Source organism: Zea mays, chromosome 3 (genome assembly GCF_902167145.1).
Source record: "Zea mays cultivar B73 chromosome 3, Zm-B73-REFERENCE-NAM-5.0, whole genome shotgun sequence".
Lineage (NCBI taxonomy): Eukaryota > Viridiplantae > Streptophyta > Magnoliopsida > Poales > Poaceae > Zea > Zea mays.
In genome coordinates, this window is record NC_050098.1 from 228,014,056 (window position 1) to 228,147,590 (window position 133,535).

Consider the following 133,535-nt stretch of genomic DNA (forward strand, 5'->3'; position numbering starts at 1 on the left):
GACTCGGGCAGGCTTCGTTGTGAAGCAACCTTGGCCAGACCGCCTCACCAATCGACCGCTTCGCAGGCGCATTCAATGCAGGGGACGCCTGACGCCGCATCCTGACACACGCGCCTCAGTCGGCCAGGCCGAAGTGACCGCAGTCACTTCGCCCCTCTTCTTTACTGTCCGATGTGACGGGAAAACAGCGCCGCTCGCCCCGCTCCGACTGCCGTGCCAACCACCCAGGCGAAGACTGACAACAAGTCACGATCAACCACCGAGTTCGGCCTCGGGCGCAATAGGAAGCTCCGCCTCGCCCGACCTCAGGCTCCGGCCTCGGGAGGAGGTCTCCGCCTCGCCCGACCCCCGAACTCGGCCTCGACCTCGGTCTCGGGAGGAATCGCGTCCTCGCCCGACCCGGCCTCGGCCTCAAGAGAAGTCTCCGTCTCGCCCGACCTTGGGCTCGGACCGACCGCGCCAACAGGAGATACATCATTACCCTATCCCTAGCCAGCTCAGGCTACAAAGAACAAGATCGACGTCCCATCTGGCTTACCCCGACGACGGGTAATGATGGTGCCCCGCGTGCACCATGACGCCGGTGACTCTCAGCCCCTTACGGCAGCAAGGAGACGTCAGCAGGATCCTTGCCGCACTGCCAGCTGTGCTCCTACAGGACTCAAGCACTCCTCCGACGGCCACGCTATCACGTGTACAGGGCTCAAGCTCTCCCCCGACGGCCACGTTGGCATGTACACAAGGTTTAGGCACTTCTCTGCCGGACACGTTAGCACATAGCTACACCCCATTGTACGTTTGGACCCTCTCCTTGCGTCTATAAAAGGGAGGTCCAGGGCCATCCTGAAGGAGGGTTCGCGCGGGGGAAAGGAGCGAACGAATGGGCTCCCTCTCTCCCTCTCTCCCTCTCGCGACGTGCTTGTAACCCCTACTACGAGCGGCACCCCTGGTGCAGGATAATACAATGCTTGCCCCGCATCTTGTGTTCCATCCCGCGCCAACCCATCTGGGCAGGGACACGCAGCGACAATCTCACTCGTCGGTCCAGGGATCCCCGGGTCCAAAACACCGACACTTAGTTTTGGCTTTATTTTATTATGTCATCTCGTATCTATGACTAATTTGATCATATGTGTCTATAATTTATGAGTCCAATATTATATCGGTGAAGTCTTCGTAATGCCAAAATTGTCAATGGCTCGCACCCAAGCAGCAAGGCCTGGAAGCCAAAGGCTGCAATCGAACACTCCGGTACTTCGCCACACCGCGAAAGCACGGCGGCTCCTATCCCGCGCGGGCATCGCCATGCCCGCTATCCCCCTCGTGATCCCCAACGCACTAGCTGGCTAGGCGCTCACCGACGTTCCTCTCCATGGCGGCGTCGGAGCGGGAGGCCGCGCTCCTCACACGCGTGGCAGCGAACCACCTCTTTCTCGCGCAGTTCGAGCCCCTGCGTGCGGTGCTCCTCAGCCTCCGCCGCCGTGACCCGGTGCTATGTGCGGACTTCCTCCGCGCGGTCGCCGCTGCGGGCGGCCGCGTCCCGGGCGTGCTCTGGTCCGCTCCCCCTGCCTGCCCGTCCCCATCCCACCTCGCCTGGCTTGCCGTGCTCGAACTCGCCGCCCTCCCCTCCACTCCCAATCCCGAGGCGCTGCGCCTGAAGGCAGAGTTCCTGGTCCTCCTCCAGCCCATCGCTGACGACCCCGCCATTGGCGCCGAGGCCAGAGAAATCCTCACGAAACTGCTGGATTTGGGGGTGACGAGGTTGAAGCTCGAGGTCGAAGGCGGAGGGGACGCAGGTGCTAGTGCCGAGGAAGCCTCCGTGAAGGATCTGAGAGGGCTATGGGAAGTGTTCCTCGACAACGCCTTTGTGTTTGATGCGTTGTGCATAGGCGTCTCGAGGCAGATCGCCTTGGACAGGGGTTTCGGTGTGGATGTGCTCCTATGGCTGCGGCGGAACGTGCAACTTGCCCATTTGGATGCCGTGAAGACTCTTGTCACGGAAGGTGATCTGGATGCTGCTCCTGGCCATCTTCGGTTTCTTTGCCTTGACCATGGACTGGAGAAGGATGAGTACAAGTAAGGGTTTAGTGGATTGCACATCTTTGTTTGATACTATTTCAACATCTGACCTGGGACATTAACTAGCGTTGCAACCTGAGCCATTTAATAAACAAGTCGATCGTTTGTGGAATAGTAAGGGCAGGATTTAATGTTGTTTTACGGTCAATAGTAGCAACATACATAAACTGGTAACATCTAGCGCTTTGTGAAGCAGGATTATGTGATCAATTGTATGTTTGGAGATAGCACCATCATATTCAAGTTCCTGTTTTCAGATCAAACATTTTCAATTGATTTCAGATTAACGCTAACGCATGCAAACGGTCAACTAATTCTTATGTTATGCATATTGATCTCAGTTCAGCTCTGGACTTGGAATCTGAGTACACGCAATACATTACTGAAATTGATTCCTTACAGGGTTGTCATAGCAGAGCTTCTCAGAAAGGGATGGGCAAAAACATCCAATTATGGTGGAACATGGTCTGAGTTGCAGAATAGGATAACTAAATTATATGGAGCAGCTCTTCAATCTACTAGTCCCGAGCTCGTGCAACTTGTTCAGGTAATTACAAAATTCTCTGTTTCTTGCTGGCATTCTTCTCTCATTGAAGTGCTTAGCTATGAACTTCTTGGCCTGTTCAATTTGTTTCCAGTTTTTCCTTTACTGGTTTAGAAACTGCACCTCATGTCAGAAAACCATGCTGTTCTCCCTTTTTCAATGGAAATTTGATTCAACATTTTCATACGATATACACAAAAACTTTAGTCCTTGAATGTCACATATCCTGTATTTATTTGCAATTTAGGTCAAAGATTTAGATGTAGACGGCCACAGTTTGAATTTATTCTTGAACATCACAGCACCTGACACATTTACACTGTTTACCTTCTGCATTAAACAGCCCAACACCTCCTTTGCACTTGCAGCTTTGCCAGACAATTTTGGCATGATATCTTATGGCTCATTAGGCTGGGTGTCCTCACTCCTGCTATTGATGAGATTTCTTTTGCTGAGTGGTGGGGAAAGGTTTTTAAAAAAGTGAACAAGAACATGAGAAAAGGTTTCAATAGCATCATAATTTTTGGGGCTTGGTGCTTATGGCTTGTTCGTAACAAGGCTGTTTTTGAGAAAGTGAATCCTTCCATTGGCATTGTCAAAAGACTGTTTTTAGATGAGTTGATCTGTTGGGAGAAGGCTGGTGCCAAACACCTTGAAAATCTTGGGCTTGCAGCTGCTTTAAATAGGGCCTTGGCTAGTATTAGTGCTGCAGTCTAGTCTAGTGGGGCCTGCCTGCACCCTTGCTTCCGTCTCTTCTCTTGTGTTGCTGTAGAGGAGGCAGGGGTGCTAGGATAGTTTTGCTTTGGTCCAGTTGTTTTCCACCCTATGGGTTTTGTACTCTGGTCCATTTTGGACCTTTTTTTCCTATCTTAATATAATGATGCGTAGCTCTCCCACGCGTTCAAGAAAAAAACCTTCTATATTAGATTTTTTGCATGTTTAATCTTCGATAGCGCTAATTCTTTGTATATTTTCTAGCTCATTCTGGATAACATTCTTTCTGAAGAAATTGAAGATCATGATGTCTCTGATGCTAATGGGATGCCTCTTCCTTTCGAAAAATTTCTCGAAACATTGTTGTTGGAGAGGGATACTGACTCAGATGACAAGGTCTTGTTGGATGCGGCTATAACGTCCTGCAAAAAAGATCTGTACCATTATTGCCGATTGTCTGGAAAGCACATGCTTGAAGTAGTCTTGGAAACTGCTCTATCATCAATTAAGAGGGAGCAGCTTCTTGAGGCTGTTGATGTATGTCAATTTTCAAGGATGATACTGTGTTTTTTCCCTGGTGGTAGGAGCATTCCATAACAAATTCCACTAGTCTGTTGACTCATTGATTTATCTTCTGGAAAGTGGTTTTCTGCAGGTTGTTTCGTTGTTCCCCCTTCTCCACCCACTGGTTGCTGTCTTGGGATGGGATATTTTGAAGGGTAAAACAGGTCTGCGGAGAAAGCTAATGCAGCTGTTCTGGACAAGCAAATCCCAAGGTCTACGACTACAGGAATATTCACATTACCGTAGCCCGACAGATGAGGTACCCCTTTTGTTGCTGAATTTTCGTCTTCTGTGGTTGTGTGCATAAAAAATATATGTGGATTGTGACAGTTTCTTTTGGCAGACATCCTGTGAAGAGTACTTGTGTGATCTTCTATGCTTCCATCTGGACCTTGCACGTTTTGTTTCAAGTGTTAATTCTGGCTGTTTGTGGAATTTGAGGAATTCATTGTTGTTTACCCAACAAGAGCAAGGTTCAGATGTTAACAATGCAGAAATATTAGACCCTTTTGTCGAGAACTTGATACTTGAGCGGTTAGCTGTTCAGAGTCCCATGAGAGTGAGTCCTACTCTCTCTCTCTCATCTAGCACAGTAGCAATAGTGGGCAGAAATGTGCACTGCAGGTCATGCATGTGTCCTCGTCTTAGGGGAACAAGTGGATCTCATACTTAAGCTCCACATGTTTCACACATATTTGCATATATGACAATCACTGCCATTGTGCTCAAAAGGAACCTTTCACTTTCTAGTTGATGTCTTGATGTTCTTTTGAAATCACTTTCAACTTTCAAACAGGTGCTATTTGACGTAGTCCCAGGAATAAAATTTCAAGATGCGATCGAGCTTGTTGGTATGCAGCCACTTCCTTCAACAACTGCCGCTTGGAAGAGGTTCATAACCATCTCTGCTGTGACATTCTATTTGCTACTAATGTTATATTTTTTCTTTTTTGGTTTATTCTTTGATCCTACAATATCAATTAGTATGTGTAATGCCCCTGTTGCATATATATCTTCCATATTGTCTCTGTGCTGAATAGTCAAGCTACCATTTGTCTTGCTAATGTTTTGACGCATGTTAGAAGATTTCATAATAGCTAATGTATAAAGTCAAGGGTATTAGTGCAATCTCCTAGACTAGGGTTTCCCTCTTTGTGTTACTCATGCACAATCATTCAATTCAGTCCCTAATATTTGTGACACGTAATATATTGCTATACAGGACAAAAGAAAAGGATCCTTTATATATTGTAACTTATGCTGGACATCATATTCTAATGATTAGTTTGTTTCATGTGACAGGATGCATGATATTGAACTGATGCACATGCGATATTCTCTTCAGTCAGTTGCGCTTGCTCTAGGAGAGATGGAAAAGTGTACAGGTGATGAGAATGAGTGTTATTATCATAAAGCATTGTCATATCTCAGGGAGATGCAAAATTTTATGGAGGCTATCAAAAGTTCTCCAAGAAAGGTTGGCTCTTCTGTGATATGTTCTTATTCAGGTGCACTTTTTGTTGGCGAAGACATTTTATTGTTCCTCGAAGTAGCAAAGTTGTGGAGCTATCAGTTCAATGAACTATTAGGAGCAACCTAATACTTGCTATGTTTCTTTTACAATGAGTGTATGCTTGTCAAGATTCAGATTTTATCATTTTTATTAATAACTAATTGAATAATATGCCGGCCTTGTGATACAAAGCTTTTTATCATAGGATTCGTATATGAAACAACTTCATGTATATATGAACAATATACCATATGAGGACTTGATAGTAAAATTTTAGTTTCGAAATCTTTTTTTTTTCTCGAACGCGCATGAGAACTGCGCATCATTATATTAAGAAGAAGAGAAACGAAGTACAACTACAGAAAACATCAGCCTCCTCACGGTGGCCAAAAGCAAAAATACGTGAAAGGCTCCCAAGAAAACTGCAGCTAGATTAGGAGTGATATTGAAAACACACACTGGTTTCTATGATTTCAAATGACCCACGCTCCCAAGATAACCAAGGAGTTAACCCCCTGTCTGATCACTCCTAGCAAACCGTTGATTCTTCTCCACCAATCCATGAAGCTTCTCTCCGCCACCTAGGGGACGAAATCCTGCAGTCCCTCTTGTCTGAACCAAGGAAACCAAAATTGCCTTGAAAACACACAACCAACTAGCAAATGGTCAATGATTTCCACCTCTTGATCACATAACAGACAACGCTCTGGGTGATTGAGGCCTTTCTTGGCCAACATATCCAATGTCCAACATTTGTTATGGGAAGCGGCACTTTTTTTTGGGGGGGGGGGGGGGGGCAGGACTTGCAAATTTGTAGCACCGAATCTCTCTGTATGAAGACGATGCTGTATTGTTTTTTAGGCCGGTAGCTTCGGACATCAACATGGCTCTGGCCGTTCTTCGGTTGTTTGGTGCGGCTTCAGGGTTACAGGTCAATATCCAAAAGAGTAGTGTATTCCCAATTCGTTGTGGTGAAGAGGAGCTTAATTGTCTTCAAGAGCTTCTTCCCTGTCCCATTTCAGTTTTTCCGTATAAGTATCTCGGATTGCCTCTTTCACTCTGGAAGCTTCCAAGGTATCAGTTTCAGGCCATTGTTGATCGGGTAGCCATTCTGTTGCCGGGATGGAAAGCGGATCTTATGTCTTGGGCTGATAGAGCCATTCATGTTCAGTTTGTTTTAACAGCTAAGATGATTTATGCTAATATAATATGGATTTGGATCTTCCGACTTGGGTCATCAAAGCAATTGATAAATTTCGATGGATTTTTTTGTGGTGAGGCAGAAAAGAAGGGAAGGGTGGTCACTGTCTCTTGGCATGGTCCAAAGTTACCCGGCCAAGGAGATGGGTGGTCTAGGGATCAGTGATCTCTGGAACCTTGGTTGGGTCTTGCGGGTTTGATGGCCGTGGCTGCAAAAAACTGACCATTCAAAGCCTTGGTCCGAATTCTCAATTAAAGTGTGTGCTGTAGTGCAGAATTCGCTTGCTGCATCTGTTGTTACTAAGATTGGGGATGGTGCTAATACCCTTTTTTGGAAGGACAGGTCGCTGGATGGTAGATGTTTTAAAGACATAACTCCATCAGTGGCTGATTTGGTGCCCATTCAGCTTGCTAACAGGAGGCTGGTCAAGGATCTCTTGCCCAATTTCCACTGGATGGCTGATCTGCATGGATATCTCACTGTTAGAGTAATTGGTGAGCTTATGGATCTGTGTGAGGTTTTGGAAGATATGGAGATTCAGCCCGGTATTTCAGACCGACATATTTGAAAATTTTGTGCTTCTGGAGATTACTCAGCTAGCTCCGTGTACAGGGCTCTTTTTCATGGGTCAATTGGGTTTGAGCCAGCAGAGAGGGTGTGGAAATCTTGGGCTCCTCGGAAATGTAAATTCTTTGTTTGGCTTGTGGAGCATAATAGATGTTGGACTGCTGATAGGTTTGAGAAACGCGGATTGGATCACCCAGATCACTGTCCGCTTTGTGATCAAGATGATGAGTCCATTAATCATTTGTTAGTCTCCTGTGTGTTCTCTAGACAGTTCTGGTTTCAACTTCTAAAGAATGGAGGACTGCAGATGTTGTGCCCAACGGTTGATGATAATTGTTTTGAGGATTGGTGGTGGATCTGCTCTACCAAGGTGGCTAATCATCTGAAAAAGGGCTTCAATTCGCTGGTGATCATGGGTGCTTGGTCTATTTGGAAACACAGGAACAAGTGTGTATTTGATGGCTGTAATCTTAATTTAGCTGCTGCTTTTCGGGCAGCTAGGGAGGAGGCTATGTGGTAAAGCTCTGTCTGGTTTAAAGACATAACTCCATCAGTGGCCTAGTGTTAGGTGGTGTGGTCGGGGTCTGCTCTCCCTTGTTACCGGTGTTCTTTCGGTAACTGTTTGTGTACTGGGGATCTTTCCCCTATTCTTTCTTAATACAAAAATGCGCAGTTCTACGTATTCAAGAAAAAAATATCTGGAACTCCCCCTTCAAAAAAAAAACCTGGAATGCGCAGAACTGCGCATCATTGCATTAAGACAGGAGAAAAAAAGGCTTATATAGCCTTACAGCACTAAAAACACCAACACTACTCACCCTACACAGATCATAAATATAAAACTATTAAATGGATTTTATTAATGCAAGATTAAACTTTTTGAAGCTTTTTTTGGTAGTGTTACAATTGATTTTAAATTGTTAATGCAAGTTATTCCTGTATGATATCACGTTCACTGTTCAAAAGTATTGTACAGATAAGAATTCAACGGGGTTCCTTACGTATGCTATTAAGCTTCATTTTTCTATGTTACTTTGCAGATTTTCATGGTTAGCATTATTTTATCCTTGTTACACATGGATGATTGTGCCAAATTGTCTCAATCTGTCCCTTCTGAGTGCTATGTTAGTCATGAATGCCATGATATAAATATCGAATCTGAGGGAAAGAACGTGGTGGTATATTTTGTTGGGCTTTTACTTGATATACTTCGTCATAATCTCGAATCAAAAGGCTCTGATACGGATCACCTTTCAAGTACTGGTCTGTCGCCTGCTGGTAGACAAGCGTTAGAATGGAGGCTCAAACATGCCAAACATTCTATTGAAGACCTGGATTGGCGTCTATCTGTTCTAAAACGTCTTCCACCTCTGTCTGAGCGGCAATGGAGTTGGAAGGAGGCATTAGTTCTTCTACGTGCTGCTCCTTCGAAATTACTGAATCTGTGAGTTTTTCTATGATGTAATTTGTCCTCCTGCTATATTCTGTTGTATTTACATTTTGTGCTTTACCAAAGTTTCTAGTATTCCCATCGGAAGGGGGCTCTTCTCCCTTCTTTGTACTGTTCCTCTTTTCTCTATTGAAATGGTGCACAACTCTCTTGTGTGTTCAAGAAAAAATGCTTTACCAAAGAATTATTGGTTGAAATTCTTTTGGGCTAGAAATATTTACATGTTTAGCTTAAAAATTGTAAGGTCAGTGGGTCCCACGGAGCTCAACGTCCCTGACTGTTCTGTGGCCCTGCCTTGTTGTTTTTACCATTCCAAAGTAGTTTCCCATACACATCAGTTGAAGTTCGTGTAATATTTAGGCTTGTGGACATGTCACTTCTCATTGCACAGTTGACTGGCACTTGTTTCCTCAGACATGTATAATCTCAGCTGAAACACAAGAACTGTTATGTCCTCGTCTCCAATTTGTCATGGGCAGTCCTGCTCAATTTTGTGAGTAGCTTACTTTCCATTGGTCAATGCTACTGAGACCGTCTCAATTCATCAAGAACAGTTCATATACTGATATGATTGAAGCATTATCCCATTGAAAAACATACTGGATGAATATTATATATTGAAAAACATACTGGATGGATATTATATCGATCTCCAGGATTTGAGTTTTCGTCTCGTTTTTTTTGACATCAGTAAATGCTTAATACTTTCATATTTTTGACCTATCATGTAACTTACTCTTGTACAATTGTAATTTTGTAAAATTTTATTAGTATTTTATGAATTTGTGTGCGCGTGTGTGCGCCACACACATATCATGTGAGCATGCATGCTTCAATATGTTATGATATATACTTACTGCTCACCATTCAAATTCTTGACAGATGCATGCAAAGGGAAAACTATGATATAGGAGAAGAAGCTGTGCAACGATTTTCTTTACCTGCTGAGGATAAAGCTTCCCTTGAACTAGCTGAATGGGTAGCTGGTGCATATAAAAGAGCACTGGTATGCTTACTCATGTAGTCATGCCAAGTGCTTGATTTTTGTTTTCGTTGATGTACATCACACAGAATTCTGCTGTTTCATATCAGCCTTGTTCGCTGGAAGTTTCTCTTTCAAACAGTCGGAGGTTAAGTATGGGGAAGATGACATATGCTACCTTGGTTCCAATCTCAAAAAGTGACATTTTGGACATCTACATTTTTTTCTCGAAAGCGCAGTAGAACTGCGCATCATTATATTAAGTAGAAGGAAAGGAGGGTCCAAAATAGACCCCAGTACATGGTTTCCAGAATGCTCACTGACCACTAATCGCTATCATAGTATGCTTAAAATCTATTAAGGGCCTTGGATACCATGTATTTTTGGAGTCCCTCCCTCGAACACATAGTAGGGCTGCTGAGCTGCATATCTGTATATTAAAGAGAGAGAAAAAGGAAGACCCCATACATTCTATTACTAATCCTAGGGAACTGAGAAGATGATCACTCCACAAGTGGAGATGACTATATAAGTATATATAGAGAGCCTCATGGCGCATATGGGCCTATAGTATATGGACCTTTATGCACTTAACATCCCCTTCAAACTCAAGGTAGAAGCAAATGATTTGAAGCATTGAGTTTGATCAAGTGAAGCCGATGTTGCCCTCAAGTTTGTGCTTTAGTAAAAAAGTCAGCCAATTGCAACTCTGAAACATACTGAAGAGAAATAGTTTTCTGATGACAATGAGACCGTGTAAAGAAGGCACCCACACCAATATACTTTTTAAGTTCATGCTTCGCAAGATCATTGGCAATTTCTATGTCTCTTGTATCTTCACAAAGAAGAGGTGTGCAACATCACATGAAATGCCAAAATCAGCTAACAACCATCGAAGCTATACAATTACAATCTTTGCAGTAGCAGTAAGCCAGTAACAAGGGCTCGAAGTTCGTCCCCTGTACTAGAATGAGATACAACTGCTTGCTTCTTGGACTTTCATGTAATAGTGTTAGACTGTGTGTGTGAGTGTATGTGTGGGCCGACACCACTGTTGGGCTGCCGGCCCATAGGGTTAGGGTTGAGTCTATATATTGTAACCCATTCTCTATGCAATACATCCATTACACTATTCTACATGGTATCAGAGGGTTAGTTTTAGGGTTTTTCCTCTCCTCCCACTGTAGCCGCCGACGGCTCTCTCCCACCTAGCCGCCGCCTGCCATCGCTGCCCCCGGGAGGCCCAACCTTCCCTCCCGGGGGCGGCCTCCTTCCTCCCAGCTGTCGCTGCTGTCTCCCTGGGCAGGCAGCCGCACCCCCACCCTTTCCCCAGCCGGCCGCCAGCCTCTGGCCACCGCCACCCCCAGTCGGTGAGCTCGGGCTCCCTCCGGCTGCCTCTATCCCCTTCTCCGGCCGGCCAGCTTCCACTCTAATCACCCCCCTCTCTTCCGGCATCCCGTCCCAGCCTTCGCCGCAGCTCGCGGGTAGGCAGGCAGCCAGCCATGAGGCAGTGGAAGTCCCTGGTCCCGGCGCTGCACCTGCACGGCCCCGTCGCGTCCTGCTTCCCGCACCCGCCGCCGCCGTCGCCGCCCAGGGGGGACGACGAGGAGACGGACCTGCTGCCGGCGCCACCGTCGCAGGCCGGTGCGGCTCTGGCAGTGCGGCTGGTGGGGTGCGACGGGCGCGTGCCCGCGTACGCCCCGCCCGTGACGACGCGGGAGCTGATGCAGGAGCACCTGCGGCACCTGGTGTGCCGCGCCGACGCGCTGCTCATCGGGGAGAGGATCCCGGCCGTGGCGGCGGCCGAGGAGCTGCAGCCCGGGGAGGCCTACTTCCTGCTGCCCGCGCACCTGTTCTGCTCCGTCCTCTCCTTCGTCTCCCTCACGTCCTCGCTGCTGCTGCTGCTCTCCACCACCGCTTCCTCCGCGTCTGGCAAGAAGCCCGCCGCCGGCCGCCCGTTCGAGCTCCACCGCATGGCGTCGGGCACGCTGCAGATCAAGTTCTCCTCGGCGCTAGTGCGCTTCCCCGGCCACGGCGCGACAGCCCCTCGCCACAGGCCACCTCGCTTCCTCGCCTTCCTCGCAGCCCCGGACCGACCCTGCCAGGTCCAGTCCCCGCCGTCGGCTCTGCTGCCCCGCTGGCCACCTGATCTGCCACCGCAGCAGGCGCCCCTGGCAGCGGCTCGCTCTCCTTATACGCTGTCGACTCCCCGTCCATGTCCGAGCAGGCGCCTGCGCTGCTCACCCCTCCCTCCTGAGGCTCTACAGCGTCGCCCGGATCCGCGCCGCCACTGCGTCCTCTGACTGCGCCGTCACCGAGCAGTGCCTCCTCACGCTTCTCTTGTCACCGGCGTCACCCATCCCCTGCCAGGTCCGACGCAGGCCCCTGCCCGGCTGGACCCACCCCGTCGCCCACCCCCTTCATCGCCTTCGCTGGATCCGTCGCTGCCGCGGCCTTCCCGACCGGATCCCCGTTGCTACGACCTTCCCGGCTTGATCTGCCATCCCTTTGGCCGGATCGCGTTTTCCCGGCTGGATCCGTCGCTGCCGTGGCCTTCTCGGCCAGATCTTCCGTTCCCCTTCTATTCTGCCGCGGGCGCGGACACCATGACCAGCGCAGACGCGTGCGCTGCTGTCGGCCTCCCTGGCGGGGCTCCTTGACGCCCGGACGATCGAAGAAGCAGGAAGGTCAGCCTGCCGGTGCCCTTTTGCTGTGTCGCCCTGCCGATCGTTGACGCTCGAACGTCGACCCCTCCCGAAGATCAGGCTTCTGCTGTGTCTCCCGACCGCAACCACCTCGACTTCGGCTACCTCGGCATCTAGGGGCTATCGTCTTCTTGGAGCACACACCGGTCTCTACTTCAGTCGCATCATTCGCACCATCATGACGCTGCGACTGCGGGGGGATTTCAACCCGTCGGCTCCTACCTTCGGCCTCTACTCCAGTATCATCGTGTGTGGTGCCCCCGTTGCGACTGTGGGGGGATGTTAGACTGTGTGTGTGAGTGTGTGTGTGGGCCGGCACCACTGTTGGGCTGCCGGCCCATTAGGGTTAGGGTTGAGTCTATATATTGTAACCCATTCTCTATTCAATACATCCATTACACTATTCTACAAATAGAAGAAAAGTCCTTGAGATCCAAATTAGACATAACCAAGGCTTTCGATTCGGTTTCCTGGCCCTTCCTATTAGAAGTCATGGAGCAGATGGGTTTTGGACAGATTTGGAGAGATATAATTAGTGGTTTGTTGGCTTCTTCTTCAATTCAAGTCCTACTCAATGGGTTCCCAGGTGAGTACATCAGTTATAGGAGAGGACTCCGGCAGGGAGACCTGCTCTCCCCGATGTTATTCATTCTTGTAATGCATATTCTAGGGATTATGTTCAACAAGGCAGAGGATGCAGGTCTGCTCCAGCAGCTATCAAGAAGAAAAATGCTACATCGGATCTCTATGTACGCAGATGATGTGGTCTTATTTTTGCATCCAACAACGTCGGATATCTCTGTGACCCTGGACATCCTCCAGCTCTTTGGTGATGCTTCTGGCCTTTATAATAATGCATAGAAATCCAACATCTTTCCAATCAAGCGCCACGAGGAGACATTACTGGAGGTGCAGATCTTGCTGCCGTGTGGGATTGCAGCATTCCCTTGCCATTATTTAGGGCTCCCATTATCATTACGTAAGTTGAGCATGCAACATTTTCAGCCTTTTGTGGAAAAGATTGCTGACCAGCTTCCAAACTGGAAGGCTGATTTAATGACCATGGCAGGAAGAAGGATTCATGTGCAGCATATCCTCACAGGCATGACCATCTATGTAGCGATGGCTGTTGACATCCCCCAATGGGTCTTTGGATGCTATTGATAAGATTAGGAGAGGTTTCCTCTGGAGAGGTCGAAAGGAAGCAAGAAGAGGTCACTGTTTGGTGTCATGGGGAAAGGTGTGCCGACCTTTACAGCTGGGTGGATTGGGTATTTCTAATCTCCAGGAGCTCTGCTGGGCTCTCAAGATGAGATGGCTTTGGTTGCAAAAAACTGACCCTGATCGCTCTTGGTCTGGCTTACCTATCCATGTTCCTAGTAAGGCTCGAGTCTTCTTTTCCAGGGCTTTGATTTCTGAGGTTGGGGATGGAGCAAACACCATGTTCTGGAGAGATAAGTGGCTTCATGGGAGAAGAATTTCTGATTTGGCACCTCGATTGTATGACCTAATACCAAAGAGAGTCCTCAACAAGAGAACTGTCCAAGACGCCTTATCAAATAGGAGATGGATTTCAGATATTAAAGGGGCCCTCACAGTTGGAGCTCTAATTGACTATCTTCATCTTTGGGAAGCTTTCAGATATTGACCCGCAACCCAATATAGAGGATAAGCATATTTTCAGCTTTGCTTCAGATGGAAGATACTCTGCAAAGGTTGCTTATAAGTCTTTTCCTGGGATCAAGCTCCTTTGGACATTACAGAAGGGTGTGGAGATTTTGGGCCCCATCAAAATGTCAATTCTTCATTTGGCTGGTTGCCCAAAACAGGTGATGGAGGATGGACAGACTGGCTAACGGAGGTCTGAATCATCCAAGCAAATGCACTTTATGTGACCAGGAAGCTGAAACTATAAACCATTTGCTTGTGTCATGCACATTTGCAAGATCATTTTGGTACATGATATTGAGGAAGCTTGGCATGCATTCTTTAGCCCCACAACCAGGTGCCACATCCTTTCTTGAGTGGTGGGAAAAAGTATCAGAGGCGATGAATGAGCCTGTCAGGAAGGGTCTTCACTCCCTCATCATTTTAGGGTCCTGGATGATTTAGAAACACCGTAATAGATGTGTTTTTGATAACTGGATGCCCAGCTTGCCTCTAATCCTTAGGCTTGCGGATGAACAGAGGAGAATGAGGGAACTTGCAGGGGCCAAGGGGCTAGCCTATCTGGCAACTTCCTTGCCTGATACCTAAGGGATGCTATCTTTGGAGTAGCAGTGGCGGTTCAGGACTCTATGGACTCCTTTTTGTATGCATGTTTTTGGCCTCCGTAATGAGTGCCTTGTATTTGTTTCGGTCTTCTTTAAGACCTTGTTACCTTTCTTCTCAATATATAAAAAGGCGCAATTCTCCTGTGTTTTTCGAGAAAAAAAAGTAATAGCTAGGGGCTGCGGCAATAGGCCAGGCGCCTAGATTAGTTAGCAAGAGCTTATTTCCTGAGTTTATTACCTTATCTCCTAAAAGTTGCCTAGAGGGGGAGGGTGAATATGCAAGCGGAATTTTTTTTCAACAAAAACTAGAAACGAACTGGGTAAAACCGGCTCAACTGGTGTCATAACCGGTTCAACAGGTGTGCATGAGCTCAACTAAAGAATGAGATATAAAACTGAATTGATCTCGAAATTCACCCAGTTAACTTTGCAAATGGGATGTTCTAGATGATCACATGGTTCAACGTAGTAGATCTGAGAAGAGCACTTCTCAAAATCTACACACCAAAAAGATATGGACAATTCTTCCACGGAATGGTGAGAGAACGAAGAACACGAACAAACACAATGTGCAAGAACACAAGAGACAAGATTTATCCCGAGGTTCGATTACACCACAAAGCTACCCTACTTTCTCGTTGAGGCACCCATGAAGAGCCGGGTCTCTTTCAACCTTAATCCTCCACCGACCACAAAGGTCAAGCCCACACACTAACCTTTGCTCACACGAGCGGGTAATACAAACTTTCTTGTGGTCTTCCATAAAATTTAGAGACTCACAAGGGACACCTAGTCGTCTAGGAGCTAGAAGCTCCAAGAGTAATGAATCCACAAAGAATTCGATGTAGTACCAGAGCTCGAATCAAGAAGAGCAAGAAGGGTTTGGAGATGAAGCACAAAAACCTGTAACTCTTCAATCTCACTCAAAGATTTCTCTCCAAAGATTTGAAATGGGAGAGGCAAGAGGTGAGAGAGAGAGAGTGGGGAGTGTTTCTCAGGTTAGAAATGGAGTTCAAGGCGTGCTCTTGTGTGGAGGAGAGAGGTAGAAGTTAGTATCTATAGGCGAGGCTCCAAAACTAGCCGGTTCGGACTTTCTGCATGGTGGCCGGTTGAATTGGTCTCAGACCCCGGTTGAACCTGCCCCAAGACCAGTTGAACTAGTTTTGACCACAACCAAACCAAGTTCAAAAAATCTAGTTCGACTAGAGTCAAAAGTCCAAACCGGTTGAACCGCCCCTAGGGCCGGTTCAACTGCCTGGCCTGTCAGCCTTACAGACAGTCTGCTAGTCAGATTGGCAGACAGATGTCAGAACGGTCTTCTGACCCTGACTCTGGTTGAACCGCCCCTAGGGCCGGTTCAATCGGTTTTAACCAGAGAGGTTCAGAGAGAAAACCCAAGTTCATCATACTGAATTTTCTGTTCAACACTTAGCAAACTTGTTAGACCTTTAAACGTGTTGTTATCCAAATCACCAAAACCCACAAAAAGGATGAATGCACTTTCATCTACTGAGTTTGTTACAATTTAGATTAGGCTTACCCCTTAAGTTTAGTAGATGGAAGTTAGGCCACCTGCACTATAAAAGGAGACCTTAGTTTGTACTAGGGAGATTATCCAAGAACTTGTACTGGTGTGGTGCAACTCCTAGGTCACCGTGACAGACCCTCTGTGCAGTCCCGGTGATCAAGGTCGCTGTGCTCCTCGCCGGAGTCCATGTGCCTTGCGTTCTTCTTCTCAATCCAACCTGCTATTCTACTCCTCTTGCTGCACCCCTCCAAAGCCCAGCCAAATCCACATAAGCCCCATCAATTTGGTATCGGAGATGTTAGAGTGGACACACTAACTAGTTCAAACCAAATGCTTAAGCTTATGAGAGAAGGTAGCCAATCCATTTATACACTTCAACACCCCCACTCACGTGCAGCTAGAGAGAAAGGCACAAACGTGGAAATAAATGGATGGAGGCATAAATAAAACCGTAGCAAGGATTCGAACTCGAGACCTCTAGCTCTGATACCATGTTAGAGTGGACACACTAACCAGTTCAACCCAAAAGCTTAAGCTTATGAGAGAAGGTAGCCAATCCACTTATACACTTCAACAGGAGACACACGACACATCAACCACCATGTCCGGCGTCAATGCACCCATTAGATGATCAAAAGCCGAGTAATACTCATCAATAGACATATCTTGTTGCTCAATGACATGATCATCGTTGCCTTGAACAAAATTCCTTCAAATGAGACTAGATAGCCTTAACATTTGTGAATTGTAACAAACTCATTACATGGATGGTTTGGTGCTAATGGCCATTGCATCCATAACCTTGCCTTCATAAATTTGCCATGTTTTAATTGCAACAACATTGCTCCGATCATCAGCAAGAGTTGGTGGCAATGATCTCAAGTCGCTTGATCGCCTGGTCGAACCTTGGGACCGACCAGGCGACTAGTCGCGATTAGGCGACAACCAGGGCGATTAGTCGACCCCTACTCGGTCCTAGTCGGTCCCTGGTCATCCTAGTCCTTTTAGACTAGTAGTTATACTTATATAGGTATATATATATATATATAAATACCTGTATACATTATATAAATTAGAACAAACAACTAGGATAAACAAAATAACAGAGATTAGGCGACTAGCACTTGTTGTCGAGCAGGCAGAGGCGTCAGTGGTGCAGGACAGGAGCTGAGCAGGCAGAGGTGCCGGTGGAGCAGGCCAGCAGGGGGCGCAGGTGAGGAGACTAAAGGATGCTGTAGATGGTTTTGGCGGTTGGTTTTGGCAGTTGACCCGCTGAGTATTGGCAGAGGAGAGGATAGGCCAGACTAAAGGATGTTGTAGATGGGCTGAAAATGGCCCAATACCAAAACCCTAGCCAGGCGACCAGGAAACAATAAGTGGACGATTAGTCGCCCTAATCGGCGATTAGTCGGACGACTAGGATGACCAGCCTGTCTAGTCAAGTCGTCTATCTAATCGAACACAAACAGGCGACCAACCCGACTAATCGTGATTAGTCGGACGACTTGAAATCATTGGTTGGTGGAGCTTCAGTTAGATGAAAGAGTAAACCATGACCTCTCAATGCAGCTTGAACACAAAACCCCCAATTGGGGTAGTTCTCACAATCAAGCACAATATTAACAACAATAGCATTGACTGACATAGTGAATGGATATGAAGAGCAATGAACATGATGGAACCGGGGTTCAGGAACCAGATGTACCGTCCCAAGTAGCAGCAGAGGAGTTGCCGCAGGGAAGTGGTCTAGACCAGAGGGACTAGATGCGCTGTCCCCGATGCGTCGTCTAGTCGAGGCACGATGAGCAACGGGGAAGAAGACAATGTTGTTAGGCCCACGAGGCCACTACATGCTGGATGAAGATGACGCACGCAGAGACGGAGGAGACACACTGGGTGCGGAGTCCAGCGAGGAGCGGAGGCAGAAGAGGTACGTGCGCACGCACAACGAGTGGAGGTGTGCTCGCGGATGAACACACGTGGTTGAGTGGGAGCAGAGGAGGTGACGTGGGTAGCTGATGGAGCGCACAGCTGGACGTGCGTGGACCACGACCGAGGACGCGCGCGGACGGACAGACGCGGATTGCGACCTCGATGGGCGACGCGACGTCAACCTTGGCCACTACGGAAGTGAAGAATGGACTTCAATGGCGGCCAAGAAACAAGATGGGATTAGGTGACGTGATTAGAGCTAACCCTAACCCTAACATCCTCTGTTACCATGTTACTAACATTGACATTGACGAAAGAGTCCATAGGGGACTATAGAATATATATAGCCAGTAGGTCATAGGGGTAGCATGGGCCTTAACTATAGGCAGCAACAAGCTTGTGCGGTTGACAAGTGGACGAGCACACATGCGCTGGCCGTGAAAAGGTGCACATGGAGAAGGTTGCACATGCCGCACGAGGATAAGATCGCGTATTTGATGTGGGAAGAAGACCATGTGAGGAATCTTGCGTGTGGAGAGGATCCATACAGTTCCACCACGTCCGTGCATGACGACTGCACATGGAATCCAACACGAAGACTGTGCAAGAACGAAGCGGATGGCCACACATGAACCGACGTGAAGACAAAGACCTGCGCACAATGATGGGTCACGCACGCGGGACAGAAGATCGGAGCGGCAACGTGCCACGAGTAGAAGGATCCACACGCGCGGCGGACCACACGAAGAGGAAGAATGTCTGGCGCGATGATAGGCCGCACATATTAGAGGCAAGCTGCAGCGACGGACCACACGAAGTAGAAGAATGAAGAAGGATCCCAACTCCCAAGGGCAAAATGGATCATGGGTGGAATAATTATTCTAATCCTAACCCTAATTCTTTGATTGGGTTAAGCCCGCATTATAGAGGTTAATCCCTCTATAAATATGGACAATAGTAGTAACCTGCCTAAGCGCCCTCCCGAGATCGGACTCGAGGGAGGGTAAGACCGGAACGAGGTCAAGCCCGAGTGGAGGCCATTCCGATAGGGAGGGGACACTCTAACCTATGGAGTTGGTATAACCTCCCCCCGAACAGAGCTATAGTTGCCATGCCTTTCGTCATCATATCGTTAGGGCGAGGGCTTCCCTTCCGCTGCTTATGGCTTTGGTACCATGCTACTAACTTTGGGGATCTCAGAAGATGACCACTCCACAAGTGGAGATGACTATATGTAGAGAGCCTCATGGGCCATATGGGTCTTTATACACTTAACACATTCATCCATTTTACCTCATCCAGGAGGTAAGAAGAGGTTGTAAGATTAAAATATAAGTTGACCACCTGCTTACAAGGCAACCTGTTTCTTCTTAAAAATGACAAAACTAACCACTACCTTGAATGCTTGATATTCATCTGTTCGATGCATGTCATGTTCAGTGCTTCATCCATCATGGGATGCAGATATTTCTTGTGGTATTCATGCCATCATGGCATGCAATGCAAATATTTCTTGTGTATTCATGCATACATCATGCTATACACACTGTGCTGTAGATAATGCCTTAGTTCTTTTTTTTAATGAGCTATACTATGGATATGTGGTGCCGTGCTTTGGAGACTTGACTGCGGTAGTTAATATTAGAATAAAATTTATGAATTTTAATTTCCAGGTGTTTAGTTGACATTTCAAAAATAACTGCAGGACAGTTGAACATGATAAATTTATAGCAAACATATGTGAATTTGGTCGCGTTTGAGAAAAAAGTGAATTTGGTATCCAGGCTAATGCTTCTTAGTTTCTTAATTTTGTTATCTATTTTTTTCAGGTTGAGGATGCTGTTAATCGTGTCACAGATAATACAAATGCAGCACATGAATTGGATATTTTGTCATTACGCACGCAGCTTGGTTCTTTAACTACAGTTAGGAGCTTACGCTTTTGTCTCCATTGAGTATTATTAATGATACCCATTCGTGATATTTGATCTGAAGAGTTCATTTGATCTTTCAGATTCTGCTTTGTGTTGATGTTGCTGCAACATCTGCTAAGTCAGTTCATATGTGCCGATTTCTTCTCGATGAGGTAAGCATTATCAGTTGTGCATTCTGCATCTCCACACTCTTGCAGATATTGTTGGAAACAATCGCTGCTATATCATATTTTTGTGTGTATGGTTTCTACTCTGTACCGATACAGGCATTATCTAGTGCACAAATAGATTGGGTTGCTGCTAATTTTACTCTTGCTTTGGTGCTTCCTTAGTGCACTATACTGCCTTGTCTCCTTTTCTTTTTGTCAAACAAGGTATTTGTAGTCTGTGGTACATGGCCAAAAGGCCACTGATGCATGGTGCCTTAAGTTTATAAAAAATAGGAAAGCTATAAATTAGAGGTATATCCATATATGCTTGTTCAGTCATATACCCATATCTAAGTTTTGTTTTATTGGAAGATTGAGCATATAGATGACTGAATGCACCACTAAACAGGGATAATCGCTCCCCTATCAGTTGTGGATTTGATTATTTCATGATACTTACCATCTACAGGATTATATTTAACACCTACCCCATTGATACATGGTTTTGCAAGTCATAGGCCCTGTTTGACATTTTGCTTCTCAGCCAGATTTTGCTTAAAAATAAGTCAACCATGTACCAAACGAGTGGAGCCTAACCTGGCAGTGCTCCTCCAAAATTTACTGGAGGTAATCTTTTTCTGGAAGGGAAATACCAGCTTCTCGCAGCTTTTCGTTTCTCTCTACCACTATGCAGGGCCCCTCAGCCTACCACACCGTCCTCCGCTGCATGAGCTGCCTGCCGCACCCGAGGTGGCACCACTGATTGAGATTCCTCCACATGCCATGCCACCCTTAGCCCCCACCTGTTTCGCCATTCTCTGCTGGCTGAGATCTCCTCCACATGCTGACCTCCATAGCAGTGGTGAAAGGAGCCAAGCAGCTGCGATAGCGAAAGGGAGGCATGGCACTGGGGCGGTGATGGCTAAGGGGGGTGTGGTGCTGTGGAGAAGATGACAGCGTGGCACGGCAGGCAGAGGCAGCTCAGATTACAGTCGCTGACATGTGGGTCCCACATGTCAGCGTGAACAAGCAGTAGAGAACATCTGGCTTTTTTCAGAATCAGCTTCTCCAACAAGCTATTTCTGTGGGCAGCTAGCAAAAAGCTGGCTTGAAAATAATGTAAACTCCTACAGAATGAAGTTGCCTGATTGTGAATGATTTCTTTTTTTTTCGAAAAACGCAGGAGAACTGTGCCTCATTATATTAAGAAGAAAAAAACAAGGTTTAAGCAGACCAGATACAAAACGACCGACTTCCTTACGGAGGTCGAAAAACTAAAAAACCAAAATAGTCCATCTGGGACAGAAATAAACTACTGAAGAAAAAACGTCCAACGAGGCTAAACCTCAAGAACGGGGGCAGACAGATAGGAAAGCCCTTTAGCTCCAGCCATTTCCCACATCCATCTTTCCTCCATAGCCATCCTAATGGCTAAAGTCACATTAGGAATCCAGTTATCAAAGACACATCTGTTGCGGTGGTTCCAAATAATGTAAGCTCCCAACGCAATCGGAGAATTCAACCCCTTTCTAACCAGACCACTGACCGAAGAAGAGGCTTTCTCCCACCAGCTCACGAAGGAGGTCAAACCAAACTGAGGGGCGAGCCTATGAAGGTCGAAAGTCCTCAGAAGCTGAAACTAGAAAATCCTTGAGAAAACACAGGAAACCAGGAGATGGTCTAAGGTTTACTCCTCTTGATCACACGGAGGGCATAACGGAGGGTGATCCAGCCCTCTTCTAGCTAATCTGTCAGCGGTCCAACACCTGTTGTGCGCAACAAGCCAAAGAAAAAATCTGCATTTAGGCGGGGCCCAAGTTCTCCACACCCTGGAATAGTGGCTGAAAAAGGTAGATCCCATGAAGAATCCTTCGTAAGCCACTTTTGCTGAATAGATACCGTCTGGGGCAATACTGAAAATATGTTTGTCTTCAATAGTAGGCTGCAGCACTATCACAGACATAAGGTTCCAAATCTGAAGGTATTCCACCAAAACTCCCACCGAGAGGGCGCCCTTAATATCTAAGATCCATCTTCTATTTAGGAGAGCCTCTTGCACAGTTCTTCTTTTTGTGACCCTCTTGGGAATACACTGAAAAATCCTTGGAGCAATATCACAAATTCTCTGCCCTGAGATCCATTTATCAGTCTAGAAAAGGGTGTTGGCACCATTGCCAACTTCTGAAACTAGAACAGTGGAGAAGAAAGCCCGAACCTTATTCGGCACATGAAAAGGGAGCTGCGCCCAGGGACGAGATGGATTAGTTTTGTGCAACCACAGCCATCTCATACGAAGAGCCCAACACATCTCGGGCAGACTGGAGATGCCCAGGCCACCAAGCCTGAGAGGGCGACAAACTCTCCCCCAGGACACAAGACAATGACCACCCTTGGCCTCTTTGCGACCTCTCCAAAGAAAGCCTTTTCTGATTTTGTCAATGGCTTCCCAGGCCCAAGAAGGGAAATCGATAGCCATTGCTAAATAAACCATCATTCCAGTCAAAACATGCTGAACCTGCACTAGCATGAAATTGTCGTGAATTGACCTTCCTCTAATAAAAGCACTCTGGTTAGCTGCCACTAGGTCTTGAAGGTATGGTCCCAAACGATTAGCGAGGATCTTAGTGACCAGCTTAGCAAAACTATGAATCAAGCTAATTGGTCGAAAATCACCAGCTGAGGAAGCATCTTCCCTCTTTGGAAGAAGAATGAGATACGCTGAGTTCAGCAAATCAAGTTTATAGGCATTTCCATGGTAAAGGGAATTAAGAGCAGCCATTATGTCGACCTTAATGATGTCCCAGCATGTCTTCCTTCATAAGAGGAAGATCTCTAGTTTGCTGCTGAAACTGGATATTTCCAAGGCTTTCGACTCAGTCTCGTGGGCGTTTTTGTTGGAGATTTTGACACATTTGGGGTTTGGTCCTGTTTGGCGTAATCTGATCTCCAACTTGTTATTCACTTCTTCTACTCAGGTGCTTTTGAATGGCTCGCCTGGTAACCCTATTTTTCATCGGAGAGGTCTTCGCCAGGGAGATCCTCTTTCTCCCATGTTATTTGTGATGGTTATGGATGTGCTTAGCAGCTTGTTCCGGGTTGCTGAAAATAGAGGCTTGTTGCAGGGCCTTGGGGGAGCTGATGTTCGCAGTCGTGTCTCCATCTATGCGGATGATGTGGTCCTTTTCATAAAGCCAATTGAAGCAGATCTGAATTGTGCTAAGATAATGCTAAACTGTTTTGGTTCGGCTTCTGGTCTGGTAACCAATATGCTCAAGAGCAGTGCTATTCCAATTAGATGTGATGATCAGCAGGTGCTTGCTGGTTGCAGTGTGCTGCATTGCAGTCCCGCTGCGTTTCCTTGCAGGTATCTGGGGCTGTCCATTTCTGATAAAAAATTGAGGAAATGTGACCTTAAGTTATGGATTGAGAAGATCGCAGATCGACTGCCTAACTGGAAGGCTCGGTTGCTCAACCTGGCTGGGCGGACTGCGTTGGTGAAGTTTGTTCTATCGGCCATTCCGACTTATCTTCTTATTGCAATCAATGTCCCTCAGTGGGTTATTAAATCAATTGATAAAATTCGGCGAGGATTTCTTTGGAGAGGAAGAAAGGAGGTTAATGGTGGTAGTTGTCTTGTTCCATGGGAAGTTGTCACGAGGCCTCTGAGGCTTGGTGGGCTTGGGATCCCTAACCTTAAGCTCAAAAGCTGGGCATTGCAGGCAAAATGGTTATGGTTGGAAAAGACGGATCAGAGCAGACCTTGGCGTGGGTTGTCCCTCCCAGTGCAACGTCAGGTTAGACAGTTCTTTGATTTGTCGGTTTTTACCATTTTAGGGAATGGGGCTACTACTCTCTTCTGGTCGGATAGATGGATTCATGGAAATACTATCCAGGACATTGCCCTGAGGTGGTGGGTATGGTTGGCCGCAAGGCGTATTCTTCCAGAACGGTGGCACAGGCTCTGGATAATTGGCATTGGGTCAGTGATATTCGTGGTGCTCTTTCCTTGAGTGGGTTGCAGCAATATCTGTTGTTATGGGATACTTTGGGGGACGTTAGGCTCTCTCATGATGCTGACAGACATGTTTGGATGCACTCTTCTTCTGGGATGTTCTCCTCAAAGTCCTGCTATAAGGCTTTTTTCATGGGTTCAATTTCGTTTGAGCCATGGAAACGTTTGTGGAAATCCTGGGCTCCCCCAAAATGCAAGTTCTTCCTCTGGCTGGCGATAAGGAATAAGTGTTGGACTGCTGATAGACTAAGGAGGAGAGGGCTGCAACATCCGGCTGTTTGTGTTCTTTGTGACCAAGAGCAGGAAACAGTGCAACATCTTTTGTGTACTTGCAGTTTTGCCAGGCAATTTTGGCATGCTATTCTTGTTCCCTTGTGTCTTGGGGATCTCATTCCTGCTGTTGATGAAATCTCATTTGCTGATTGGTAGAGGAAGGCGCTTAAGAAGGTGCCCAAATTCAGAAAGAAAGGCTTCAACAGTCTCATTATTTTGGGGTCTTGGTGCATATGGCTGACTAGAAACAAAGCTGTTTTTGATGGTGTAAACCCTTCCATGTGTTTTGTTAAAAGCTTATTTCTGAATGAGTTAAGTTGTTGGGAGAGGGCTGGGGCTAAGCAGCTAGCAAGTTTTGGTCTTCCTGCTATTATGAGTAGGGTCTAGAGTGTGGTCAAGTGTTCTGTTTGCCCTACGGGCATTGTACTTTGGTCCTCTTGGACCTTTTCCTTTCTTAATATAATGACGTGCAGTCCTCCTGCGCGTTCGAGAAAAAAAACATGCTGAACCTGAATCCTTCTAACCGCTCTTGTCAATAGATCAGCCTTCCAGTTAGGGAGCTGCCTTGCAATTTTATCCACAAAAGGTTGTACTTGGTCTTTAGTAAGCTTGACTAGAGAGAGAGGAAGACCAAGATACTGACAGGGAAACACTGACAGCGCACAAAGCAACAGATTTTGAGTAACCGTAATATCCTCCACAGAGCATTGGATAGGATAGACATTAGACTTGCTTTCATCATTCTGAAGGCCCGAGGAGGCACCAAACAAATGCAAAATCTCCAAAGCTGCTAGGATATCATCCGCCACCGGGTGCAGGAATAATGCCACATCGTCAGCATACATAGAGACCCGATGCAGTCTTTGTGATGGTGACAAAGGTTGTAAAAGTCCTGCATCTTCTGCTCTAGCAAATAACAAACCCAGAATGTCCATGGAAAGAATAACAAGCAGTCAAGCATGGGAGAAAGTGGATCTCCTTGCCTAAAACCCCTTCGATGGATAATGCACTTTCTGGGAAAACCGTTAAGAAGTACTCGAGTGGAAGAAGAGGAGAGCAGCCCACAGATAATATCCCTCCAAATTTGACCAAAACCGAGGTGTTTCATTGAAAAAGGCCAAGAGACCGAATCGAAAGCCTTAGTGATATCCAACTTAAGGAGAAGACTGACCTTTTTCTGATGATGAAGTAGCCGCGAGGTCTGCTGTACCAACATGAAGTTATCCTGAATAAATTGCCCCTTTATGAAAGCACTTTGATTGGGAGAGACCATCTCATGAAGCCTTGTAGCCAATCGATTGGCGAGGATTTTAGTGATGAGCTTAGCAACACTACGAACCAAACTTATAGGCCTAAAATCTGTAACCTGGGCAACACCCTCCTTTTTAAGGATCAAAGTGATGTATGTTGAATTGAGTTTGCCAAAGTTGTTGAATTTTCTGCCCCAAACTGCTGACACCACTTTCATGAAATCATGTTTGATTATGTGCCAACAGACTCTGTAGAATCGTCCAGTAAAACCATCAGGTCCAGGTGCCTTATCAGGGGGCAGACTTACAATAGTGTCCCATACCTCTTTTTCAGAAAAAGGTGCATCCAACTCAGAGAGTTCATGACTGGGAATATCAAGAGCATCTAAATCAATGATTCTATCTCTGCCCACATTTGTACCAATCAGGTTGAAGAAGAAATGATCCACTGCTACAACCTTCTCATCATGCCCAGTTAAGGTGACATCCCCTTCCCTTAGAGAGGTTACAATGTTCTTCCTTTTACGGTGTCTGGCATGCAAATGGAATATCTTAGAGTTTGCATATCCATCCTTGAGCCACGAAATTCTTGATCGCAGTCTGGCCATGATCCTTCTCAAGGAAGAAAGCAGCAGGGTATGCTTCTTTAACTTATTCTTTAGCCATAGTTCATTCATGGAAAGGATCCTGTCATCCTGAGCAATCTCCAACCTATGAAGGATTTCCTTAGCCATGGCTAATTGGAACCTGATGTGTCCCACCTGATTATTATTACTCCAGGAAATAAGACTTTTAGCTGTCTTCTTTAACTTCAGAAAAAAGGATTGGAAAGGACACATCTCCCCATCAACAGAATCCCAGGCGGTCTGAACAACATCGTGGAACCCCTCCAATTTAATCCAGAAGGCTTCAAAATGAAATCTTCTTTTTCCTGAGATATTATCATGAAGGCCCAAGATCAAGGGACAATGATCTGAGTCAATAGATTTCAGTTGTTAGCATTGAAACCTACTGTGCTCAACTTCAAGTGTTTTCTGCTGAAGGGCATTCTAACTATCAGTTTCCCTTCATTTTCTTTTTTCCCTTAGTTTGGTGCTTGAATTCCTTTTGCACAATTTTTCTCTGTCAGTCAGTGATCCCAATTAGAGTGTTGTACAATATGGCCATTTGCAGTTATATTGCTTCATTGCTTTTGGCACGACATACATGAGTTGACATTATTTTTCCTCATACAGGCAACAAGCATGTTATCTGAAATATTTCCAGGAAGGTCCCCCAAAGTAGGACCAACTTACTGGGATCAGATCCAAGAACTTGCTACCATATCAGTGATAAAGCGCATACTTCAGCGTCTGCATGACATCTTGGATCTGGTAAGCTTTTATTTTGAAAATAACAAACTAGACATTTGTAAACTGTGCTCCGATCACTTTGCTTGACTTCTGCCCCTTTAGCTTTTCTCTGTTGTGCCTCTAGGAAAGTGGTAACTGATGTTATTTGTCATTTTGGCACCCAACCATATATTAAGGGCCTCTGGCTTCTTTACATGGTTATTGGTAACATTAATCCAATGACAGTTTCTATATATGAGTGGATAATTAATTATATTTGTGTCTTTGATTCCTATCTTTCAGCATCTAATACATTAAACAGCCATGCACTTTTAAATACTGAGATACATTTTGTTCTCATCTAGGATACTCTTCCATCTCTTCAAGTGTTCTTTACTGAGATGAGCATCTCTTCGTCAACGGAATGTAGCAGAGTTGGACAAAAGCAACGTCCTCTTGGGCTTCTGCACCAAATGATTGATGACGCCTTCAAAGGAAAGCGACAGTTCTTGAGTGGTAACATCTCAGTTGATACATATGAATGTTAAGTCATTTTGTGGTGATGTTCTGGCTCACAATTTAACATTTTATTTTAGGTAAGCTTCACAATGTTGCTAGAGCTATTGTTGATGAGGACTTTGATACTGTTTATTCGAAAGAAGGTGTCAACTTAGAAAAGAAGGATATTTTGAGCTCTGAAAAAGGCATACTCCTTGGTCACGGGCTTAGAATTCTAAAACAAGCATCTAGGAGTGACCTTGCATCTTCAAATGTTGTGGATAGTGGTCCAGAACACAAAGGTTCTGCAAACAGATATCTGGGCCCTCTATCTACCAAGCCGTCAACATATTTATCAAACTTCATAATATATACTGCAACCATTGGTGACATAGTTGATGGAACTGACACAACTCATGATTTCAACTATTTCTCGTTAGTCTATGAATGGCCAAAAGATGTAAGATGTATTCTGTACCTTCTATTCGATGTTTTTTTTCTTGTATTCATACGTTGAATCTTGAATGAGAATCAACATATTCACAAATTTAAATTGATATTCAATGGTTTCAAATGCATCTCATTTATAGAATGGCCAAAAGGTGTAAGCTCAAATCTGTGCCCTCCATTTGATTATTTTCTTATATTCATACTACGTTGAATGATACTATCTCTGTTCTCGAATATTTGTCGCATGTTAGTTTATTTTTTAACTAAACCGCGGCAAATAAAAAAGAACGAAGTGAGTAGTATTTAACATATTTGCAAATTCATATTGATATTTACCTGTTATAGTTGTAATGGGAACAAGCCTACTTGACCCCCTCAGGTATTGCTCATTCACTTAACCCCCTCTAGTAATAAACCTGGTCTTCGACCACCAAGCCTATTGACTACGAAAAAAAGAGTAGCGTTTGGGAGGTTCCACTAACATGGTGCTTTCTTCTCTCCTACACTTGGAGCCATTGCCAGTTTTTTCTCTTCCTGCTTTCCTTGTTGAATTCACACATCCTTTGTGCGTCCATTGACATCCAAAGGGTGGCAACAATGCAACAACAGAAGACTGGACATCTTTCACCTGGATGGCCACAGGATATAATTTCCTTAACACCCCAGCTAAAAGATGAAACATCTGCTTAATAGACCATGAAGCATTTATTGATAGGCCTAAAGCCTCCAACAGGTCACAGGAATACAGTCAAGAACACACACGAGCACAGCACAAGTGTTTTAGTGGCTGGAATGACTTAGCCAGTTAGCCTTTTCTGGTTTCTCTTCTGCTAATATAGCCAACATGAGCTACAAATCAGGCTGTGATAGCCTCTAATAAATGCAGAATACTTGTGGCTTGGTGTCTCTGGCTCCTATGAGCGCATTTGGAAAACTTGGTACAAAACAGGTCAGAGCTTTTGTAGGGGTTCCTGTCTCAATGAATGAACAAGACTGTGTTTTCAGATATTGAATATTTTGTTTGTCCTGTTTCTATTGTAATTGAACGCTTGGCTTTGATCTGTAATCGACAATATGAAAAGTAAAACATATTTACCAATCAATTTTCAGCTGTTATTAGGGGATCCATATGTCAATGGATGAATAATTTTCTAGGGTTTCAGATATTGAGTACCTTTTTGTCCTGACCCTTGAGTGAATTTGTAACCTCAGACTAAACCATCTTGTGTAACATAACAAATGGTAAAAAGGGCGTACTTAACAAATGGTAAAAAGGGCGTACTCACTACCCAGTGCCGTAGGCTTACCGCATTGTGCGGGGTCCGGGGAAGGGTATCTTTAAGCGTCAAGCCTTACCCGCATAATATGCAGTGGTAAATGTGCATTAAATTTTTTTGGTACTCCTGGTTTTCTGCTAGCAGCTTATGTGGGTCACTATCTAGATAACATTTGAGGGCTTTCAAGATGTAGTTTCTAATGCTTGGAACTCTGTCCAGAATAATGCTTGCCCCCTTAAATCTCTCTCCCTCAAGTTCAAGGCTACAGCCAGGGGGCTACAGCGATGGAGTGACAGAAAGGTGGGCAACTTCAAGTTACAACTCGAGTTGGCTAGAGAAGTGATGTTGCAGCTAGAATCAGCTAGGGATGGTAGATCTCTTACTGATCTCGAATGCTGGCTGCTACAGCAATTGAAGAAACATTGCCTGTTTCTTGCTTCCATGCTCAGGACGGTGGCTATGACCAGATCTCGGCTGTCTTGGCTCAAGGTCGGCGATGCCAACACCAAGTTATTTCATGCTTGCTCAAGATTTCGCAAGAGGAAGAACTTTATTGCTTCAATAAGGGATGGAGACCAGCTGATCACCTCCCATGATGGGAAGGCTGAGGTTTTCTGGGATTTTTGTATGAATCTAATTGGCAGTGAAGTGCAGAGAAACCAAACTATCAACCTTGATGCCTTGGGATTGCAGCAACATGATCTTCAGACTCTTGAGTTTTTAATTACTGAGGAGGAGATCTTGAACACTATCAAGCAACTCCCCTTGGACAAGGCTCCTGGCCCCGATGGGTTCACTGGGCAGTTTTATAAATGTTGCTGGCCTATTATAAAAGATGACATTCTGGCAGCTATTTCTCAACTATTTGGGGGAGAGACTTCAGGAATTTCAGATTTCTTAACACAACTTTCATTACGCTGCTGCCAAAACATAACGATGCTATTGCTGCCAAGGATTTCAGACCCATTAGTTTGATCCACAGTTTCGCCAAGTTGGTGACTAAGGTTCTTGCAAATAGGTTGAGGTGCCATATGGAGGGGCTGGTCTCTAAAGCTCAAAGCGCCTTCATCAAAGGTCACTTCATACAAGACAATTTTATGCTTGTCCAGCAGACGGCAAGATCTCTTCATGCTAAAAATCAGCCCAGAATTCTCTTGAAGCTGGACATTTCCAAGGCCTTCGACTCAGTCTCTTGGCCTTTCCTTCTTGAAGTTCTGGAAAAATTAGGCTTTGGTCCCGTGTGGAGGGATGTGATAAGTGGTTTTCTTATGACCACTTCCACCTAGATCCTGCTCAATGGGGTGCCTGGAAGGTTCATTTCTCATAGAAGGGGCTTGCGGCAAGGTGACCCCTTGTCTCCGTTACTTTTTATAATTGTTATGGATGTCCTCACTGCGCTTTTTATCAAGGCTGAGGAGCATGGGTTCCTGCAGCCCATTTCTTCTAATTCCTTTCAGCACCGGATCTCGCTCTATGCAGACGACATGGCTCTCTTCCTAAAACCAGAGCCCAGGGACCTAAACACTGCTGTGAGGATTTTGGATCTGTTCGGGGATGCTTCAGGGTTGAGAACTAATATAGCAAAGAGCAGTATTGTACCCATCCGTTGCACACATGCTGATTTGAATTTGGTCCAACAACTCCTTCCCTGCAGATTTGAAACTTTTCCATTTAAATACTTGGGTCTCCCTCTCTCCCTGAAGAAGTTATCTAAAGCTCAGCTTCAGCCTCTTATTGACAAGCTGGCTGATCTCTTACCGGCTTGGAAAGCTGACCTGATGACCCGTGCTGGTAGAGCTACCCAGGTGCAATTTGTGCTCACTGCTACTGTTATTTACCAAATGATGGCTCTGGATTTACCTAAGTGGGCTATTAAAGCAATTGATAAAATCTGCCGCGGGTTCTTGTGGAGAGGGCGTAAAGTGGCTAATGGTGGCCATTGTTTGGTGGCCTGGGGCAAGGTAACACGCCCCAAAGAGTTGGGGGGACTTGGTATCTCTGATCTTCAATGCTTAAATAGGGCCCTACGTGTAAGATGGATTTGGCTCCAAAAAACTGATTCTTCCAAACCGTGGACTGATTTGCCGTTCCAATCAAACCGGTTCTTGGATAGCTTGTGCTCCTTGGCAATGGTCTCCATAGTGGGGGATGGGCAGTCCACTCTTTTTTGGCATGACAGATGGATCTTGGGTCAAAGGATTGCAGACATGGCCCCTCATGTTTTTAGTTTGGTTACTAAAAGGCTGGTGAAGCGAAGGACAGTGGCTGATGCTCTGTGTAGCTCATCATGGATTGGGGATTTAAGGGGAGTGGTAACATGGGAGGTCATTGCTGACTTCATTTTGCTGGCAGATGTTGTGGCTGACGTTGATCTTCAATCGGGAGTTCCAGATAAACATTATTGGAGGTTCTCTTCCAATGGTATCTATTCGGCCAAATCTGCTTATGAGATAATGTTCTGTGGTTCTACCTCCCTGGCGGGCTTTGAAAGAGTGTGGAGCACCTGGGCGCCGCCTAAGTGTCAGTTTTTCCTCTGGTTGGTCCTACATAATAAATGTTGGACGGCTGACCGGCTCGCTAAGAGGGGTCTTCCCCATCTTAGTTCTTGCCCCTTATGTGACCAGGAAGGAGAGTCTATTGATCACTTGCTTGTTTCCTGTGTCCTCGCGAGGCAATTTTGGTATCTTCTCCTCCAACGTGTCGGCCTGTCCGCCCTTGCCCCCGGGATGGAAGATATCAATTTTTAAGCTTGGTGGAGTAGATCGGCTGAGGTTACTCCTAAGGACCTCAGAGATGGCTTTAACTCCTTGGTGATCCTGGGGGCTTGGACTATATGGAGACATCGCAATGACTGTGTTTTCAATGGTGCTCAGCCTTCTATAGCTGGATTGCTTACCTCAGCCAGTGAGGAGTTCAATATGTGGTGTTTTGCGGGGGCCAAAGGCTTGACCCGTCTTTTGGACCTGCTTTTGTATTCAACCCCGGCTAGGAGGCGGTTATTCCTCTTGTTGTTTGTGTGTGTGTGTGGTGTGTTAGGTCTTTGTAAATACCATCCTTCTTCTAATGAAATGATACACAGCTCTCCTGCGTGTTCGAGAAAAAAAAAGATAACATTCAATGGAACGTGGCATTGGCAAGCCTGGCTCAGTTGCATGGTTTCATGTTTGACCATAAATTTTGTTCATCAGAGTTAAATAATAACTGACAAGTATCATGGTGCATGTCTTAATTCAGCAGTATTTAAAATATATCTGAAAAGAAATATAAATAACTTAATAAGATGCCACACATAAACAAAGATGTGTCTGCGAAGACATTAAATGGATTTGCATTTGTACATGAAATGAACTCTTATTTTGTTGTAGTGTCAAGACGATGAATCGATAATAACTTCATTTGCATTATTGTATTTATCGTCTTTATGCATACAGTGTCAGTTCTCTAACAAGTTTGTTTTGGCATGCAGCTATTAACTCGTCTGGTTTTTGAGCGTGGAAGCACTGATGCAGCAGCAAAGGTTGCTGACACAATGAGTGTTGATTTTGTGCATGAGATTATATCAGCATGTGTGCCACCTGTTTTACCTCCACGAACAGGACAAGGATGGGCTTGCATTCCTGTCATACCTACCATTTGTAATATTAGTTCAGAAAACAGACTATGCACCAAGTCTTCTCCTGCTCAAGGATGGAGTGCACATGATTCGTCCTTGTCTTCTCGTCAAGAACCCCTCTATCCTCTCCAATTAAATTTAGTGAAGCATTTAGCCCAGTTATCTTCAGTAAGAGCAGTTTTGGCCTGTGTATTTGGAAGCAGCATACTATCTGGGGACAATGAATCATCTTTTACTCATGTGAAAGATTCAACACAAGCTCCAGAAACTGAGAGATCATTTTTTGAATTTGCTCTTGAGCAATCAGAGAGGTAATGATTAGGCATTTTAAACTATCACATGCTAACCTATTTCATGTTTTAACAATCCAATAAGTTGTTTGTAGATATCCAACCTTGAACCGGTGGATACAGATGCAGTCTAATCTTCATCGAGTATCCGAGTCTTCTATAACAGATAAATCCGAAGTCTCTTTGCATCAATCCAAGGGAAAGTTTTGTATGAAGCGAACCCGTGAGTCTGACAGTGATGGTGAATCAGAGCTTGAAGAGAATGTCATAAGCGGGAACACCAGTTCAAGTTCACTAGAATCCACTAAACATGAAGACGCTAGGCTAGAGCCAACAACTTTTATTTCATTTGATTGGGAGAATGAAGCACCATATGAAAAAGCTGTTGAGAGGTAACAGGGTTTCATGTGTTTTTTTCTATCATCTGTTCTGTTCTGCATGTTGAGATTTTCTCATTTGCAGGGTAGATACTTGCTACTGTTGTGCATATGCATATAAGCTTTTGTTCTGTATCGATGTTTCACCTGTAAGGGTATATTTCCATTTTACCTTTATGGATGCCGTTTTTTGTTATTATGGAATGGAACTCTGAAAATAGCCTTTTGTGAATTGCCTATGAAACAAGCTGCATGATAGGTTCTGGAATCCTACCGTGCCTGAGTAAGTTGTACGGGGAAGAGATCGATGGTCAGGGTGGGTACCCTGACGGCTCACAGGAGCCGTGGTCACACTTGAGCGAGAGACGTGAAAGATGGCCTTTGAGGTCAGGCAAGATAATTATCTTGCTTGATTAGATTGATACATCTCTCATATAGAGAGGCTTACTTGACCCCTAAGCAAACTATCCTTATTTTTATGGAAACCTCCTAATCAAGAATCAATCATGATCCTATTCTTTCATGCGTACTATGGCTCGGGTGAGATCTCGAATAGGTTGGTTGAGAGAAGGTGATGCAAACACCAAGCTGTTTCATGCTCACTCTAGGTTCCGGAAAAAGAAGAATTTTATTGCTGTTGTTAATGATGATGATGGGCGCCTCCTGACTGCCCACGAGGATAAGGAAGATGCCTTTTTTGACTACTATTAGGGTCTGCTCGGTACTGCGTGTGAAAGGGATGCTTCCGTAGATCTAGAGGCATTGAGTGTTCCCTCTTTTGATCTTGCGGAGCTTGAAGCACCTTTCTCAGAAAAGGAAGTATGGGACACCGTCAAGAGTTTGCCTTCTGATAAGGCTCCGGGGCCTGATTGTTTTACTAGCAGATTCTATAAGAGCTGCTGGCCTATAATCAAGCAGGATGTCATGACTGCCTTGTCATGTGTTGGGCCCGGACATTTAGGAATTTTGGGTTGAACTCAGCTTATATCACATTGCTGCCTAAAAAGGAAGTGACTTCCCTTGTGAAGGATTTTCGTCCGATAAGTCTTGTGCATAGCTTTGCCAATCTTGTGACCAAGGTTTTGGCCAATCGGCTTGCGTGTCGGCTTGAGAAAATGGTCCTGCATAATCAGACGACCTTCATCAAGAAGAGGTTCATCTTGGATAATTTTATGTTGGTCCAACAAACAACTCGTTTTTTGCTCCGCCAGAATCAAGCTTGCATTCTTCTCAATCTCCAAAGCGTTTGACTCGGTGTCTTGGGCCTTTCTTCTTGTAGTATTAAGGAAGCTTGGCTTCGGGAAAATTTGGTGCGATATTATCAGTGGTTTGCTAAGAACTTCATCCACTCAGATTCTGTTGAATGGGCTACCTGGTGCTTGTATTTTCCATGATAGGGGCCTTAGACAAGGTGATCCTCTCTCACCCATGCTTTTTATATTGGTTATGGATGTCCTCAACAGGCTGATCATGCGTGCCTTAGCAGAGGGGCTGTTGCAGCCTTTGTCTTCTAGGAGTATGCAATATCGGCTCTCCCTCTATGCGTACGATGCAATGTTGTTTCTAAAGCCAGTTGCCTCGGATATAAACTTAGTCTTGGACATTCTTACTCTCTTTGGCACGACCTCGTGCCTTAAGACTAACATGGAAAAAAGTAATGTGCTCCCTATTCGTTGTAATGATGATAATCTGGCATGTGTCCAAGAGTTGTTGCCATGTTCCATTTTGAGTTTTCCTTGCAAATATCTTGGTTTGCCTCTCTCAATTAAGAAGCTATCTAGAGACCAAGTTCAAGCTATTGTTGACCAGGTAGCCTCTCTCTTGCCTAGCTGGAAAGTGGAGCTTATGTCAAGGGTTGGGAGGTCTGTTCATGTTCAGTTTGTGATGACATCAAAACTGATTTATGCAGCTACTGCTCTAGACCTTCCAACGTGGGCCATCAAAGCTATTGATAAGCTTCGAAGGGTTCTTTTGGAAAGGAAGGAAAAATTCTAGAGGAGGACATTGCCTTCTTGAATGGCCTAAGGTGACTCGGCCAAAAGACCTAGGCGGTTTAGGCTTGCTTGACCTTCAATTTCATGGCTGGGCTTTGAGAGTTCGCTGGTTGTGGCTCCAAAAAACCGACTTGAACAAGCCATGGACTGACTATCCTATTCAGGCTTGTAAGGAGGTTTGAAATTTGTTTACCGTGGTAGTTCTTACTCAAATCGGGGATGTTTCTAACACCCTATTTTGGAAAGGTCGGTTTCTTGAAAAGGAGATGTGGAGTCGTGCTGGGGCTAGGGATCTTTCGCTCCTCGCAGCTGTAGGATCTTGGACACCGGCTAGAGGGGATGAATAGACGGTTTTGACTAAAATCACAAACACTAGAGAAATTTAATCAATACGACAAGATATATAAATTCTCTAGTTACAACAAGTAAGCTATCTATGAGAAACAACTATAGTAATGCTAGTAATAAGAAGCAATACACAAATTACTAACTACTTGCAAAGTAATAAGTAATGAGTGAAGAGAATGACACCGAATTTTATCTCGTGGTATCGATGATTTGCCGATCACTCCTAATCCACGTTGAGGTGGACTTCAAGCTCTCACTTGCTCCTCTATCAAGACACGACTTAATCTTTGAGCCAAGTGGACAAGGAATCACTCAATACCTCGATTCCACTAGTGTCGCCTTTGCCGCTCTGGCGAGGTAGGCGCGAACCCCTCACAATCAACACTGTGGCTCCTCCACAATCTTCACGGAGAGCTCGACGGAAATAACATCCAAGCCGTCTAGGAGGCGGCAACCTCCAAGAGTAACAAGCTGATGACACTTGCTCCGTGTACCACCTAGTGGCTCAAAAATCACCAAATGATGCAAATGCACTAGGAGCTCTCAATCTCTCACTAGAATGCAATCCCAAGCAAAGAGTGTGAGAGAATGAGTTAGAGGATCACAAATGAGCTCAATGTGTGCTAGGAATGGCCAAAAAGAGTACGCACACACGAGCTCCACTTCTATTTATAGCTCTCCACTCTTTACTAGCCGTTATGTGCAAGTAGCACACCTTCTGCACACACGCGGACGGTCCACGCCCTATGGCCGGACAATCCGCCGTACCAGTAACGACTAGTTTTCCCGTTTGAAACCTGTCAGTGCTGTCAAAAAAAGGCAAGTCCGGACGATCCGAGACCTGGCAACTTAAAGCACTCGAGCACTGACCAAGTTGATTTACACGGGCGGACCGTTCGCCCTTTAAGATCAGACAGTCCGCCACCAGGGAGTCAGTGGGCTCAAACCCCGGGTAGTCTGTAGTACATTCGACCAAAAACACACAGTCCTTGCCCAAATCTGTTTTGGCACCTGCGGGCGGTCCGCACAAGCACACAAGGACTTGTGCAAACTCAGACCCTCTCTGGTCTAGACCGCGGACGGTCCGGCCCCAAGGCCCGTACCGTTCGCAGTATAAATATTTCGGACCATTACGAAATGAACCTACTTCGGACCTTAGTAACCAGGTTCCTGGATCGATGGGATCGAGGAACGGGAACGTGGTACACAGTACGCTACTAAAACTAGGTTTTAACACTACGGGAACACGAGATTGTTCCCACGTTCCCGGAACGAGGGACTTGGCCACGTTTCCCGTTCTCGGTTACTAAGCTTCGGACCTCTTTGAGTGAGACGTGGACGATCCGGCCTCCTAGCCCGGTCGGTCCACCAACCACAAATCATACCCACTTTCCAAACACGTTTTTGAAAAGATTTTAACTCTCGAAATCGGAAGCGCCGTTAGTCCTCATGCAAATGCAACTACTAGATGCTCTATGAGGCACTAAGTTTTACACAGACCAAAGTCAGTGATCCCTCTTTATAGTACGTCTATCTAGCCTACTAATTCGGTCAATTCCTTCTCTAAACACCTGGTGACCGGCAGAAATAAAACCTATGTTATACCTTTGCCTTCACTTGATCCACCATCAATGCTTTAAGTCTCCAAGACATACTTTTCTCTGTGGTCCACCTGCATTCTTATTTCTCTAAGAATTGTTAGTCAACAAATGGTTGTCATTAATTACCAAAACATCACTAAGGGGCCTAGATGATTCACAACAACCCCCATTCCTGGTCTCTAGGTCTTTGTGGGTCGTTAGGTGTTATGGATCTATTCGTGTATTTTTGATTTTGGCCTCCGTAAGTTGGCTTTGTGTCTGTGTTATTCTAGTCCATTTTGGACTTTTCTTTTCTTAATATAATGATGCCCAATTCTCCTGCGCATTCGAAAAAAAAGATTGGTTTATGTCAGGCAAATGTGTCAAGGATGTGGCGCCTTTGTTGTTTTAGTTGGTGCCTACCCGACTAGTTAGTAAAAGGTTCGTTAGTGACTAGTGAGGCCCTGCCCAATTTTCAGTGGGTCGCTGATTTAAAAGGTGCTCTCACTGTAACGGTGTTGGCAGAATTCTTGGATCTATGCGAATCGCTTTCTAACATATTTCTTCATCATGGGGTGCAAGATAAGCACACATGGAGGTTTAACACCTCCGGATCTTACACTGCTAGCTCGGCCTAGCGTGCTATGATCTACTTCATTTGGCCTGTTGAGCATAACAGATGTTGGACTGCAGATAGGCTGGCCATGAGAGGTCTGTCTCATTTAGAGCGATGTCCTCTTTGTCATCAAGCTTTCGAGACCGTCAATCACTTGTTGGTGGTTTGTGTCTTTGCCAAACAATTTTGGTTTGTGTTCCTCAGGCTAGCGAATCTGCAGGATCTGTCTCCCCAACAAGTTGATCTCTCCTTTGAAACCTGGTGGAGGAATAGTTGTTCTAGAGTTGCAGTTCACCTCAAGAATTGTCTCAACTCCATGGTCATCTTGGGCGCTTGGATCATTCTGAAGCATAGGAATAAGTGTGTGTTTGATAAGTGTCGTCCTATTGTTATTTCTGCTCTTATATAGTGGTTGAGGAGGAGCTTCTGTACTGGTCTATGGCCGACGCTAAAGCTCTCTCCTCTCTTTAGGTCAGTGGTTAGGCTTTTAGTGTGTTGGTCGTGGTAGTGTTTGATTGTATCAGGTGACAATTGCGTGTGTCCTCTTTGTAATAGGGTCTTTACCCTCCCCCTTTTCTTAATATAATGATATGCATCTCTCCTACGTATTCGAGAAAAAAAGAGAAAAAACAATGCAAAATATCTAAATAAGGAAAATGTTTGGCATTTCGTCTATAACTGCTCGGTGCCTTTAGTTGACCTCAGTCATAACATATCTTCCCGTCTCTTCATAGAACTCGTCCTTGAGTTTGACGTCATGATAGAGGTCCTTCAATTGCTGAAATAGCTCTCAAGTGGTTTCATTGTTGGGCAGACAATGCCATTGAACTAGGACGTTCTAGGAGCCCTGACGTAGTTGGGTGCGCAAAACACGCTCTGACTCAGGCAATGGTCACCATCCTGTATGGGTGGCATAGATGGAGTCATTGGGGGTCCCCGTGGAATGGCTTGAGCAGCCCCATGTGGAACACATCATGGAGACGAGCACCCTTTAGGCCATTTACAACAGGTTGCACATATGGCTGTGCAGAACACTGGTTTGCACTGTAAACTGCACTGTTTATAGAGTGGAGTTTGAAATAAGAGATAGGATATGAGAGACTGCTGGAGATAACCTTAGAAGCTGAAGGCAATAGGCCACATGTTCGACGCGTTCTAGCACTTGGAAGGTACTGGTATAGCGTGGCCTAAGCGTACCCTTGGGATGAGACTCTAGCGAGTGTGTCAGTCAGTGGAGGAGATGGAGCCACACTCTGTTTCGCCTACTACGAACTCAAGTTCCTGATTGCGGTTGTCGTAGTAGCGGTTGGCATACTACTAGGCCTAGAGAAGATGCTTGTGAACCTATGCGAGGAAGGCGTTGCAGTCATGCAGGATGGCATCCACCGCCACCGTTTGAGATGCCCCTGCGGCGTTCGAAAGAAAAGGCGATGGGGGTTGGCCGTACACCTGGAAGGGAGTGGTGGAGAGCGCCATGTGGAACAAAGTATTATAGCAACACTTTGCCCAAGGAAGCCAGTCAACCCAGGTGCGCAGATGGTCCCCCATGGTGCAACGATGGTACATGGTGATCACCATATTGACGACCTCTAACTGTCCGTTAGTCTGAGGGTGGAACGCCATGCTTAAGCGTACCTTCGCGCTGGTCATCTTGAAGAGGTCGCGCCACGTGACTGATGAAGACTGGGTTGCGGTTGGTGACTATAGAGATGGGAAGCTGTTTAGGTGAACAACGCCCTCGAAGAAGGCACGTGCGACTAATGCAATAATGTATGGGTGACTGAGGGCGATAAAGTGTGCATACTTGGAGAAGTGGTCGACGACGATGATAATGGACTTACAGTGGGCCTTAGGGAGGCCGTCGATGAAGTCCATGGAGATGTCGGCCCACACCTGGGATGAGATGTCGAGCGACTGAAGGAGACTAGCTGGTTGTAGGGTCGACGTCTTGTTGAGCTGGCACGGGACGCACGCACAAACATAATCTTTGATGATTGGTCATTGGGCATGTAAAAAATCCACGCGTTGTTGTTGGAGGGTCTTTTGTATCCCCTCATGGCCACTAGTATAAGCTAGCGCAAGGACCTACTAGCGCAACTCGGGCTGCCCTGGCACAAAGACTTGCTTACTGTGGAGTATGAAGCTGCGACAGTCTGCCTTAGCGCCTCGAGAGATGCATCTTGTAGTTGTTAGCAGAGGTGGGCTGCCTCATCGTCTGTGGTTGTGGCATATATCTTGTCAAGTAGGTGGAACGAGGGTCCCAATAGGGTGTGCAACTCGGAGTTTGTGGTGGTGCCGGTGTCGCATCGCAAGAGGGTGTCCGCCATTGAGGTGATGTGATTAGGACAATACTCGACCATGAAATCAAAGCCAAACAACTTGGTGATCCATCGGTGTTGAGGAACAATTGATAATTGCTGGTCTAAGAGAAACTTGAGGATGTAGTGGTCGATGCGAGCGAGGAAGCGACGAGCCCAGAGGTATGGCCGCCAATGCTGCATAGCCTGGACTATATGCCGATTTAGGCTCGTATGCTGCCAACTTGTGATGGACGACGAAAGGTCGATCGAAGAGGATCAAGGGACTGGACCCCTGGTGGAGAAGGGCACCAAAACCTACGTCGGAAGCGTCGCAGTCGACGACAAATTGCCAGTCAAAGTCTGGCATTTGTAGGACAATCGTGCCAAGGCATTCTTGCACAACAGTCGTGTCAGGGCACGACAATTGTGCCAAAGTCTCATACGAACTTTCGGTAGTAGCCAGCCAGCGTCATGAAGCTGCGCACGCCCTGGGGCAGGCAGGGCTCTGGTGAGGATGAGACTAGTTCCACCTTGTCGCTGTCCATGGCGACAACGTCAGAGGAGATAACATGGCCGAGGTAGGCGACGAACGGCACACTAAAGGAGCATTTTGACCGATTCAAGTGGATGCCATGTGTGTGGAGGGCATCAAGGACGAGACAAACGTGTTGAAGGTGCTCGGGCCATGGCGAGCTGCAGATCAAAATGTCACCGAAGAAGACCAGCACAAACTTGCGGAGGAAGGGCCGAAGGATGTTGTTCATGAGAGCCTAGAATGTGCCAGCGCATTGGAGAGGCCGAAGGGCATGACAAGGAACTCGAAATGGACGTGGCCGGTACGGAACACCGTATTCTTGATGTCCTCAGGATGGATCGACACCTGGTGGTAGATCGTAGCCCCACAATTCTAGCTTGGTGAAGTACTTGACGCCACGGAGCTCATCAACAATAGGGATGGGGAATTTGTCCTTGGACGTTTTATGGTTTAGTGCACAGTAGTCAATGTAGAACCTTTAGTAGCCTTCTACATTCTTGACTAAGCATCAATGTCGAGAACGAAGAAGTCCTTGGTTGGATGATGCCCTGCTCTAGCATGGCAGCGCGCTGTCGCTCGAGATCATCCTTCTCTAGTTGCGGGTATCAGTAAAGGTGGACGACCACTGGCATTGTACCTGACAGCAGGTGGATCCGATGATCATAGGGGTGCACTGGTGGTAGCCCGTTGGGCTCGTCAAAGATCATGTCATAGAGGCAGTGGTTCAACAATGGCTGTTGGTGGTCGCAACGCCGATTGTGGTGTGTTATCGCGTGGGGAGCCCTTCCAGAGGATGCGGTGATTGCCACTCTAGAATGTTGTGCAGAGGCCCTCGAATACCCACAGGATGGGCCCCAAGGTTCAAAGGTAGTCGATGCCCAGGATGAGGTTGAACTCACCTAGGTCAATGCTGAAGCAGTTGATCGTGAAGTCCTTTTCACCGATGCACATGGCTGCATTATGTGCCATGCTCTTGCAGGGAAGCGGTCACCATTGGCCACCGTGATCTGCATGTTGGTGCTATCAGCGTCACTAGGTCGATGGGATGCATGACCCCGACATTGACGAAGTTTTGGGTCGAGCCATTGCCCAGGAGGTCAAGGAGCTAATGACCATGGATGTTGGCGCGGATGTGCATGGTGTCCTAGATGTTTATGTTGCCGACGACGTGGGAGGGAGGGGACTAGGGCATCAGGCCCATCCTAAGGGGTCCTTTGGCGCCCTCGTCCTAAGGTGCCTCATCGAGCAGGTAATCGATGACCTCAAGATAGAGTAGAGTTTGGCACTAGTGGCACCACACGTTTGGTTTGTTGCAGTTGTAACACAACCCTTGGCGATGGTGCTCAGTCATCTCGACCGGAGTGAGGCGGTGGAACTGGCGTGAGGGAGCAGCCAGGGCCACCATTGGAGGTGATGCAAGCACGTCCATAAGAGTTGCGCGCGGTGGGGCAAGTAGTGCCAACGACAGGTGATGGGGAGGCTGGGCGGCCCGCAACACCGGCTGGCCTAGTGGCCGTGACACGATGCTTGTAGGCCCGTGCCAGGTTCATGGTTGTCTACATGTCCTGGAGTTCCCGGAGCTCCATGTTGACCCGAATGTGCTCTGGAAGATCATCGACAAAGAGGTCTACCTTTTGGATCGACGGAAGATTCAGTGTGTGGCACACTAGCGCATTGAAGCGCTCCTGGTAGTCCTAGACCGTGGCGTGGAAGGGGAGCTTCGCTAGTTCGGTGAGCCAATTGCTATGGATGGCCGTGCCGAACCGCAGATGGCAAATATTCTCGAATCGCTCCCATGACGTCATGTCCTCATCTTGCTCTAGGGCATAGTACCATGTCGGGCTGTGCTCGCGAGGTGGTATGAGGCGAGGCACACCCGATTCGAGGCAAGCGTACGCTGCACACGGAAGAATTGCTCGCAATGGTCGAGCCAGTTCTAGGGGCCCTTGTCGTCGTAGGTGAAGTCGAGCTTGCTGAAGCGGGGAACGCCCAAACCACCGAGCACACCAGCAATGCCGATAGTGGAGAACAATGGCTCCCACGGAAACGTTGGCAGTGGGGATATCGAGGAGGGAAAATTGATCCGGTGGATGGGAAGAGGGGTGGACGGGTAACTGTTGCTGATGTTGTACACTAGACGGTGGGGGTGGGGGAGGAGCGGTGGTTAGGTTGGTGGAGGGCGACACAGTGGTAGCAGTGAAGGACGGGAACTCCGTCACCCCGTACCCTAGCATCCCGCAAGGGAAACCCAAGGGCATGGCGCTCATAGAGGAAGATGCTTGCTGGTGCTCTGGCAATGACATGTGGGTGGAGAGATTGGTCGGCTATGTGGCGATGTCTTCCAGGACCTTCGTGGTGGCGTCGGTGGTCGGTGATGGTGTGATCAACAATATTTGCTCGGACTCATCGTCACCCGCCATCTCCTATACCAGATTGATAGGATCCGAAATCCTATTGTGGCTGCGTAAGTTGTACGGGTAGAAGATTGATGATTGGGATGCGTACCTCCGGCATCGCACATGAGCCGCGATAGCGCACAGGGAGTAAGCGACCGAGAGAGACGTGGAAGATGGCCCTTGAGTCTAGGCAAGATAACTGCGTTGCTTAATTAGCTTGATATATCTCCTCTCCAAGCGACCGAGAGAGACGTGGAAGATGGCCCTTGAGTCTAGGCAAGATAACTGCGTTGCTTAATTAGCTTGATATATCTCCTCTCCTTATATAAAGAGGCTTATTTGACCCCTGAGCAAGCTATCTTTATTTTTATGAAAACCTCCTTATCGAGAATCAATCATGAATTCATGATCTTATTTTATGGAAACAATGCAAAATATCTAATAAAATCTTTGGCATTTTGCCCTAACTGCCCGACGTCTATTGGTGACGCCGGTCATAACACTGGCACACTGCACCTATATAAATCATGTCAATTGTATTTGTAACATTTGGCTATCATGCATTTTCTGTATAGGGGTCATCCGTTCGTGAATATGACATTTAAAGAAAGATAACAAAAGATTTTTCCAACACTTTCAGCACACTGAAAAGGCTATCCATGATAATCTGCATGTGATGATCGGTTGTAATGTGTGTCTGCAGGTTAATTAGTGAAGGAAAATTAAGTGATGCTCTTGCTGTGTCTGATCGTTGTTTGCGCAATGGAGCATCTGATAATTTGCTTCAGTTGCTCATCGAACAGAAGGAAGAAAAAGGTCCAGGCACAGGACAAATTCATCCATATGGATCTCACAGTCTTGGGAATGATACTTCTCAGTACTGCTTGAGGCTGAGAGACAAAAAAGTTGCAGCTCAGCTCGCTCTAAAGTACTTGCACAGCTGGGACCTTGATGCTGCAACCAATGTTCTAACTATGTGCATGTGCCACTTACCTGAGAATGATCCTATGCGCAGTGAGGTAGTTTCACTTGCATTTATTCATATTTGAAGTTAAAAAAACATCTGAAAATCCTCTGTCTGATTGAACCATGATTATACATGCCAGCTAAAGATGTTCCAATACATATAGCTGAAATGGCTTATCTAGCTAATTATAGTATTTCACATTACAATCTGTGGTTGAGTGCTGTAAAGATCTGTCACGCCATAGGGAAGCTATTTTATTTCTTTATAATTTTGTTTGCATCATTTTGTAACAGGTGTTGCACATGAAGCAATCTTTACAGAGGTATGGCCATATCATGAGTGCTGATGAGCACTACACTAGATGGCAAGAGGTAACCCGATGATATGTTCTTTAGCTGCATCATTGGGAATATAAATTTGTTTTCTTATCATAAAGGCATTTTTTTTCTGAACAGGTCTTTCTCATCATAAATTATTCTTTTAACTCAAAAATGTTGAATGTTGTTAGGTGGAAGCTGATTGTGAAGATGACCCAGAGGGCTTGGCACTCCGTCTTGCTGCCAAAGGAGCTGTTTCCGCTGCTTTGGAGGTTGCTGAAAGTGCCTCTTTATCAATTGATTTGCGGAGGGAGTTGCAAGGCCGTCAGCTTGTCAAACTGCTAATCACTGATCCACTTAATGGCGGAGGCCCAGCTGCAGCTTCAAGATTTCTGTCAACTTTAAGGGATTCCAATGATGCTCTTCCTGTAGCCATTGGTGCTATGAATTTATTACCTGACCTGCGTTCAAAGCAGCTTCTTGTATGTTGCCAGACCTGGTCACATTTGTAAATGCACTAAAACATGTCCTGAGATGACACTGGTGAATTCTGTTTCAGGTGCATTTCTTCCTCAAGCGTACAGTTGGGAATCTATCAGATGCTGAGATTGCACGGCTTAATTTGTGGGCATTAGGTCTCCGTGTTCTTTCCTTATTGCCATTGCCATCACAACAGCGTTGTTCTTCTCTGCACGAACACCCTCAGTTGATCGTAGAAGTACTGTTGATGATGAAACAACTCCAGTCTGCTTCTTTGGTATACCAACTTGACTATTCTTATTGTGTTTGCCCTCATCTCTATTAAATCTTGAAAAACATTTATCTTATTTCTGCACTGAGCCATTAACAGCTGTTTTACTTGTCTGTTTTCACTTGTTTATGCTGCTGTGCTAATGGAAGGTTTCTTATTTTGTGGCTGCAGATTTTGAAAGAATTTTCTTCCTTGAGGGATGATAAGTTAATTATTGCGTATGCTAAAAAAGCAATCTCAATTAACGTTAGCTCAGCTCCTAGGGAACGTCGATCGAATATCTCTGCATCAAGGGCAAAACAAAAAAAGGCTACAACTCCAGCTAAAACAAATTTTGTGCAAAGTTTTGGTAACTTTCAGAGAGAAGCACGCAAAGCATTCTCATGGGTCCCCCGTGATAGTGGCACTAAAACACCCCCAAAAGATATCCTTCGGAAAAGAAAGAGTTCAGGCTCTGGAGGTGATAGATCCTCTTGGGAAGCAATGCCTGGTTTACAGGAGGAGCGGACACCTGTATATCCTTCTGAGGCGCAAGAAAGACTTCCTTTTGTCTCTGCTCCTGATGAGTGGGTGCTGACGGGAGATCCTGACAAGGATGATGCAACTCGTTCATCCCATAAATATGAAACCTCTCCTGATATCACACTGTTCAAGGTAGATCTTTCATTCCATATCTGTGTCAACTGTCAAGCTTTTATGTGCCACAAATGCTAACAATCTTCGTTAATTTTACTTGCACTGCTCTTTTTCTCTCTCTAAAACTTGCACTGGTCTAAATTGTCTGCCTGCAGTTTTCTTTTTCTTGTTAGGCATTAAGGATCTATCTAGTTAGCTTTCTAGCAGTCTAATCTAACTATTCTGACTTCTTGTTAGGTTGTATTGCTTCAATCTACATTAATGTTTTGCTAAATTGAACTTGGTTTTATTTATTCTTGTGAAAAACAGTTTTTAGTTATATTTGTTTCAATTGTTCTTGTATGGTTTTGTGCAAGTGTGTTTTGTTATTTTCCTCTCGAACCACGCAGGAGAGATGCACGCCATTTTATTAAGAAAGAAAAAGGAATCCCCGATGGATTACCCAACCCCCGGAGGGGGGGGGGGGGTGGAATACAACCCACACTTAAAAACTATTGGGCCCCATTTCGACCCCAAGTGGTCCAGCCTTAAGGGCCAGGTTCTGGAGGGCCGAAGCCCCAGCCAAGCACCACATTTGTCCTTTAGTAATCACCATAGACACAACACTTTGGACATCTGGCCTAACACCTTGAAAAACATTGGCATTCCTATACTTTTAAAGCTCCCAAGTCACTAGGATTACTAGGGAATTAAATCCTTTTCTCTCCATTTTGGGCAAAGATCTGGCTGCACGGTACCACCAGGAATTAAAGAAGCTAGTAGCAGTGGGAGTTCTCACAACTACAATAAGCCTGAAGCATAATAGTCCAGACTTTCCTGGCAAAAACACAGGAAACTAGAACATGGCTGATATTTTCCATATGTTGATTACAAAGAGGGCAAGCGGCATGATGTGGAAGCCCTCTTTTTGGCCAAGCAATCTGCAGTCCAGCAGCGACCATTGATGGCCAACCAAATGAAAAAAAAACCCTACACTAGGAGCCCAAGTTTTCCAAATCCTCTTCCAGGGTGGGGTGAGAATCTAATGGAACCAATAATCATTGAATCATAGGACGATTTGCTGCTGTACTGTCCGGTAGAAGATAGCTTCCAACAAATCTGATCTGGGACATCCGGGTGCAAGATTGTACCCTCGACAAGCTCCCAGATTCTGAGAAATTCAGCTAGAACCTGAACAATTAGCGCACCCTGGATATCTGAAACCCAAACCCTGTTTAAGAGTGCCTGGCCCATTGCACGCCTTTTGGAAATCCTCTTAAGGATGATCAGAAAAAGATTAGGAGCTAAATCAGCCACACTGTTGCCCTGCAACCACTTGTTAGTCCAGAACTTTGTATCTTCCTCATTCCCAATGTTAACTACTTAACTATGACAACCATTTTAAATAAAGCTTGGGCTTGTTTAGGAATATGAATAGCAAGATCAGCCTAAGGCTTGGATGGATCAGCAGTAAGAGACCACAACTAGCGGATGCGTAATGCTGAACTCATTCTTTCTAGATCATATACACCAAGGCCGCCATATACATAAGGTCTTTGTACCTTAGCCCATGATACCAAGCAATTTCCACCATTGGCTTTATCTTCCTCATTCCCATTGGCTCCTGTACCTTCCACAAGAAACCTTTTCTCTTATTATTTATGGCTTTATAAAACAAGTAGCTCATATGAGAACGACCACGACTAGAGCCGGGACTTAGACTTGTGCTTTGTCATTGGACATACGAGGAGATTTTTTTAACCCCAACTTGAAATTTGCTCCCACAGAGAGTCGAACTCAGTACTTGAGGAGTGTTAATCAGACCACCTAACCAACTCAGCTAGAGGCCTTTTTGCTTCTGATGTACAAATATGTGTAAGAGAGGATAATCTGAAGTATATCTTGAGTCTAATTGTCATAACATGATTGGATATGATTAATGGTTTAAAGTGGCTGTACAGTTTGCAGTTGCTATTCCTGAAAGTCTCTAATTAGACAAGGTAAGATAAGGACCGTAGGTGCTAATAGATGCAGAGACTTTACTTTGAATTGTTTAATTATTTCATTGGTTTCATTATGGATCTCCACAGTTTTTATATCTGGGTTTACAACTTGGTGTTCTTTCAGATAACTGAGCAACTATACATTACTTTTCTAACAGGTAGTTGAAAAGTTTAGAAAAAAGGTAGTATATAGCGGTACTTCTTTTTGTACACAAGTTTTATGAGTGGGCACATGTGGCAGTGCCTGTTAATTATCTTACAAAGCTAAGTTGGTCAATGTGCCTGTATGGAGTAGGTTAGCTAACTCGCATGTGATTCAGCCTTATCTTGTGTTGTTAAACTGTTAGCAAGATTGTATGCATTGCAAAATTCATCTCTTATGATCTATTTCATCAAGGTTTTGCAAATCTCTTTGTAGGCATTGATATCCTTGTGCACCAATGAGTCAGTAGCTGCAAAAGGTGCACTTGAATTGTGTATGACTCAGATGAAGGTTGTGCTAAGCTCCCAACAGTTGCCTCTTGATGCCTCTATGGACAACATAGCCCGGGCTTATCATGCAACGGAAACTTATGTACAGGTTTGGAGAATGACAAACTGTTGGCACTCTATAGTTCATAACTAGTAGATCAACTGAGACTCACTAATGTATATTTCCAGGCACTCTCTTATGCTAAGAATCTATTTAAAAAGCTCGTTGGTAGTAGTGATTTGTCAAGTGGCTCTGAAAGAAGTAAGGAAGTTGATGATGTTTCTGTGGACACTGGCAGTTCAAGCACTGGGAGCCAGTATCTGGATGAGCTGTCTGATTTCCTAACTCAAGCAGACATGTGGTTAGGGCGTGCAGAGCTTCTTCAAAGCCTGCTGGGATCAGGTATTATTGCCTCGCTGGATGATATAGCTGACAAAGAATCTTCAAGTAGACTACGTGACAGATTGGTCAACGATGAACGGTACAGCATGGCTGTATATACTTGTAGAAAGTGCAAGGTATTGAACTTACAATGTGTTTGTGATTCTTAATGCTTAATACCGGATAGTAAGGCAATTTAATGTTGTGATCGATTTTCAGATTGATGCTGTACCAGTATGGGTTGCATGGGGCCATGCATTAGTTCGAATGGAGCACTATGCTCAAGCTCGTGTGAAGTTCAAGTAAGGGAGAATTCTTCTGTATTTCTTGTTTTACTTTTACTTGGTACAAAAATAAAAGAAAAGATATTTTATGGAAATACATAAATACTGTTGGAAGAACAGAAAACCCTAACTAATTGGGTAGGGGGTGTATATATATATAGTGGCAGTACATAGTTTGGGCCAAGCCCATTACAATAGAGATAAACACACAATCATCTAATACCCTCCACAGTCACAACTCTAGCATGTTAGATGTTGAAACTGGACCGAAACTCTGAGAACACCGTGGATGGGAGGTCCTTGGTGAAGATATCATCGAACTGCGAAGTGGTCGGGACGTGGAGGACACGGACATCGCCGATGGCGACACGCTCGCGGACGAAACCTTGGGGACGACGCTCCACAGTGATCTCGAGGAAGTGGTTGAGAGAACTGAGGTCCTTCATCATGAACTAGTGCTGCAGGGCGGCGATCGTGCGCTGGAGGAGGGCGACACTGGACGCCGTGAGCACGATGTCTCGACATAGAGGAGGTAGACATCATCGTCGCCGCATTGAAGGATGAACGAGGATGTGTCCGACTTGGTTGCGTGGATGGCGCCCGGTTGGTACACCGACGACTCGTCATGGGAGCGGGTCGGGGCAAGGTGTGGGCCGCCATCGTAGGGAACCGATGGATCAAGCCGTTGATAGACGCGGGTGGAGGCGACGGGGCCACATGCGGTAGGGGCAGATGCGATGGGGCAGCCTATGACATAGGCGGAGGCGATGGGGCCACGGGCGGCACCAGCAGAGGCAATGTGGCCGCGCATGGTGTAGGCGACAGGGCAACACGTGGCGCAGGCAGAGGTGACCGGTGACGGCACGGCCAGAGGCAACGTGGCCACACATGGTGCTGAAGAGGGCAGGGGAAGACAAGGTATGTCGACGTAATCGATATCAAGGATGGAATTGAGGTCGAGGGGTGGGGAGGAGCTAGCAAGGGGGAAAACATCCTCATCGAAGACAACATGACGAGAGATGACGATGCGATGGGTGAGAAGATTGAGGCACCGATACCCCTTGTAATCAAAGGAGCACCCAAGAAAAAGACAACGAGTGGAACAGGGTGCAAGTTTGTGGGGAGTGATAGCGGAGGTGTTGTGATAGTAGGCACACCCAAAGACGCAAAGGTGCTCATAGGTGGGGTTGGTGCTGAAGAGGGCAAAGAACGGAGTGAGATGGCTGGCCGCCTTTGAGGGAAGGCGATTGAGGAGGTAGGTGGCAGTGTTCAGTGCCTCAACCCAGCAGCGGGTGAGAAGAGAAGCCTGGAAGAGGAGGCAACACAACATATTGGTGGTGTTGCGAATCATGAGCTCGACCCAGCCGTCCTGAGGAGAGGTGTGAGGACACGACATCCGCAGCTATACGCCTTGTGAGAGAAAGAAGGTACGGGACACGAAGTTATCAAACTCCTGCCTGTTATCGCACTGAACACCTCGGATGGTGCAACCAAATTGAGTCGACACCCACACGAACAAGTGAGATAGACCGAGGAAGGTGTTAGACTTACGGCAGAGGGGAAAGGTCCACAGGTAGTGAGAGAAGTCATCTAATATAATCAGATAGTACTTGTAGCCGAAAATGCTCGATATTGGTGATGTCCAAAGGTCAAAGTCGACAAGGTCGAAGGGGCGAGCGGCTCGGGACATGGAAGAAGGATAGGGTAAGCGAGTGTGACACCCAAGTTGACAGAAATGGAGGTAGAGGGAGCGGTGTCGAGAGCGTAGGGTGTGGCAACAAAGTATGAGGGAGGTGGTTGGGGAAGCTAATAGAGTATAGGGGACCAGACGCACCGGGCGATCACGACACGAGTGGTAAGGTGTTGTATGGTGAGCCCTCAGGGATCGAACTCAATAGAACGGTGGTTGTTAGTGGTGAAGCGATGATTCGAGAGAAGCTTCTATATGATGTTGGGGCAACAGGGATGTTGAGGTATTGAGGGCCAGTAAGAACCATGTCGCCTACTGAGGTGGCAGGCAGAGTCGACCCATTATCGACAATGATGGAAGAAGGGGAGGTGGGGTTAGGGGGATGAGGTAAAGAAACGGTATTGGTGTCAGGAGTGGTTTGGTACGAGGCACCGAAGTCAGCCACCCAGTTGGTGGTAGGAGTGGGCTGTGATGGCATGGGGAACGAGGAGAGAGCCAGGGGAGGCACCCCCACACAACAACTATGAGGAGCGCTGGGTCCACTAGCGGTGAGTAGGCTGACATTGAGTATGTGCAATGGAGATGGCAAGGCCTCTATCATCATGGAGACAATCTCGGCACTGCGGAACACAAACAGGCCGGTAGCGTGGCGGTCCTCCTGAGGATGGACGGAGGTCGGAGGATGCTATAGCTTGACGCAGTCACGGAGAACCGTGTTCATGGCCTGATCACAGGACACAAACATGCCCCGGGAGATTGCCCATTATGAAGGGATACACGCACACGGTAGGGAGGAACGGGGGCCGCTGCGGAGCAAAGGACGAGCGTTGAGGGAGGAAGGGGACGACTGAGAGCGACGTGGAGGGGGGCAACAGAGCTTGAGGAGTGTGTGGACTGTGTTGGGCCATAGTACACATGCGACGGAGGCAGGCCCCACAGTGTAGGAAGCAACGCCCGAGAAGGGATTGATGGCAGGGTGGTCATAGCAAAGAGGTTGAGATTGCTCACGACAATGGAAGCGGCGTCGGCCAACACAAGACCAGCACGTAGGGAGGATAGCCTGGCGCTGTTGACGGAAGTAGAGGGGGCAATGCGGGGCTAGCAGGTCCTGGAGATAGGGTTGGCGGGCGCAGGTGGAGCAGGAGGTGGGTGTGCCCACCTGCTGTCACAGGCGGGGAACAGGTCAGGGGCACTGAAGAGGGAGGAGGAGGTGGGCGCGATGGGAGGGAAGGAGACAACTGTCGTAGGGAGGCCCACCGTGCTGGCTGTGGGGGCATGTGTTGGCACAGAGAGGGCCCCGACAACGGCAGGGGCGATGCATCTGCGACACAGGGGTGCGAATAGACCTGGGTGAGCGTCGATGTTGGAGAGAGTGGAATGCATAATTGGGCCAACCCTAGAGGGTGGCTATACATTATTCGTACATGGGCCATACATGGGCCATACACTCTAACACCCCCCGCAGTCTGAACTTCCGTCGTAGCGGAGTTCACAGATTGGACTCGAAGAGAAGAAGTACATCACACCATAGGATCCCCCCACAGACTCAACTAGCCACTAGTGATGTTGAGGCTGGAGCGAAACTCGGCGAAGGTCGAGGATGGAAGACCCTTGGTGAAGATGTCGGCAAACTGGGAGGTGGTCGGCACGTGGAGTACCCGAACATCGCCGACGGCGACGCGATCTCGGACGAAGTGAAGATCGATCTTCACATGCTTGGTCCGCTGGTGCTGCACCGGGTTGGTGGAGAGGTAGACGGCGCTGACGTTGTCGCAGTAGACCAACGTGCTCCTGGAGAGGGGACTGTGGAGCTCGGCGAGGAGCTGGCGGAGCCACGCAGCCTCCGCCATGCCGTTTGCCACGGCACGGTACTCCGCCTCGGCGCTCGAGCGGGAGACGACCGGCTGGCGCTTCGACGCCTAGGACACCAGGTTGCCGCCTAAGAAGACGGCGTAGCCGGAGGTGGAGCGCCAAGTGTCCAGGCACCCGACCCAGTCATCGCCGGTTTAGACGACCAGCTCGGAGGAGGTGGACTGGTGAAGAAGCAGCTCGTAGTCTACAGTGCCCTGGAGGTAGCGGAGGAGGCGCTTGAGAGCCACGAGGTGGGGCTCCCGGGGGTCGTGCATATAGAGACAGACATGCTACACGACATAGGAGATGTCTGGCCTGGTGAAGGTGAGGTACTGTAGGGCACCGGCAAGACTCCTGTACCCGGTGGGGTCCTCGACTAGGTCACCCTCTGCATCAGAGAGCTTCGCCTGCGTGTCGACTAGGGTGGAGCAGGGCTTGCAGTCAATCATCTTGGCTCACTCCAGAATGTCAAGAGTGTACTGCCGCTGGTGAAGGAGTCCTGAGGGGCGAGGCTCAGCAGTGACCCCCAGGAAATGGTGAAGCACGCCCAGATCCTTGACCGGAAACTCCCGCTAAAGCGCGTCGATGAGGCGGCGAAGAAGTGACTGACTGGAGGCGGTGAGGACGATGTCATCCACGTAGAGAAGCAAGTAGGTAGTCTCTGCTCCATGATGGTGGACAAACAGAGACGTGTCTGACTTGGCCTCCACGAAGCCCAGTGACACCAGGAACGTAGCCAGTCTTGAGTGCCACGCCCGGGGGGCCTGCTTGAGACCGTAGAGGGACCTATTAAGCCGACAGACCATGTCAGGGCGAGAGGAGTCCACGAACCCCGCTTGCTGACAGCAGTAGACGGTCTCGGTGAGGGCGTCGTGCAGGAAGGCGTTCTTGACGTCGAGCTGGTGGACTGGCCAGGAGCGAGCAAGGGCCAATGAGAGCACCGTGCGGATGGTGACCGGCTTCACAACCGGGCTGAAGGTCTCATCGTAGTGCCACTATCCCATGTACTAGATCACATGATGAGCATCTTTGTCATGCGTGCCAGTTAGGCCGCCATGTTCGTCTTCCTTTTTCTTCTTCTTCGCATGCTACTCATGCTTTTGATCTTGTACACTGCGATTTGTGGACTTCACCTATTACCAGTATGTCAGGCTACAAATACTATCTTGTGGTGCTTGATGATTTTTCTCATTATGTGTGGACTTTTCCTTTGCGTGCCAAGTCTGAGGCTTTCCCCACCCTCCGCCACTTCTTTGCCTGGGTGTCCACTCAGTTCGGCCTCACCATTAAGGCCGTTCAGTGTGACAATGGTCGGGAGTTCAATAACTCCACCTCCCGTGACTTCTTTCTCTTCCACGGGATGCAGTTGCGGTTGTCTTGCTCGTATACCTCCTCCCAGAACGGTAAGGCTGAGCGCATGATCCGCACGACCAACGACACCATCCGCACTCTTCTTCTCCAGGCGCACCTACCAGCACGCTTCTGGGCCGAGGGCCTCCACACCTCTACCTACCTCCTCAACCGTCTCCCTTCCACTGCGTGCTCGGCCCCCACTCCTCACTAGGCACTCTTCGGTACCCCTCTGTGCTATGACCACCTCCGTGTCTTTGGGTGTGCTTGCTACCCGAACACCGCTGCCACTGCTCCTCACAAGCTAGCCCCCCGTTCCACCCTCTGTGTGTTTCTCGGGTACTCCCCGGACCACAAGGGCTACCGCTGCTTTGACCTCTCCTCTCGCCGGGTCCTCATCTCTTGCCATGTGGTGTTTGATGAGTCCGTGTTTCCCTACTCCACCACCACCACACCACCCTCCTCCGACCTTGACCTTGACCTCTTCACTCTCTTTCCGACTGATGCGGTGGTCGAGCCACCTATACTTCCTCTCTCTGTAGGTACTCGCTCGCCGCCTGTCGGTACTACTCCCGGCCCGGTGCCTTGCCCGGGTCCGGCGGGACGGCGAGCTAGCCCTCCACGCAGGCACCGTGGAACCCGTGGCCGCACGCCAAGAGCACGCGGACGCGCTCGCCGCCTTCCAGCTCGGACAGGCAGATGGCGCCCTCCACATCATCTCTGTTCTAGCGCAGGGGAGTAGCGGCAACATCCGACGCGCATGCGGATCCGCGGCCGCCTTGGAGCGCGCGCCCGGAGCAGGCGCTCCAGGCCCTCTGCCACGGCTGCCGAGCCTCCTCCCCTGGCAGCAGGTAGCCAGCCGAGACGCAGCAGCCGCTGCTCCCTCCGTCCCCAGCACGCGCCAGATCCCGCCATGGACGAGCCCTGTTGCACTGCACGGCGGCCTCGTCACCTCCGAACGACGGGGCGCCGCGCTAAACGACCGGCCCAGTCGCGGAAGGAGGGCAGAGGCGTTGTCCCTTCGTCGCCAGTCGACCTCGCGCACAACAACAGTAAGCCCAGGGCTGCGCATCCGCTTTGATACCATGTTGGAGAGAGTGGAATGCATAATTGGGCCAACCCTAGAGGGTGGCTATACAGTATTCGTACATGGGCCATACACTCTAACAGTCGGCATGGCTGCGCAGGGAGGAGGGGAGCCGACAACGGTGAGAAAGAGAAGGGTCATGACCAAGGAAGTAGGGGCGCCGAGGGAGGGGGCGGCACCGACGCAGTTGGGATCTGTGGCGCGAGCGTGTGCGTGCCGAGGACGGGCACACCTTCGCTAGGGAAGGGCGACATGGGTTTGTGTTTTTTGGACGAGAGAGTTGTTAATAATAAATGACAAGACTACTAGCTGGTCGATTGATTGATGTGAACATACAAATGAAAAAATTGTGCTGACAAGGTGCGTCTCCGTTCGGTGGGACGATGGGGCATTGGTTTGGTGTCGGTGGTAGCAAGCTGGTTGATGTAACCGTGTAAGGTCGTTCGTCTGTCCGCGAGAAGTGCACTCGGAAGGAAGGTGCGTGGAGACATGTTAGTGCCAAATAACTATTTAGCACCTTGGGGCAGATCTATTCATCACCCTAGGTGAAGGTGATGGACCCAATGGTCCATCACCTGGACCACCCTAGTGCGCCCACCCGCCCGCCCAACGCGCGTAGCTTCGCCACCCCCACGCGGCTCTCCTGCTCTCGTCCAACAAGCTGACCGAGCCAGCCTGCCTAGCCGCCTCCGCGCAAGAGTCGAGCCAAGCCACTGCGAGCCGAGCCATCTCACCTAAAATGACTTAATGTAGTCTAAAATGACTTAAATGTTACCTAGATTTTGGAATGACTTAAAGTTACATATAATGACTTAAACGTTGTTTGTACACTAGAATAACTTAATATTTTTTGGGATGACTGAACCAATAACATAAAAATGTCTAAGAAAACCCAGAAAAAATTGCTGAAACGATAATAACTTAATGTTTTCTAAAAATGACTTAATATTTATGTTACCTAGGCTTTGGAATGACTTAAAGTTACCTAGAATGACTTAAATGTTGTCTGGACGCTAGAATGGCTTAATATTTTCTAAATTGACTGAACCAATAACATAAGAAATGTCTGAGAAAACCCACAAAAATGTTTGAAAACAATAAATAACTAAATGTTTTTTAAATGACTTAATATTTACTAGAATGACTTAATGGGGCTAGAAACGAGCCGAGCGGGGGGAGGAGCCGTGCAGGACGCGAGCCACGTGGGGGGGGGGTGTGAGCCAGGTGGTCTAGGTGATGGACCGTTGGGTCCATCACCCTAGCTGATGAATAGAGTATATATATATATATGTATAGGCTTGCTGTACAAGGAAGTTACAGAAACAAATCTTATCCTCATCCTTTTCTAATAACAGAAACATATCTTAATCTTATCCTATAGTCATAGCAAGAGGATCTCGGTCATAAAGACTAGACCGATACTTAGTAAACAACTTTGTACAGGTAAGCCTTGCACCATTATGTCCGTGAACTGATGCGAAGATGGAACATGAAGCACCCGAACCTGTCCTAAAGCAACCTTCTTGCGGACAAAGTGAATATCAATCTCGATGTGTTTAGTGCGACGATGATGCACCGGATTAGTAGTCATGTAGACATTATTGCATTACATGACAGTCGTAGAAGCAATTGGTATAATACATGACAATCGTAGAAGCAATCAGGATGAGAAGTTCTTGTAGAAGTTGATGAAGCCAGCAACACTCGGCGACGGCATGTGCAACACCACAATACTCGGCCTCAGCACTGGAGCTAGAAACTATGATTTGACGCTTGGAGGACCAAGCGACCAAGATGCCGCCGAGAAAGACACATTAGCTTGAGGTGGACCGTGTGGACTGAGGTGACAAGACGCCATGTGGAAACCATTCGAAAGTGTGCCTTCGACATAATGCAGGATACAATTTATCAAGGCTCGGCGAGACTCGTGGGATTGTTCATAAACAAGCACACCAGCTGCACAGCATATACCAGGTCCGAGTGAGTCAGGGTCAAATACTGAAGATCACCTGCAAGACTCCTGTGCTTAGAGGGGTCAGCAACAGGAGGGCCGTTTGTCGCGGACAACGTGGCTCGCTATACAGTCACACTTGGCCATGCCTGCACGCTGGACTAGATCCACGACATACTAAGAGAGGAACAAGTCAGTCGAAGAGCGTGTGGCGGAGATGCCGAGGAAGTGATGCAGGTTGCTGATGTCGATCATGGCAAACTTCGAATGGAGAAGAACCGTGACATGCTGGAGGAGATCAGTTGAGGAAGCCGTGAGGATGATGTCATCGACGTATAGGAGCTGGTAAGTAGTGGCAGAACCCTCTTTCCATTCAAAGAGAGATGTGTCCAAAGCGAAAGCTGCAAACCCAACACCTCAAATGTATGTGGCGAATCGCTAGTACCACACACTAGGTGCCTGCTTAAGATCATAGTGTCTTCTACAGAAGACAATCATGATTAGGAGTTGCGAGGTCGACGAAGATTGGAGGTTGCTGGCATTAGACCATCTCATCCAGGTGACCATGAAGAAAAAACATTCTTCATGTCCAACTGGCGTATGGGTCAAGACCGAGAGGTGGCAATGCTGAGTACGACTCGAATGGTGGTCGGCTTGACCACCAGGCTAAACATCTCATCGTAATTGATGTTGTGCTACAGGAAGAAGCTGCAGACGACCTAGCATGCCTTGTGGTGGGCAAGAGAGCCATCAACGTGGAACTTGTGCTTGTAGATCCACTTGCTTGCCACGACTTTGGCACCAATCGGATGTGGAACTATATGCAAGGTGTCGTTGGTGCAAAGAGCCTTGTACTCATCGACCATCGCGACCTGCCAATTGGCGTTCGACGAGGGCGCAACGATAATTAAACAGCGCCGTTGGTGCAGCATGGATGACCAGTCCACAGAGCCTTCTTCATGGGGTCCATCTCCTTTGAGCCATGGAAAAGATTGTGGTAGACTTGGGCTCCCCCTAAATGCAAGTTTTTCCTTTGGTTAGCAATACGGAATAAATGTTGGACTGCTGACAAGCTCCAAAGGAGAGGATTGCAATACCCGGTGTGTTGTCCCCTATGTGATCAAGAACAGGAAACAGTCCAGCATATCCTCTGCACCTGCAGTTTTACTAGACAATTTTGGCATCTCATTTTGTCGTCCATCGAGCTTGGTGACCTCACTCCGTTTGTTGCTGAACAATCCTTTGCTCAGTGGTGGGGGAAGGCTTTTTAAAAAGTGCAAAGGTGCAAGAGGAAGAGTTTCAATAGTGTCATAATTCTTGGGGCTTGGTGCTTATGGCTCACTTGTAATAAGGCTGTTTTTGATGGAGTGAGCCCTTCCATTAGCTCGATTAAAAGGTTGTTTTTAGATGAATTGATCAGTTGGAATAAGGCGGGAGTAAAGCATTTAGACAGTCTGGGGCTTATTGTCACCTTAAATAGGGTCTAGTAGGGCTTGTCAGCCCTCTCCTTTGTTTCACCTTCTTGGGTGTTGGAGAGGAGGCTTGGGTGTTAGGTCTTGGTTTATTTTGTTTTTTTTCTGCCCTCAGGGCGTTGTATTTCGGTCCACTCTGGACCTTCCTCTCTCAATATAATGATGCGCAGTTCTTCTAAGCGCTCGAGAAAAAAAAAGAATGCATGTTAAGAACAGTTTCTGTGTAGTCAACCTCTCAATAAGTGTACATGGATTTTCCACTGTTATTGTTTTTCCTGTTTGTTTATAGGAACATGATGAAATCTTTTTATTCTACTTCAACTTAATTTGCCACTGAGCTAAGATTGCTGAAAAAGTTGCAATGCAGATACAATGAGTGAATTTGTTCAGTAGCCACTGTCAAAAAGGAGAGGGTTGCAAATCTGATCTCAAGAAACACTGATTTTCATATATTTATTAACTTGAGGATTTCATTTAATTTGTGAGCGTAGGTTGTGCTTTTCATTACTTTCTGTAACATTTGCGTTTTTTTCCAGGCAAGCACTTCAACAATACAAAGGCGATGCAACTTCTGTTGTTACTGAAATAATCAACACAATTGAAGGAGGGCCTCCAGTTGATGTTTCTTCTGTCCGTTCCATGTAAGTCATCGACATTAATGTTTCCGTGTTTACTCTTTTTAGGTTCTTCAATTTGTTGGCCCTGGGGAACCGGTGTTCCCATCACCAAAATATGCTTAGATTGATATGTTGCATTATTTTAAAATTTTCACAAAAAGATCATGTATACTCCCTCCGTCCCAAAATATAGTTCTTTCTAGCTCTCTTGTTTTCTATCCACATTCAAATAATTGACAATGAATATAGACATGCATATAAACTACATTTATAGGTTAATTAATGAATGTATATTTAATTAAAAATGAATTATATTTTGGTACGGAGGGAGTATTAAATAAACGTACAAAAAGTTCAATTTCACAATCATATTTGTTACTGTTAGAACTGTATTAGGGTTTAGGGGGTCTTCCCTGTACATTTACCATCTCACCCCTCTGTTTATAATGGGCCAGGCCCAACTATCAATCTATTAATATACAGGCCCACCCTAGTGTAGGGTTAGGGTTTTCCCATTCTACATGGTATCAGAACCACAATAGTTTTTCCTCTCTCCCTCCTCCAGCCGTCGCTGGCCTCCTCCCCTAGGCCTGGCCGCCGCTTCACCTCCCCCAAGCTTGTCGCGCAGGCCGTAGCCCTAGCTGCTGCCCCGCGGGCCCCTGCCCTCCCACCCCCTGCTCGTGGACGGCGCGACGCCCACCCCGGCTTCCGCGCCACCGGACGGCGCGCCCACCCGACATCCGCGCTGCGCTGCCATCCCACGCCAGCCGGTTGCGCTGGACTGCGACGACCCTAGGGATCCGCGCCGCGCCACCATCCCGCGCCTGCCGGACTGCGTCGCGCCGCCGGTCTGCGCCGGCCCAGCGTGCGGCGGCGGGAGCCGCGCTCCCCAGTCCCCCCCTCGTGAAGTGGCAACGTCTTGGGACCGTCGCTGCCGCCCTACGTCAGGTGGCCAGGTCGTATTAGGGCACTTCGTCGGCGACGAGTACCACAAGGTTGTGCTATGTCATTATGCCGGAGGCTGAGGACAACGCCACTGTCATCACCCGCGCCTGCTCCCGGCCGCCATCCTCGTCCGTGTCGCCAGTGCTTCGTCTGCTTCGGCATCTTCTCGTCGCAGTGGGACTGCTCCCCGCAGCACGACAGCATACACGCTGTCCTCCATGCCTTCGTGGAGCACCTCAACGCCGCGATGTCTACCCCTCCTCTCCCGCGCGCGTGTCCCCTCGTCGCTGGACGCCGTGCATCCCTCTGCTACTCCATTTGCCATTCACTTCTCCGCTCTCTCATGGCTTCACCCCCTTTCGATGGGCTCACCGTGTGTGTCCTCCTCTATGATGGTCAGCTTGTCCAGGGCACCTTCGTGGCCTTCGATCGCGCCATGAGCCCTGTCCTTCGTGACTGTGTCGAAATCCACCCCAAGGCCGGCCGTCACGTGTCCGGACGCCTTGTCTTCCCTCGTACAGTGATCGCCTCCCTGGCAATCGAGCCCCTGTTGTCTCCCTTTCCCCTAGTAACCACGTCAGAGCTCCTCCTCTGGCTCTTTCCACGCACCTTACGGCCTCCCCATTGTCTCCCTCTCCCACCGATCGGGTGGTCAACTCTGGGGCCTCCTTCCACACTACTCCCACAACTAGTTCGTTATTCCACTCCCATCCACCACACCCCTCACATCCTTCCTCCATCGTCGTAGGCAACGGTTCCACCCTCCCGGTCACCTCAGTAGGTGCATTAGTTCTTCCAGGACCATTCTGCCTTAACGACGTCCTTGTTGCTCCCGGTCTGACTCATCCCCTCCTCTCGGTTCGTCGCTTCACTAGTGACAATCACTGCTCTATGGAGTTCGACCCCTAGGGTCTCACCATACACCACCTTCCCACACATGCTGTGATCGCTCGCTGTGATAGCTTCGGCCCCCTCTATTCTCTTCACTTGCCCTCCACTCCCCCCACCAGAGTAGCCTCATCTCCTACACTTACTACCACCACCACATCACATGCTCTTGCTACTACAACCACCTCCTCCGCCATTTGGCACCGTCGCCTCGGGCACCCTGGACCTGACGTCATGTCCCAGCTTTCCAGCCACTCAGACATATCCTATACTCGGGGCTCTTCTGAGCGCCTCTGTCATGCTTGTCAGCTCGGTCGTCACTCTCGTCTTCCTTTTTCCACTTCCACGTCCAGGGCTGTTCAGGCCTTTGATCTTGTCCACTGTGATCTCTGGACGTCTCCTGTCCTTAGCCTCTCTGGCTACAAATACTACCTGGTCATTCTGGACGACTACTCCCATTTTCTTTGGACTTTCCCCCTTCCGCTGAAGTCCGACACGTTTACCACCCTCACTTCTTTGCCTGGGTATCCACCCAGTTCCGTCGCCCAGTCCGTGCACTGCAGTGCGACAACGGCTGCGAGTTCGACAACCACGCCTCGGTCATTCTTGCTCACCGTTGGCATTCATTTGCGTCTCTCGTGCCCCTACACCGCCCAGAATGGTCGGGCAGAGCGCATGATTCGCACCACCACCAACATGATCCGCTGCCTTCTCTTCCAGGCGTCTCTCCCTGCCAGCTATTGGGCAGAGGCCCTGCACACCGCCACCCACCTCCTCAATCGCCTACCGTCGAAGGCGGTGCACCACCCCACCCCCTACTTCGCCCTGTACGGCACAACCCACTCTTGCGACCACCTCCGCGTGTTCGGATGTGCCTGCTACCCTAACACTTCCGCTACTGCTCTCCATAAGTTGTCTCCATGCTCCATTCGCTTCCTCTTCCTTGGCTACTCTCCTGACCACAAGGGGTATCGTTGCCTTGACCTCACCTCCCATCGCATCATCTCCCGTCACGTCGTTTTCGACGAAGATGTGTTTCCCCTTGCTAGCTCCTCCCCACCCACCAATCTCGACTCCCTTCTCGAGACTGATCCGAGTACCCATCCTTCCCAGACACCTCGCCTCGCACCGTTGCTGCCACCTCGCGCAGGTTCACCGCACTCGCGCGCGGCCCCGTCGACCCTGTCCATGCCACATGTAGCCTCGGCGCCCCCGCTCGCACGTCTACCTGCGCCACGCGCGGCCCCGTCTGTGCCTCGTGCGGCCCCACCGACCACGCCTACGTCACCCGTGGCCCCGCCAACCCCGCGTGTGCCACGCACGGCCCCGACGACCCTGCCTGCACCACGCGCGGCCCCGTCGACCTTGCATGTGCCACGCGCGGCCCTGTCGACCCCGCCGGCACCACGCGCGGCCCCGTCGATCGCGCCTGCGCCACGTAAGGCCCCGACGACTCCGGCCCCGTCAATGCGCGGGAACCGCTTCGCCGATCCTTCCCTCGTCTACCACCACCGCGGGAGCGCCCCTGAGTCATCGGCGCTACCGGACCCGGGCCCCTCGACGAGCGCGACCTGCTTCACCGACCCCGCCGTCGTGTATCATCGCCGTGGGCCGGCCACGCCTCTGGCCCCTGAGTCGTCGGTGTACCATCCGATCGCCATTCACCGCGACCCCGGGCACATTCACCTGATGGTGACTCGCCGCGCCGCTGGAGTTCTTCGGCCTATCGACAGACTGATCCTGGCCGCGGATACGATAACTACTCCACCGGACGCCTTGTCGGTCCCCTCCTCCGTTCGCACCACCCTCGCCGACCCCCACTGGCGTCGGACCATGGAGGAGTACGTGGCCTTGATGGCCAACCACACGTGGGACCTGGTGCCGCGTCCACCCGACACCAATGTGGTCACCGGCAAGTGGCTCTTTCGCCACAAGTTGACTTTGGACGGCTCCCTCGACCGCTACAAGGCCCGCTGGGTCCTTCGGGGCTTCACCCAACGCCTCGAAGTGGACTATGATGAGACCTTCAGCCCCGTCGTCAAGTTCGCCACCGTCCGTGCCGTCCTCTCCCTCGCCCTCTCCCGGAACTGGGCGATCCACCAGCTCGACGTCAAGAACGCCTTCCTCCATGGCACTCCGACGAAGACTGTCTACTGCAGCCAGCCCACCGGCTTCGTCGACACCGCTCAGCCGGACCGGGTTTGCCGCTTGAACCGCTCCCTCTACGGCCTCAAGCAGGCCCACGGGCCTGGTACAGCCACTTAGCCACCTACCTGGCCTCCATCGGTTTTGTCGAGGCCAAGTCGGACACATCACTCTTCATCTACCGGTGGGGCGAGGACACCGTCTACCTCCTGCTCTACGTCGACGACATTGTGCTCACAGTATCCACCGCCGATCTCCTACAGTGCACGATCACTGCCCTCCAGCAAGAGTTTGCGATGAAGGACCTGGGGCCTCTCCATCACTGCCGAACGCCGGCCCCAGGATCTCTTCCTGCACTAGAAACAGTACGCCATCGACATTCTGGAGCAGGCTGGCATGTCCGACTACAAGCCCTGCTCCACTCTTGTTGACACTCAGACGAAGCTCTCTGAGGATGACGGGCCCCCAGTCGCCGACGCGACGTCTTACCGGAGCCTGACAGGCGTGCTCCAGTACCTTACTTTCTCCCGGCCAGACATCGCCTAAGTCGTTCAACAGGTATGCCTTCAACCCTTCATATGCACACCCCACGGGAGCCCCATCTCACCGCTCTCAAGCGGATTCTGCGCTACCTCAGGGGCTCCCTCGACTTCGGCCTCCTCCTCCGACCATCCTCGACGTCGGAACTTGTGGTCTACACCGACGCTGACTGGGCCGGCTGCCCCGACACGCGCCGGTCCACCTTCGGCTATGCCGTGTTCCTCGGCGCCAACCTCGTCTCTTGGGCCGCCAGGCGACAGCCCGTCGTCTCCCGCTGCAGCGCTGAGGCCGAGTATCGCGCTGTGGCCAACGGCGTGACCGAAGCATCCTGGATGTGCCAGCTTCTACACGAGCTCCACAGCCCCCTCCAGCGCGCCACCCTGGTCTACTGCGACAACGTCAACGCTGTCTACCTCTCCACCAACCCTGTGTGCGGCATCAGTGCACGAAGCATGTGGAAATCGACCCGCACTTCGTCCGCGAGTGTGTCGCTGCCGGTGACGTTCAGGTCCTCAACGTCCCCACTACGCTGCAGTTCGCCGACATATTCACCAAGGGGCTATCGATGAGTGTATTCCTAGACTTTCGGTCCAGTCTCAACATCTGTACAAGATAGAGTTGCGACTGCGGGGGGGGTGTTAGAACTGTATTAGGGTTTAGGGGGTCTTCTCTGTACATTTACCATCTCACCCCTCTGTTTGTAATGGGTCAGGCCCAACTCTCAATCTATTAATATACAGGCCCACCCTAGTATAGGGTTAGGGTTTTTCCCATTCTACAGTTACTGAGATTAAAAAAACACAAGTGCTTGCTAGTACGTGATGAACACGAGCGCCAATTGTTACGTGATGACCGATATGGGTTGACTGCTTGTGTACTTGGATTCTTGACATCTACGATGGATTAGGAGCTATATTTTGCAGGTTTACCTGACAAATGTGTGCCACATATTTCATTACTATTTGGAACACTGACATGCTGAATTACACAGTGATGCCTGAGCCTGTGGATACGAAATCTGCCCTCAGTTTTAATTTGGATTTACTTTGTACTACCTACTTTTACAGTTTTGAATGTCAATACTGCTTCGAAAAACAACTTTGACAGCTAATTTACACAGTAATATGTTTACAAAACCCAGTGAGATTTGTAATACTACAGTACTTTCTGAGATTAATCTGCATATGGTTTTTTGCATTTCCAATCTCAGTTGGCACACCATTGTTGCATTTTGTTCCTTCTTTTTGGGTAATTCTGCTATTGAACTTGCATTGCAGGTATGAGCATTTGGCAAAGAGTGCGGCGACCATCTTTGATGATTCCCTTTCTGCTGATGCTTATCTGAATGTTCTGTACATGCCATCGACATTTCCACGATCTGAGAGGTCCCGACAGTCCAGAGGTCATGTAGACAGCCAATTCAGGACTGCTAGTTCCTACCTTGAAGATGGCCCTCGCAGCAATCTTGATAGTGTCCGATATGCTGAGTGTATTCATTACTTGCAAGATGTAAGATTTGTACCCATTAATATGTATGCTACTTTTTGTTTAGTCAATCAGATTTTATCCTGTAGGGTTGCCCTAGAGCTTTCTTTTCACTTTCTAGAGTCCCCAGTTCCACCTTGCATATGAACACCTGAATCATGTATCCGTTCCTTCTCACCGTTCTCATCTGGAGTGACTGATTGCCTACAGAACCTTGGCAATCTGAGCCACAATCTTGTAGCCTATTTAACTTTTGGTCCTGTTTACTTCTTTCGATTGCAATTTTAGAAGTTGGATCTGATTCGATAATTTATCAGTTTATATTGTTTTTTTGTTAATAACGATTCTCCTGGATTTGTGCAGTATGCTCGGCCACAAATGCTTGCTTTCATGTTCAGGCATGGCCATTACACTGAAGCATGCTCTCTGTTCTTCCCATTCAGTCAACCAACCACGGAAGGGGAAACATCTTTGTCTTCAGCTCCATGGAGTGATCCTTTAACAACTGATTATGGGACAATTGATGACTTGTGTGATCTCTGTCTTGGATATGGTGCCATGGCTGTTTTGGAGAATACAATACGGACAATAACACAATCGCCCACATATCATGAGGCACACATGATTCAGTACATGAACACTATTATCACCCGCATTTGCAACTATTGTGAAACACACAGGCATTTTAATTATCTCTACAACTTCCTGGTACTATCAATATCCATTTGCATTTCTCTTTGGATTCCATAGGTTCACCGATTTTGAGGCAATTTATCATTACAATGGTGTGATGTGTCAGGTTCTAAAAGATGACCATGTTGCTTCTGGCCTTTGTTGTATTCAATTATTTATGAATTCAATGTCTCAAGAGGAGGCTTTGAGGCATTTGGGACATGCCAAGGTATAATTACATCTTATGTTCATTGTCTTTACTATTATAATGCACTTCTGAATACATTTATGCCAACCATGTGTGTTGTTGGCATGTATTTTGGAGAATGAGTCTTGTGTGTAGAGAATAGGAAAACACCTCACAGCATTATGGGGGTGACCTTTCATTATATAGGTTGTATGGCTTGGAGTACAAGTTGGTACAATGGATAAGTACAAATATAACAACCTATACATTTGTCTAACACTTGCCCGCAGTCGTAGCGGTAGGATCCCGAACATAGAGATTGGACCTAAAATCAGTAAACAACTGTGTAGGCAAGCCTTTGGTCATGATATATGTGTGTTGGTGAGAAGATGGAACATGAAGTACTCGGATTTTGCCTAGAGCGACCTTCTCGCGGACGAAGAGAATGTCAATCTCGATATGCTTGTTGCTCCGGCGATGAACTGGATTGGCCGTCATGTAGACAACACTCACATTGTCACAATAAACAACAATCTCACATGAGCAATCGAGATATGGAGCTCCTAGAGAAGCTGCCGGAGCCAGCAGCATTCGGTGACAACATAGGCAACAACACGGTACTCAAACTTGGCAGTGGAGCGTGAGACAGTGGTCTGTCGCTTGGACGACCAGGAGACTAGGTTGTCCCAAGGTAGACACAGTGGCCGGATGTGGAGCGGCTGGAGTCTGGACATCCGCCCCAGTCAGCATCCGGGCATGGTGACGATGTTGTCGACATACGAGTATACATCTCAGCTTCAGCTCCATGTAAACAAAGTGGGAGGTGTCCGAGATAGCAGACCTGAAGTTGAGATGTCGTATACTCGTATGCACGTGGCGAACCTTTGGCACCATGCCCGAGGTGCCTGCTTTATACCATAATGATACTTCTGGAGAAGGCAAACATAATCAGGAGTAGACGAGTCGATGAAGCAGGAGGCTGCTGACAGCCGGATAGTATACTGTTTCGTCCAGGTGGCCGTGAAGACATGTGTTCTTCACGTCCAACTGATGGATTGGCCTTCCACGTGAAACTGCAATGTTGAGGAGACGCAGATTGTGGCCTGCTTGAGAGACGAAGGAGGATGTCGGAGGAGTTTAGAAGGGAGGTGAGGGCGTGGTTGATAAAGTCACGTCCGTTGTCTACTTGAATGGTTTTGACAGAAAGCTGGCATTGGTTCTTAGTGTAGGCTAGAAAATCGTCTGTGTTGACACATCAAATTTGGATTTATGTGGGAATAGCAATAGTGCGAAAAATCATCAATTATACCAAATAGTAATGGCCGCCAAAGACACTAAGAATAGGAGATGTCCAAACATCACAATGGATGTCCAAACATCGCAATGAATTAACTCGAAAGTAGAGGTATGTGATGATGACCTACGAAAATGTAGACGTACATGTTTCCCTAGCTGGCAAGCATGACAGAGGAAGGTGGACGCTACTTTATTATATGAAAATATATGAATTTTTCCTAAGAGTGGTGATGGCGGAACTGCTAGGATGACCATGACGATGACGCCACAATGTGGAGGAGGTGGCTAAGGCAGCCTGAGGGGTGACATGGGCCCTGTTCGTTTCAGCTTTTTTGTTGATTTTGGTTGCCAGAAGCTGCTGTGGACTGCCAAACGCTCAGCTTTTCAGTCCGCTTCTATGAGAATCGCTTTGGTGAAAATCGTTCAAAATCAACGTGAATACACAATCGGTCAAGCCGCCACGATAGGAGGAATCCATCACTTCCTAGATCTTAAACCCTATGAACCCCTTCATCTTCCTCCGTACGTACCCCTGTAATACTCATATTCTCCCCACAGCCAAATTCTCAGAAATGCTCGTAAGAAAAAAGACGAAACAAACTGGCCGATGGTGCTGCGGTATGGTGTAGAGGTTGCCCGAACTATTGCTGGGAAGAATCACATGTCGGGTCCTGATATCCTTAACAGAAAAACCAAAGGCACCAAACTGTGTGGAACAAAGGTTGTCACGTGTAAATTGGCGGACAGAAAGAAGATTGTGAATGTGGGATGGAACAACTAGGACATTGTTTAGATGAAATGTGGAAGAATTTGTGTGGAGTGCAGATGAGCCATGGTGGGTGATAGGGAGGGAGGCACCATTATCAACTATGATGGACGGATGTGGCCATCTCCAGCGGGGCATGTAAAGGGTCGTGTAAAGTACTGTATTGCACTGTATATTGCACTATTTGCAGATTGGAGTTTGAAATAGAGAGTGAGATAGGGAGTGACATAGGGAGTCTGCTGGGGATAGTCTGAGAGGGTAAGTGGCGGGGGAGGAGTATACCATCATCAGACATCATTTGGGTGGAGGTGCCAGAGTCCATTACCCATGGCCTGGGGTTCTGGAAGGAGAGCTGATTTAGGGCAGCAATCAGCCTCCGCCTGATCCAAGCCTGAGAGGGCTGGTAAACTTGGAGAGGAGCGAAGGCGGTGTGAGCCTGAGGCTTAGGCCCCAGTAGGCCGACCGATGGAGGGCGCCCCTGCCCCCCCCCCCCCGCTAGGCATCCAAGGTCCAGGGTTGAAGCATATCCAAGGTTCGTTGGGGCCGACATACCCTGTCCAATGCTGCCCCATTGCCCTTCGTCTAGCGCCAACAGTCATTGCCCTTGGGCTTCTCATCAGGGGGTCGGGAGGCAAGAGCCGTAAGGGCAACAAGGACGATGACCTAGGTGGGGGTGGAGGTGCCGCGACACCCGCATAGACTGGTACAGCCGGTGGTGACGAGGGTAGTGCTGGCAGCGACCTTGTCGTCGTTGGCGAGGCGCAGTTCCTTGAGGATGAGCATGGTGTGCGCCGCGGCGAAGGTGGGGCGGGCGATGGCGTTCGCGATGATGTCATGTGTGTTGGAGAATCGATGGTTGAGACCGCGAAGGTGGTTGAGGACGACTTCGGAGTCCTTCACGGGGTGACCGACATCACGGAGGGCGTCGGCGGTGGTCTTCGAGTGCTGGCATTAGGAGTCGATGCTGGAGTTGCAGAAGATGGTCAGGGGCTCGTGGTTGAGAAAGATGGCACATGGCTCTTTGTTGGCGCGGAGGATGTTCTCAATGGCGACCCAAAGATCGCGAGCAGATTGGTCGTCGTCCTCCATTGCGAGGTCGAGAACGGAGTTGTCGACGGAGCTGAAGATCCAACTTTTGACGGAACAGTCCGCCTGGTCCCAATTCGTGTCGGCGGGATTAGCAGGAGCGTTCCATCGATATGCGACTTGAGGCCAAATTTTGCACAAGGATTTGAAGTGGGACGCCCACTTGTAGTTGGAATTCTTAATCTCCAGCGTCATGGGAACATGGGATTTGACAAAAACGGTGACGTTGGGAACTTGGGATGCACCATGATCACTAGCAGCTAATTGTCGGTGGTGTTGGAGGCGACGTCATCGGTGGCAGAAGAGGAGGTGTTGGGGACGCGCCCTGGGAAATAGGAACCATCGAGGCCCTAGGTTCGTAGCTGGTGGTGCCCTAGGGTTAGGTCCAGCTGCGGCCTAGGGTTGGGGCGTAAGGGGTTGGAAGTGGGGTGGCAGTGGAGGGGTATAGGCTAGGGCTAGGCCCGGTCTCATGATACCATGTAGAGAAGAGGAAAATACCTCACACCCATTGTTTGGGGGTGACCTTTCATTACATAGGCCGTATGGTTTGGAGTACAAGTCAAAGTCGGTACAATGGATAAGTACAAATATAACAACCTATACATATCTCTAACATTGTGGATATACCAATTGTATGTGTCATAAAAACAGTCAGGGCATAAAATCAACGTGAGTGGAGTCCTGAAAGTTCCATAATGTTTTCTCAATTTTTATTTACCTACATATAATTTCAGGTTCCAAAATGTGATATTTGTTTAGACTATCACAACAATGAAAATTCGGACATGACGAATCAAGAAAAATAACATGGACCATGGTTCGTTACAAAAATAACTATTTGGTTGTTTTGTCTTATGTTTAGTTTCTTATGATTGCAGACACATTTCGAAGAAGCCTTATCTGTACGAGATAGAACAATCGAGGCTACTAAGTTGGTATTGCGGTCTGCTCGGAATAAGGGTGCACCTGGAAAAATGACCAGGGAAACGATAATGAAATATTCCACTCGTGTTTCCTATCAGGTGAGGGAACTGTCAGTTTCTGTCTTTTGCTCTGGTGCTTGGCTGGAGCTTCAAAGCTCTAGGAGCTGGTCATGAATCGGGTAGAGGGGTTGGTTTGAGTAGCAGACTGGTTCTGGGCTTCTGCTGAGGTTGTCATTGTTTTTGTTATTGGTGATTGTTGTTTTTTTATATCAGCAATTAGTATTGGTTGTATTTCTATTTTGCAACCTTATTTGGTCTCGCGGAGGACACTGAAGTGGTTGCTGCTCTTAGGGTGTGTTTGGTTGAAGAGTAGAGGAGAATGGAACGACTCCATTCTTATTTTCTGGATGTTTGGTTTCTAACAAAAAGAGGAGCGGTGCGGCTCCTGGAGTCTCCATATAGAAATTTGCCATAAGTAGTTGGATTGCTCCTGCTCCACCAAAACGATCGGATGCGAGCGCTCTCCTCCCCTATATACTCATATGGCTCTCCAACCAAACGGAGAACAGACCGGCTCCGCTCTATTCTACTCTTCAACCAAAAAAAAATGGAGCGGCTCTGTTCTGCTTGCCAAATGCATAATAGAACGGCTCAATTCTCAAAACCTGGAATGGAGCCCTTCCATTCTAATTGACTCCAACCAAACACACTCTTAATCCCGTTTTTCTCGCCATAATATAAAATATGTTCAGCTATCTTGCACATCCAGGGAAAAAAAAGACATTGATTATGAATTTATGGGACTGATTTTCTTGGGGGCCCACGTGACTGTTAACTCTAATGCTCTATATTCAATGTAACTCTGCAAATTTTGGCTCAGATGGCTAACCTAATTGCACATGTTGGCGTTGTAGATGGATGTGGTGAAGGCCCTCAATAGTATAGATGGCTCTCAGTGGAAAACTTCCCTTTTTGGGAATCCAACAGACCCTGAAACTCTGAGGTTTGTATTATGTATTTGCCTTATAAGGTTGAATCCTTTAGAAATGTTCTAGAGGACAACTACATTCCCAACATCAACTGTGGCAAAGTTGGATTTACATCTTCCAGATCATGGTTTAGATTAAACGCACCATTATTAAGCTGTTTCCAGTGTTCATTGCAATGAGTAGTACACGAAGTCTGTCCTCTTATTGTTCATATATATATACTGAACGATTACTTAAGCTTAGCCAAAGTGGCATGTTTGGATGTGCTGGGAGCCACTAGTGGGGTTTCCCTTCTAACCCTAATGTGTTGTACATGGGCTGAGTTCTAGGCCCATAACACTTAGGGGGCGTTTGGTTCTTTTAATCACCCTCCCAAACTTTAGGAATTAAACTTTAGTCCCTAGAATTTCAATTTGGGAGGCCTCATTTAGTCGTACTGTTTGGCAGTTTAAGGACTAAAAGTGACTAAACTTTAGTCACCAAAGTTTAGGAGGTGGGAACCAAACACACCCTTAGTAATTTTGGTCCTCCTGATTCCACCTATCCTCTTCTGTCATTGTTGGAAATGGAGCGGCTCTTCCGGTCACCTCAGAGGTGATACGGTTCTTCCCGGCCCTTGGTACCTTAATACTATTCTTCATACTTCTCACATACTCCACAATTTACTCTCTGTTCGTCGTTTTACTACTGGCAACTGCTGCTCTCTTGAATTTGATCCGCTTGGTGTTTTTGTGAAGGATCTCAACTCCGGGAACATGATCATCAGATCCAATAGTGTTGGTCCCCTCTACACTCTGTGTCTTCCCAACTCATCCTCATCGGCGACTTGTGCTCTGGCTGCTGTCCCTGCACCTACGTGGCACCAGCGTCTTGGTCACCCTGGCTCTGATGTGTTGTCCCAACTTCGCAATGCCACTGTCATTAGTTGTCCTCGCAGCTCCACTGAGTTATGTCATGCTTGCCAACTAGGTCGCCACACTCGTTTAACTTTTTCTAGCTCCACCTCCCGTGCATCGCAACCTTTTGATATTATTCACTGTGACTTGTGGACATCTCCTGTTGTCAGTGTGTCTGGTTATAAATACTATCTTGTCATACTTGATGATTACACTCACTATTTGTGGACTTTTCCATTGCGCCTCAAGTCTAATACTTCTGATGTGTTATCATCTTTCTTCCGTTACACTACCACTCAGTTTGGGCTGCCTATTTTTTTCGTGAACGCGCAGGAGAGCTGCGCATCATTAAATTAAGAGAAGAAAACAGTCCAAAATGGACCAAAGTATAATGCCAAAATAGGCCAAACACAAGACCACCAATTCCTGCTACGCACAGAACTGCAGCCTCCTTCTGCACATGAAAACAACAGCACGCAAAAGAAGAACAACAGCAAAAGTGCCAGCAGGCCACACACCCACAAAACTGCTCTTCACTAAGCACCCAATAGAACCCTTGATCTGAAAATTGCATCACCAGGACCCAAAGCCTCAAGATGTCTAGCACCGGCAAGCCTCCAACACTCAAACTCATCCAAAAAAACTGATTTTATTCCATGAATGGAAGGTATGACGCCATCAAAAACCGCCTTATTACGATGAAGCCATAAACACCAAGCCCCCAAGATGATGATACTGTTAAAGCCTCTTCTTTTGGATTTGTGCACTTGCTTACACACCTTCTCCCACCAGTCAGCAAAGGCGGACTCATTAGAGGCAGGGGAAAGATTAGCTAGTCCCAATGAAGAGAGAATGTAATACCAAAATTGCCGCGCAAAAATGCAAGTGCAAAGGAGGTGTTGGATATTCTCCGAATCTTGATCACATAAAGGACAAACCTCAGGATAATTACAATGTGATAACGGACTTAGTTTGGGCTGCCTATTAAGCACTTACAATGTGATAATGGACGTGAATTTGACAACTCCACCACTCGTTCCCTCCTCACCCATGGCACTCTTCTTCGAATGTCATGTCCCTACACCTCCCCCAGAATGGTAAGGCTGAGCGTGTTATCTGCACCACCAACAATATCATTCGCTTCTTACTCTTTCAAGCATCCCTCTCTGCCCACTTTTGGGTGGAAGGTCTTCACACTACCACATACCTTCTTAATCGCCTTCCCACCAAGACCATCCGTGCCATACCTCGGCCACTCACATCTGGGTCGGGTCAGGAGCCCCATTTGGGTCCTCCTCCAGCGACTTCGCATGTCTAGGAGGTACAGGACCTTGCGTCTCCTATACCTCCTTATCTGTCACCTGTATAGGAGGTACATGACCCTTTACCAGCTCCACCTGAGCCCATGCGCGTGTACACTCGCCGTTGACATTGGGCTCCTTCTATGTCGGGCCTCACAGCGGGCCCCTTTGGTACCTCTGCGACGACTACAGCGGAACCTGCACCAACTTCCTCGGCTCCAACTCTACCTTCTGGCACTGTCCCTATGCCTGTGGTGGTCAATGACCATCCCATGACCACCAGGGCCAAGGCTAGTTTTCGGGTGCCAGCTATTTTCTCCACTGCAGCCGTCTTCCCTGAGCCGACTTCAGTTCATCAGGGGCTTCCTGATCCTCTCTGGCGTCGTGCCATGGAAGAGGAATTTTAGGCCTTGGTCTCCAACAACACATGGTATCTTGTTCCTCATCCTCTTGGTACTCATATCATCACTGGCAAGTGGCACTTCCGTCACAAGTTTCATGCAGATGGTACTCTTGAGCGCTACAAGGCGCGGTGGGTATGTCGGGGTTTCACTCAGCGTCCGAGTGTGGATTATGATGAGACTTTCAGTCCTGTGGTCAAACCCGCCACGGTTCGCATAGTTCTCACTTTGGCTCTCTCAGGAGCCAGGACTAGCCTATTCACTTACTCGATGTGAAGAATACCTTTCTTCATTGTACACTCTCTGAGACAGTTTATTGCAGTCAACCGGCAGGCTTTGTTGATTCAACTCGTCTTGATTATGTTTGTCATCTTAACAAGTCTCTTTATGGTCTGAAGCAAGCTCCGCGTGTCTGGTACAGTCGATTTGCATCTCATGTGAAGTCTCTGGGTTTTGTTGAAGCCAAAGGTGATACTTCTCTGTTCATCTTTCACCATGGCACGAAAACAGTCTACTTGTTACTTTATGTTGATGATATCATCCTCACCGTCACCAGCATGGTCCTCTTACAACGAGTGATTGCAGCTCTTCAGAATTATTTTCCTATGAAGGATCTGGGGCCTCTTCATCATTTCCTTGGCATTGCAGTAGAGCGCAGATCGGATGGTCTTTTTCTTTAGCAGCGTACTTATGCTCTGGATATCATTGACCGTACGGGTATGACCGGTTGTAAACCCTGCTCTACACTTGTTGATCTTCAGTCCAAGCTGCCTGCAGACTCTAGTCCAGTAGTTTCGGATGCTACTCAGTTCCGGAGTTTGATCGGTGCTCTTCAGTACTTGACGTTCACCCGTCCTGACATTGCCTATGTCGTTCAGCAAGTCTGTCTCCATATGCATGACCCCTGGGAACCACAAATGACTGCTCTGAAGCGTATCATTCGTTACCTTTATGGGACTGTTGACCATGGTCTTCTCCTTCATCGTTCCTCATCTATCACCGAGCTTGTGGTATATATTGATGCAGATTGGGCGGGTTGTCCTGACACTCGGTGTTCTACCTCTGGCGATGCAGTTTTCCTCAGTGGAAACCTTGTCTCCTGGTCCTCCAAGCATCAGAATGTTGTTTCTCGTTCCAGTGTTGAAGTCGAATATCGTGCAGTTGCTAATGGTGTTGCCAAGGCCAGTTGGTTACGTCAGCTCTTGTTGGAACTTCGCCGCCCCCTTCAAAGGAGCAGTCTTGTCTATTGTAACAACATCAGCGTTGTCTATTTATCCACCAATCCGGTTCAACATCACCATACGAAGCATGTTGAAATTGATCTCCACTTTGCTCTTGTTGGAACTTCGCCGCCCTTCAAAGGAGCAGTCTTGTCTATTGTAACAACATCAACGTTGTCTATTTATCCACCAATCCGGTTCAACATCACCATACGAAGCATGTTGAAATTGATCTCCACTTTGTTCGAGAACGGATTGCTATTGGTGATGTCCGAGTTTTACATGTTCCAACCACGTCTCAGTTTGCTGACATCTTCACGAAAGGGCTTCCGTCATCAGTGTTTCTTGAGTTCAAGTCCACGACTAGATGTTTTGACTAGGGGAGGGGGGGGGTTGTTAGAATATTTCCATACATATGTACTTTCCTTTACCTAGGCTGCCTTCCATCCTCCTCCTGCGTGAGGACAGGTATGGATACCTGGTCAGGCTTAGCAGGTTGTGCTGTCCTATATGGTACCTAGGATCAGCTTCCTTAGTTCAGGATCTGCCATCTATGGCAATCAGGGTATGATTGCCACAGGTTGTTGCACTTCCCTTAGTGCGCCACCCTCCTTGGCTATATATTGTAATCCCTTCACCATCTAATACATTAATTCTATTCAGCCACTTGTCTTACACCCTCATATTTTCTTCTTAATAATATAATGATGTATGATGTCTAGTTCTCTTGCGCGTTTGAGAAAAAAAAGTTCACCGCACTTAGCCAACTTGTCCTTGACTTTATCATTTGTTGAAACTACTTTTCAAAATTGTACGCTTATTATTTTGCAGGCGAAGGTGCATGGTTGTTGAAACTCTGGCTGAAAAGCATTTTGATTTAGCTTTCAGAATGCTTCATGAGTTTGATCTCCCAGGTATAAATATTGGATTCATTATGTCCTTGTTCATTTGATACTTAGAATTGATGTTTTTTTAACATGTTCTGAAGTATGTCTTTTACCTCAGTTAACTTATTGTCTGCTTTGGTTTAGCTGTTGATATTTATGCTGGGGTAGCTGCATCCCTCGCAGAAAGGAAAAAAGGGGGCCAGTTGACAGAGTTCTTGAAGAATATAAGGGGGACTATAGATGATGATGAATGGGATCAGGTTATAAGTGCTTTCATTTTTTACAGTCTCAAATTTACCTTGTAGGATTTAAACCAAGAAATGATATGAACATTCTCATTAAAATTATATTCTTTTAGGAGTAAAGATATTGAGGGGGCTACAATCCCTTACTATTCATGACCCTGGGTCTGCCTTTGATGTTCTAACTGGTTGAATTACTGATATATTTGTTAACTTGCTAGGTTATTGGTGCTGCTATAAATGTTTATGCCAACAAGCATAAAGAAAGACCAGATCGCCTTATCGACATGCTAATCAGCAATCACAGGTAGCTACTGCTAACAGAAACAAAATTTTAATTAGTGTTACAGATGATTTTATTACCTAAATTGCAGCATTTTGTTGTCTGTGGACAACGAAGCACTGATCTCAATGTTTCATGCCTGGATGGTGCTTACTGTCAGTGAGCATTGGTGCTTATAATGAATTCCTTTTCTGATCATGTGTTTTTCTAAATAATTTATAAATTTGCAGGAAAGTACTTGCTTGTGTTGTCTGTGGACGTCTAAAAAGTGCATTCCAAATAGCCGCACGAAGTGGAAGTGTCGCTGATGTTCAATATGTTGCCCATCAGGTCAGTTATCTTCACAAATTTACAGATGTTTGCTGCTTATTAATAATCGAATGAATTTTATGTTGCATCTTTCTACTACCATCAATGACTTGTAGCCCCCTGCCCCTCTTCAAAACTATAGTTCAGCTTTGTACTACTCCCTATCCTAAAATTACTGTCATTTTAGCTTTGAAAGTATGTCCCACAAAGAGTGTCGTTTCGCTAGCTACGGAAGTCCTGTGCCTATTGGAATCAGTTATAACAATGACAGGACATAGGAGCAATTAATGAAGCATGTCCTCAGAAAGTGTCCTGGTTCATTTGTTCAAGGGAAAAAAAACTCTATGGAAGTGCATCTTTTGGGATGAAAAAGTTGCTGCAATGCATCAGTTGCTGCGCCGTTGGCCTTTGTGGCTGTATCAATGACAGGGCGTATAAAGCATGTCCATTAACTTCGCACTAGATGTAGAGATTAGGACGTTGTAGTTGTAGGAGTGTGAAGGTCATTTTGCTTCTTTCATGGTATGCGCCTCGAATCCTAAAACGACAGTAAATTTGGGAGGGAGGGAGTAAGTCAAAACTTTGACCAAATTTTTATTTAGAAAAATATATTAGCATCTATGACTTCAAATAAACTCACGCAGGCATATTTCATGTATAACTACTAACTAGTATAATGCCGTGCATATGACGATACATCAACAGTTTTACGACCTGAGTGTTCAGTGGCTGAGTGTTCAAGCCAGTGGGATGAATCATCCCCATAAAAAATAAAATTAAAGTTAAAGTTAACCCTCCCCATAAAAATAATTTAAAATTGAAGTGGATATATGGCCCACATACTAGATTTTAAACTGCAAATACTGCACTTATCTTAGCTAAAAGGCCGAGAAAGTTAGATTGAAAAAGAGACTTATCCCTTTTTTATAGTTCGGTCGGTAACTTGTCCTCATTCAGCTAGGGAGGTGGTAATATCTAGGGAATATTACACTGTGTGTGGCTTTGTGTCATGTTGAGCTTACGTTTTTTCTCACAGTCCATCTGGGAGCTAATGGTCTGGTTGTTAGATGAGACGTGGGGGAGGAAAACAGATCTGTTCTACGGGTTTTGCGTGTGACGCACGACGCACGAAACTCATGCTTAAAAGTAGAGATTTAATGAAACTAATTTGATATTATAGGTGTTAATTCAATTTTCTATAAATTTGGTCAAAGTTAGAGAAGTTTGACTTAGTATAAATGTAAAAGCGAACTATAATTTGGAACACGGGGAATAAATTGAATATCTTCAACTCATCAGTTGCTATAGTATGGTTTGGCCCTATAGTATCTGGTTTGGCACTTTGGCCCCTTAATGGGCAGGGTCAAGTCTGAACCTTTTCTAGTTATTTGTTTGGTCTGTGAACTTTAAGAATCGTGCCATTGATCACATACATGAGAAATGTCGTTGGCCCCCGATTAGAAAATGGTCTGAAGTTTTCTTGAGTAATTGAAACAACGACACAAGAAAGGCCATCATCTATTTCTTTTTTTTTCCTTTTTTTCTCGAACGCACGAGAAAGCTACACATCATTATAATAAGAGGAAGAAGGATCCAAAATAGACCAACAACTGCAGACACAATATAAGCCTTCTTACGGAGGACAGAAACAAAAATACATAAAAACTTTCATAAGGTAGAACTAGCCTACAACTACTCCTATTGAGGCCAAATGTCTGCCAACCCAGCGGCTCCTGCTAGAGACCATCTAACGGCGTCATCCCGGATGAACTGCAACAATGCTGGGCACACACAAACTGCCCCTCGAACACACAAGTGTTCCAATGTTTCTACAGCCACCTAGCGACTAAGATTACAGTTCAATTGAAACATCTGCGCTGACTTTTATCCACCTACTATCACACATTCCTCCACCGGTCTTGGAAAACATGAGGTTGAGGAGTCAAGACTTGCTAGCCCATTGGGGAAAAACATGCCACCAAATTTGTCTAGCAAATACACAAGACACTAAAAGATGTGGCATAGTCTCCTCCATTTGGTCACAAAGAGGACATCTCTCAGATTGTTGCTCAAATATCTAGAAGTTTGATTTAAGTCTAAACATATTACACATAAGTTTAGGACTGAGGTATATCTTCCCTCGATGTTGAATGACAAAAAAAACATGACTTCCCATGGGCGTACAAGACATATGAGCACGATGTGATACATATTGAGGACTTTACGTGATTTCAGTACTTATACCCTTTCCCTCTCTTCACCTCAGTATCTTTATTTGGTTCTGTGTTGAGTCCATATTACTCTCTCTTTTTTTGCAGGCATTACATGCAAATGCATTGACAGTGCTTGATATGTGTAAGCAATGGCTCGCGCAGTACATGTGATACCATAGATACTTGCTGAGAGAGTTCTCACGTGAAGACAGAAAAACTAAGGGGCATTTGGTTTGAAGAGTCAATCTATTTTAGATGATGTTGTGTATCATAAGTTTATTTTATAAATTTGGTGGAATAAATTCGTTCTCCATATTATTACTAATTATGAGCTTATGATGAATGAAATGCTGATGAATCAATTTATTATATTCAACAAACTAAAAAAGAAAGTGAGAGGTGAGAAGATGATAGACTATCTTAATCCTTAAACCAAACATGTCACAAGTAATCAAAGCAAGGAACCATCTGAAAGCTGGTGTTCAATCCTCATATCCCATTTCAACTTCTTTCCGCTTTCCACTTCGTGCAGCACAATGCCTCCATGTGTATATGCCTCTTTAAGGGCATATTCGTTATACTATCCTATTGCATTCTTTGGTCTTTGCTGCTCCCTCGGTCCTAAATTATAAAATATTTTCTAGATTTATAGCTTTTTGTTATGTATTTAAATATACATTGTATCTAAATATATAGTAAAAAATAATGTACGTAGAAAAATCAAAACGTTTTATAATTTAGTGTTGTAAAGCTTTGTAATTTCATTACTTGTCCATCCAGTGAGACTGTTTAATTGTGAGCGCTTGGCAGCCCACAAAACAGTCAGTGCCAGCGCAAACATGAGGTTGGATGCGCCGTGTGTTGCTCGGACTGGGTCTCGTGGCCCGTTGAGGTTGGGCCCTAATAAGCATGATAATACTAGTAGCTGACCCCCTTCGTATTGGCCAGTATGCTTTTTTGTCTGAGGATCGGCAACTGTTGCTAACTAGGCCCGTTTTCGAGAAGAATACAGTGTGCCAACCGAATGGAGCAAAACCTGCACGGTCAGCCAACTAAATACCAAGTAAATTTATGCAGGCGGCTGACCAATCCGACCACTCGAGTCGAGTGACAATTTGTTTTTTTGTTTTTATCGTCGACAGATTTTGATTTGTCGTGGCGTTGGCCATGGGCGGCGGTAGCAAACCAAACTCACTCCAGAGTCCAGAGCCCTTGTGACTGTAAAGAGGAGATGGGAATCCGCAGTTGCGTTCCGCTGCACCCGCACGGTAGGTAGTTCCGCGAGCGAGCAGAGTTGCGTGCGGGACGAAAGGCGCGCGATTCCGCTGCTGCCTGGGGTGGTGCGAGGGTCTGGACTGGATGTGATAATGATCTGCCCTGCCGTACGTGGTGCTGAGCGTAGACGTGTAGTGCGCCACTATCTAATTGCGGAGGTCGTGGTGGTGGTGGTGGTGGTGGACTAAAAAAAAAAGCATCGGCCGGCCGTCCGTCCGTCCGTGGCGACTTTACCTTAGGCTCACCTCTCTGAACGTCCGGTGCATCTCGAAAGAGAGAGGACCGAGCACCACCACCACCACCGCACGGCAAAAGGTTTCCCTTCTTTATTTTTTTCCTTTTTTTTCTTTTCCGGCGGTGAATACGAAGCTTCCAGAGTGGTGGGAGTTTGTCTTCTTTGACGGACGATCCGCACCGCACCACATCGAGCAGCTGCGTCGCACCGGAACACGTGAGGTCGGTGGGACGACGGGGGGAGGGCGGCGTACGCAGAGCGGCGGCAGTAGCTGCCCTCGCTCGTCTTCGTACGTATGCGTATATGTATGCTGGTCTGGTCTGGTCGCGTTCCCCATCCATCCGTTTGTTTATACGTATGTATCGCTTCCACGGCACCCAGTGGCAGCAATGGTAAGTAACAGCTACACTGCACGCCGACAGACGCAGACACGCCGCCAACTACCCCACGCGCCGAGGCCGATCACGGGTGAGGAGGACAGGGAAAAGCGGCGCAGGCCACCGACGGGAACGGGACGCGTGGGGGGCTGCTGCCTACTGGCTGTGCCGTTGTGCGGGTTGCCGAGGCCGAACAGCAGGCAGGCAATAGCAAGCAGAAGCACAGGAGCAGCCGCGGGCGGGTCGCCATCAGGCCGCGTCAAATCCCACCAAAACAAAGCAGAGCAAGAGCAGGGGGTACAGTACAGAGCTGCTTGCTTTGTTTGCTTTCCTAGTACCAACTACCGTAATTAATTTAGGATTAGGAGGAGTATATCATAATAAGCGTAACTACAAGTTTGTTCCCATCTGCTTGTCCTCAGCCAGGCGTACGCACAAGATCCTCATGTCCCATCGAGCGTTGCACCGACGAATAATGATCTGTCCATCTAATAAAGAATAATAAAGAAAAAAAAAAGAAGCAAACGGATGGATTGGTCGATTGATTGACGGCCGTCCCGTGGCCTGCTGCATAGGAGTACATACGCTGCACCTGCACATTAGTATTAAACGTTCCCTGTGATGATACCAATCTTCCGTCGGGAATTTGAACCATGTCAATCAAACGCCTGTCTCGTTCGTTCACCCTTTCTTTTCTCGTAATCAAAGTTAGCGGTGCTATCTATCTATCTAATAGCTTCGCTTGACAGGGTGTTATAATAGCCTTGGAAGCGACCTACATTTGGAGGCTGCCCGCTTATCAAATCTCGTGACTCCAAAGTAAATGCCGACCTGCTTCCCACAAACACATCCGTGAGATCAATATAGACCTCACAGCAAGCTGTATAAAGTTATCTTGTCATTATATATATATATATATATATATATATATATATATATATATATATATATATATATATATATATATATATAGTTATATATATAGTATTTAAAGTCATGTGCTCTATTTAACTACAGGAAGCCCCGACCAGGTGTGCAGACCACACCGGATCCTTTTTGTCTTATTGTACCTACTTGTGCTTACACTAAATTATAATACGAGTTATGCTGATGTGTGTATGAGTTTATGCAAATATAGTATGCGCATATTACGTGAATCGTGCCCACGCCGTCACTATAAAAATACCCCCACGCCGCCAGGAATTAGGTTTTACCGGCGGTGGCGGTTCCCTCGGGCGTGCGAGCAGGCGCCCGTGAGCAGGAGAGCCCCGGCCGCCGCGGCACTCTCCAGCCGGCGGATTGGCGGACGTGGAGGGGGCGCGAGGAGGAGGAGCCTCAGCGTCCGCGGCGGTACAGCTTCAGGAGGCACCGGTCGGGCGCGGCGGAGTGGGCGGCGGTGGTGCTGTTCAAGGTGCTGGCGGTCGTGGTGCTGCTGGGCGTCGTGGCCGTCCTTGTGGTGGTGGTGGTGGTGCAGCCCCACGCGCCGTACGTGGCGGTGCGGGCGGCGAGCCTGTACGCGCTGGTGTACGGGCAGACGGGGGCGCTGGACGACGTGCAGGTCACGGTCCGGGTGGAGGCCCGCAACGGCAACGCGCACTCGGCGGCCTACTTCTCGCGCCTCGAGTGCCGCCTCGCGTTTGCAGGCGCGACGCTGGCGGTGCTCCGCGCCTACCCGTTCCGCGTGCCCGCCAGGGGCGTCCTCCCGCTGGCGTACGTGGCGCACGCGCAGGGCGACGCCGGCAGCGCCGCCATGGAGACCGCGCTCCGCGACGGCGTGGTGCCGTTCCGGGTGGAGGGGGAGGCCCGGACGCGATGGAAGGTCGCGGGGATCGTCAGTGTCGACCAGTGGACGCGCCTGGCGTGCCAGCTCCGCTTCTTCTGGCCCAACGGCACCGTACTCCCCTTCAAATGCAGCTCCAAGTCCAAGTTCTTGTTCTTCTGACCGCCGTGCCCTCTGTATTGTCTAGTGGCTACTCTTCTGACCTCAGTTCCATGGCCGGGCGTGAGCGTGACGGATCAAGATTCAGGAACAGCAAATGGCTTAATCGTTTTCTTTCTTGTCTTGGGTTCGTTCAGTTATTAATTCACCCCCATGTCGCATGTATAGGTCGGCAAAAAAAGATTTTGTCTTGGGTTCTTTCTTATTGCATTTTACGCTTCCACTAAAAAGCAAGTGCCACATTCGTCGTTTTAAAACAGATCATTGATTTACGCTAAAATTTGTATCCATTTACGCTGTTTCGGATCACGTTTTACGCTTAAATCCACCTGACCTAGAACCCGAGCACGATCGGAGCGCGATTTTCACGTCGTAACTTAGGCCACATTCGTCGTTACGAAATAGATTGATGATGTACGACAAAATTTGTACCCATTTACGTTGTTTGGTTCACGTTTTACGCTGAAATTTGACCAAGCCAAAATCCGTGCACGATCGAACGTGATCAATTTTCACGCCGTAATTTTCGGACCCCATTTGATGTTACAAAACAGATATATGTTTTACGCTAAATTTCGTACTCATTTACGCTGTTTTAGCTCATGTTTTACGCTGGAATCCGCTCGAGCAGAACCCGCGAACTGCGGCTGTAAATTAAAATTTATTTTCTTCTACTAATACTCTCAAACCGTAACTGTCCCTTTATTTACGCGATTATGCAGCACGTCTTTCCTTATATCAAACCGGTCAAGATTTATATAATGTATGGTTTATGCTATCATGTTACACATCGTTATGCAGTCGTAAACGGTTTATTTTACGCATCGTTATGCAGTCGTTAACCGCCGCCAATATCACAGATACGAACGTGGACGAGCAGCTGTAAATGAGAATTTGTTTCCTCCCGTAACTGTGCCTTTTATTTACGCGAACGTGGGGCACGTCTTTCCTTATCTCAAACCGGTGGATATTTAAATGTTGCATGGTTTACGCTATCATATTACACAACGTTATGCAGTCGTAAACGGTGTACACATGGTAATATTCGTTCCCGTGATTCGTGGCCCAAAAGATTCCTTCTATGCATGATTTATACACATTTATACTTATATTTATGCATGCGTATATCGCCTGTCACGTCTCATCCAGGATTCGTGGCTATCATATGCATGACTGACGCATGCATGCTCGCGTACAGTGGGCCGACCGCGACCTGGTTGGTGTCCTGGCTGGGGCTTCCCCCACTAACGGAAGCCCAGGGCTTCCATTACCTCTTCCCTATATATATATATATATATATATATATATATATATATATATATATATATATATATATATATATATATATATATATTACATCTGGTGCATTCAATATAGAGAATGCACCCAGGCCGAACCTACGCGCCAGGAGCACCTGGACCGAGCCAACCGTCCCACCCAGGCCGAACCGACGCGCAGTTGCAATCATTGTTTTGTTTAACATATTTTTGGACATAGTTATATAGAAGTTGCAATCACACCAGACCTGCAGTTGTAATTACACCAGACAGCAGTTGCAATCATTGTTTGTTTAACATATTTTTGGACATAGTTATATAGAAGTTGCAATCACACCAGACCTGCAGTTGTAATTACACCAGACAGCAGTTGCAATCATTGTTTGTTTAACATATTTTTGGACATAGTTATATAGAAGTTGCAATCACACCAGACCTGCAGTTGTAATTACACCAGACAGCAGTTGCAATCATTGTTTGTTTAACAGATTTTTGGACATAGTTATATAGAAGTTGCAATCACACCAGACCAGCAGTTGCAATCATATTTTTTTAACAAAATTTTCCAGAGTTATTCAGTACTTGCAATCACATCAGACCAACTCAGCAATTGCATCCACACCACACCAGCAGTTGCAATTACAACACACCAGCAGTTGCAATCATTTTGTTTACATTAGTGCTGAAATGGATGCAGCGGGCGAGTGCTGTCGGCCTGAACAATGACAGCCAAAAAGGAATCTTGGGGGAAAAAACTCAATGGCAAGAGAAACAGTACATTCTCAGATGCAAGGTCGTCTTGCTTGCTTTGCTTCGTCCACGAGGGGGAAAAGGGGAGAGATAAAAAATGGAATTCGAGAAGAAACGAGCATCGAAGCATAGCAGGAAAAAAAAAAGAAAACAAGCACAGGAAACAGAGCCGGGGACGTCCGGACAGGGAGTCTTGGGGTTTGTGCATCCATAAACTAAAATACATATGGATGGATTTTAGTGCCGATATATATATATATATATATATATATATATATATATATATATATATATATATATATATAGTATTTAGAGCCCTAGGCTCTCTCTAACTAATGGAAGCCCCGACCAGGTGCGCTGACCGCACCGTACCGACCAGGCGCGCACGCTTTTTTGGCTGACTGTACCACCTAGTTACGTCAATTATAACTACGCGTTATGCTCAATCTTGTTACGTTTTACACACTTTTGGTGTGCGCATGTTTCGCGGCATCCGGGCCCACGAAAAGATCGTGTCCCCGCAATCTGGGCAGCTTATGTCTATCGGGCCCACGAATCAAGGAACCGAGCACTCATTTTTTCAGCTCATCTCTCCCGTAACTCTCGCGGCGGCCGAACCCTAGCGTCTGCGTCCTTGCCCAGCCGCCGGCCACCACCTCCATCCTCGCTCAGATCCGTCTGCGTCCTCGCCCCCTCTGAACTCGCCCAGCCGACGGGCACCGGTGATGCGTCCGCGTCCTTGCCCCCTCCGGGCTTGCCCAGCCGCCGGGCACCGGCGACCCGTTCGCACCCTCGCCCCCTCCGGACTCGCCCGGCCAGCCGCCGACAACCAGCGATCCATCCACGCCCTCGCCCGCTCTGGACCACGCCCGCGCCGCCTCCGCGCCCTACGAACTTCCCGTCACGGGCCCGTACACCGTTTCTGTCTTCCTCGAGAAGGGCTTCCTCTCCATCCCCGGGTTCATCCTCGCCGGCGACAACCTCCTCGCCAAGTGCCCCTCCTGGTTCTGGTGCATTCTTTACTCAACTCGCCCTGCTCTTGTGATTTTTATTCCTAAATACGTCTTTTATGCTAATTTGAATGTGTTATTATGCTCAATTACCAGATCTCGTGTACGCTCCGCATTATAAACACGTAGACCACCAGTTCTATATCATTTTTATGTTCTTTTGGTAAATACGTAGATCCAAGTTATATTTCCCCTAAATAAAGTGGACAAACCTAGGAGCAACTACATGATTTATATAAAAAAGATATAGGCACCCCAATTCTGTATCGGCTATAACTCTGATTTGGGTAGTCTGTGTGTACATCCACACTTTCAATCAGCTCAGTTGTCGCGACCCTCTATCAGTTATGATAATGTGTTTTGAAGATGCTTGAATGGTTTCTTGGTTTTCTGGAATCGGAATAATTGTTCAAACTTTTATTAGCATGGTGTAACCTAATTTGATCAATTTTGAGGAATTATTGCCTCTCCTAATAGACTTTTGCATCTTTCATGTATGTGTACAGGTTCAATTATCAATACTATTTTTAGTTGTGATCGTCAGTGTCGTATGCTATAGTAGATAGACTTTTACCAATTACTACTATTTATGATCACTGCCTGATTCTAATTTTCTAAACATTTCTTTGCTGGAATTTGAGAGGGCCTTCATTGATTTCTATAACTCAATATTGCATAAAAATGAAACCGTTTTTCAAGTAATAGGATGGAGAGGGGCTTATAGCCATATGCATCTGTTTGTTTGCATAGTCTAAAACTGAAGTGAACTTAGGTAAGCAGGAGATTCAGTGTAGCATGGCTTTAGATTAAGGATTTAGATGAAAAGAGAGCTGAGTTTTAATGTAGCAGGGTGTGTATATTTGCACCTTTTCGTCGTAATCTGATCTTCTAACTCAAGAGATTTTTCTTTTGGTAATCTGATCTTCTAACTCAAGTGTGCATTCAGTTTAGACTGTAGGTTATGTTAGTCATAACAAGCTAGAAAAGATGATCATATTAACAAGGAAATATCATATTAACAGTTCATGTTACGTTTGCAGATATGGACCTCGATGGTTTTCTCCACATTAGGAAAGCTGGAAGAGCCTTTTGAACTCACTTTTTTGCTAACAATGGTGTTACGGTGGAACATAGTTTTGCGTGTATGTACCAACAACTAAAATGTAAACACGACATTATCATAGTTGAGTACAGGAATAATTATCTCTTATATCTTATTGTAAAATCTAAAACAGTTCTCCTGTAGATGGTTAGCTTGCATTTTACGCCACAATTACCTCAGATCACTTCTTGTTGTATTTACTCCAATTTACGATATTTCTTGATGCATTTTATGACAACCTCGTGCGTAGAGAGATATATTCGGTCTACATTCGTTATTATGAAACAGATGAATGATTTACGCTAAAATTCGTACTCATTTACGTTGTTTTGGTTCACGTTTTACGCATAAATCCGTCCGAGCCAAAACCCGCGTACGTCCGGTGACGCGTGATTTTCGCGCCGTAAATTTCGGCTCCATTCGCCATTACGAAACAGATATACGATTTACGCTAACATTCGTACTAATTTACGATGTTTAGGTTCACGTTTACTCTAAAATCCATTCGAGCCAGAACCTGCGCACTCGGCCGCACATAATTTTCACGTCGTAATCTCGGGACCTATTTGTTGTTACGAAACAGATAAATGATTTACGCTAAATTTCGTATTAATTTACGTTGTTTTAGCTCACGTTTTACGCTGGAATCCGCCCGAGCCATAACCCGTGCACGATCGGCTGCACACAATTTTCACGCCGTAATTTTAGGCTTCATTTGCTGTTACAAAACATATATAAGATTTACGCTAAATTCTGTACTCATTTACGCTGTTTTAGCTCACGGTTTACGCTGGAATCGGTCCGAGCAAGGACCCGCGCACGATCGGTTGCACGCGATTTTCACGCCGTAATTTTAGGCCTCGTTTGCTGTTACAAAACAAAAATAGGATTTATGCTAAATTTCGAACTCATTTACGCTGTTTTAGCTCACGGTTTACGCTGGAATCCGCCCGAGCCAGAACCAGAACCACATACTGCATGATTTATGTTGTCAAGTACATGTCATTATGCAGTCGTAAACGTTGTCCACAGTGTCATATTCATTCCACGTGTTTCGGGCGTCAAAAGATTCCTTTATGCATGGTTTACGCATCTTTATCCATATATATATATGCATTCGTATATTGCCTTACGCGCTTATCGTTCAGGATTCCTGGCTGTTGACTGCATGGCTGCGCGGGTGCTGGGTTGACCGCGTCCTGGCTGGGGCTTCCATTAGTAGGGGAAGCCCAGAGCTTCCATTACCTCTTCCCTATATATATATATATATATATATATATATATATATATATATATATATATATATATATATATATATATATATATATATATATATATATATATATATATATATATATATATAACCAATTAAAAGTCTAATAATATAACAATGCATGTTGTGTGTTTAATGCCTGGCCTCATCTCTTTCTCTCATAGACCGTGCGTCCGTGGTATTGTATGGGATTTTGAGCAATCCACTTTCCTCCTCTCTCTCTCCATTTCTCCCTCTTCCATGTCACCATAAATCTGATGTAACATGTATTAGAGCTCAGCTATATCACCCTATTATTCTTGCTCTGAGTACATGAAGGAGGAAGCATCTTATATAGCCCATATCCAACTACTCGTCAAAAAAACTCTCGATTTTAAAGATTAACTAACTTTAAGCTCGATTATATATACTTATGGTTAGCGACTAGAGTAGTGCTGGGAATTGGGCTGGGCCGGGCTAGCCCGGTCCAAACCCATCGTGCTTCGTGCTAAACGGATTCGGGCCAGTAAAGCCCAAAAAACTTTTGGGCCGTGTCGTGCCAGCCCGAAGTGTAAAAACAGTGGTCCAGCCCAGCCCTAAACCACGCCGTGCTTTGATTGGGCCGTACCGGCCCAAACCTGACCCGTATATTTGACCGCATAATATCAAAATATTACAACCGCATAAAGTCCATAGCTTACTAAATTAAAGGTATCAAACAATCCTATCATCACTAGGTGAGTGCACGTGCGTTGCAACGGGAACATATAATAACATAATAACTTATATACAAAATGTGTCTTATATTGTTACAAGAAAATGTTTCATAATCCATTTGTAATCCTAGCCATACATAATTTTTGTTATTTTAATTTAGCTATTTCACTTCTACATTGCAACCATCAGTATCATGCAGACTTCGATATATGTCACGATTTGCATGGTCTCATCATTGAAGAGCACGTGCCACACCTGCCTAGGGATGAAAACGGGACGGATACAGCCGGATACAGGGTCATCCCGTATCCTACCCTAATGTATTTCTCTCGGATACGGGACCGGATACGGGTAGTTAAGATTCGGGACGGATACAGGATGAGACCGGGTAATAATCCAGACGGGTAAGAAACGGATAACGGATACTACTCGATAGGTACCGGATAATTATCGGGTAGTTCGTCCGATGATATTAATTGTCCAACCATCCAACAAACACATAAGTTAAGCAATATATAATCATGTATATGATGGATCAAATGTAAGAAAGGAAACCGATAAAATTGACATCATGCAGTTCAAAGTTACTTATCACAAGGACATTGTAGAACCAACACCGCAATATTTAAAATTCATAAAATATTCTAGTTTCACTCAAAATTTGCAAATAAGTTACAAAAACTAATAAACATTTTATACAAAGATAACTCAAGTCCTCATGAAAATGATAAAGTAAAGTACTGATTATGTTGAAACTTTTATATTTACACTGATTTGACATGTAACTCATACAAATAAGTGAAAGTGAAATAGAATAAACGCGGGCATCTTATAGATCTTATGATCCAAACATTTTTTATTGTTATATATGGACATATGTTGTGTCTCCGTAAAATTTCACGATTTTTGAGGCTATTTATGTATTATTAATTTCTTGTCATAGAAAATCATCAAAATACAATTAAATCATTAAAATATTGTAGTATCGACCGAAAAATACAAATAAGTTATCAATACTAATAAATAGTCAATAAAAAGATAACCTTAAGTTCCCATGTGGAGATAACTTTAAGCCCACACATAAAAATGGTAAAGTCTATTAATTTGATATAAATTTGGACATTATTTCAATGATTTTGGTCTAAAGATATGTTTAAACAAAAAATTGATGTATTACAAACTTATAGATCTCTTCAAGCTCTACAATTTTCATTTAAACTTTATCTTCATCCGATTTCGTATGTAAAAGTTATGATTTTATAACTATATTATGTAGAAAAAGGAAAAATGGGTACCTGAATTCCGGGTACCTGTATCCGACCCGAATATAAGGGTATTTTCCGGGTAGTTCTTGCTCCGTATCCGACCCAAATCCAAAGCTACAGTATCCGGGTATTATCAGTATCCGTCCCGAATATAAAACTATCTGAATCCGTGTCCGAAAAACGGGTATTAGCACTACGTGTATCCGGTACCCGATGGGTATACCCGACCCTTTTCACCCCTAACACCTACCGATAGAAGTTCCCTCGTACATTGTCAGTCATCAGGTACGCACCACTGTAACGCCCTGAATTTGGGGGTAGAATTTTTTCTTCTTTTCTCTCACCAAATTCGGGCGTTACTCTCTTTTCTCTTTTCTGTTTCGCTCCTTCCTCCCAATTTCAAACCCGTATAGTGACGGTGTCCGTGTCATGTATAAACCAAAACCTAAGTGTCATGGGTGTTGCATCATGCTGAGGCGCATTTCTTTGTCTGGTATCGCGTGTCCGTCTCGCTCTGTCTCGGTTTTCGGTTCACGATTGGAGCCCGTGTCGTGCGTCTCGGTTTGGGTTGTGCGCGTCGTGGGTTTCGATCTGCGAAGTGGCCCAGCCCAACCCAACCCGGCCCGGTCCGGCCCTGCGCGCCCCTGGCGCCCACCCCCCCCCCCCCCCCCCCCAATGCGCCCCCCTCCTCTCTCTCTCTCATTTGGATCTCCCGCGCAACAACTTCCCTCTCCCTCTTCCACCTCTCTCTCCCCGTGGTGCCCTAGGAATTGGAGACGGCGATCACCGGAATTTGGACCCCGAGGTGAGCTCCCCTCCCCTCCTCCTCTCTATCTCCCTCAACCTCCTCTTCTTCCTACCCCGCGCGCGCCCTCCCTTTCCCCTGCTCGCGCGCGCCCCTGCCCTTCCCCGCTCGCTGGCGGCGCGGCCCGCCCCGCCCCTCCCCTGCGCGCGGCGGCGCTCGCCCGCCCCGGCCTCCCCCGCGGCGGCGCTCGCCCCCCCCCCTCCTCCCCGTCCGGCGGCGCCCCCCGCCCCCACCCCGGCCCTCGGCACGGCGGCGGCCGCCCCCACCCCGTCCCGCGGCGGCGACCCCGCCCCTGCCCGCGCGGCGGCGCCCCGGCCCCGCCCTCTGCTCGCCCGGCGCGGCCCACGGCGCGGCCTCCGGCCTTGGCGCGGCTCGCCCGCGGCCTTCGACCCCTGCGCGCGGCATCCCGGCCCCGTCGCGGCTCGCGTGGCTTTGTTGGCCCCTAGCGCGTTCCCACGCGCGCAAAACCCACGCGCGCGGTGATTTTTTGTTGTAGTTAATTCTCAAACTCCGTTAGTTAATGTGCTGCGTCGCGCGCTTCGTCGCGCGACGAATTTGTCTAATTTCAGATTCTATTAATGTGTCGCGTCGCGCGCTTCGTCGTGCGACGATTCTTTTGGTTTAAATTTATTAAAGTGTTGTGTCGCGCGCTTCGTCGCGCGACGATCTATTTTAATTTCAGGTTATTTAAGGTGCGACGTCGCGCGTCCAGACGCGCGACGTTCCACTTTAAACTCAGCTCTATTGACATATGTCGTCGTGCGCTTCGTGGCGCGATGCTTAACGTCTCTTTATAATTAATGCAAAGTGTCTCATTGTGCGCTCGGTCGCACGACGAGTCATTGATTTCTTAATTCGATTTAAGGTGTTATGTCGTGCGTCTCGCCGCGCGACAGTCCTTTTTAATTATATTCATCTGCTTATAATGATTAAACATGAAACATGACTTTACTTTATGCTGAGCGTAGAGTCCAAATTAATTCCCTTCTATTAAACGAGTGGTTAATTCATAATGATGTAACGTGATCGTTTCTCGACTGTTTGTTTCTCTTTCCCTCTTAACCGTAATTGCGAGCCCGCGTGGGACGTCTGTTTACTTACTGCATTCTATTGTATGGTGTACTGTTCTTTTGTATTAAATATGTGGATGTATGTATGTTTGCGCTCGCATAGAGAACGATCCGGTCGAAGAGCCCGAGGAACTCACAGGAGAAGCCCCTGAGCAGCAGTCGGTTGGTGGAGGCAAGTGTCCTTTGACCTATCTCTGTCCTATTCATTCTTTAATTCACCTCCCGCATTACACATTTATGCTTAAGGATTGACTAGCTTTTGTTATCCATGTCCTTGTTTACCTACTTGGGTCGGATTATTATTGGTTAGCTTTATGCTATTGCTGAACATTAATCAATGAACATGATGAGAATTATTTATGATACGCTGTTTTCCCCTATTTTATTAAGATGTTATACTTGTGACCTTCAAGGGGGCTCGAGCGGTTTCTCGAGTGCCTCTCCGTAAGGACCTGTTCTATGGATGACCGCCTGGGAAAACACTGCAACCATGAGGGTGGAGTGGGACGCCCTTAGCTGAATAATTAGAGGAACCGGGGTGTAGTTCGCTTAGCCGTTGTGCCGTCAATGGGGCTCGGTGTATGCGGCTCGCTCTGCCAAGGTTGATTTGTCCCTTGGGGAGGAGTGCGGTACATTTAGGAAACCTAACGGGCGGCTACAGCCCCGGGGAATCTTTGTAAAGGCTACGTAGTGAAACCCTGCCTATACACCTTGGTAGTGTTTAAGGGTTTGATCGGCCCGAGGCAAGAGGGAATCACGGCTTGTGGGTAAAGTGCACAACCTCTGCAGAGTGTTTGAAAACTGATATATCAGCCGTGCTCGCGGTTATGAGCGGCCAAGGGAGCTCCAATGATTAGTGGTACTTGATCAGAGACATTTTGGTTTACAGGTGGCAATGAGACTGATGGTTTTGGTTATGACTATGGTGCTGGTAAGTGGTATTCTTTCCGTTTGGAAAGGGTACATCGGGCTAATAACTTGGGTTAATGCTAAAACCTGGCTTTCTACTAGTAAGTAATAATCTAACCAACTAAAAGCAACTGCTTGACTTACCCCCCCCCCCCCCCCACATAAAGCTAGTCCACTACAGCCAAACGGGATACTTGCTGAGTATGTTGATGTGTACTCACTCTTGCTCTACACACCAAACCCCCCCATCCCCAGGTTGTCAGCATTGCAACCACTGCTCAGGAGAAGATGAAGCTGTGGAAGGAGACTTCCAGGAGTTCCAAGACTACGACGAGTTCTAGGTGTGGGTTAGCGGCAACCCCCAGTCGGCTGCCTGTGAAGGCCGCAATTATCTACGTTTCGTTTTCGCACTTTGATTATTGTAAAGACTATGTGGATGTCTCAGACACACGATGTAATCGACTATTATTTCCCTTTGTAATACTATTTGAGCACTGTGTGATGATGTCCATGTTATGTAACTGTTGTGTACGTGAATTGCTGATCCTGGCACGTACATGGTTCGCATTCGGTTTGCCTTCTAAAACCGGGTGTGACATAGCTGGTATCAAAGCCGTGCTGACTGTAGGACCACTAACCTAGAGTAGAATGGTCGTTCTAAGGGCTATAGACCTCTGTCCCTGCCTTGACTTTGGTACCCCTTCAAAAGTTGGTCATATCGACCAAACCTATGTTCTACTATATATTATACCTTGCTGAAAATTTTGTTTTATTCTAATCCTTCATTTATTTATGATTCATTATTTGCTGGTCATATTAATTCTGTTCTCACTCTTTTGCTTGCGGTGTCTTTTGTAGATGGCTCGACTTAGACACACTGCACGAAAGTCCGTCATCCCCTTCTTACCCTCCCGCCTTGCTGAGCATCCGCTTCGCCGTCCCGTGGCCGGTCAGTCCAGCCACTTGGAGAGACTGCACCACCGCCTACACGAGGAGCAGGAACGTCGACGATAGGAGCAGCAGGGCTCTTCTTTCTCGCTCCAGCAGGAGATAGAGTCTATGAGGAGCTGCTCTCCTGTGCTTCCCCTGGAGGCGCCCCCTGCACCACCACTGGGCGCCCCAGCCTCTGGAATAGCTGCTGGAGGAGACCCAGACGACGGAGGTGGCGACGACAGCTCGAGCCACGACGCCGACTTCCCTGCTAACCAGGAGCCGGAAGGATGGGTCGCTCGACCTATCACTCGCGACGCTGCTCGCGGGTGTCACTTCCATGATGCGCTCGACACCCTGCTACGTCGGGCACTTAACCGGCGTACTTGGTCCATCGAGTATCGTTGTGTGGTCTACCAGCATAGTCGCGGGGTTTACCCAGACCGCTGGGAGGCGACCTGCTTGGTGCGCCGTCCGGAGAACAGTCTTCAGGGTGCAGAGGCCTGCTCAGAGCACTATTCTATCTCTGAGCGGGACTCAGCTGAGGCAGCCATGCAAGATGCTGCACGGCATGCGCTTTCGCACTACTGCTCGGTTCTCGGTGGGGTAGCTGACGGTCTCGACCTGAAGTATTACCCCCGCCGTCCATCTGGCAGCATAGGAGGCGTGATTGTTTCACCTGCTGGCGAGGACAATCCTAGGTTGAGCAGCACAGTCAACCTAGCCGCCGTGCTAAACACGGAGCTGGACCATGCACTAGACGATCTGAGTAGGGCTCATGCTGAGATCGCCCTGTTGCGGGCTGAGCGCGCGGAACGTCGTCACCTGGATGATGGTTCCCCCGCTCCCGTTGGGACTCAGCACCCGTACCGCTCACCTCGGCGTGGACGCCAGTCTTATGGCAATCCCGACTGCAAGACCAAGATAAATCTAGAACCATAGATCGCTAGAGTCGGATCTTGTAATTAATACAAAATATATACGTAGAAGTTACAATCTTAGCGTTAGTCTCGCTTTTAGTTAGTCTTAGTTAGACAGGGTAGTTTGCTATATCCTGTGCATTTATGTTTGTCATGATGAACTATGTTTGGTTTGGATCTTTGTAATGACTGTCACCAGAGTGTGGGTATCCCCTGCATTTTGGTTTACCTATTATGTTAATGGAGTTAGTTATATAGTTGGGAAACTTTTTATTCCACTTTCCTCTTTATCTGAGAAGCTGTGTGGTCTGTGTTGGAGATCAGTGAAGATGCTCATCTGTTCAGTGCTGTTGAAGAATTCTATACTCTTTTCTTATGCTGCAAGATTTGCCAGATCAGTTCTGATGTGTGGTTGCATTCTGCAGATGTCAGAGAACAGGCGCAGAGGAGGAAGGCGTGCTCAGCAGGAGCGAGCCGCTCCGCAGGATGAGGTGCCCCAGCAGCAGCACCTGCCACCCCCGCCCCCGATGTCCATCGAGCAGATGTTTCTGATGCAGACTCAGGCAGTTCAAGCCATCGGTCAGACTCTGGCCGCCATTCAGCAGCAGCAGCAGCAGCAACAGCAGCAGGCTCCACCTCAGCCTCAGATGCCTCAGATGCCCAGAGACAAGCGTGCTGAATTCATGAGAGGTCATCCCCCAACGTTCGCTCACTCTTCTGACCCCATGGATGCTGAAGACTGGCTGCGCACTGTGGAGTGGGAGTTGCATACCGCTCAGTGCGATGACAGAGAGAAAGTTCTGTATGGTCCCCGCCTGTTGAGAGGAGCAGCTCAGTCATGGTGGGAGTCTTATCTCGCCACCCATGCCAACCCCGACGCTATCACTTAGGAAGAGTTCAGAGGTAGCTTTCGTCAGTACCATGTTCCCGCAGGTCTGATGACAGTGAAGAAGGAGGAGTTCCTGACCCTCAAACAAGGGTCATCATCTGTTAGTGAGTACCGGGACAGGTTTCTGCAGTTGTCTCGCTATGCTCCTGAAGATGTCAACACCGATGCCAAGCGACAATACCGTTTCTTGAGAGGCTTGGTTGACCCTCTGCACTATCAGCTGATGAATCACACCTTCCCGACATTACAGCACCTGATTGATAGAGCAATCATGACAGAAAGAAAGCTAAGGAGATGGAGGATCGTAAGCGCAAGATCAGTGGACCCCAGCCTGGAAGCAGCAGCCGCCCTCGTTTCTCAAGCAACCAACCTCAGCAGTTCAGGCAGAACCAGCGTCCACCTCAGCATCGTCAGCAGTTCCAAAGGCAGTACCCTCAGCACCAGTATTAGAACCGTCAGAGCAATCAGTCAGGAGGTCAGTTTCAGAGGCAGAATCAGCAGGCACCTCGTCTTCCTGCCCCAGCAAGCCAGCAGAACAATCAGGCAGCACCAGCTCAGGTTGGAAACAGAGCATGTTTCCACTGTGGAGAGCAAGGCCACTGGGTGATGCAATGTCCGAAGAAGGCAGCCCAGCAGCAGTCAGGCCCCAATGCCCCAGCAAAGCAGAATGTGTCTCAGCCTGGAGCAGGCAACCGCTCTCAGCCACGTTACAATCATGGAAGACTGAACCACTTGGAGGCTGAAGCAGTTCAGGAGACCCCCGGCATGATAGTAGGTACGTTCCCAGTCGACTCCCATATTGCAGAAGTGTTATTTGATACTGGAGCAACGCATTCTTTCATTACTGCATCATGGGTAGAAGCACACAATCTTCCAATTACTACCATGTCAACCCCCATTCAAATTGACTCAGCCGGTGGTAGAATTCGAGCCGATAGCATTTGTTTGAATGTAAGTGTGGAAATAAGGGGGATAGCGTTTCCCGTTAACCTTATAGTAATGGGTACTCAGGGAATAGATGTCATCCTAGGGATGAATTGGCTAGATAAGTATCAGGCAGTTATCAGTTGTGATAAAAGGACAATCAAGTTGGTGTCCCCACTAGGAGAGGAAGTGGTGACCGAGTTAGTCCCGCCTGAGCCAAAGAGAGGAAGTTGTTATCAGATGGCTGTCGATAGCAGTGAAGCAGACCCAATTGAGAGTATCAAGGTTGTGTCTGAATTTCCAGATGTGTTTCCAAAGGATTTACCGGGTATGCCACCAGAGCGAAAAGTTGAGTTTGCCATAGAGCTTCTTCCTGGAACCGCCCCTATCTTTAAGAGAGCTTACAGAATATACGGACCAGAGTTGGTTGAGCTTAAGAAGCAGATTGACGAACTGTCAGAGAAAGGTTACATCCGGCCAAGCACCTCGCCTTGGGCCGCCCCTGTCCTATTTGTGGAAAAGAAAGATGGCACCAAAAGGATGTGTATCGATTATCGAGCTTTGAATGAAGTCACGATCAAGAATAAGTACCCTTTGCCCAGAATAGAAGATCTGTTCGACCAGTTGAGAGGAGCCAGTTAGGGCTGGAAACGAGCCGAGCCGAGCCAGGCTCGGCTCGGCTCGGTGAGGCTCGGTGGAATAGCGAGCCGAGCTAGGCTCGGCTCGGTCACTTAGCGAGCTCGGTAATGAGGCTCGGCTCGGCTCGGTATAGGCTCGCGAGCCGGCTCGGCTCGGCTCGCGAGCCTGTACACTCAAGTACTCAACAACATTAATTATAGTCATTAGCTCAAATTTGAAGCACAATATGTTCCATGTAATAAAAAATTATGTCCCTTCACTCTAGTTCCTTGTGAGTTGTGACCAAAACAGCACAATTACACACTGGTCAACGGAGATTCGAGTAAGCAGTAGTTTGGACCGAGCCTCGAGCCGGCTCGCGAGCCTCACCGAGCCGGCTCGGCTCGGCTCGTTAGTGTAGCGAGCCGCAGAATTAGGCTCGGCTCGGGCTCGTTTAGGCTCGCGAGCCTCACCGAGCCGAGCCGAGCCTGATCGAGCCCGAGCCGGCTCGCGAGCCTCGAGCTTTTTTTCCAGCCCTAGAGCCAGTGTGTTCTCCAAGATTGATCTGAGGTCGGGTTATCATCAGCTCAGGATTCGACCTTTGGACATTCCGAAGACGGCATTCATTACCAAGTATGGTTTGTATGAGTTCACTGTGATGTCTTTTGGTTTGACAAATGCACCGGCCTTCTTTATGAATCTGATGAATAATGTATTCATGGACTATCTCGACAAGTTTGTGGTGGTATTCATCGATGACATTCTGGTTTATTCTCAAAGCGAAGAAGAACATGCAGATCATTTGAGGATGGTATTGCAGAGATTGCGAGAGCACCAATTGTATGCAAAGTTGAGCAAATGTGAATTCTGGATCAATGAAGTCCTGTTCTTGGGTCACATAATCAACAAAGAAGGATTGACTGTGGATCCAAAGAAAGTGGCAGACATTCTGAACTAGAAAGCGCCAACGGATGCTCGAGGAATCAAGAGCTTCATTGGAATGGCTGGATATTATCGGCGATTCATTGAAGGGTTTTCGAAGATTGCGAAACCAATGACAGCGTTGCTAGGCAACAAGGTTGAGTTCAAGTGGACCCAGAAATGTCAAGAGGCCTTTGAAGCACTGAAAGAGAAGTTGACAACAGCGCCTGTCCTAGTCTTGCCTGATGTGCACAAGCCCTTCTCTGTGTACTGTGATGCTTGTTACATAGGTTTGGGATGCGTATTGATGCAAGAGGGAAGAGTTGTGGCTTACTCGTCCCGACAGCTGAAGATTCATGAGAAGAATTACCCAATCCATGATCTAGAATTGGCAGCAGTGGTTCACGCACTGAAGACATGGAGACACTATCTGTATGGACAGAAATGTGATGTTTACACAGACCACAAGAGTCTGAAGTACATATTCACTCAGTCAGAGTTGAATATGAGGCAGCGAAGATGGTTAGAGTTGATCAAAGACTATGAGTTGGAGATTCACTACCATCCAGGTAAAGCGAACGTAGTGGCAGATGCTTTGAGCAGGAAGAGTCAGATCAATCTGATGGTCGCTCGTCCGATGCCTTATGAGTTGGCCAAAGAGTTTGACAGGTTGAGTCTCGGATTCCTGAACAATTCGCGAGGAGTCACAGTTGAGTTGGAACCTACCTTGGAGCGAGAAATCAAAGAAGCGCAGAAGAATGATGAAAAGATCAGTGAGATTCGGCGACTGATTCTAGATGGCAGAGGCAAAGATTTTCGTAAAGATGCAGAAGGTGTGATATGGTTCAAAGACCGCTTGTGCGTTCCCAATGTCCAATCCATTCGGGAGTTGATTCTCAAGGAAGCTCATGAGACTGCTTATTCGATTCACCCTAGTAGTGAGAAGATGTATCAGGATCTGAAGAAGAAATTCTGGTGGTACGGAATGAAGAGGGAAATCGCAGAGCATGTGGCTATGTGCGATAGTTGTCGAAGAATTAAGGTAGAGCACCAGAGACCAGCTGGATAGTTGCAACCGTTGCAAATTCCTCAGTGGAAATGGGATGAAATTGGTATGGATTTCATAGTCGGATTGCCTCGCACTCGAGCCGGCTACGATTCCATTTGGGTAGTAGTGGACCGTTTGACCAAGTCAGCCCACTTCATACCTGTCAAGACCAACTACAGCAGTGCAGTGTTGGCAGAATTGTATATGTCTCGGATCGTTTGTCTTCATGGTGTGCCAAAGAAGATAGTGTCAGACAGAGGAACGCAGTTCACCTCTCATTTCTGGCAGCAGTTGCATGAGGCCTTGGGCACACATCTGAATTTTAGTTCAGCTTATCATCCACAGACAGATGGTCAGACTGAAAGGACCAATCAAATTCTTGAAGATATGTTGAGAGCCTGTGCGCTGCAAGATCAGTCCGGATGGGATAAGCGATTGCCTTATGCAGAGTTTTCCTATAACAAGAGTTACCATGCCAATTTGAAGATGTCACCATTTCAAGCGCTCTATGGGAGGAGTTGTAGAACTCCGTTGCAATGGGATCAGCCTGGGGAAAAGCAAGTGTTCGGGCCAGACATTTTGCTTGAAGCCGAAGAGAACATCAAGATGGTTCGAGAGAACCTGAAGATAGCGCAATCAAGGCAGCGAAGCTATGCAGACACAAGAAGAAGAGAGCTGAGTTTCGAAGTCGGAGACTTCGTCTATCTGAAAGTGTCACCGATCAGAGGAGTTAGAAGGTTCGGAGTCAAAGGCAAGCTAGCACCCCGCTACATTGGTCCGTACCAAATTCTCTCAAGGCGTGGAGAAGTGGCCTATCAGCTCAGCCTGCTAGAGAATTTGTCTGCTGTGCATGATGTTTTTCATGTGTCTCAGTTGAAGAAGTGCTTGCGTGTGCCAGAAGAGCAGTTGCCAGTGGAAGGTCTTGAAGTCCAGGAGGACTTGACCTACGTTGAGAAGCCAGTGCAAATCCTTGAGGTTGCAGACAGAGTCACCCAAAGGAAGACCATCAGAATGTGCAAAGTCAGGTGGAATCACCATTCAGAGGAAGAAGCAACCTGGGAGCGTGAAGATGATCTGTTGGCTAAATACCCAGAGCTCTTTGCTAGCCAACCCTGAATCTCGAGGGCGAGATTCTTTTAAGGGGGATAGGTTTGTAACGCCCTGAATTTGGGGGTAGAATTTTTTCTTCTTTTCTCTCACCAAATTCGGGCGTTACTCTCTTTTCTCTTTTCTGTTTCGCTCCTTCCTCCCAATTTCAAACCCGTATAGTGATGGTGTCCGTGTCATGTATAAACCAAAACCTAAGTGTCATGGGTGTTGCATCATGCTGAGGCGCATTTCTTTGTCTGATATCGCGTGTCCGTCTCGCTCTGTCTCGGTTTTCGGTTCGCGATTGGAGCCCGTGTCGTGCGTCTCGGTTTGGGTTGTGCGCGTCGTGGGTTTCGATCCGCGAACTGGCCCGGCCCAACCCAACCCGGCTCGGTCCGGCCCTGCGCGCCCCTGGTGCCCACACCCCCCATGCCCCCCTCCTCTTCCACCTCTCTCTCCGTCTCGCTCTGTCTCGGTTTTCGGTTCGCGATTTGGATCTCCCGCGCAACAACTTCCCTCTCCCTCTTCCACCTCTCTCTCCCTGTGGTGCCCTAGGAATTGGAGACGGCGATCACCGAAATTTGGACCCCGAGGTGAGCTCCCCTCCCCTCATCCTCTCCCTCTCCCTCCTCTTCTTCCTCCCCCGCGCGCGCCCTCCCTTTCCCCTGCTCGCGCGCGCCCCTGCCCTTCCCCGCTCGCCGGCGGCGCGGCCCGCCCCGCCCCTCCCCTGCGCGCGGCGGCGCTCGCCCGCCCCGGCCTCCCCCCGCGGCGGCGCTCGCCCCCCCTCCTCCCCGTCCGGCGGTGCCCCCCGCCCCCACCCCGACCCTCGACGCGGCGGCGCCCGCCCCCACCCCGTTCCGCGGCGGCGACCCCGCCCCTGCCCGCACGGCGGCGCCCCGGCCCCGCCCCCTGCTCGCCCGGCGTGGCCCCCGGCGCGGCCCCCAGCGGCTCGGCCCCGGCGCGGCCCCCGGCGCGGCCCCTGCGCGTGCGCGCAGCCCCGGCGTGGCTCGCCCGCGGCCTTGGCGCGGCGGCGCGGTTCGCCTGCCCGTGGCCCGGCGCGGCTTGCCCGCGGCCTCGGCGCGTGCGCGCGGCCTTCGGCCCCTGCGCGCGGCATCCCGGCCCCGTCGCGGCTCGCGTGGCCTTGTTGGCCCCTAGCGCGTTCCCGCGCGCGCAAAACCCACACGTGCGGTGATTTTTTTGGTTGTAGTTAATTCTCAAACTCCGTTAGTTAACGTGCTGCGTCGCGCGCTTCGTCGCGCGACGAATTTGTTTAATTTCAGATTCTATCAATGTGCTGCGTCGCGCGCTTCGTCGCGCGACGATTCTTTTAGTTTAAATTTATTAAAGTGTTGTGTCGCGCGCTTCGTCGCGCGACGATCTATTTTAATTTCAGGTTGTTTAAGGTGCGACGTCGCGCGTCCAGACGCGCGACGTTCCACTTTAAACTCAGCTCTGTTGACATATGCCGTCGTGCGCTTCGTCGCGCGATGCTTAACGTCTCTTTATAATTAATGCAAAGTGTCTCGTTGTGCGCTCGGTCGCGCGACGAGTCATTGATTTCTTAATTGGATTTAAGGTGCTATGTCGTGCGTCTCGCTGCGCGACAGTCCTTTTTAATTATATTCATCTGCTTATAATGATTAAACATGAAACATGACTTTACTTTATGCTGAGCGTAGAGTCCAAATTAATTCCCTTCTATTAAACGAGTGGTTAATTCATAATGATGTAACGTGATCGTTTCTCGACTGTTTGTTTCTCTTTCCCTCTTAACCGTAATTGCGAGCCCGCGTGGGACGTCTGTTTACTTACTGCATTCTATTGTATGGTGTACTGTTCTTTTGTATTAAATATGTGGATGTATGTATGTTTGCGCTCGCATAGAGAACGATCCGGTCGAAGAGCCCGAGGAACTCACAGGAGAAGCCCCTGAGCAGCAGTCGGTTGGTGGAGGCAAGTGTCCTTTGACCTATCTCTGTCCTATTCATTCTTTAATTCACCTCCCACATTACAAATTTATACTTAAGGATTGACTAGGTTTTGTTATCCATGTCCTTGTTTACCTACTTGGGTCGGATTATTATTGCACAACCTCTGCAGAGTGTTTGAAAACTGATATATCAGTCGTGCTCGCGGTTATGAGCGGCCAAGGGAGCTCCAATGATTAGTGGTACTTGATCAGAGACATTTTGGTTTACAGGTGGCAATGAGACTGATGGTTTTGGTTATGACTATGGTGCTGGTAAGTGGTATTCTTTCCGTTTGGAAAGGGTACATCGGGCTAATAACTTGGGTTAATGCTAAAATCTGGCTTTCTACTAGTAAGTAATAATCTGACCAACTAAAAGCAACTGCTTGACTTACCCCCCCCCCACATAAAGCTAGTCCACTACAGCCAAACGGGATACTTGCTGAGTATGTTGATGTGTACTCACTCTTGCTCTACACACCAAACCCCCCCATCCCCAGGTTGTCAACATTGCAACCACTGCTCAGGAGAAGATGAAGCTGTGGAAGGAGACTTCCAGGAGTTCCAAGACTACGACAAGTTCTAGGTGTGGGTTAGCGGCAACCCCCAGTCGGCTGCCTGTGAAGGCCGCGGTTATCTACGTTTCGTTTTCGCACTTTGATTATTGTAAAGACTATGTGGATGTCTCAGACACACGATGTAATCGACTATTATTTCCCTTTGTAATACTATTTGAGCACTGTGTGTTGATGTCCATGTTATGTAACTGTTGTGTACGTGAATTGCTGATCCTGGCACGTACATGGTTCGCATTCGGTTTGCCTTCTAAAACCGGGTCTGACAACCACCATACGCGCTTGCTTAAACAAAAAAAGCAAGTGTATGTGTTTGCGAAGAGAATTAAAGGCAGGCCGGCACAAAAGCTACCCCAACGATGGCGAGTGGTCATTGCTGTCGGTCCTCCTCTGCGTCACCTCTGGCGCCAAGATGACGCCATAGTCCTTGATATAGTAGTCGTCGAACGTGCACGACATGGCGAGTACCGATGACTCTTGGTTGGGCTGCCAAACGAAGTGCACCCCGATCTCATCAGCGAGGTAGTACACCTAGCCGTTGCACCACCGAATGTGCTACTCCTCTACATACATCTTGTTCGAGGACAGTCACACAATATCAGCAACGACCGTCGTCCCAGCGTACAAGAATTCATGGCCGGTCAGTAGTGACTTACGTGGCAGGTTGAGCTTCAGGTGATGAAGAGCTAGACGGTGTGACAACACCGTTGTCGAATGCGGTGCCCAGAACAACCCAAGAGTCGCCGACGTTGGTGACGACCATGAGGCCACCCTGTTTGAGATGGACAGCGCGGTGCAGCCGCTCTGGACTGCGTCCAAGCGGCGGCTGCGGTAGAGCTTGACGAACACAGCAACGCATGCGGCCACGTAGTACTACTTCCAGAGGTCGAACTGGCAGTCGCCAAGCTTCTTCTCGTCGTCGATGAGCGACGCCTACGCGAACGCCTCCTGCCAGTGGTGTTTGTTCGGGGTTTCCAAGTAAGAAACATGGATTCATCTTTAGCGTTGGTTTATGAAAATGACTCACAAGTCAGATCCATGGAAAAAATATTACGGAGAATAAATGTCACACATATAAAAAAGAATTTAAGTTGAAAAGATTATTCAAACAAAAGAAATTGCATGCAAGGCTCTTCTTTAAATACTACTCCCTCCATCCAAAAATATAATTCAGGAATCTCGTTGATAATTATCTACTACTACACATTGTGCAAAGGTAGCAGGTAGACTTTGGGAGAGATGTAGTAGATATTTTTACTGTAACAGATATTGACATAAACATACATGTGGTGTAGTGGTAGCTATAAGCACATTTGTTTGAGGTCGTAGGTTCAAATCCTAATGGGACCATATTTGTGTTTTTTAAATTTAATTTTAGCTAGGCATGGGATACACGTGGGAATGGGAATGGACTTTGCGGGGAGAGGGGAATGGGAATGACAGAACACTGGCAGAACACGGAATGACAACCGGGAATGGGAATAGGCTTTGCGGGCAAGGGAGAATTGAAAGTCGCCTAGGGGGCTGAATAGGCAAAACCTGAAAATTAAAACTTTATCCCCCAACTAGATCCCTTGATTAGTGGTTAGAACAAGATATACAATTATCGGAATATAAAAACTAAGTCCTTGCTTGAGAGGAGTATTGCTTTCAAATAATGTGGAATTGATAAATCAATACAACTAATAGGTCTATGAAAATAAAGCAAGAGGGCTTAGATAAGAAGAGCAATAGCACAAGTTCTTTCTTGTAAGGTGTTGCTTCACTAAATGAGAATTTAACTTAAAGCAACACCAAATATTATTAGCAAAGAATAGTGCAAGAAAAACTTAGAAAGGGAAAGAACAAACAAATCACAAGCAATAAGCACACGAGACACGGGTGATTTGTTTTACCGAGGTTCGGCCCTCGAAGGCCTAGTCCCCGTTGAGGAGTCCACTAAGGACGGGTCTCTTTCAACCCTTTTCCTCTTTATCCATCGATCACCAAAGACTGGAGAGCTCTTCTTCTTCTCAAGGATCACTTAAGACCCCACAAGGATCACCACACTCTTTGGTGTCTCTTGCTAGCTTTACAAGCCTCCAACACTTTGGAGGAAGTTCAATGGGAGTCAAAACTCCACGTGCAAATGAACACAAAGAAGTAGCACACACTATCTCTCAATGAATCTCACAAGGCACTAGTGCTAAACTCAAATGAGTAGCTCTCTCTTGCTTGCTCTATCTTTTGTGGCACTTGTGTTGGTTGTAGTGGTCTAAATCTTGTGTATAGGATGGATCAATGAATATATGTGGTTGGGAGGGCTTGAGTATGTCAACTAGATGACTTGAAATGTTGCTTGGGCTCCCTCCCCTTGAAGTGGCCGGTTGGGGTGGTATTTATAGCCACCATCCAAAATGTAGCCGTTGGAGAAGAGTGCTGGCGAAGGGCGCACCGGACAGTCCAGTGCGCCGCCACGTCATCCTCCCGTTAGGGCTTGGAGCTGGTCGACCGTTGGAGGCTTTGTCCTCATGTGGCACCGGACAGTCCGGTGCGACACCGGACAGTCCGGTGCCCCTCTGACCACTGCTCTGACATCTGATTTGCACTGTTTGCTTTGCAGAGTCGACCGTTGCGCGCAGATGACCGTTGCTCCGCTGGCGCACTGGACAGTCCGGTGGCACACCGCACAGTCCGGTGAATTATAGCGGAGGTGCGCCTAGGAAACCCGAAGGTGAAGAGTTTGAAGTCGATCTTCCCTGGTGCACCGGACAGTCCGGTGCGCCAGACCAGGGAGCACTTCGGTTTCCTTTGCTCCTTTCTTCTTGAACCCTTTTTAATCTTTGTATTGGCTTTGAGTTGAACCTTTGGTACCTATGGAACATAAACTCTAGACCCTAAACCCTAAACCCTAAGCAGAACACGGAATGACAACCGGGAATGGGAATAGGCTTTGCGGGCAAGGGAGAATTGAAAGTCGCCTAGGGGGGCTGAATAGGCAAAACCTGAAAATTAAAACTTTATCCCCCAACTAGATCCCTTGATTAGTGGTTAGAACAAGATATACAATTATCGGAATATAAAAACTAAGTCCTTCCTTGAGAGGAGTATTGCTTTCAAATAATGCGGAATTGATAAATCAATACAACTAATAGGTCTATGAAAATAAAGCAAGAGGGCTTAGATAAGAAGAGCAATAGCACAAGTTCTTTCTTGTAAGGTGTTGCTTCACTAAATGAGAATTTAACTTAAAGCAACACCAAATATTATTAGCAAAGAATAGTGCAAGAAAAACTTAGAAAGGGAAAGAACAAACAAATCACAAGCAATAAGCACACGAGACACGGGTGATTTGTTTTACCGAGGTTCGGCCCTCGAAGGCCTAGTCCCCGTTGAGGAGTCCACTAAGGACGGGTCTCTTTCAACCCTTTTCCTCTTTCTCCATCGATCACCAAAGACCGGAGAGCTCTTCTTCTTCTCAAGGATCACTTAAGACCCCACAAGGATCACCACACTCTTTGGTGTCTCTTGCTAGCTTTACAAGCCTCCAACACTTTGGAGGAAGTTCAATGGGAGTCAAAACTCCACGTGCAAATGAACACAAAGAAGTAGCACACACTATCTCTCAATGAATCTCACAAGGCACTAGTGCTAAACTCAAATGAGTAGCTCTCTCTTGCTTGCTCTATCTTTTGTGGCACTTGTGTTGGTTGTAGTGGCCTAAATCTTGTGTATAGGATGGATCAATGAATATATGTGGTTGGGAGGGCTTGAGTATGTCAACTAGATGACTTGGGATGTTGCTTGGGCTCCCTCCCCTTGAAGTGGCCGGTTGGGGTGGTATTTATAGCCACCATCCAAAATGTAGCCGTTGGAGAAGAGTGCTGGCGAAGGGCGCACCGGACAGTCCAGTGCGCCGCCACGTCATCCTCCCGTTAGGGCTTGGAGCTGGTCGACCGTTGGAGGCTTTGTCCTCATGTGGCACCGGACAGTCCGGTGCGACACCGGACAGTCCGGTGCCCCTCTGACCACTGCTCTGACATCTGATTTGCACTGTTTGCTTTGCAGAGTCGACCGTTGCGCGCAGATGACTGTTGCTCCGCTGGCACACCGGACAGTCCGGTGGCACACCGCACAGTCCGGTGAATTATAGCGGAGGTGCGCCTAGGAAACCCGAAGGTGAAGAGTTTGAAGTCGATCTTCCCTGGTGCACCGGACACTGTCCGGTGGTGAACCGGACACTGTCCGGTGGCACACCGGACAGTCCGGTGCGCCAGACCAGGGAGCACTTCGGTTTCCTTTGCTCCTTTCTTCTTGAACCCTTTTTAATATTTGTATTGGCTTTGAGTTGAACCTTTGGTACCTATGGAACATAAACTCTAGAGCAAACTAGTTAGTCCAATTATTTGTGTTGGGCATTTCAACCACCAAAATCATTTAGGAAAAGGTTTAAAGCCTATTTCCCTTTCAATCTCCCCCTTTTTGCTGATTGATGCCAACACAAATCAAAGCAAATATATAAATGCAGAATTGAACTAGTTTGCATAAAGTAAGTGCAAAGGTTGCTTGGAGTTAAGCCAATATACTTATTTCAATAGATATGCATGGATGGTTTTTCTTCTTAAAAATTTTGGACCACGCTTGCACCACATGTTTTGTTTTGCAAAATGTTTTGGAAATTCTTTTCAAAGTTCTTTTGCAAATAGTCAAAGGTAAATGAATAAGATTTTGAGAAGCATTTTCAAGTTTTGAAATTTTCTCCCCCTGGTTCAAATGCTTTTCCTTTGACTAAACAAAACTCCCCCTTAATGAAATCCTCCTCTTAGTGTTCAAGAGGGTTTTAGATATTAATTTTGAAGAGGGTATACCAATGAGAAATTATATCAAAATAAGATACCAATTGAAAAACTTCTTTTAACACCAATTAAAAGACTACATTTTTGAAATTGGTGGTGGTGCGGTCCTTTTGCTTTGGGCTAATACTCTCTCCCCCTTTGGCATGAATCGCCAAAAACGGATGCTTGAGTGAAATATAAGTAAGCCCTTTACTTTCTCTCCCCCTTTGGCAAATAATTAAAATATGAGTGAAGATTATACCAAAGTGGACAATTATGCGGAATACTGGCAAAGAGTAGATAATATCGATGGAGTTGAGTGGAAGCGTCGTCTTTACCGAATATTTCATTTCCCTTTCAATATATGACTTAGCATGAAGTACACTTGCAAAACACATTAGTCATAGCAAATGAAGGAGATATGATCACAAGATATATCAATTAAGCATGATCATAGTTCTATATAATATAGTTTGCTCCCCCTATATATGTGCATGGAGAGAAACACATATTTTGGCCTTAAATGCCAATTGCACATAATTAGGTTAATGAGAACATACATACATCATACAGAACGTGAAGTGCATTGTGTCATAGTATAAGTGTGATGCTCATGACAGTTTATGCACTTATGAAAGCATGTTATAAACATCTTGAGCATTTACCCTTAAGGATTTCAAAGAGACTTAAGGACCATCCTCCTTTGGAACAAAGGTAGCTTATCCTCGTTACAAGGTTAAGCTTTAAGCTCTTTGACAATTAAATCACTTCATCTAGTTTAAACAAAGATGCATTAATGCAGAAGTGAGATTTTGAGAAGTTAAACTAGGTATGAAGCAGGGTTAGTACATGGACATGCTTTCTCTTCCTTTTATACAAGATATGCAAGAAATGTATATAAGAGGAAGATTTAGGTACAAGTTTAAATGGAAGGAGATAGTTTTACCCTTTTGTACCTTCGCATAGAGACACTCTCTTCATTGTGCTTTGCCCTTTGTCTTAGTTGCTTAAGACCTATACTTAAGACAATATATGGAAGTATTTTGCACAAGGGAGAGTTCTACAACTAGTGATCTTTTTCCAAGATATTGTTAGCATAGATCACAAATTGCATAAATGTATCATGAATTCTCCTTTTAACTTAGTGCATATCAAGAGAGATATCGATTGATAGTATATACGGCACTAAGAAACATGATTGTTAATTGAAGTCATTCAATGATCAAACAAATAACAGATGTGATCAAAAGAACAACATATGCATTAGATAAGCTTGAAATACGAGAATCCAGCAAATATGCTACTTTAGAGTGAAAGATAATAATTGAAAAATAGTAGCATACATCATGAGAAACTCATTCTCATGCAAGAGACTATATGAAATTACCAACATAAAGTGATAGTCTCAACATAATCAAGATATAGAAAGAGACTCCCCCTAAAGATATGCATCAAGAATTTGAATGAATTGGATGCATTTACTTTAAAGACAAATAGGGAGAAGCATTATACATCTTGATCAAGGCTCATAAAATTTGCAATAAACAACTTAGGCCTGGTATTCTCACAATGAAAAAGGTTTAGAATGCTTACAACCACACCATTGATTATTTTGAGGATCTTATTATCCAAGTGGATGTTGTTGTTCTTGATGTCCTTCTCTTTCATGTGAGTGTCCTCCCTTTGTAGTTGTTTCTTTTTCCTGTCAAACTTATTGAAAATACTCAAGAAAGATGTTAATAGCACAAGGGAGCATATGATGAAGGATGACTTCTTTAGATAAGAAATATAAACAATTCATCATCCATAAGTCACATAGACATGAAGTAAAATCCTCAACGTTAGAGCATATTATTAGAGAGGGAATATGCACCTTTTAAATATTTTGATCAATCATAGGAATTTTACTTCTTCATATTGAATTTAGCAATTATTACTTGGAAGCAAATCAATATGAGAATATGTATAGCAAAGGCATAAAATAGATTCTAATGGACTAGTGCATTTATGAGAATGAGATTGAATGCACACCTTGCAAAAATTAAGTCCCAACAAGAATCTATTCTTCTCATAGGTAGAATAAGATAATTTAGAGTAAATAACTATTGATGGGAACTATATTTGATTAAGAAGATGAGTTCCCATACCTTTGCTTTTACCTCTCTTCCTTAGGGTGAAGAGCAACCCTAGAGGCTTGTGCACTTTCTCTTTTGTAGATATTTATAAGTAAGCTCAAGAGATACGTCATTAGTAACACAAGCACTAGTTTCCATTTTTGTAATCATTTTTGATAAGGAATGAAAAGATGGATTACTAAAACATGGAAACTTCATAGCATGAACTAGATTATCCTATAGATGATATTATGCTCAATTTTAACTCGTAAAACAAGCATAAATAATCCCTTAAGATTATAGGAATAAATCTAATTCATGATATGGAAAATGATAAATGTGAAAGAATCAAATCCAATTTAAGCAAGTAGAAACACATCATAAATCATTGGATTGATTGTTCTTTTCATGTTAGATTACACATTTCCAAAGAGAAACTTATTCTCTACAAGTGAGACTACTTGGGTTACTTAAATAAAATCATTAGTCTCACTATTCTAGTTATAGAGAGAGTTTTCCTTCTATAAGTGTCCTAAGGATTTGACTTCCTTTCATGACACCTTATTCTTTTAAGAACTTGAAAAATCTCTTTATATCTAGAATCATGGCAATAATAGAATGACTAGCGAAAAACATGCCATGAGATACTTGCAACAATTTAAAGCATGTAGATTGCCATAGAGTAGAAATGATGAATATGCAATCTACCATATGAGAGGAAATTTTTCAAAGAAGGGTAATATAAATTTAAAGACATTTGAAGAGCTACACATTTCTATGTGACTACATAAGACACATAAGAAATGATAATTTAAAATACTTGCACTTAAAAGCATAGAAGTTACCATCCTTTGACTTTCCTCCATGTTGTAGGCCTTGATTTTTCACACATGATAATTCTTTTATTTCCTACAACATCAATGTCTTCCTCGAGATGATATGAGTTAAAGACATGGTAATTTGAAGAATAACCCTGGGTCAATCACGGATATAGATCATTGAAGATTGATAGATTGAGTTAATAAGAATTGAACGAACTCTCTCAAGCACCCCAAAGCTTCATATCATCTCCTTCTCCTGCAAAGCTTGTCAAGCATATTTTGGTACCCATCGCTTGATGGGTCCATCATGGTTAGTCAACAAAGATCTAGGAACCCAAAAGTCCTTTGTGTTAGCACTAGGTAAATTCATTACCTTTCTAGCACAAGTTGCAATTTTGGGTTGCCTAGTTATATGAGAATTAATTGACAAGCTAGGAGAGGGATTGTTACTAATGGGACAATCCTTGCATTGATGTCCCTTCTTTTGGCATATGTAGCATAGGCGATCTTCAAGTCTTGAAGATTTCTTCTTTCCTTATTTCTTGCTTGCTACATGGTTAGTGAATATTTTCTTTTCTAACATAATGCCTTTTTGTTTTAAATAGGGACAAGGTTTAACTAAGTGTCCCTTCTTTGAGCATTTAAAACAAAGTTTATCATCCTTGTTAATAATCAAGTCATTTTTAATATAGGGACATGATCTAATAGAGTGCCCTTTTTCAAAGCATTCACTACACTTCTTACTTCTCTTAGTGTGAAGTGTGACTTGATTATTACCTTGGATGTTACCTTTTATTGAGGCGTGGTTGAGGCTTTTGGAAGAGGTGTTGATTTTCTTCTTTTGTTCCTCCCTCTTGGCAATCCTCAAGTCCTTGACATTTCCTTCAAGGGGTTTAGTGCATGCTACGGTTTTTCCCGTCTCAAGCTTCTTCACCATATGATCACGGTTATCTTGAGAAGGTTGAGCAATGCACTTCCCTTTTAGTTGTGTCAAGCTCATTTTTAGCCTCTCATTTTCTTCTTTGAGCTTTTGATGTGCATCATCTTTTGTTCCTGCAAATTCTAGCTCAAAGGAAGATTTGCTTGTCGACGGACAACAAGCATTAGCACATGGTAATATAGTTTCAATTTGAATACATGTGCACGAGTGAGGTTGTTGGGATTTTAAGTTTTCTATCACAACCTCATGTGCAATATTTAATATGATAAGATCATCCATAAGATTTTCATTAAAACATAGGAGCATACCATATTTTTCTTAAAAAGCTAGATTTTCATCTTTTAGCTTTTCTACTTGGTTCTTAAGCAAGGTATCTGAAAGTCGCCTAGAGGGGGGGTGGATAGGCGAAACCTGAAAATTAAAACTTTATCCCCCAACTAGATCCTTTGATTAGTGGTTAGAACAAGATGAACAATTATTGAAGTATAAAAACTAAGTTCTTGCTAGTAAGAGTATAGCTTTCAAATAATGCGGAAGTGATAAATCAATACAACTAATAATTCTATGATAACGAAGCAAGAAAGCTTAGATGAAAAAGAGCACTAACTCAAGTTCTTTTCTTGCGGAGTGTTGCTTCACTTAAATGAGATTTTGACTTGAAGCAACACCAAAAGATATGAGCAAAGAATGGTGCAAGAGAACTTAGAGTAAGGGAAAGCAAACAAATCACAAGCAAAAGCACAATGAACACGGGTGATTTGTTTTACCGAGGTTCGGCCCTCGAAGGCCTAGTCCCCGTTGAGGAGTCCACTTAAGGACGGGTCTTTTTCAACCCTTTCCCTCTCTCCCGATCACACAAGGATCAGCGAGCTCTTCTTCTTCTCAAGGATCACTCTCGATCCCACAAGGACCACCACAATCTTTGGTGTCTCTTGCTAGCTTTTACAAGCCTCCAACACTTTGGAGGAAGTTCGAATGGGAGTCAAAAACTCCACGCGCAAATGAACACAAAGATGTAGCACACACTATCTCTCAATGAATCTCACAAGGCGCTAGGGCTAAACTCAATTGAGTAGCTCTCAATTGCTTGCTCTCTCTTTTGTGGCACTTGTGTTGGTTGTAGTGGACTAAATCTTGTGTATAGGATGGATCAATGAATATAGGTGGTTGGGAGGGCTTGAGTATGTCAACTAGATGACTTGAAATGTTGCTTGGACTCCCACACTTGAAGTGGCCGGTTGGGGTGGTATTTATAGCCACCATCCAATTTTGTAGCCGTTGGAGAAGCTGCTGGCGAAGGGCGCACCGGACAGTCCGGTGCACACCGGACATGTCCGGTGCGCCAGCCACGTCATCCTATCCGTTGAGATTGGAGCTGGTCGACCGTTGGAGGCTTTGTCCTCATGTGGCACCGGACAGTCCGGTGCACACCGGACAGTCCGGTGCCTCTCTGATCCTCTGCTCTGACTTCTGCCGCGTGTACTGTTCTGCACTGTTTACTGTCAGAGTCGACCGTTGGCGTGAAGATGACCGTTGCTCCGCTGGCACACCGGACAGTCCGGTGTACACCGGACAGTCCGGTGAATTTTAGCGGAGCAGTCTTCGTGAAATCCCGAGGCTGCCGAGTTCCTGAGGCCGCGTTCCGTTGGAGCACCGGACACTGTCCGGTGTACACCGGACAGTCCGGTGAATTATAGCGCGCCAGCCCTGGACTTTCCCGAAGGTGGCGAGTTGGAGTTTGAGTTCCCTGGTGCACCGGACAGGTACTGTTCACTGTCCGGTGGCACACCGGACAGTCCGGTGCGCCAGACCAGGGTGCCTACGGTTGCCCCTTTGCTCCTTTATTTTGACTCTTGTCTTGTTCTTTTTATTGGTTTTATGTTGAATCTTTGGCACCTGTAGAACATATAATCTAGAGCAAACTAATTAGTCCAATTGTTTGTGTTGGACATTCAATCACCAAAATTATTTAGGAAAAGGTTTAAAGCCTATTTCCCTTTCAATCTCCCCCTTTTTGGTGATTGATGCCAACACAAACTAAAGCAAATATATAAGAGAATAATTGAACTAGTTTGCATAAAATAGGTGCAAAGATTACTTGGAATTAAACCAATATTCATTTCATAAAATATGCACAGATGCTTTCTTTCTTTATTTAGTATTTTGGACCACGCTTGCACCACATGTTTTGTTTTTGCAAATTCTTTTTGTAAATCCATTTCAAAGATCTTTTGCAAATAGTCAAAGGTAAATGAATAAGAGTTTGTAAAGCATTTTCAAGATTTGAAATTTTCTCCCCCTGTTTCAAATGCTTTTCTTTTGACTTAACAAAACTCCCCCTAAAAGAGATCCACCTCTTGGTGTTCAAGAGGGTTTTGATATACCATTTTTGAAATACTACTTTCTCCCCCTTTTTGAACAAATAGGATACCAAATGATAAATACTTTTGGAAAGCACTAAGTTTTTGAATTTGGTGGTGGTGGTGCGGTCCTTTTGCTTTGGGCTCATTTCTCCCCCTTTTTGGCATGAATCGCCAAAAACGGAATCATTAGAGCCCTCGAAGTGCTATCTTCCCCTTTGGGCATAAATAAATGAGTTAAGATGATACCAAAGGCGAAGTCCGGTCTTTTAGCTTTGGGCTCTTGCTCTCTCCAAAGACGAAGTCCTTTTCTTTGATGCTCATTTTTCCCCCAAAGAATAGAGAGTTGCTTGGAGTGATGGCGAAGTATGATATACGGAGTGGAAGCCTTTGTTTTCGCCGAAGACTCCATTTCCCTTTCAATCTACGACTTAGCATAGTAATATACTTGGAAACATATTAGTCGTAGTCATGGTACGGGAATAATAGGATATATGCATTTGTACCAAAATGAAAGAGATATGATCAAGAGATATGTCAATTAAGCATGATCATAGTTCTATATAATATAGATTTCTCCCCCTAAATATGTGCCTTGAGAGGAATACATATTTTGGCCTTAAATGCCAAGTGCACATAATTAGGTTAATGAGAACAAGTCTATATCATAGAGAAAGTGAAGTGCATTGTGTCATAGTATATGAGTGATGCTCAAGACAGTTTATGCACTTATGAAAGCATGTAGCAAACATTTTAAGCATTTTCCTTTAAGGATTTCAAAGAGACTTAAGGACCATCCACCTTTGGAACAAAGGTAGCTTATCCTCGTTACAAGGTTAAGCTTTAAGCTTTTTGACAATAGAACCACTTCATCTAGTTTTAGCAAAGATGCAATAATGCATGAGTGAAATTTTAAGAGGTTAAACTAGGTATGAAGCAGGGATAAATGCAAAGGTCATGCTTTCTCTTCCTTTTAAACAAGATATGTAAAGAGAGTATAGAAAAAGGAAGATTTAGGTACAAGTTTGAATGAAAGGAAGTGGTTTTACCCTTTTGTACCTTCACATAGAGACTCTCTCTTCATTGTGCTTTGTCCTTAGTCTTAGTTGCTTAAGACCTATACTCAATGACAATATATGGAAATACTTTGCACAAGAGAGAGTTCTACAACTAGTGATCTTTTTCAAGTTATTGTTAGCATATATCAAATGGATCACAAGTTGCATAAATGAATCATGAATTCTCCTTTTTCCTTAGTGCATATCAAGATAGATGTCAATTAAAATTACCAATTGAGATCAAATTGAAATTACATGAGGCACTAAGAAACATAAGTGATAATCGAAGTTGTTCAATGATCAACCAATATGAGATCAAGAAAACAACAAAGGCATTAAATTTTCAATCAAGCTTAAAAATAGGAGAATCCAATAAGCATGCTACTTTAGAAATGAAAGCAACAATCCTTGATAAAAGCGACATTATTTTAACAAGTTGGATTGATGTGAAGTAGCATACTATATGAGAAACATTATTCTCATGCAAGAGACTATATGAAATTATTAAGATAAAGCAATAGTCTCAACATAATCAAAATATAAGAATGGACTCCCCCTAAAGATATGCATCAAGTAATTGAAAGAATTGACTTCGATGCATTCACTTTTAAGAACATAAAGGGAGAAGCATTATACATTTTGATCAAGGCTCATAAATTTTGCAACAAATAACTTAAGCCTGGTAACCCCATAATGAAAAAGGATTTAGAATGCTTACAACCACACCATTGATTGTTGTGAAAACCTTATTGTCCAAGAAGGTGTTGTTGCCCTTGATGTTCTTTCTTTTTCATTTGAGTGTCCTCCCTTTATATTTGTCTCTTTTTCCTTCCAAACTTATTGAAAATACTCAAGAGACATGTTAATAGCGCAAGGGAGTATATGGTGAAGGGTGATTACTTTAGATATTTAGCATACAAAAATTCATCATCCACAAGTCACACAGACATGAAGTAAAATCCTTAACATTAGTGCATTTCATTTGAGAAAAATGAGTGAGCACCTTTTAGGCATTTTTTTTAATAATCATTGGAGATTTTACTTTATCATATTGAAGTTAGTTAATCATCACTTGGAAGCAAATCAATATGATAACATATATATAAATATCGCAAAGGCATTAAATAGATTCTAATGGACATGAGCATTAAGAAAATGATATTTGAATGCACACTTAGTCAATTTTGGTCCAATAGCGAATCTATTCCTCTCAAGGGTAGAATATGATAATTTAGATTAAATACCCATTGAGATGGGAACTAAACTTAATTAAGAAGATGAGTTCCCATACCTTTGCTTTTACCTTTCTTCTTTTGGGTGAAGATCAACCCATGAGGCTTGTGTACTTTCCCTTCTATGCATATTTATAAGTAAGCTCAAGAGATACGTTAGCAACACAAGCACTAGTTTCCATTTAGTAATCATTTTGATAAAGAATGAAAAGTGAATTACTATTGGCATGGAAACTTTATAATATGAACTAGATTATTCCATGAAGTATGCCTAGTTTTAACTCATAAAACAAGCATGGTTAAATTCTTGAGACTTAAGGGAATAAATCTAATTCATAATATGGAGAGCGATAAATGTAGAAGAATCATATCCAATTTAAGCAATAAAACATACAACATAAATTATTGGATTGATTTTCCTTGTCATGATGGATTACGCATTTCCAAAGAGAATTTTATCTCTACAAGTGAGACTACTTAAATTACTTAGATAAAAACATTAGTCTCACTTTTCTAGCTATAGAGAGAATTTTTCCTTTTATAAGTGTCCTAAGTATTTGAATTTCTTACATGACACCTTATCATGAAATCTCTCTATATCTAGAACATGGCAATAATAGAATAATTAAAGTAAGGACATGCCATGTGAACTTGCAACAATTTAAAAACATGTAGATTGTCATAATATAGAGTTTGATAAATACACAATCTACCATATGAGAGGAATTTCTTCAAAGAATGATGACATAATTTTAAAACATCCTTAAGTGCTTTCTATTTCTATGTGACTACACAAGACACATGACAAATTAAGATAATTGCACTTAAGAATATAAAAGTTACCATCCCTTGACTTTCCTCCATGTTGTAGGCTTTGATATTTCGCACATGATGATTCTTTATTTCCTACAACATTAATATCTTCCCGAGATGATATGAGTTTTGAATACAATAAACTGAAGTAACCTTGGGTCAATCTTGAATATGTAGATCATTTGAAGATTGATAGCTTGAGTTGATAAGAATTGAATTAACTCCCTCAAGCACCCCAAAGGTTCATACCATCTCCTTCTCCTACAAATCTTGTCAAGCATATTTTGGTACCCATCGCTTGATGGATCCGTTAAGGTTAGTAAACAAAGATCTAGGAACCCAAGTGTCCTTTGTGCTAGCGCTTGGTAAACTTGTTACCTTTCTAGCACAAGTTGCAATCTTGGGTTGCCTAGTTATATATGAATCAAATGACAAGTTAGGAGTGAGATTTTTACCAATGGGACAATCTTTGCATTGATGTCCCTTCTTTCGGCATGTGTAGCATAGGCGTTTTCCAAGTTTTGAAGATTTCTTCTTTCCTTGTTTGTTGCTTGCTACATGGTTAGTAAAAATTTTCTTTTCTAACCCTATGCCTCTTTGTTTTAAATGGGGACAAGATCTAAGTAAGTGTCCCTTCTTGGAGCATTTAAAACAAAGTCTATCATCCTTGTTAATAATCAAGCCATTAATATAGGGACATGACCTAATCAAGTGCCCCACTTCAAAGCATTCACTACACCTCTTAATGTGAAGTGTGGCTTGATCATTACCTTGGATGTTACCTTTTGTGAAGGCGTGGTTGAGACTTTTGGAGGAGGTGTTGAATTTCATCTTTTGTTTCTTCCTCTTGGCAATCCTCAAATCCTTGACATTTTCTTCAAGGGATGTAGTGCATGCCACGGTTGTTCCTGTCTCAAGCTTCTTCACCATGTGATCACGGTTATCTTGAGAAGGTTGAGCGATGCATTTCCCTTTAAGTTGTGTCAAGCTCCTTTTGAGCCTCTCATTTTCTTCTTTGAGCTTTTGATATGAATCATCATTTGTTCCTGCAAATTCTATCTCAAAGGAAGATTTGCTTGTTGACAAACAACAAGCATTAGCACATGGTAATATAGTATCAATTTGAATACATGTGCATGAGTGAGGTTGTTGGGATTTTAAGTTCTCTATCACAACCTCATGAGCAATGTTTAATATGATATGATTATCCATAAGATTTTCATGAGAACATAAAAGCATATCATATTTATCTTGAAAAGCTAGATTTTCAACTTTTAGCTTTTCTACTTGGTCCTTGAGCAAAGTATTCCTATTTACTAATTGAGCGATACAATGTGAAGCGTTATCTTGCTCAATTGAAATAGTTTCATACCTTTGGACCAAATCAACATGAGAGCACTTTAGCTCCTCATGTTCTTTAGTCAATTCGTCAAAGTGTTGCATCTTTATGGAGAGAATATCTTCTAGCCTTTGACGAGCTTCGCTTTGTTCTCTCGCTCTTTCTAGAAGTTTGAGCATGACCGCCTTATCTTCTTGGCTTAGGCGAGCGTAGAGATGCACAAAGCTTCTTTCTTCCTCCTCATCCTCATTTGTGCTTCCGTTATCATTTTCATTAGCCACACAACACATGTGGGAATCGAAATGGGAAGACAAACTTTTTGGAGAGGTGGATTCATCGTTTGGTCTCCATCGTTCATTTTCTTCTTCTTCCTTGCAAGGGTTAGTATCACAAATACCAAAGGAAGTAGAGACACAAAATGAACTATCATGTTTGGACTCATCAAACTTGATTTTAATTCTAGTCCAAATATCATGCGCATCGGGAATGGATTCGTCATAGTTTGATATGAAGGCACGATAATCTTCTTTGCTAAGAGAATTGTTTAAGATGTCAAAAGCTAGGTAGTTTAAGCGATAACATCTTTGATCCTCCTCGGAATTAATTTTTCCATTAAAACTAGAGGGGAAAATACTCTTGTCAATAATTTGTTCTAATTGTGGATGTATGGTTCTAAAGGCATTTATCACACTAGTAGACCAAGAGTCATAATTAGAACAATCATCAAATAATATCTCAAGAGTTACCTCCTTTTGAGTTGCATTCGTTGGAGGAGTCTTCTTGTTCTTTTGGGATCTTCTATGAGCCATCACTTCGAGTTGTTAGACTCAAGATGAAGTGCCTAGCTTTGATACCAATTGAAAGTCGCCTAGAGGGGGGGTGGATAGGCGAAACCTGAAAATTAAAACTTTATCCCCCAACTAGATCCTTTGATTAGTGGTTAGAACAAGATGAACAATTATTGAAGTATAAAAACTAAGTTCTTGCTAGTAAGAGTATAGCTTTCAAATAATGCGGAAGTGATAAATCAATACAACTAATAATTCTATGATAACGAAGCAAGAAAGCTTAGATGAAAAAGAGCACTAACTCAAGTTCTTTTCTTGCGGAGTGTTGCTTCACTTAAATGAGATTTTGACTTGAAGCAACACCAAAAGATATGAGCAAAGAATGGTGCAAGAGAACTTAGAGTAAGGGAAAGCAAACAAATCACAAGCAAAAGCACAATGAACACGGGTGATTTGTTTTACCGAGGTTCGGCCCTCGAAGGCCTAGTCCCCGTTGAGGAGTCCACTTAAGGACGGGTCTTTTTCAACCCTTTCCCTCTCTCCCGATCACACAAGGATCGGCGAGCTCTTCTTCTTCTCAAGGATCACTCTCGATCCCACAAGGACCACCACAATCTTTGGTGTCTCTTGCTAGCTTTTACAAGCCTCCAACACTTTGGAGGAAGTTCGAATGGGAGTCAAAAACTCCACGCGCAAATGAACACAAAGATGTAGCACACACTATCTCTCAATGAATCTCACAAGGCGCTAGGGCTAAACTCAATTGAGTAGCTCTCAATTGCTTGCTCTCTCTTTTGTGGCACTTGTGTTGGTTGTAGTGGACTAAATCTTGTGTATAGGATGGATCAATGAATATAGGTGGTTGGGAGGGCTTGAGTATGTCAACTAGATGACTTGGAATGTTGCTTGGACTCCCACACTTGAAGTGGCCGGTTGGGGTGGTATTTATAGCCACCATCCAATTTTGTAGCCGTTGGAGAAGCTGCTGGCGAAGGGCGCACCGGACAGTCCGGTGCACACCGGACATGTCCGGTGCGCCAGCCACGTCATCCTATCCGTTGAGATTGGAGCTGGTCGACCGTTGGAGGCTTTGTCCTCATGTGGCACCGGACAGTCCGGTGCACACCGGACAGTCCGGTGCCTCTCTGATCCTCTGCTCTGACTTCTGCCGCGTGTACTGTTCTGCACTGTTTACTGTCAGAGTCGACCGTTGGCGCGAAGATGACCGTTGCTCCGCTGGCACACCGGACAGTCCGGTGTACACCGGACAGTCCGGTGAATTTTAGCGGAGCAGTCTTCGTGAAATCCCGAGGCTGCCGAGTTCCTGAGGCCGCGTTCCGTTGGAGCACCGGACACTGTCCGGTGTACACCGGACAGTCCGGTGAATTATAGTGCGCCAGCCCTGGACTTTCCCGAAGGTGGCGAGTTGGAGTTTGAGTTCCCTGGTGCACCGGACAGGTACTGTTCACTGTCCGGTGGCACACCGGACAGTCCGGTGCGCCAGACCAGGGTGCCTACGGTTGCCCCTTTGCTCCTTTATTTTGACTCTTGTCTTGTTCTTTTTATTGGTTTTATGTTGAATCTTTGGCACCTGTAGAACATATAATCTAGAGCAAACTAATTAGTCCAATTGTTTGTGTTGGACATTCAATCACCAAAATTATTTAGGAAAAGGTTTAAAGCCTATTTCCCTTTCAGTATCCCTATTTACTAATTGAGCGATACAATGTAAAGCGTTATCTTGCTCAATTGAAATAGTTTCATACCTTTGAACCAAATCAACATGTGAGCACTTTAGCTCCTCATGTTCTTTAGTCAACTCGTCAAAGCTTAGCATTTTCATGGAGAGAATATCTTCTAGCCTTTGACGAGCTTCGCTTTGCTCTCTTGCTCTTTTTAGAAGTTTGAGCATGACCGCCTTATCTTCTTGGCTTAGGCGAGCGTAGAGTTGCATGAAGCTTCTTTCTTCCTCCTCATCCTCATTTGCGCTTCCGCTATCATTTTTATTAGCCACACAACATATGTGGGAATCGAAATGGGAAGACAAACCTTTTGGAGAGGTGGATTCTTCGTTTGGTCTCCATCGTTCATTTTCTTCTTCTTCCTTCAAAGAGTTAGTTTCACAAATACCAAAGGAAGTAGAGGCACAAAATGAACTATCATGTTTGGACTCATCAAATTTGCTTTTAATTCTAGTCCAAATATCATGCGCATCATGAATGGATTCATTATAATTAGATACGAAGGCATGATAATCTTCATTGCTAAGAGAATTACTTAAGATGTCATAAGCTAGGTAGTTTAAGCAAAAACATCTTTGATCCTCCTCGGAAATATTTTTCCTATTATAATTAGAGGGGAAGATACTCTTGTTTATAATTTGTTCTAATTGAGGATCTACAGTTCTAAAGGCATTTATCACCCTAGTAGACCAAGAATCATAATTAGAACAATCAGAAAGTAATATCTCAAGAGTTACCTCCTTGTTCTCCTTCGGAGTTGTCTTCTTGTTCTTTTGGGATCTTCTATGAGCCATCACTTCGAGTTGTTAGACCCAATATGAAGTGCCTACCTTTGATACCAATTGAAAGTCGCCTAGAGGGGGTGAATAGGCAAAACCTGAAAATTAAAACTTTATCCTCCAACTAGATCCCTTGATTAGTGGTTAGAACAAGATATACAATTATCGGAGTATAAAAACTAAGTCCTTGCAACTAGATCCCTTGATTAGTGGTTAGAACAAGATATACAATTATCGGAGTATAAAAACTAAGTCCTTGCTTGAGAGGAGTATTGCTTTCAAATAATGCGGAATTGATAAATCAATACAACTAATAGGTCTATGAAAATAAAGCAAGAGGGCTTAGATAAGAAGAGCAATAGCACAAGTTCTTTCTTGCAAAGTGTTGCTTCACTAAATGAGAATTTAACTTAAAGCAACACCAAATATTATTATCAAAGAATAGTGCAAGAAAAACTTAGAAAGGAAAAGAACAAACAAATCACAAGCAATAAGCACACGAGACACGGGTGATTTGTTTTACCGAGGTTCGGCCCTCGAAGGCCTAGTCCCCGTTGAGGAGTCCACTAAGGACGGGTCTCTTTCAACCCTTTCCCTCTTTCTCCACCGATCACCAAAGACCGGAGAGCTCTTCTTCTTCTCAAGGATCACTTAAGACCCCACAAGGATCACCACACTCTTTGGTGTCTCTTGCTAGCTTTACAAGCCTCCAACACTTTGGAGGAAGTTCAATGGGAGTCAAAACTCCACGCACAAATGAACACAAAGAAGTAGCACACACTATCTCTCAATGAATCTCACAAGGCACTAGTGCTAAACTCAAATGAGTAGCTCTCTCTTGCTTGCTCTATCTTTTGTGGCACTTGTGTTGGTTGTAGTGGTCTAAATCTTGTGTATAAGATGGATCAATGAATATATGTGGTTGGGAGGGCTTGAGTATGTCAACTAGATGACTTGGAATGTTGCTTGGGCTCCCTCCCCTTGAAGTGGCCGGTTGGGGTGGTATTTATAGCCACCATCCAAAATGTAGCCATTGGAGAAGAGTGCTGGCGAAGGGCGCACCGGACAGTCCAGTGCGCCGCCACGTCATCCTCCCGTTAGGGCTTGGAGCTGGTCGACCGTTGGAGGCTTTGTCCTCATGTGGCACCGGACAGTCCGGTGCGACACCGGACAGTCCGGTGCCCCTCTGACCGCTGCTCTGACATCTGATTTGCACTGTTTGCTTTGTAGAGTCGACCGTTGCGCAGATGACCGTTGCTCTGCTGGCGCACCGGACAGTCCGGTGGCACATCGACAGTCCGGTGAATTATAGCGGAGGTGCGCCTGGGAAACCCAAAGGTGAAGAGTTTGAAGTCGATCTTCCCTGGTGCACCGGACACTGTCCGGTGGCACACCGGACAGTCCGATGCGCCAGATTAGGGAGCACTTCGGTTTCCTTTGCTCCTTTCTTCTTGAACCCTTTTTAATCTTTGTATTGGCTTTGAGTTGAACCTTTGGTTCCTGTGGAACATAAACTCTAGAGCAAACTAGTTAGTCCAATTATTTGTGTTGGGCATTTCAACCACCAAAATCATTTAGGAAAAGGTTTAAAGCCTATTTCCCTTTCAATCTCCCCCTTTTTGGTGATTGATGCCAACACAAATCAAAGCAAATATATAAATGCAGAATTGAACTAGTTTGTATAAAGTAAGTGCAAAGGTTGCTTGGAGTTAAGCCAATATACTTATTTCAATAGATATGCGTGGATGGTTTTTCTTCTTAAAAATTTTGGACCACGCTTGCGCCACATGTTTTGTTTTGCAAAATGTTTTGGAAATTCTTTTCAAAGTTCTTTTGCAAATAGTCAAAGGTAAATGAATAAGATTTTGAGAAGCATTTTCAAGTTTTGAAATTTTCTCCCCATGGTTCAAATGCTTTTCCTTTGACTAAACAAAACTCCCCTTAATGAAATCCTCCTCTTAGTGTTCAAGAGAGTTTTTGAAATTATATCAAAATAAGATACCAATTGAAAAACTTCTTTTAACACCAATTAAAAGACTACATTTTTGAAATTGGTGGTGGTGCGGTCCTTTTGCTTTGGACTAATACTCTCTCCCCCTTTGGCATGAATCGCCAAAAACGGATGCTTGAGTGAAATATAAGTAAGCCCTTTACTTTCTCTCCCCCTTTGGCAAATAATTAAAATATAAGTGAAGATTATACCAAAGTGGACAATTATGTGGAATACCGGCAAAGAGTAGATAGAGATTTGATCACATAAACTCCAAATACCACAACAATATAAAGTCGATATCTTACTAAATTGAAGAAATTAAACAAATTGGGTTTAATTAGGTCGTGCCGGCCCAAGCCCGGTCCATCTGTGCGGGCCGTACTGGGGGCCCGACGGGTCGGAATTTAAGACCCGGCCCAAGCCCGACTTCGGGCCATGCTAGCCCGGCCCATATTATTTCGTGCTGGACCGTGCTTTGGACTCCTATTTTTGGGTCATGCTCGTGCTGGCCCAAAAAGCCCAGCACATATTCCCAGCACTAGGCTGCAGTATAGCACTGGACTCACAAGTAGAAGGGAAAATCCGTTCAATAGCACACCATAGCTTGGCATCTAGAAAATACCTCCGCTAGTAACACATCTAGGAAACGCCACTCGCTAATGCGATTCTCTTCATATTATAGCACCTTGTCTAATTAGTCATATTTCTTTTCATTTTTAATCTTAAATTAATTTAAAAATGTCTTCAACTGACAAATCATCTAACAAATTAGGCAACGAGTAGCTTTTGACATCATTCACATCTATACCATGAACAACAAACTCAAAGATCGATCCTATTTCCATCGCCAAGAAAAAGGATTCTAATATTAATTCTAAATGTCATGTCTGACCAACTTCTAAAAATGAAAAACTTATGGTACTTTAGACGAGACATTCATGATGTTAAGGGTACAAACTTAACAATGAAAAGGATTCTAATATTAATTCTAAATGCCATGTCTGATGCTAGGCATTTCCTAGACGTGTTACTAGTGAGGGGCATTTTCTAGATGGTCGAGTTATGGAGTGCTATTGAACGAATTTTCCGAAGAAAAAAAGGAAAAGGATCCAAACATCACGGGACTAGAGCTCAGGGTCCTCTTAGCCTCTAGGGCTTTTGAGAGCACCTAGAGGGGGTGAATAGGTGATCCTATAACACTTGAAACTTAAGCCACAAAAAATTGGTTAAGTGTTAGCACAATAATCGCCAAGTGGCTAGAGAGGAGTCTCAACAAAACACAATAACCACAAGAGATCAATCACAGAGATGGCACGATGGTTATCCCGTGGTTCGGCCAAGACCAACGCTTGCCTACTCCACGTTGTGGCGTCCCAACGGACGAGGGTTGCAATCAACCCCTCTCAAGCGGTCCAAAGACCCACTTGAATACCACGGTGTTTTGCTTGCTTTTCTTAATCCCGTTTGTGATGAATCTCCACAACTTGGAGTCTCTCGCCCTTACACTTGAAGTTCACAAAGAAGCACGGAGTAAGGGAGGGATTAACAACTCACACAAGACACTAAGATCACAGCAAATACACACACAAGACCCAGACTTAAGCTCAAAAGACTAGCACACTAGAACGGAGCTCAAATCACTAGAATGTCGAACAAGTGCGCAAGAATGGAGTGTGAGTGATCATGAGTGCTTTTGGAATGCTTGGTTGCCTCCTCCATGCGCCTAGGGGTCCCTTTTATAGCCCCAAGGCAGCTAGGAGCCGTTGAGAGCAATCCTGGAAGGTAGATCTTGCCTTCTGTCGACTGGCGCACCGGACAGTCCGGTGCACCACCGGACACTGTCCGGTGCAGATATCCTTCCTTATTTGGCAAAGCCGACCGTTGGAGTCTGAGAGCCGTTGGCACACCGGACACTGTCCGGTGCACACCGGACAGTCCGGTGCACCAATGTGACCGTTGGCTCGGCCACGCATCACGCACGGAATCCTCGGCCGACCGTTGCCCTGGCTGACCGTTGACTTACCGGACAGTCCGATGCACCACCGGACAGACCGGTGAATTTTAGCCGTATGCCGTTAATCATCTCCCGAGAGCGACGAGTTCGCCTGTGAACGGCTCACCGGACAGTCCGGTGCGCCACCGAACCGACCGGTGAATTATAGCCGTACATCGCCGTCGAAGTCCCGAGAGCAGCCTGTTCGCCAGAGTCAGCCTGGCGCACCGGACACTGTCCGGTGCACCCAGACTGAGCAGACTTTGGCTGAACAAAACCATCTCATTTCCAATTCAATCTTTCCTATTTCCAGCACATAGACACAATACATTAGTCCATAAAACAATGTACTAAGTCTAGAAACATACCTTTTGATATGATTTGCACTTTGTCCACCATTTTGCATAGATTGGCACAAAAGCACTTGTGTTGGCACTCAATCACCAAAATACTTAGAAATGGCCCAAAGGCACATTTCCCTTTCAATCTCCCCCTTTTTGGTGATTTATGCCAACACAACATAAAGCAACTAGAACAAGTGCAATATCAATGCAAATGAACACTCAAAATTGTTTTGATTCAATTTTGACATATATGGATCATACTTTGCCACCACTTGGTTTGTTTTTGCAAATCAAACTCGAATTCCTATCTCTAAGTCAAATTCACTTGTAGAGACATAAAAAGAGGTATTCCAACAGAAATTGATCAAGGATTTCAAAAACTCCCCCTTTTTCTCATAATCAACACTTCTCCCCACAAGAGACCAACTTTTGACAAAAGAGACAATAAAAGAGTTTTGACAAACCAAAAGCTCTATTCTACTATTTTCAAAATTTCTCAAGTGGTAGCTGATCCATTTATTGCTTTGGCCTTTATTTTCTCCCCCTTTGGCATCAAGCACCAAAACGGGATCAATCTTGGCCCTTTAACCCCATTGCCTCACCAAAATCTTCAAATAAGAGTATAAAGGCAATAGGAGGACATGAGATGAACTTGGAATAAGTTACCCTCTCATCGGAGTGCAGTGGAAGTCTTTCATGGTCCAAGTCCACCTTTTCCCTTTTCAAACCTCCTTTGAGACTAAAACAAGCAAACTCAAGCACACGGTTAGTCTCAAAGGGTCAAGTTGTAGCACAACTCCCCCTAGATATGTGCATCACTTGCACAAGGACTTGTGAGGTCCGGGGAGTGTTTGTACAACTTGAGCACCACAAGTAAGCAACAAAATGCAGAAGGAACATGATCAAAGGTATAAACACATGTATGCTACAAATCAATCCAAGTTCCGCGAATCTAGGACATTTAGCTCACTACGCAGCCTGCAAAAAGTCTTTTCATCTAAAGGCTTAGTGAAGATATCGGCTAGATGGTTCTCGGTGCTAACATGAAACACTTCGATATCTCCCTTTTGCTGGTGGTCTCTCAAAAAGTGATGCCGGATATCAATGTGCTTTGTGCGGCTGTGCTCAACAGGATTTTCCGCTATTCGGATAGCACTCTCATTGTCACATAGGAGTGGGACTTTGCTCAGATTGTAGTCAAAGTCCCGGAGGGTTTGCCTCATCCAAAGTAGTTGCGCGCAACACTGTCCTGCGGCAACATACTCGGCCTCAGCGGTGGATAGGGCAACGGAAGTTTGTTTCTTAGAGTTCCACGACACCAGGGACCTTCCTAAGAATTGGCACGTCCCCGATGTACTCTTCCTATCGACCTTACATCCAGCATAGTCGGAATCTGAATATCCAATCAAGTCAAAGTTAGACCCCTTTGGATACCAGATCCCGAAGCAAGGCGTAGCGACTAAATATCTAAGAATTCGCTTCACAGCCACTAAGTGACACTCTCTTGGATCGGATTGAAATCTAGCACATATGCATACGCTAAGCATAATATCCGGTCTGCTAGCACATAAATAAAGTAAAGACCCTATCATAGACCGGTATGCCTTTTGATCAACGGACTTACCTCCTTTGTTGAGGTCGGTGTGTCCGTCGGTTCCCATCGGCGTCTTTGCGGGCTTGGCGTCCTTTATCCCAAACCGCTTTAGCAAGTCTTGCATGTACTTCTTTTGGGAGATGAAGGTGTCATCCTTGAGTTGCTTCACTTGGAACCCAAGGAAGTAGTTCAACTCACCCATCATCGACATCTCGAATTTCTGTGTCATCACCCTGCTAAACTCTTCACAAGACTTTTGGTTAGTAGAACCAAATATTATGTCATCGACATAAATTTGGCACACAAAAAGATCACCATCGCAAGTCTTAGTGAAAAGAGTTGGATCGGCTTTCCCAACCTTGAAAGCATTAGCAATTAAAAAGTCTCTAAGGCATTCATACCATGCTCTTGGGGCTTGCTTAAGTCCATAGAGCGCCTTAGAGAGCTTACACACGTGGTCGGGGTACCGTTCATCCTCGAAGCCAGGGGGTTGCTCCACGTACACCTCCTCCTTGATCGGCCCGTTGAGGAAAGCGCTCTTCACATCCATTTGGTACAACCTGAAAGAATGGTGAGCGGCATATGCTAGCAAAATACGAATTGATTCTAGCCTAGCCATAGGAGCAAACGTCTCCTCAAAGTCCAAACCTGCGACTTGGGCATAACCTTTTGCCACAAGTCGAGCCTTGTTCCTTGTCACCACCCCGTGCTCGTCCTGTTTGTTGCGGAACACCCACTTGGTTCCCACAACATTTTGCTTGGGACGAGGCACCAGTGTCCAAACTTCATTGCGCTTGAAGTTGTTGAGTTCCTCCTGCATGGCCAACACCCAGTCCGGATCTAGCAAGGCCTCTTCTACCCTGAAAGGCTCAATAGAAGAGACAAAGGAGTAATGCTCACAAAAATTAACTAATCTTGAACGAGTAGTTACTCCCTTGCTAATATCACCCAAAATTTGGTCGACGGGATGATTCCTTTGAATCATTGCTCGAACTTGGGTTGGAGGTGTCTGAGGTGCTTCTTCCTCTTCACTTTGAACAACCTGTGCTCCCCCTTGATCATGCGCCTCCACTTGAGGTACCTGTTCGTCATCTTGGGTTGGGGATGCACCATTGTTGAGGAAGATGGTTGATCTTGCTCCAATTGTTCTTGTGGTCGCACATCGCCAATCGCCATGGTGCGCATTGCGGCCGTTGGAACGTCTTCTTCATCTACATCATCAAGATCAACAACTTGCTCTCTTGGAGAGCCATTAGTCTCATCAAATACAACGTCGCTAGAGACTTCAACCAAACCCGATGATTTGTTGAAGACCCTATACGCCTTTGTATTTGAGTCGTAACCTAATAAAAACCCTTCTACAGCTTTGGGAGCAAATTTAGAAGTTCTACCTTTCTTCACAAGAATGTAACACTTGCTCCCAAATACACGAAAATAAGACACAGTGGGTTTGTTACCAGTTAGCAGCTCATACGAAGTCTTCTTAAGGAGGCGGTGAAGGTAGACCCGGTTGATGACATGGCAAGCCGTGTTCATGGCTTCCGACCAAAAGTGCTCGGGGGTCTTGAACTCTCCAAGCATTGTCCTCGCCATATCGATGAGCGTCCTGTTCTTCCTCTCTACCACACCATTTTGTTGTGGTGTGTAGGGAGCGGAGAACTCGTGCTTGATCCCCTCCTCCTCAAGAAACTCCTCCACTTGAAGGTTCTTGAACTCGGACCCGTTGTCGCTCCTTATCTTCTTCACTTTGAGCTCAAACTCATTTTGAGCTCTCCTGAGGAAGCGCTTGAGGGTCCCTTGGGTTTCAGATTTATCCTGCAAAAAGAATACCCAAGTGAAGCGGGAAAAATCATCAACTATAACAAGACCATACTTACTTCCTCCTATGCTTAGATAGGCGACGGGTCCGAAGAGGTCCATATGAAGCATCTCCAAGGGTCTTGATGTGGTCATCACATTTTTGTTGTGATGAGAGCTTCCCACCTGTTTCCCTGCTTGACAAGCTGCACAAGGTCTATCTTTTTCGAAATGTACATTAGTTAGACCTATCATGTGTTCTCCCTTTAGAAGCTTGTGGAGGTTCTTCATCCCCACATGTGCTAAGCGGCGATGCCACAGCCAGCCCATGCAAGTCTTAGCAATTAAGCATGCATCTAGACCGGCCTCTTCTTTTGCAAAATCAACCAAATAAAGTTTGTCGTCTAGTACACCCTTAAAAGCTAGTGAACCATCACATCTTCTAAAGACATACACATCTACATTTGTGAATAGACAATTATATCCCATTTTGCATAATTGACTGACAGACAACAAATTATATCCAAGAGACTCAACTAAAAACACATTAGAAATAGAGTGCTCGGATGAAATAGCAATTTTACCTAACCCTTTTACCTTGCCTTGGTTCCCATCACCGAATATTATTGAATCTTGGGAATCCTTATTTTTGACGTAGGAGGTGAACATCTTCTTCTCCCCCGTCATATGGTTTGTGCATCCGCTGTCGATAATCCAGCTTGAACCCCCGGATGCATAAACCTGCAAGGCAAATTTAGGCTTGGGTCTTAGGTACCCAACTCTTGTTGGGTCCTACAAGGTTAGTCACAATTGTCTTAGAGACCCAAATGCAAGTTTTATCTCCCTTACATCTTGCCCCTAACTTCCTAGCAATTACCTTCTTATCCTTTCTACAAATGGCAAAAGAAGCATTGCAAGCATAATAAATTGTAGAAGGTTCATTAACTTTCCTAGGAACATTAACAACATTTCTCCTAGGCATATTATGAACAACATTTCTCCTACCAACATTTCTATCATGCACATAGGAAGAACTAGAAGCAAACATGGCATGAGAATCAAAAGCATCATATGCATTACAACTCCTATAAGTATTTCTATATTGTCTCCTATCATGGTACATAAAAGCATGGTTCTTTTGCACACTACTAGCCATAGGGGCCTTCCCTTTCTCCTTGGCGGAGATGGGAGCCTTATGGCTTGTCAAGTTCTTGGCTTCTCTCTTGAAGCCAAGACCATCCTTAATTGAGGGGTGTCTACCAATCGTGTAGGCATCCCTTGCAAATTTTAATTTGTCAAATTCACTTTTGCTAGTCTTAAGTTGGGCATTAAGACTAGCTACTTCATCATTTAATTTAGAGATGCAATCTAGGTGTTCACTACAAGCATCAACATTAAAATCTTTACACCTAGTGCAAATCACAACATGTTCTACACAAGATGTTAATTTGCTAGATTTTTCTAGCTTAGCATTTAAATCATCATTTATGCTCTTTAAGCTAGAAATTGTCTCATGGCAAGTAGATATTTCACAAGAAAGCATATCATTTCGTTTAACTTCTAAAGCAAGTGAATTTTGTGCACTAACAAGTTTATCATGCTCTTCATACAACAAATCATCTTGCTTTTCTAGTAACCTATTCTTGTCATTCAAGGCATCAATTAACTCATTAATTTTGCCAATATTAATTCTATCCAAACCTTTAAATAAACTAGAATAGTCTATCTCATCGTCATCACTAGAATCATCATCACTTGAAGAAGCATAAGTGGTATCCCGAGTACATACCTTCTTCTCCTTCGCCATGAGGCATGTGTGATGCTCGTTGGGGAAGAGGGATGACTTGTTGAAGGCAGTGGCGGCGAGTCCTTCATTGTCGGAGTCGGAGGAGGAGCAATCTGAATCCCACTCCTTTCCGATATGTGCCTCGCCCTTGGCCTTCTTGTAATTCTTCTTCTTCTCCCTCTTGTTTCCTTTTTCCTGGTCACTATCATTATCGGGACAGTTAGCAATAAAATGACCAAGCTTACCACATTTGAAGCATGAGTGCTTCCCCTTTGTCTTGGTCTTGCTTGGCTGTCCCTTGCGATCCTTAAGCGTCGTCTTGAAGCGCTTGATGATGAGGGCCATCTCTTCATCATTGAGCCATGCCGCCTCAACTTGCGCCACCTTGCTAGGTAACGCCTCCTTGCTTCTCGTTGCCTTGAGAGCAACGGGTTGAGGCTCATTGATTGGACCATTCAGTGTGTCGTCCACATACCTCGCCTCCTTGATCATCATTCGCCCGCTTACGAATTTTCCAAGGACTTCTTCGGGCGACATTTTGGTGTACCTGGGATTCTCACGAATATTATTCACCAAATGTGGATCAAGAACGGTAAAGGACCTTAGCATTAGGCGGACGACGTCGTGGTCCGTCCATCGCGTGCTTCCGTAGCTCCTTATTTTGTTGATAAGGGTCTTGAGCCGGTTGTATGTTTGGGTTGGCTCCTCGCCCCTTATCATCGCAAATCTTCCGAGCTCGCCTTCTACCAACTCCATCTTGGTGAGCAAGGTGACGTCATTCCCCTCATCAGAGATCTTGAGGGTGTCCCAGATTTGCTTGGCATTGTCCAAGCCGCTCACCTTATAGTACTCGTCCCTGCACAAGGAGGCTAACAACACAGTAGTAGCTTGTGCATTTCTATAAATCTGTTCATTAATAAAAATAGGACTATCCGAGCTATCAAATTTCATTCCATTCTCAACAATCTCCCATATGCTTGGATGGAGAGAGAACAGGTGACTACGCATTTTGTGGCTCCAAAATCCGTAGTCCTCCCCATCAAAGTGTGGAGGCTTGCTGAGAGGAATGGAGAGCAAATGTGAATTTGAACTTTGAGGAATACGAGAATAATCGAAAGAAAAATTTGAATTAACCGTCTTTTGTTTCTCGTAGTCGTAGTCATCCTTTTGGGAAGAAGTGGACTCATCGCTGTCGTCGTAGTAGACGATCTCCTTGATGCGTCTCGTCTTCTTCTTCTTCCCATCTTTGCGTTTGTGGCCCGAGCCCGAGTCGGTAGGCTTGTCATTCTTCGGCTCGTTGACGAAGGACTCCTTCTCCTTGTCGTTGATCACAATTCCCTTCCCCTTAGGATCCATCTCTTCGGGCGATTAGTCCCTTTGTGAAGAGAACGGCTCCGATACCAATTGAGAGCACCTAGAGGGGGGGTGAATAGGTGATCCTGTAACACTTGAAACTTAAGCCACAAAAAATTGGTTAAGTGTTAGCACAATAATCGCCAAGTGGCTAGAGAGGAGTCTCAACAAAACACAATAACCACAAGAGATCAATCATAGAGATGGCACGATGGTTATCCCGTGGTTCGGCCAAGACCAACGCTTGCCTACTCCACGTTGTGGCGTCCAACGGACGAGGGTTGCAATCAACCCCTCTCAAGCGGTCCAAAGACCCACTTGAATACCACGGTGTTTTGCTTGCTTTTCTTAATCCCGTTTGCGAGGAATCTCCACACTTGGAGTCTCTCGCCCTTACACTTGAAGTTCACAAAGAAGCACGGAGTAAGGGAGGGATTAGCAACTCACACAAGACACTAAGATCACAGCAAATACACACACACATAAGACCCAGACTTAAGCTCAAAAGACTAGCACACTAGAACGAAGCTCAAATCACTAGAATGTCGAACAAGTGCGCAAGAATGGAGTGTGAGTGATCAAGAGTGCTTTTGGAATGCTTGGTTGCCTCCTCCATGCGCCTAGGGGTCCCTTTTATAGCCCCAAGGCAGCTAGGAGCCGTTGAGAGCAATCCTGGAAGGCAGATCTTGCCTTTTGTCGACTGGCGCACCGGACAGTCCGGTGCAGATATCCTTCCTTATTTGGCGAAGCCGACCGTTGGAGTCTGAGAGCCTGAAAGGGAAATGTGCCCTTGGGCCATTTCTAAGTATTTTGGTGATTTAGTGTCCAACACAAGTGCCTAAGTGTAAAAGGTGGACAAAGTACAAATCAAGGATAAAGGTATGTTACTCAGACTTAGTACATTGTTTTATGGACTAATGTAATGTGTCTAAGTGCTGGAAACAGGAAAAATCCAATTGAAAATGCCTTGGCTCGAACAGCCAAGACTTTGCTGAGTCTGGGAGCACCGGACTGTCCGGTGCGCCAGGCTGGCTCGAGCGAAGTGGCTGCTCTCGGGAATTCACCGGCGACGTACGACTATAATTCACCGGACTATCCGGTGTGCACCGGACTGTCCGGTGAGCCAACGGTCGGCCGCGCAATCTGCGTGGGACACGTGGCCGGGCCAACGGCTAGAAGGGGGCACCGGACTGTCCGGTGTGCACCGGACATGTCCGGTGCGCCAACGGCTCTCAGGCTGCCAACGGTCGAC

At 46.1% G+C, this 133,535-nt stretch overlaps 1 protein-coding gene across 5 annotated transcripts; it reads left to right on the forward strand.

The window, feature by feature from the left end:
• Positions 1 to 1,193: 1,193 nt before the first annotated feature.
• Positions 1,194 to 79,128, forward strand: LOC103652610 (uncharacterized). 5 transcript variants are annotated; one of them, XR_004857394.1, is made up of 36 exons: positions 1,215 to 2,076; positions 2,482 to 2,626; positions 3,602 to 3,874; positions 3,993 to 4,160; positions 4,245 to 4,460; positions 4,698 to 4,792; positions 5,204 to 5,378; positions 8,223 to 8,626; positions 9,515 to 9,638; positions 19,882 to 19,977; positions 20,067 to 20,138; positions 23,111 to 23,929; positions 26,906 to 27,043; positions 27,367 to 27,517; positions 27,598 to 27,959; positions 32,693 to 33,150; positions 33,225 to 33,521; positions 43,979 to 44,294; positions 44,536 to 44,613; positions 44,751 to 45,041; positions 45,119 to 45,316; positions 45,482 to 45,964; positions 48,347 to 48,508; positions 48,589 to 48,918; positions 49,001 to 49,083; positions 59,003 to 59,107; positions 64,879 to 65,110; positions 65,450 to 65,794; positions 65,886 to 65,987; positions 69,828 to 70,115; positions 70,931 to 71,019; positions 75,655 to 75,737; positions 75,855 to 75,970; positions 76,174 to 76,259; positions 76,466 to 76,565; positions 78,863 to 79,119. XR_004857394.1 is itself a non-coding variant. In XM_020550575.2 (36 exons), the coding sequence occupies exons 1-36, from the start codon at positions 1,373 to 1,375 to the stop codon at positions 78,926 to 78,928; spliced, it is 8,106 nt and encodes a 2,701-aa protein (XP_020406164.1). In that variant the 5' UTR covers positions 1,220 to 1,372; the 3' UTR covers positions 78,929 to 79,128. The 5 variants fall into 5 exon arrangements, 3 of the variants coding, with proteins under 3 accessions (XP_020406166.1, XP_020406164.1, XP_035822404.1); XM_020550575.2 differs by having other exon boundaries at positions 1,220 to 2,076; positions 69,972 to 70,115; positions 78,863 to 79,128; XM_035966511.1 differs by having other exon boundaries at positions 1,236 to 2,076; positions 3,980 to 4,160; positions 69,972 to 70,115; positions 78,863 to 79,128.
• The last annotated feature ends 54,407 nt before the right edge of the window (positions 79,129 to 133,535 follow it).

What these genes read in the sequence shown, in the direction of transcription:
- LOC103652610 (XM_020550575.2), top strand. Translation starts at nt 1,373, where the DNA reads ATGGCGGCGTCGGAGCGGGAGGCCGCGCTCCTCACACGCGTGGCAGCG. An exon ending in GTGCATATAAAAGAGCACTG is followed by an intron (nt 9,639 to 19,881) that starts GTATGCTTACTC and finishes TATTTTTTTCAG; the next exon opens with GTTGAGGATGCTGTTAATCG. An exon ending in TCATGAGTTTGATCTCCCAG is followed by an intron (nt 75,738 to 75,854) that starts GTATAAATATTG and finishes GCTTTGGTTTAG; the next exon opens with CTGTTGATATTTATGCTGGG.